This window comes from Stegostoma tigrinum, chromosome 10 (genome assembly GCF_030684315.1).
Source record: "Stegostoma tigrinum isolate sSteTig4 chromosome 10, sSteTig4.hap1, whole genome shotgun sequence".
NCBI classification, from domain to species: Eukaryota; Metazoa; Chordata; class Chondrichthyes; order Orectolobiformes; family Stegostomatidae; genus Stegostoma; species Stegostoma tigrinum.
The window spans coordinates 3,686,516-3,812,626 of NC_081363.1; the positions used below are offsets into that span (position 1 = coordinate 3,686,516).

The window sequence follows — 126,111 nt, forward strand, 5'->3', positions numbered from 1 at the left end:
ATCTCCCCCATCTCCTGTGGCGCCACACATAGACAGCCATGCTGATCTTTAAGGGTACCTATTCTCGCCCTGGACAGCCTTTTACTCTTAATATAGCTGTAGTTCTTTTACTGAGGTCGTAATGTTTAACGTGAATAGTTGCCGTCCATCATGGGCCCCTGTGGATCTCCAATAGTCATTGGCTTCCATCCTGAAAAACACTCCTTAATCCCCACTCTCTTCCCCTGCTGGTCAGCCAATCCTCTACCCATGCCAGTATCTTGCCCCTAACACCACGGGCTCTTATCGTATTTAGCAGTGTCCTGAGGAGCCCCTTGTTAAAGACCTTTTGGAAATCCAAATAGATTACACCCGCAGGCTCTCCTTTGACTATCTTGCTCGTTACCTCCTCAAAGAATTCTAACAGATTTGTCAGGCAGCTTGATGAAGCCATGTTGACTCTACCCTCTTTTACCATTCCAAGCCATCTCATCTGTTATAAATCTTACCAATGACTGAGGTCAGGCTAACTGGCATATAGTTTCCGGTCTCCTGTCTCCTTAAGGTTTAGAGGAGATTGAGGAAAAGCCTCTTCCCCCCAGAGGGTGGGAAGTCAAGGATATGGAAAGATCTCGCTGAGAGACAATAGACAGTAGGTGCAGGAGTAGGCCATTCGGCCCTTGGAGCCAGCACCACCACTCATTATGATCATGGCTAATCATCCACAGTCAGTATCCTGTACCTGCCTTATCCCCATAATCCTTGATTCCACTATCTGTAAGAGCTCTATCTGTCTCTTTCTTGAAATTATCCAGAGAGTTGGCCTCCACTGCCTTCTGGGGCAGAGCATTCCATATATCCACCACTCTCTGGGTGAAGAAGTTTTTCCTCAACTCTGTTCTAAATGGCCTACCCCTTATTTTTAAACTGTGTCCTCTGGTTCTGGACTCCCCCATCAGTGGAAACATCCTTCCTGCCTCCAGATTGTCCAATCCTTTAAAGGGTGGTTGTGGCAGGAAACCTCACAGCCTTTACAAAACACTTGAATGGGTACTTGAAATATTATAATGTTCATGGCCTAGTGTGGGAAAGTGGGACAAATGTGGGTTGTAGTATATTTTTGTCAGTACAGATAAGAAGGGCCGAAAAGCCTTTCAGTGCCGTATGATTCCGAGATTAGATGTCAGGGAAAAGGTAATAGTTCTGAGGGTTTGGTGATCATGTTACATTGACTCCACCCATTCTCCTGACGTGAGCAGACACAGGGAATCTTTTATAATGAAATGTGAGGCTGGATGAACACAGCAGGCCCAGCAGCATCTCAGGAGCACAAAAGCTGACGTTTCGGGCCTAGACCATTCAGTCTACATCAGCTTTTGTGCTCCTGAGATGCTGCTGGGCCTGCTGTGTTCATCCAGCCTCACATTTCATTATCTTGGATTCTCCAGCATCTGCAGTTCCCATTATCACAGGGAATCTTTTCCTGCTTTCAGAGGGAGCAGCTAGATCTGTACTAGCTCCCTCACTTCCTACTCATTATTCCTGACCAAATGTAGCTGTATTTATTGCACATATGCAATTAACAAGGGAGGTGATAATGATGTGTTAACGTCACTGGCCGAGTAATCCAGGTACACAAGGTAACGGTCTGGGAACATGTGTTAAAATACCATCATGTGATTTCAGAAATAAAATATACTAAATAAAAGTCTCAAATTATCTCATAAGTAGTCACAAAAATGACCATCACTTGTTATGAAAACCTATCTGGTCCACTAATATTCTTTAGGGAAGGAAACTGCCACCATTAACATGGTATGACCTACCTGTCAGACACTGTACAGATCTTTAAGTGACTCTCGGATAGGCACCATAAGACATAGGAGTGGAAGTAAGGCCATTCGGCCCATCAAGTCCACTCCGCCATTTAAATCATGGCTGATGGGCATTTCAACACCACTTCCCTGCACTCTCCCTGTAGCCCTTGATTTAGGACAGAGATGTGTGCTAAAGAGTGGTGAGCCTGTAGAATTCGAGATAACAAAGTGTGAAGCTGGATGAACACAACAGGCCAAGCAGCTTCTCAGGAGCACAAAAGCTGACGTTTCATGCCTAGACCCTTCATCAGAAAAGGGGGTTGGGAAGAGGGTTCTGGTATAAATAGGGAGAGAGGGGGAAGCGGATTGAAGATGGATAGAGGAGAAGATAGCTGGAGAGGAGAGTATAGGTGGGGAGGTACGGAGGGGATAGGTCGGTCCGGGAGGACAGACAGTGGGGATGAGGTTAGTAGATAAAAAATGGAGGTGTGGCTGGAGGTGGGAGGAGGGGATGGGTGAGAGGAAGAGCAGGTTAGGGAGCCGGGGACAAGCTGGGCTGGTTTTGGGATGCAGTGGGGGGAGGAGAGATTTTGAAGCTTGTGAAATCCATATTGATACCATTGGGCTGCAGGGTTCCCAAGCGGAATATGAGTTGCTGTTCCTGCAACCTTCGTTTGGCATCATTGTGGCAAAACACTGAATGTATTCAAGAGGCAACTAGACATAGCACTTGGGGTGAATGGGATCAAAGGTTATGGAGAGAATGCAGGATCAGGCTATTGAGTTGGATGATCAGACATACTTGTGAAGAATGGCAGAGCAGGTTTGAAGGGCCGAGTGGCCTCCTCCTGCTCCTATCTTCTGTGTTTCTTTGTTTCAATGCAGGGATAAGGTGTAAGACTGGTACTAGGGGATAAGAACAGGTGCCGGCACGATGGGCTGAATGGCCTCCTTCGATGCTGTAACAATTCTGTGATTCAATCCAAGTCACTAACATAGATCTTAACCCAATGGGAGTGGGAGAAGTCAGCAATGTCACAGTTTTCAGAATCCCCAAAGTGTGGAAACAGGCACTTCAGCCCAACAAGTCCACACTGACCCTCAGAGTATCCCGCCCAGACCCACCCCCATGTAACCCAACTAATCTGCACAACCCTGAACTCTGACAATTTAGCACGGCCGATCCACCTGGCCTGCACTTCTTTGGACTGCGGGAGGAAACTGGAGCACCCGGAGAAAACCCGCGCAGACACCGGGAGAATATGCAAACTCCGCACAGACAGTCGCCCGAGGGTGGAATCGAACCTGGGTCCCTGGCGCTGTGAATGGCTATGATGGGCCGAAGGGCCTTTTACCACGCTGTAAAAATTCCGTCCCTATAACACGCTCACTCTAAAACTGGCTGGGTTAGGAGGTGCATACTCATTAGATCAGCCTGGTATTATTACTGTACTGTTGGGGAAAGGGGGAGTGGGAATGACCAAAGATACCACAAGCTCACGATCCCTAAATTTCAGCCAGTGTCCCCACTAGGGGTCCAAACACCCACGTTGGCCAGCGCTGTTGTGGAGGTTAGCGGTTTGTTGTCTACAATATGGAACTTCCCAGGAATCATGTCTAAGGTTTTGGAGTAGACTTGTTGCTCAAGTTGTGGCTGCTGTGGTTGGTTGGCTCGCTGAGCTGGTTCATTGTTCTGCAGACGTTTCATTATCCTGCTGCGTAACATCATCAGTACAGTCTCCAATGAAGCACTGTTGTGTTTTCCTGCCTGTTATTCAAACTCTGGTGAGCATTGAACTGGATCACCTCACTTCCAGTTTGCTGTCACGGTGCAGTATATATGGGTGTCTAACTCTGTGTGTTGGTTGATGGCTTTCTTAGCGGAGAACCAGCCTTCTAGGAACTCCCCTGCTTGTCTCTGCTTGGCCTGTCCTAAGATTCAGGCGTTGTCCCAATTGAACTAGTGGTTCTCCTTATCCATATGGATGGAGATGAGTGAGTACTGGTACTTCCACCATCTACAATCCGACCCCACCACCCACAATCCGACCCCACCACCCAAGACATTTTTCCATCCCCACCCTTGTCTGCCTTCCGGAGAGACCACTCTCTCCGTGACTCCCTTGTTCGCTCCACACTCCCCTCCAACCCCACCACACCCGGCACCTTCCCCTGCAACCGCAGGAAATGCTACACTTGCCCCCACACCTCCTCCCTCACCCCCATCCCAGGCCCAAGATGACATTCCACATTAAGCAGAGGTTCACCTGCACATCTGCCAATGTGGTATACTGCATCCACTGTACCCGGTGTGGCTTCCTCTACATTGGGGAAACCAAGCAGAGGCTTGGGGACTGCTTTGCAGAACACCTCCGCTCAGTTCGCAACAAACAACTGCACCTCCCAGTCGCAAACCATTTCCACTCCCCCTCCCATTCTTCAGATGACATGTCCATCATGGGCCTCCTGCAGTGCCACAATGATGCCACCCGGAGGTTGCAGGAACAGCAACTCATATTCCACTTGGGAACCCTGCAGCCCAATGGTATCAATGTGGACTTCACCAGTTTCAAAATCTCCCCTCCCCCCACTGCATCCCAAAACCAGCCCAGCTCTTCCCCTCCCCCCACTGCATCCCAAAACCAGCCCAGCCTGTCTCTGCCTCCCTAACCTGTTCTTCCTCTCACCCATCCCTTCCTCCCACCCCAAGCCGCACCCCCATCTCCTACCTACTAACCTCATCCCACCTCCTTGACCTGTCCGTCTTCCCTGGACTGACCTATCCCCTCCCTACCTCCCCACCTATACTCTCTCCACCTATCTTCTTTTCTCTCCATCTTTGGTCCACCTCCCCCTCTCTCCCTATTTATTCCAGTTCCCTCTCCCCATCCCCCTCTCTGATGAAGGGTCTAGGCCCGAAACATCAGCTTCTGTGCTCCTGAGATGCTGCTTGGCCTGCTGTGTTCATCCAGCCTCACATTTCATTATCTTGGATTCTCCAGCATCTGCAGTTCCCATTATCTCTGATATAACTTTTCAAGTCTGGTTACTCCTCAGAGCTGTTCGTAGCTGTGGGGGAAAAAGTGGCCCTTGTGGTAAAGGTGAGGGCCTAGGGGAGAGGACAGCAGATAGGTGGAGCTAGAACCGAGAGATATCAAAGTGGCAGGTAAACAGGGAGATAATGTACAGCAGGCCAAGACAGGAGAAAAGCTGAATAAGAGATAATAAGAGCTAATAGCTGGAGAGAATAGGTGAGCTGTACTAAAAGTAACCCAAGTACTCTGCTTTGTATCCACAGACATCGTCAAACCTACTGAGTTTATTCAGCTATTTCTGTTCTTGATATCATTAGCGGACTTTTTGATTCCCTGAAGCACAGCTCCTGGCAGCACTGCCTGTGGTTTATGGGGAGCTCTCAGCAAATAGAACTGGGTCACTATCCGGTTAGAGTAAATAGAAACTGCAGATGTTGGAATCCAAGGCAGGCATCAGGGCTTCACAAGTTCTGAAGGAGGTTATCACCCGAAATGTTGACTGCTCCCTTTCCTCTAGAGCCCGCCCCGCCGCGCTGTGCCCTTCCAGCTTCCCGCTTGTCGGCCTTGGATCAGTGTCTGGGCTGGGAAAGTGGCGGACCCCGGAAGGAAGTGCAGGTGTGCGCTGTGATTGGTGCAGACTGCAGGGGGCGGGGACAGGGTGACACGGTAGGATTGGTCAGCGTAGGTGCAGGGGCGGTACTGACGGGTTTCATGCCGTGATTGGCCAATGGGCGGGACTAGCTGCAGCCTCGCTTTGATTGGTACAGGTTGGAGTTGGACCCGCCGGCGAACGCAGCTGTGATTGGTGCAGCACCCGACGGGGCGGGCGGCCCGCGGGCGGGATGGGGCGGGCAGAAGATCTCCGTTGTGATTGGCCCAGGCCCAAAGCAGGCCTGGAGCTTTTCGCTCTGATTGGTACAGACCGCAGGGGCGGGGTGAAGAAGCTGGAGGCGGTGCCCGGACCGCTGCAGTGATGATTGGTGCAGAGCCGAAGGGGCAGGGTTATTTGGAGGGGCGGGACAGAAGCCTTTGAGGTGATTGGTGGAGACCTGAAGAAGGCGGTTGCCATGTCCTCCCTGTGATTGGTGGAAACGGCAGGGGTGGAGCCAGTGGGCGGCCTTGTTTCTCCCGCTCGCTGGGGTTGGCGCTCAGTCCGGGGACGGCACGATCCGGTAATGGCAGCGACTGTTCTGAGCGGGAAGGACCTGGCAGCGTAAGTGTGACCGCAGGCTAATGCGGGGAGGCAGGGCCTGACCCCCCCCCCCCTTACTCAGTGTGTCTCCCCCCGGGGGGCCGGGATGGTGGGCGATTTACCTCAGACCCCGCTCCCAGCCCGCTACACGTGCGGCCTCAGTAAGCATGCTCCTCCCGGCCGCTGGGGGCGCTCTGGGTGGAGGAGGGCAGGTCTGTACACGGTGTGGAGGCCCCGCTCCTTCAGTCCATCGCGCGCCCCCCCCCCCCCCCCGGCCTCTTCTTATTTCCCCTAAACACCTGCCTCCCCCTTATTCTCACCTCATCCAATTGGCTCCTTCCCTGTCTAGCCCCCGCCCCTCACTCTCTCCTCCCCCACTCTCCCTCCAGCCCTGCCCCCCCCCCCTCCCCGCTCCATCCCCCCCCCCCTCCCCGCTCCTTCCCCCCCCCCCTCCCCGCTCCTTCCCCCCCCCCCTCCCCGCTCCTTCCCCCCCCCCTCCCCGCTCCTTCCCCCCCCCCTCCCCGCTCCTTCCCCCCCCCCTCCCCGCTCCTTCCCCCCCCCCCCTCCCCGCTCCTTCCCCCCCCCCTCCCCGCTCCTTCCCCCCCCCCTCCCCGCTCCTTCCCCCCCCCCCTCCCCGCTCCTTCCCCCCCCCCTCCCCGCTCCTTCCTTCCCCCCCCCTCCCCGCTCCTTCCCCCCCCCTCCCCGCTCCTTCCCCCCCTCCCCCCACTCTCCCTCCAGCCCTGCCCCCTCCCCCCCCTCCCCGCTCCTCCCCCCCCTCCCCGCTCCTCCCCCCCCTCCCCGCTCCTCCCCCCCCCTCCCCGCTCCTCCCCCCCCCTCCCCGCTCCTCCCCCCCCCTCCCCGCTCCTTCCCCCCCCCTCCCCGCTCCTTCCCCCCCTCCCCCCACTCTCCCTCCAGCCCTGCCCCCTCCCCCCCCTCCCCGCTCCTCCCCCCCCTCCCCGCTCCTCCCCCCCCTCCCCGCTCCTCCCCCCCCCTCCCCGCTCCTCCCCCCCCCTCCCCGCTCCTCCCCCCCCCTCCCCGCTCCTCCTCCCCCCCTCCCCGCTCCTTCCCCCCCTCCCCGCTCCTTCCCCCCCTCCCCGCTCCTTCCCCCCCCCCTCCCCGCTCCTTCCCCCCCCTCCCCGCTCCTTCCCCCCCCTCCCCGCTCCTTCCCCCCCTCCCCCCACTCTCCCTCCAGCCCTGCCCCCTCCCCCCAGCCCCGCTCCTCCCCCCCCCTCCCCGCTCCTCCCCCCCCCTCCCCGCTCCTCCCCCCCCCTCCCCGCTCCTCCCCCCCCCCTCCCCGCTCCTTCCCCCCCCCCCGCTCCTCCCCCCCCCCCCGCTCCTTCCCCCCCTCCCCGCTCCTTCCCCCCCTCCCCGCTCCTTCCCCCCCTCCCCGCTCCTTCCCCCCCCCTCCCCGCTCCTTCCCCCCCCCTCCCCGCTCCTTCCCCCCCCTCCCCGCTCCTTCCCCCCCCTCCCCGCTCCTTCCCCCCCCTCCCCGCTCCTTCCCCCCCCTCCCCGCTCCTTCCCCCCCTCCCCCCACTCTCCCTCCAGCCCTGCCCCCTCCCCCCAGCCCCGCTCCTCCCCCCCCTCCCCGCTCCTCCCCCCCCTCCCCGCTCCTCCCCCCCCCCCCCGCTCCTCCTCCCCCCCTCCCCGCTCCTTCCCCCCCCCCGCTCCTTCCCCCCCCCCGCTCCTTCCCCCCCTCCCCGCTCCTTCCCCCCCTCCCCGCTCCTTCCCCCCCCTCCCCGCTCCTTCCCCCCCTCCCCCCACTCTCCCTCCAGCCCTGCCCCCTCCCCCCAGCCCCGCTCCTCCCCCCCCTCCCCGCTCCTCCCCCCCCTCCCCGCTCCTCCCCCCCCCCCGCTCCTCCTCCCCCCCCCCCGCTCCTCCTCCCCCCCTCCCCGCTCCTTCCCCCCCTCCCCGCTCCTTCCCCCCCCTCCCCGCTCCTTCCCCCCCCTCCCCGCTCCTTCCCCCCCTCCCCCCACTCTCCCTCCAGCCCTGCCCCCTCCCCCCAGCCCCGCTCCTCCCCCCCCTCCCCGCTCCTCCCCCCCCTCCCCGCTCCTCCCCCCCCCCCGCTCCTCCTCCCCCCCTCCCCGCTCCTTCCCCCTCCCCGCTCCTTCCCCCTCCCCGCTCCTTCCCCCCCCCCGCTCCTTCCCCCCCCCCCCGCTCCTTCCCCCCCCCCGCTCCTTCCCCCCCTCCCCGCTCCTTCCCCCCCTCCCCGCTCCTTCCCCCCCCTCCCCGCTCCTTCCCCCCCTCCCCCCACTCTCCCTCCAGCCCTGCCCCCTCCCCCCAGCCCCGCTCCTCCCCCCCCTCCCCGCTCCTCCCCCCCCTCCCCGCTCCTCCCCCCCCTCCCCGCTCCTCCCCCCCCTCCCCGCTCCTCCCCCCCCTCCCCGCTCCTCCCCCCCTCCCCGCTCCTCCCCCCCTCCCCGCTCCTCCCCCCCCCCCCCGCTCCTCCTCCCCCCCTCCCCGCTCCTCCCCCCCCTCCCCGCTCCTTCCCCCCCTCCCCGCTCCTTCCCCCCCTCCCCGCTCCTTCCCCCCCTCCCCGCTCCTTCCCCCCCTCCCCGCTCCTTCCCCCCCTCCCCGCTCCTCCCCCCCCCCGCTCCTCCCCCCCCCCGCTCCTCCCCCCCCCCCGCTCCTTCCCACCCCCCCGCTCCTTCTCCCCCCCCCCCCCGCTCCTTCTCCCCCCCCCCCCCCGCTCCTTCTCCCCCCCCCCCGCTCCTTCTCCCCCCCTCCCCGCTCCTTCTCCCCCCCCTCCCCGCTCCTTCTCCCCCCCCTCCCCGCTCCTTCCCCCCCCTCCCCGCTCCTTCCCCCCCCTCCCCGCTCCTTCTCCCCCCCCTCCCCGCTCCTTCTCCCCCCCTCCCCGCTCCTTCTCCCCCCCCTCCCCGCTCCTTCTCCCCCCCCTCCCCGCTCCTTCTCCCCCCCCTCCCCGCTCCTTCTCCCCCCCCTCCCCGCTCCTTCTCCCCCCCCTCCCCGCTCCTTCCCCCCCCCTCCCCGCTCCTTCCCCCCCCCTCCCCGCTCCTTCCCCCCCTCCCCGCTCCTTCCCCCCCTCCCCGCTCCTTCCCCCCCTCCCCGCTCCTTCCCCCCCTCCCCGCTCCTTCCCCCCCTCCCCGCTCCTTCCCCCCCCCCCGCTCCTTCCCCCCCCCCCCGCTCCTTCCCCCCCCCCCCCGCTCCTTCCCCCCCCCTCCCCGCTCCTTCCCCCCCCCTCCCCGCTCCTTCCCCCCCCTCCCCGCTCCTTCCCCCCCCTCCCCGCTCCTTCCCCCCCCTCCCCGCTCCTTCCCCCCCCTCCCCGCTCCTTCCCCCCCCTCCCCGCTCCTTCCCCCCCCTCCCCGCTCCTTCCCCCCCCTCCCCGCTCCTTCCCCCCCCTCCCCGCTCCTTCCCCCCCCTCCCCGCTCCTTCCCCCCCCTCCCCGCTCCTTCCCCCCCCTCCCCGCTCCTTCCCCCCCCTCCCCGCTCCTTCCCCCCCCCTCCCCGCTCCTTCCCCCCCCCTCCCCCGCTCCTTCCCCCCCCTCCCCGCTCCTTCTCCCCCCCCTCCCCGCTCCTTCTCCCCCCCCCTCCCCGCTCCTTCTCCCCCCCCTCCCCGCTCCTTCTCCCCCCCCTCCCCGCTCCTTCTCCCCCCCCTCCCCGCTCCTTCTCCCCCCCCCTCCCCGCTCCTTCTCCCCCCCCCTCCCCGCTCCTTCTCCCCCCCCCTCCCCGCTCCTTCTCCCCCCCCTCCCCGCTCCTTCTCCCCCCCCTCCCCGCTCCTTCTCCCCCCCCCTCCCCGCTCCTTCTCCCCCCCCCTCCCCGCTCCTTCCCCCCCCCTCCCCGCTCCTTCCCCCCCCCCTCCCCGCTCCTTCCCCCCCCCTCCCCGCTCCTTCCCCCCCCCTCCCCGCTCCTTCCCCCCCCCTCCCCGCTCCTTCCCCCCCCCCTCCCCGCTCCTTCCCCCCCCCCCTCCCCGCTCCTTCCCCCCCCCCTCCCCGCTCCTTCCCCCCCCCTCCCCGCTCCTTCCCCCCCCCTCCCCGCTCCTTCCCCCCCCCTCCCCGCTCCTTCCCCCCCCCCCACTCTTCCTCCAACCCTGCCCCCTTGCCCCCCACTCTCAGCCCCTCTCCCTCCAACCCTGCCCCCTTCCCCACCCCACTCTCTTTCCCCCCCCCCACCACTCTCCCTCCAACCGTGCCCCACTCCCCCTCCCACTCTACCTCCAACAGAGACGTGGTTGCAGGGAGTTCAGGACTGGCATTTAAACGTCCAAGGATTCACAACTTATCGAAAAGACAGGGAGGGGGGCAGAGGGGGTGGGGTTGCCTTGTTAGTTAGGAATTAAATTAACTCTACGGCACTGAATGACATAGGGTCAGAAGATGTGGAGTTTCTGTGGGTGGAGTTGAGGAACTACAAAGGCAAATAAACTATAAATGGGAGTTATGTACAGACCTCCTAACAGTGATCAGGACCAGGGGCGCAAGATGCACCGGGAAATAAATAGGGCATGTCAGAAAGGCAAAGTCACGGTGATCATGGGGGACTTCAATATGCAGGTGGATTGGGTAAATAATATTGCTGGTGGATCCAAAGAAAAAGAATTCATGGAATGTTTGCAGGATGGCTTTTTGGAACAGCTTGTGATGGAGCCCACAAGGGAGCAGGCTGTTCTGGACTTAATGCTATGTAATGAGCCTGACTTTATAAAAGAACTTAAAAGTAAGGGAACACTTCGGAGGCAGCGATCATTAATATGGTAGAGTTCAGTCTGCAGTTTGAAAGAGAGAAGGCAAAATCGAATCTAATGGTGTTACAGTTAATAAGGGTAATTACAGGAGCATGAGAGAGGAATTGACGAAAATCGACTGGAAGCAGAGCCTAGCGGGGAAGACAGTACAGCAACAATGGCAGGAATTTCTGGGTGTAATTGAGGACACATCCCAAAGAAAAGAAAGATTATCCAGCGTGGGATTAGACAGCCATGGCTGACAAAGGAAGTCAGGAAATGTATCAGAGAAAAAGAGACAGCCTATGAAGTGGCCAAGAGTACTGGGAAATCAGAAGATTGGGAAGGCTACAAAAACAAACAGAGGATAACAAAGACAGAAATAAGGAAGGAGAGGATCAAATATGAAGGTAGGCTAGCTAGTAATATTAGAAATGACAGTGAAAGCTTCTTTCAATACACAAGAAACAAACAAGAGGCAAAAGTAGATATTGGGCCGCTCCAAACTGATGCTGGAAGCTAGTGATGGGAGATGAGGAAATAGCTGAAGAAATTAATAAGTACTCTGCGTCAGTCTTCACAGTGGAAGACATGAGTAGTATGCCAACAGTTAGAGTCAGGGGGCAGAGTTGAGTACGGTAGGCATTACAAAAGAGAAAGTGCTAGAAAAGCTAAAAGGTCTAAAAATTGCTAAATCTCCTGGCCCCGATGGGCTACATCCTACAGTTCTGAGGGAGGTGGCTGAGGAAATAGTGGAGGCTTTGGTCGTGATCTTTCAAAAGTCACGAGTCTGGGAAGGTCCCAGATGATTGGAAAATTGCTGTTGTAACTCCCTTGTTTAAGAAAGGATCAAGGCAAAAGATGGAAAATTATAGGCCGATTAGCCTAACCTCGGTAGTTGATAAAATTCTAGAATCCATTGTCAAGGATGAGATTTCTAAATTCTTGGAAGTGCAGGGTCGGATTAGAACAAGTCAGCATGGGTTTAGTAAGGGGAGGTTGTGCCTGACAAACCTGTTTAGAATTCTTTGAAGAGGTAACAAGTAGGTTAGACCAGGGAAATCCAGTGGATGTTATCTATTTAGACTTCCAAAAGGCCTTTGATAAGGTGCCACACGGGAGGCTGCTGAGTAAGGTGAGGGCCCATGGTGTTCGAGGTGAGCTACTGGCTTGTATTGAGGATTGGCTGTCTGACAGAAGGCAGAGAGTTGGGATAAAAGGCTCTTTTTCAGAATGGCAACCGGTGATGAGTGGTGTCCCACAGGGTTCAGTGTTGGGGCTGCAGCTGTTCACCTTATATATTAATGATCTGGGTGAAGGGACTGGGTGCATTCTGGTGAAGTTTGCTGATGATACAAAGATAGGTGGACAGGCAGGTAGTACTGAGGAGGTGGGGAAGCTGCAGAAAGATTTAGACAGCTTAGGAGAGTGGTCCAGGAAATGGCTGATGAAATTCAATGTGAAGAATACAGGCATGGACTATTTTCTAAATGGTGAGAAAATTCATAAAGGAGAAGTACAAAGGGATCTGGGAGTGGTGGTCCAGGATTCTCTAAAAGTTAACTTGCAGGTAGAGTCCATGATTAAGAAAGCAAATGTAATGTTGTCATTTATCTCGAGGTTTGGAATATAAAAGCAGCGATGTGCTTCTGAGGCTTTATAAAGCTCTAGTTAGGCCCCATTTAGAATACTGTGTCCAATTTTGGGCCCCACACCTCAGGAAGGACATACTAGCCCTGGAGCATGTCCAGCGGAGATTCACACAGATGATCCCTGGAATAGTAGGTTTAACGTACACTGAACAGCTGAAGATCCTGGGATTGTATTCATTAGAGTTTAGAAGGTTGAGGGGAGATCTGATAGAAACTTACAAGATAACGTATGGTTTAGAAGGGGTGGACGCTGGGAAGTTGTTTCTGTTAGGCAGGGAGACCAGGACCCGTGGGCACAGCCTTAGAATTAGAGGGGGTCAATTTAGAATGGAAATGAGGAGACATTTTTTCAGCCAAGAGTGATGGGCCTGTGGAATTCATTGTCACGGAGTGCAGTGGAGGCTGGGACGTTAAATGTCTTCAAGACAGAGATTGATAAATTCTTGATCTCACAAGGAATCAAGGGCTACAGGGAGAGTGCAGGGAAATGGAGTTGAAATGCCCATCAGCCATGATTAAATGGCAGAGTGGACTTGATGGGCCGAATGGCCTTACTTCCACTCCTGTGTCTTATGGTCTTAACTCTGCCACTCTTTCCCCCCATCTCACTCTCCCTCCAACTCTGCCCCCCTCCCCCATCCTCCCTCCAATTCTGCCCCCTCCCCCCACTCTCCCTCCAACTGTGCCCCCCTTCCCCCCAATTCTGCCTCCCTCCCCCCACTATCCCTCCAACTCTGCCCCCCTTCCCCCCAACTCTCCCTCCAACTCTGCCCCCACTCTCCCTCCAACTCTGCCCCCACTCTCCCTCCAACTCTGCCCCCACTCTCCCTCCAACTCTGTCCCCCTTCCCAACCCTCTCTCCCTCCAGCTCTGTTCACTCCCCACTCTCCTGCTCATCCAATTCCCCCTCTTTTTCCCACTCACCTTCTTGTTCTACACCCTTCATCCCCTGCAAACCCCCCCTTAATCTCCCCATTCCCTTACTCTTACCCCATCCCCCTCCTCTCCTGTTCGCATCCCCTCTCATCTCTTCTCCTTTTCTCCAACTCTCCCTCTACTATCCTCTCCATTCCTCTCTCCTACCCACACTCTTTCCCCCCTCCTACCCCCGCTCTTCTTCTCTCCTCTCCCTTCCCCTGTATTCTTGTTAGATGCAGGGATGTCTGTTAGTATAGCCAAAAGAAAATAGGAGAATGGCTCTTAGTCATGATGGGCTGAGTGGTCATCTGTGATTCAGAGGGAGACAGTATTCAGATACATTTATCCTTGCCTAGTTGAATCAACTTGGAATGCCTGAGAACTGATGTGCATAATTAGACAGGAGTTGGAAGTGAGTACTGTCATTTCCGGTTTAGTTCTGTACACCTGTTCAAAATCTTTGCTGTGAACAGATATCCCCGGAACTTCATCTGCAGGTGCCCTCTAAATAGACAACAACAAGAGGACATGGTACGATCTAACACACTGGCCACACTGCCCTGCATCAGGAACATATCAGAACTGACAACAAGACCATAAGACCACGAGGTATCATGGTGGCCCACAAGCCCACAGTCACTCTCCAACAAACACTCACAAAGATTAAAGTCCACATTGCTGTATCATGCAGAACGAACGCAGTTTACAAAATGCCATGCAATGACTGCCACAAACATTACATCGGACAGACAGGAAGGAAACGACCATCTGAATACACAAACATCAGCTGGCAGCAAAACAGCACGATGAACTCTCCTTAATATCAGTACACTCTGACAGTGAAAGCCATCAGTTTAACTGGGACAAGGTAACCGTAGAAGCCTGAGCCAAACAGACACGCACGGGAATTCCTAGAGACATGGTTCTTAACCCGTAATGTAATCAACAAACATATAGAATAGGAGCCCACATACAAACCCATACAGAACAAAACCGGAAATGAGAGTACTCCCCATAACAGACCGGACAGTATAAATTCCAAGCGGAGTAGAATAACATTGTTTTATCGGAGGCTCCACTGATGTTGTCACCTAGCATGGTGACGAAACGTCTGAAAGAAAACAAGCCAGCTCAGTGAGCAAGCCAACAACCTCAAACTATCTTGATATTTTTCTGTATGTTTGACCGTGGACTGAAATAGAAAAGAATCTCGTCAGCGCCAACACGTCGCACCACAGTGTTTGTTTCTATGCTGTATAACTCGATGACTCTATAACTGAGGATTGTGGAAGGCGTTGTATATCTTTTTTAAAAGCAAGTTGCCAACAGTTACTGAATGTGCTGCCTTGATTGTTGCTTCTTTAACCAGCGGAAGCCGGTTACTGGAGGCAGACTGACACTAGGGAGTGCGTATAAATTGAAACTCTATGGGAAGATTCAGTCAGCAACAAGTAGCTGATTGGTCTGTGCAGTGATGACATGTTGTCAATGACTAAAGCCCTTTGCCTGCCAGAACTGTATGATGGCTCCCAGGTAGCTTCACAGCCTGTGGGTGTGAATGAGATAGTCAGTCAAAAAAAGAGGTGCTGTCTTTCTGTCTGCAGTAAAATACCTGAAGCAAGGTAACTTATTTTCCCCTTCCGGTTGCTGTAAGCTGTGGCTTTTAACCAGCAAGTCAGAGACTTTGCAAGCTGTGAACCAATCTGTCTGTGCATCCTACAAGTGACGGTACATGGACGACAGAGATCGGAGAGGAGCGAGTGCTGGCAAGCTGGAAGTATAACCTCAGTGAGCCCTGTCTACAGGGCTCCACTAAACTGCCTTCCCAGTGTTAGCCTCCACCATAATACCCATGTGATAGAATGAATGAATGATTTTATTGTTACGTCTATTTTACAGCAAAACGTATAGTGAAGGGCTATGATTCTATGTCGCCATGATTCTGGTAGCATTTTGAATAGTTTAAGAATAGCTTTAAAAAATTTAAAAAGAGATAACTTCAAGTGAGCCCATAACCCATTCCGCTGTTGTTTTACCACTGCTAACACCGGACCTAACCCCCACCAACGTTGCTGTTCCTCGGGCACCATCTCTTGCTGCTGGGTCCACCTCACTAACAAAGCAGCCGATACTAGGTCCCCTTGCTTGCCCCCTCCATTGACTACCACTCCGGGCTCACCAGCCACTGCCACGCTCCAAACCCCAAAGAAGCTGGCTTTCCTTGTTGATCCTGTTGCCACCGATGCCCCTATGGCCAAGCTCTCCCCAGGAGGTAAGTAGAAGCAAAGACTTAAAAATAAGCACAAGTAAAGAAGAAAACAAAGCAAAGCAGAAATAGTGGACGAGCCCCAGACGCAGGAGCCCAGATGCTGCCTATTCTGCTGCAGTTTGTACGAGAGGGTAATGTTTATACAGGGAGTTGAAGATTTAACTAGTACAGTTAGAAATCAACGGTTCATAATTGTTTATAAAATCCCCCATTATCTAGCTACCAAGCATCTGAAATACTCATACAACCCACAAGCAGAAAGGTGTCTCCCCACTGCACGTGCTAGTTCTCCCACAATATTTAATCCATGATTCAAAACAGGAAATCAGAACTGTGATCTCCTGAAGACCTTACCAAGGCAGGGGCAGGAGGAGCGTGTGGTTCCCTAGCTCTGGAACTGGTTGCTTCTTTCCGTCTAGTTTTGATCAAAGCCTCGCTGACCATGTTTGTGAGGGTTATGGCCGTTCGTTTTTATCATGCACATTCATCTTTTGGCAGTGATACATTCGGCTTCTCTGAGCCATGGACTGGCCAGTTCATGTAACTGCCTTCCCAAGTTCCCTGCCCATGCTGGCTACTGGTTACCGTTGTAATAAATAGTCTTTCTTATTCAGTACAGAAAGCTAGTCTGTGTTACCTGTCAACTTGGGGCTGAAATAAACATTGGGGAATTTCATGTGCTTTTTATAAAACCTTTAAACTTTGTGATGACTCTGGGAATAACAAGGTTTGATTCCCAGTGCAGTACCCCAGTGAGGCCTAACAAAAGTCTCCACTTGGTTTCCAAGCTAGTCTTGATGGACAGCACCAACTGCGCTGCACCAGAGCTGGAAGTGTTTGGTGTCCCAGTGAGTTCCAGCAGAACGGCAGCTCCACCACATCTCACAAACAGAAGTCACAATAAATGCTGAATCATTGCATCCCAGTATATAACCCCGTGGTCCTGCCACCCGAGCACAAACAATTGACACAAGCCTGTATATTCTGTCCAGCTGAGGCTGAAAGACTGGTTAATGGGGAATTCTGCATTCTTTTAAAATCTTCAACTTTTGTGATAACTCCGAGAATAGCAGGGCGTAGATTCCAGCGATGCGTGATCATTGGTAAAGGGATAGAAGAACAGGGGGCTGTGTGCAATCGGTCGCAGAACTGAGCAGTGGTTGGAGATCCACAATATCTCGAAGTAATGAAGGAATGGACTGTAACCATGTGCAGTGAATATCAGAACAGGAACCAGACCTATAACCGCAGCAGAAAATCTGGAAGAACAGTTACACAGATAACAGCAGTGCTGTGATTTGGTGAAGAGAACAATGACTGGCATTGATTTGGCGCTGCTAGGGAAGTTAAATATCCCGGGATGTACTACAGGAGCAAACCAAATCTTACAGCAGTGTCTCGTAAGGAGATATCCTGGAGGATGAGCAAAACCTTGGCCATAAGTGAGGTTTTAAGGCAAGTATTTAAGGATGAAAGCAAGGAGGGGAGAGAGGGAGACTGTGGGGGTCAGGGAGCAGATTCAGGGCTTGGATGCACAGGAGGCTGTGTCTGACTGTGTGACCCTATGAAGAAACAAAATCTTGAAGTGCAGAGAAGTCTGAAGTCAGCTTGAACTTTGTGATGATCTCTCACTCTTCCTCTCTCTGGAAACCAGGCAAATTTAACAGCGTGCAAGAGACGAGACTGCAGAGAAAGAGCAAGGACTGCTGAGCTTCGGAGGGAACTTGTAACCAACGTGGTGGGGTGTGAGGGGGCGTGACCTGCACAGGGCTTGTCTGTTCCTCTGCCCTTCAGCTGACTCTCAGCTCCATCTCATTGAGATGCTTTCTCCACAATCTCTGTCTATTTGTCTCCTGCAATCCTCACTTTCTTGAACCAGAAACCAGGTCAAATTAACAAAGGTTAAGTGAGGAGGAGCGATTATAGAAATGAGTGTTGTATTCCCTGGAACTTAAAAGGTGAAGACCCAAACTGACTGAAAGGTTTGATTTATTACGTGTAGATACAGAGGCATAAAAACAGGAATTGCTGGAGAAACTCAACAAGTCTGGCAACATCCATGTGGAACAAGGAGAAACAGAATTCGCGTCACTGGACTCAAAACGTTAACTTTGTTTCTCTGCCCGCAGATGCTGCCAGGTCTGCTGAGTTTCTCCAGTAATTTCAGTTTTTGTTTCAGATTTCCAGCATTTGCAGCTCTTTGTTTCATCATAGAGCAGGAATAGTTTTTCCATTTGAGGAATCTCAGACCAGTCTGTGTAAAAACTACAGCAAAGCCTCTCAACAGTGAAATTAGCGTTGTGATTTTGTTGAGCTGTTGAAGGTCTCTGAGTTGACTGGAGAACTCATGGTGCCCCTTCCAGTGAAAGCCCAGTGGCATGTGGTTGAATCGGACCCAAGCTGTACAGCAGGCTAATGCCAGGAGCAAGAGTGCAGACTTAATTGAAACATATAAAATAATCAGAGGGTGGATAGGGAGAGCCTTTTTCCTAGGATGGTGACGGTGAGCACGAGGGGGCATAGCTTTAAATTGAGGGGTGAAAGATATAGGACAGCTGTCAGAGGTAGTTTCTTTACTCGGAGTAGTAAGGGAATGGAACGCTTTGCCTGCAACGGTAGTAGATTCACCAACTTTAGGTACATTTGAATCGTCGTTGGATAAGCATATGGACATACATGGAATAGTGTAGGTTAGATGGGCTTGAGATCAGTATGACAGGTCGGCACAACATCGAGGGCTGAAGGGCCTGTACTGTGCTGTAATGTTCTATGTCTGATCAGCCGGCAGTTCTGTCACTCAGCACCGATATGCAAAAGACCACAAGGGCATCCCTGTGAAGGATTCAAAACATATATCCCTGCACAAAGCACATGTGGTCAAAATATCATGAGTGACGCTAATGCTGTTCTTTAGCATGCTGGGTCCTTAATATTCGGTGCAGTTGGCTTTTAATTTCTCTGCTGAAGGACGGTGCGTCCTCCGAGACCTGAACTTTCTGTATTGGGCAAATGATATTGAACTTTTCTTACTCTGCAATAGACATCAGTTGCAAAGGAGGTGCTTAGAACTCTCATCTGTCAGGCAGTTTAAGTGACAATCTCTCTCGCTCTGTCTGAGCCTGTAGCTGGTGGCCAACAGCACTGCTTACCAATCAGGAACTTTGCAAGTGACAAGGTCATTGTCAGTTTTATTCTTTTATTGCAGACACTGGAGTGAAATTGAAATAATGCAGTCACTATACGTTAATAATGAACTCCCAACACAAGCCTGCTCACACACTGAACTGGGAATCCAGAGCTGTTGGCCCAATAAATGCCAAACCTTTCCCCCAGTGTTGGGACTTACCAAATTATTTTCACCAAGGAATCGATTGTTTAAGAATTCAGTGAAGAAACCAACCAGTTCCTCATTTGGTAGTGGGGGGGTACTTTTTTTTTTTCAAAATAAAAAGAAACAAGATTCACTTTCATAGAATCCCTACAGTGTGGAAGCAGGTCATTCAACCCATTGAGTCACACCAACCCTCCGAAGAGCATCCAACCCACACCCTCACCCTATCCCATGCATTTCCCGTGCCTAATGCTCCTAGCCTACACATGCCTGGGGATGCTATCGGCAATTTAAACATGGCGAATTAACCTAACTATACATCTTTGGACTGTGGGAGGAAGCCCACACAGACACGAGGCGAATGTGCAAACTCAACACAGACAGTCACCCAAGGGTGGAATCAAACCTGGGTCCCTGGTGCTGTGAGGAGCAGCGCTAATCACTGAGCCACCTCTGTCATCTTGGGCACAGGATTCGTGTCCTAAAGTGAGCGATTCCCATGAGCACCAATGCTCCTGGTGTATACACTGGAAGCTTCATCTCTGATTATACAGGATGCTCAAGCTAGAACATGTGCCAGGAGTTGACCTTTTCAACTTGAGCCCAAAAATCTCTGAAGAAAGCAGTAAGAATCGCAGAAACTTAACCCAGTTGCCAGACCTACGCCCAGTAGATGCCGAACAGTCGGAGAGACTAAACTTGAGGTCTTCCCATTTCCTGATGCTGAGTGGATTCTTGCAGGAGAGTAATACTCCAGAGACCCAATCACATAATCCAAGCTGACACCCCTGCTGAAATTTGAGGGAGTGTTGCACTGTTAAAGATACTGCATTGTATTTAACGTGAGAGTTCAGCCGCAGCAGCATTCTTGGGTCAATGTGAAGGATTCTATGACATTGTCTCAAAGAAGAGGAATTTCGCTCTGGGTTTGGCTAATACCTCTGCTAACGCCACTGAAACGCATTGCAGTTTGTGGGATCCTACTGTATTTACATTGGCTATGCAATTCCTACTTGGGACCAATGATGACACTCAGTGGCATCACATTGACCTCTGAATACTCTGCAATATCCTGACATTGTGGAAGGGTTTCTGCAGCACCTAACCCCCCCTTGTATGCACTGACTTAACTACTGGCTTCTGCTAAGAACTATGGGATGCGCCTCGCAGTGCCGGAGACGTCAGTTTGATTCCACCCTCGGGTGACTGTCTGTGTGGAGTTTGCACATTCTTCCTGTGTCTGCGTGGGTTTCCTCCGGGTGCTCCGGTTTCCTCCCACAGTCCAGTGCAGATTAGGGTGGATTAAATGCTAAATTGCCAATAGTGTTCAGGGGTGTGTAGATTGGGTGCGTTATAGTGGATGGGTCTGGGTGGGATGCTCTGAGGGTCAGTGTGGGCTTGTTGGGCCAAAGGGCCTGTTTACAAACTGTAGGGATTCTGTGATGATGATGATGATGACTCTTGTTAAACCCATGACTGGCACTTCAAATCTAATTGTGACACATGAGAGACCAGCCCCTGAGCGAGATGCTGGAGAGCAAAACAGAGCTATTTCGCTGAAAAAAGAGCGGAGTGGAGGAAAGGTCTTGCGAACATTTCCAAACTGCCTTCCCAGTGCTGCAATAGTTTACATGCACTGACCTTTGAAGCTTACTTTTCTGATTTTACCATTGAATTGTCTGGTGCAAGCATTCAATCTTCTCTGCCCTGCACAATCTTCAGTTCTTTTTAAATAGCTTGAGACATTGTCTTTGGTGATTATAAAATTGAAGGTTTACTTGTTTATCTCATTAATGTTATCTTCTGAGTTGGGCAACTTGCCTTTAAGGCATTTGCCTTCTCCGACAGGAGCAAGCCAGCCAGAAGGCAGTGTCCTTGGGATGTCAGCAAGACTTTACTCAGCCCAATTTAACATTGTCAGAATGTAGCCAGTTTAATTTTACTCAGTCCCACCATCCAAACTCAAACTTCAGTCAGCCTATTGACTGGGCCATTCATCAAGGACAGAGTCCCAAGCAAAATGAAGAGCAAAGTAGCACCGAGAATGCTGTCGATGATAGAGTGCGATAACTGAGAGAGAATTTGCATTTATGTAGCACCTATCATAACAAGAGGCCATCATAAAAGTATTCCACAGGCACTTCTGAAGTGTGAGAATATGGGCAACAGAGCAGTTGTGTGCAGAAAACACTCTTGGGATGTGCCATTTGAGGATGATTATTGACGTGGATGTTCCCTTGCTCTTCCAAGATGAAATAACTGCAGGATCTTTTCCCTTGACCTGAGCAGACAGAGATTGTCTTGGCTTGATCCCCCCCCGCCCTCCGAGACGTGGATGAGTGTTCATCAAATATACACTTGGCATGAGCAAATGTTGAAGCAGATCTGGTGAGAAGAACCGAGCAGTGGCAGAATTGCCAAGTGATTATTTAACAATAACGTTGGCATTTGAAGAGGGAGGAAGTGATGGGTGAATTGAGAAAGGAGTGTAAGAGAGAGAGCAGCGACAAGGGGTGGGGACAGTGGTTAGTGCTGGTGATGTTATATGAGCAGTGAGCAAAAATGCACACTGCCAAAGGAAAGTCTGAAAGGGATAGACAGATTTGGAGAGATTTCAGGATAGAATTCCAGAATATGGCATTGAAATGGGATGGAAAACAATGTCTCATTAGAATTCGCTCGGTCTGTCGCCTGTTCCAGCCTAGCAGGCAAAAACTCCTATGAGGGTCCCCATCTCTGTCTCTGTCTGTCTGTCTGTCTCTCTCTGTCTCCCTGCATGACCTCTCTGAGCTGGTTATGCCTGTGAGCCCCTCGGTTCTATTCCCACTGACCTTGTGATCCATCACCTTGCCATCACTTGGGTAAGTACGGAAACGATGTCAAAGCCACAATCTCCCTAATGGTGGAGCAGGTTAGAGGGACCAGTTAGCTCACTGCAGTCCTTGTTCATACATACTGCCCCGGACCCACGTTAGGCAATACTATTCACATTTTGTTCTCCGTTTTAGATCTTTGCTCTCTCTGTGTCTGCCTGTCTGTGTATGTCTGTCTGGCTCTCGCTCGCTCTCTCTTGCTCTCGCTCTCTGTCTGTCTCTCGCTCTGTCTTCTTGTGTGTGTGTCTCTCTGTGTCGTGTTTATAAATCTGCACTCAACAGCCTCTCCTGAAAAACATGAAAACTTTATTCCCCTCGCTATCTTTGCAAATTACCACCCGAGCTCCAATCTCTCTTTCGTGTCCAAAGTTCTTTACCATGTTGTGTCCAGCAGTCCTGGACCTCCATGTTTTGTTCATCCATTCAGTTTGCTGTTCCTGCTGCCGGACTGAAGTGGTTTTTCTTTTGCAAGGTCATAAATGACGTCCTGTGTGACCGTGCTCTGCACAGAGTGTGATCAAAGATCAGGCTGCTTTCTTTAACAGTAGGCTGAAGTTAGAATTTGTTGTTGGGTCTGAGGGAGCTGCTGCTTTGAATTGTTTGTTTTACCTGTGGTAGCTGATGAATGTTTTCCTTTTAGTAGAGCTAGGAGCCTGAACTGGCTATTACTACTTTGAAGTTAGTAACCAATGAACTAATAAAATAAAGTTTAGACAGACAACCAAGTATTGTAGCAACAGTAACTAAAGAAACCTTTCAATGCGTTTGACCAAAATACGTTCCGTTAGAAAGAGCAAACTTGACAAGAAAGATTCATCCATGGCTCACTAATGACCCTAAGGGTTATGTTTGGTTTGAAATAGAGGTTTATTTGATTTGATTTGTTGTTATGTGTACCTAAACACTATGAAAATATAATCTGGCACAAAGAATAGTGATTAACCAGAGGATTGGTCATCTATTAGAAACCAAAGAATCACCAAACAGTTGATAAAAATTGAAAAAAGAATTAAATTGAGAGTAAAGTTATCGAGGTTACCCTGCCACTGAGACAATTTTAGATCCAACTTGTCATTTTCTGTTGGGTTCCTGCACACTGTTAAAGAACTGCCACACTGACCACTGCCACCCTCTGAATCACAGAGGTATCTGTCTTAGCCTTTCCTAGTTAGCTTGCCTGTCCCTCAGACTCTTTTTTTTCCCAAGAATTTCTCTGGAGCTGAGTTCACGTTAACTGACCTGTACCAACTTGCTGTGTCCGCTCCATGCTTAGTGAATGACCTCACAACTCCTCCATTCCAATCATCCAACCGATATTTGTCCCCACCATAACCAAGGATGTGGGATACATGTTGGACTTGTACTTTAAGGTGGACTATGTAGCAGGGAGTTGGGTGATTGCAGTCTAGTGTTAATGATCGTCAGCGTAGTAGCAATGAGAGCTGATGCAGATTTCCACACCAGAACCATCAGAACAAGATGAGTTTGTGTGCTGTGAGCCTCTGATATGTCTCAGTGTTGGGACAAGCCAGGCAGCAGCCATTTTACTGAGCTGGAGCTAAGATTTTTTTCTCACGACTTGGTGACATGATTTTATTGCTTAATGCTTATTTAAGCTCACCTGATTTGTGATTAAATCAACATGCTATGACCTTGAATGTGTGTGTGTGTCAAACTCGTTGGTGCTGACCAGATTCTTTTTCATTTCAGTGCATAATCAAAAATACAGAAAACTATAACTGTAGCCTTCACACCATAGCTTCTAGACTTATTCACCGAGCAAGGTTAAATGTATCTGACCACTGCCACCCTCTGAATCACAGAGATATTATTGTAAAGACGGCCATTCAGTCCATCATGACCGAGTGCCATTCTCCTAGTATGTATCAGCTGGACTTGGCAAACGTCTCCCCACATGAACGAAAGGATGGTGAGGGGAGAGGGTATTGTTCTGAGATGATGTGGGAACAGACTGTGGATGTCAGTATGTACTTTGTGTGATCTTTACGCAGGTAATGAGTACAATGGCAGTTGTGCACGTGGGTGAGCGGTGTCACTCAGTAAGGACACAGAGCTATCCTAGAGGGCTGCTTCTGCAGAATGCCTGTCCTCTGAAATTATAATGGCACAGGGGAGGTGCTGCTCAAACACAATGTGGGACACCAAGATATTTCAAAGGCTGACTTTGAGTTGGTCACTGGGGCGATAAAGGATCGTGCGTAGTCACAGATCAATCTGGAGCAACGGAAATCTGGACAGACTTTTTGAGGGGTGCGGAGGTTGGACTCCACTCAGACAGTGTACTGTTTGTTTCTCAAGAGTTCAATTCTGTAGTAGTCTCATGATGGTTCTAAAATTACATTGGCAAATCTAATCACATTCATTTTCTGATCGCAAGTATAGTCACGTTTTATTCATTTTCTGTTTCATTTGAAAGTATTTGAACACTGAAAACCGCACATCCTTTTTCCAACTTGAGTAAATTCCGTGCTATTCCTGACAGCAGTTAAGAGTGAATAATGCCAAGGTGGGCCTGGAGTCACTTGTACACCAGACCAAGTAAGGATGGCAGATTTTCTTTCCAGAAGGATGTGAGTTTTCACTGGAGGGTGAAACTAGAATTAGGGGGCGTAGCCTCAAAATAAGGGGGAGCAGATTTAGGACTGAGTTGAGGAGAAATGTCTTCACTTAGAGGGTTGCGAATCTGTGGAATTCCCTTCCCAGTGAAGTAGTTGAGGCTCCCTTGTTGATTGTTTATAGATTATTGAACAGTAAAGGAATTAAGATTTATGATGAAAAGGTGAGCAAGTAGAGCTGAGTTCATGGAAAGATTAGCCAAATAATCAGTAACATTTCGTGCTGTCCATTACTGAGACTGGCCTTCTTTTCTAAATTTATGAATTAAATTTCAAGCCCAGCAGATGCCCTGGTGAGATTTTATCTCCTCTTCTCACAGCAATAGGCTAGGCCTGTCGTTGTCTAGCCCAGTGATGTCACCACTAACATTACTGTCTGGGTCAGCAGGGGAACTGGCAATGAAATAATTTAAACTTTGACTTTTTTTTTATATAACAACCAGACATCGAGAATGGCTTTCCAACCATTTATCAAAATGCAGTCGCTCCTATACTGTAGGAAACATGCAGCCAAACGATGCCAGCTGTATCATAGAATCATAGAATTACCCTGTGTGGAAACAGGCCCATCGGCCCAACAAGTCCACACCGACCCACAGAGCCTCCCACCCTGACCCACATCCCTATAACCCACCTAATCTACACATCTCTGAACACTATGGGCAATTTAGCCTGGCCAATCTAACTAGCCTGTACCCCTTTGGACAGTGGAAGGAAACCCTGTACTGCACAAACAAAACTTTTCAGTATACACATGACAATAAATAAATGAAGCCACAGAGATGTACAGCATGGAAACAGAATCTTGGGTCCAACTCATGCATGCTGACCAGATATCCTAAATTAATCTAGTCCCATTTGCAAGTGTTACAGTGAAGTTGATGGAGGTTAATGTATATGATTTTACAGCCATTACAGAGGCATGATTCCAGTAGATTGTAGCTGGCAATTAAATATTTGGGAGTGTTTGACTTTTCCAAAAGACAGACAGGAAAGAAACGGCGTTGGGATAAGAACATAAGAACCTGGAGCAGGAGAAAAACTATCTGGTTCCTTGAGCCTGCTCTACCATTCAATAAGATCATGGCTGCTCCTTCCGTGGGCTCAGCTCCACTTAGCCACCCTCTCATCACAAATCTTAATTCCTTTACTGTTCAATAATCTATCTTTCCCTTAGAAACATTCAACAGCGTAGCCTCAACTGCTTCACTGGGAAGGGAATTCCATAGATTCACAACCCTCTAAGTGAAGACATTTCTCCTCAACTCAGTCCTAAATCTGCTCCCCCTTATTTTGAGGCTATGCCCCCTAATTCTAGTTTCACCCGCCAGCGGAAACAACACCCCTGCTTCTATCCTTTCTATTCCCTTCATTATGTTTCTATAAGACTTTCTCCCTGCTTCATTCTTCTAAATTCCAATGAGTAATAGTCCCCAATCTACTCAACCTGTCCTCATAAGCCAACCGTCCCAACTCTGGAATCGACCTGGTGAACCTCCTCTGCACGTCCTCCAGTGCCAGTACATTCTTCCTCAAGTAAGGAGACCAAAATTGCACACAGTACTCCAGGTAACATAACTCTCCCCCTCCCCGCCTTTAAACTCAATCCCTGTAGCAATGAAGGAGAATATTCCATTTGCCATCTTAATTCCCTGCTGCACCTGTAAACCAACTTTTTGTGATTCATGCACAAGAACACCCAGGTCCCTCTGCACAGCAGCATACTACAATTTTTCACCATTTAAATAGGAGTCCATTCGTTATTAATCCTACCAAAATGGATGACTTCATATTTACAAACATTGTACTCCATCCACCAGAACCTTGCACACTCACTTAACCCATCTATATTCCCTCTGCACACTTTGCTCTACCACTCATTTCCTTAAAAGAAAGAAGCAAGATTAGGCCATTGGGCCCTTCAAGCCTGCCCTTTAATTCAATCTGATCATTCAGCTCAATACCATATTCCCATTCTCCCCTATCCCTTTAACCCAAGAGCTCAATCTACCTCCTTGAAAATACAATGTTTTGGCCTCCACCACTGACTGTGTTAGTGAATTACACAGGCTCATCACTGTGTGGGTGAAGACATTTCTCTTCTTTGATTTATTGTCACGTGTACCGAAATACGATGAAAAGCTTTGTTTACAAGTGGTACAGGCAAATCATAGAAGGCAAAGCGGTACAGATAAAAGGCTGTTAATAGGAACTTAGAGGCATACAGGCTGCATTATTCAGGGCGTGTGCTAGGCGATATTAACGAGAGTAAGATCAGTATTATTTGAGGCTAGAGAGTCCATTCATCAGTCTGATAACAGAAGCTGTGCCTGAACCTGCTGGTGCATGTGTTTGAGCTTCTGCCTCTGCTGTGTACAATTGTAGGAAATCATTACCAGTGCAGGATGGGTCTTTGATGTCAGCAGAGTTTCATAGAAACGTAGAAAATAGGAGTAGGAGGAGGCCATTTGGCCCTTCGAGCTTGCTTCGTCATTCTCAATGACCATGGCGAATTGTCCAACTCAGTAACCTAATCCTGCTTTCTCCCCATAACCTTTGATCCCATTTGCCCCAAGTACTATATCTAGTTGCCTCTTGAATACATTCAATGTTTTGGCATCAACTACTTCCTGTAGTAATGAATTCCACAGGCTCACCACTCTTTGGGTGAAGAAATGTCTCCTCATCTCCGTCGTAAATAGTCTACCCTGAATCCTCAGACTGTGACCCCTGGTTCTGGACACACCCACCATCAGGAACATCCTCCCTGCATCTACCCTGTCCAGCCCTGTTGGAATTTTATGAGTCTCTGAGATCCCCCCTCATTTGCCTGAACTCCAGCGAAAACAATCCCAACCTAGTCAATCTCTCCTCTTCCGTCAGTCCCACCATCCCAAATCAGCCTGGTAAACTTTTGCTGCACTCCTTCGATAGCAAGAGCATCCTTCCTCAGAAAAGGAGACTAAAACTGCACACAATATTCCAGGTTTTGTCTCACCAAGGCCCTGTATAACTGCAACAACACATCCCTGCTCCTCTACTTGAAACCTCTCACAATGAAGGCCAACATACCATTTGCCTTCATTACCACCTGCTGCACCTGCGTGCTTACCTTCAGCAACTGGTAGACAAGGAAAGCCAGATCCCCCTCCCAATTTACAGCTAATCAGGTAGTAATCTGCTGCCTTCTTTTTGCTACCAGAGTGAATAACCTCACGTTTATCCAAATTATACTGCATTTCCGAGGCAGTGAGATGTATAAATAGAGTCCATTGATGGAAGGTTGGCTTCCATGATTGTCTGGTCTGTACCCACCACCTTCTGTAGTTTCTTATGGTCCTGGGCACAGCAGTTGCCATTACCAGACCATTACGCACCTGGACAGTATGTTTTCAATGGTGCATCTGTAGAAGTTGCTAAAGGCCCCTATGGACATCTCAAATTTCCTGAGCTACCTGAGGAAGAAGAAGCGTTGTTGTGCCTTCTTGGCTGTTGCATCGGTTTGAGAAGTCCAGGACAGGTTGTCAGCTTTTGTCACTCCGAGGAACGTGACAGTCTCCGTCCCCTCAACCTCAGTCTTGTTGACGTTGATGGGAGCGTGTTCTTCTCCTTTCTTTCTGAAAAGAATGATCAGTTCTTTATTTTTAATGATGTTGAGAGAGGTTGTTCTCATTGCACCACATCACTCAGCCCTCTATCTCCCTGATAATAAAATGTGAGGCTGGATGAACACAGCAGGCCAAGCAGCATCTCAGGAGCACAAAAGCTGACGTTTCGGGCCTAGACCCTTCATCAGAGAGGGGGATGGGGGGAGGGAACTGGAATAAATAGGGAGAGAGGGGGAGGCGGACCGAAGATGGAGAGTAAAGAAGATAGGTGGAGAGGGTGTAGGTGGGGAGGTAGGGAGGGGATAGGTCAGTCCAGGGAAGACGGACAGGTCAAGGAGGTGGGATGAGGTTAGTAGGTAGCTGGGGGTGCGGCTTGGGGTGGGAGGAAGGGATGGGTGAGAGGAAGAACCGGTTAGGGAGGCAGAGACAGGTTGGACTGGTTTTGGGATGCAGTGGGTCAGGGGGAAGAGCTGGGCTGGTTGTGTGGTGCAGTGGGGGGAGGGGATGAACTGGGCTGGTTTAGGGATGCGGTAGGGGAAGGGGAGATTTTGAAACTGGTGAAGTCCACATTGATACCATATGGCTGCAGGGTTCCCAGGCGGAATATGAGTTGCTGTTCCTGCAACCTTCGGGTGGCATCATTGTGGCAGTGCAGGAGGCCCATGATGGACATGTCATCAAGAGAATGGGAGGGGTATCTCCCTTCTGTTTTTTTGACTCCTCGTCTCATCTCCGTGTTAAAAGATTTGCCCCCTCTCCTTAAACTGTGCTTCCTTGTTCTGCCCCCTCCTCCCACCCCCTAGGATACATCCACCCTGCATCAAACTTGTCTAATCCTGTGAGAATTTTATAAGTTTCTGAAATCTCCCCATATTGTTCTAGACTCTAGGGAATACAATCCTAACTGACTCAGTCTCTCCTTTTACATCTGAATTGCCGTCCCAGGAATCAATTTGATAAGCTTTCTCTGTAGTCCGTCAATAGCAGGAACATCGTTCCTTAGATAAGGAGGCAAAATCTGAGCACAATGTGGATGTGGCAAGATATTAATCCGGAAAACCACGTAATGTTCTGGAGACCAGCATTCGAATCCCACCATAGCAGTTGCTGGAATTTGACTTCAGTAATAATCTGGAAATAAGAGTGAAATGATAACCAAGAAACCATTGCCAATTGTCAGGAAAAATTCATCTAGTTCACTATTGTCCTTTAGAGAAGGAAACTGCCATCCTTACTGGTCTCTAGACTCACATCAACGTGAATGAATGACTCTTAACTGCTCTCTGGGCAGTCAGGGATGGGCAATAAAGCCTGGTTTAGCCAGAGACACCCACATCCTATGAATGAATATAAAAGAGGGTGCAGAATGGATGCTGGGGATGTGGGTTGACTTTAATGACTATCACCATCTACTGATCGAGCTGATAAAGTGCAAGAGGATACAGCTGCTGGTCTACTTCTGCAGCAAGTGATTAGGGAACTAACGAGTGAAAATGTACTCGATCTTATCTTCACCAGTCTGCCTGCCGCAAATACATCTGTCCATGACAGTATCAGTAAGTGACCAATACATAGCCCATGTAAAAAAAAGTCCCGCCTTCACATAGAGAATATCTTCAATCGTGTTGTGTGGCACTATCACTGCGCTAAATGGGACAGACTTCATACAGATCTAGCAGCTCGAGACTGGGCATCCATGGTGCACTGTGGGCCAACAATAACAACAGAATTGTACTCCAGCATAATCTGTAATCTCATGGCCCGGCATATCCCCCACTCAGCCATCAAGCCAGGGGATCAACCCTGATTCAATCGAGAGTGCAGGAGGGCATGCCAGGAGCAGCACCAGGCATACCAAAAAATAAAAGGAGGTTCCAACTCAGTCAAACTAACAAACTTGTGTGCTAAACAGCATAAGCAGCAAATGATAGACAGAGCTAAGGGATTCCATGGACAAAAGGGCAGAATTCCAGCAGTGAGGTGAGAGCGACTGCCTTTGACTTCATATTTGACTGAGTGTGGCATCAAGGGGCCCTGTTCTAATTATTGGGAATTGAGGGGCGAAAGCTGTCCAGTTTTTGGGGTCATACCTGGCACATAGGTTGTGGTTGTTGGAGGTTTGTCATCTCTGCTCCAGGACATCTCTGCAAGAGTTCCTCAGAGTAGTTTCCTCAGCCCAACCATCTTCAGTGTTTCATCAATGACCTACCCTCCAGCATAAGGTGGGGGTGAACTTGCAAGTTCCCCTCCAAGCCAATCACCATCCTGACTTCAAAATATATCGCTATTCCTTCACTATCGCTGGGTCAAAATCCTGGAATTCCCTCCCTCGTGGTATTGTGGGGTCTACCTACAGTGCATGGACTGCAGCAGTTCGAGAAGGCAGCTCACCCCCACCTTCTCAAGGGGCAACTAGGGACGGGTAATAAACACCAGCCAGCAACGCCCAGATCCCATGCATGAATTTCTATTAAAAATGAAATCCTTCCCCCTCTGTTTTCCTTTTCCTGTTTTCAATCTAAAATGCCCGTGAATGGAGATGTTTGCTTTATTGCTAGTCTGTTAAAGTTCAACCCAGAACCGAGGCTGTAAGTGAGGAATTTGGACTTATTCCTGGTTGCGTGGCCTTGACTGTGCAAAAATATCTTTAAAAGGCATAAAGTAAATCTAATATCCATAGGCTTCTGATTTGTACTGAAGTATTCCTTTAAACTAATCAATGGTGCGATAGTCGGTTGAAGGATTTGTGTGGGAGAGAGTGGGGGACATGGACAAGGAGAACACATCTGAACATTGTTACTGAATTCACAGGCAATGACCAAGCAAACAAGTAACTATCACTGTTCCAACAAGCACAACAGGCCAGTCCACGCCAGTCTTTGAGCTGAATATTGGCACGTTTTGCAGTTTTTCTGCAATTGTCACAGGCTGTAGTTTCCTTTGGAAATGTACAGGACAGCTCACTCACTGTCTTTTGTTGCCCAGCTGCGGGGTTACAGGCCGGTTGGCTTGCTTTCCCACCCAGTAAAGCCGGGCAAGAATTTGGGCATCGTGAGGACCATAGCAAGTATTGTGTCTGGAGCTAAGACTTCAGCGTAAGAAATTTCATTTCACTTTTGAATCATGTCTAAAAGTTTCCATGTTCCAACCACCAGTGAGTGCTTATCATCTTCCTTTCTGCAGGCAAGTTAGAGAACGGTTGAAGAATGAAGTGATCCAGATGAAGGAACAGGCTCCTGGCTTTCGGCCTGGGCTGGCTATTTTGCAGGTGAGTGTCAAATCTTTGTTCATTTGGAGAACATCTTTATCACTCTTGTCAGGCTCAGTATTCCAAATATTCAAGTGAATTAGTTTTGCAGCAGAGGTGGGCGAGTGTAGTGGTTGTACCAGTCAGGTCTAAAAGTAGCGCCGAAAAACCCAGGATAGCTGCTGATGTACCATTTGCCAGGAAGGCTATCCAAAGGAGAGGAATATTCTGAAAGGAAGCGGAATGTCGAGACTTGGGAGCGTTAGTGGGAGAAGGAGCAGCTATGAACAACACACACAAGTCAGCTGTGAGGAGAGAGTGAGGTTTTTTATGCATTTGTTTGATGTGGGCATCTCTAGCTCGACCAACATTTTATTGCCTGTCCCTAATTGTCCGTGAGCAGTATGACTGACTGTGACTCTGTAAATTGAATCTGAGTTCACTGCCCGTGCAGTGATTTAAGCTCCCATTCCCTGCCTTTGGATAGGTGAGTGGGTGTGTTTGTGCTGTTGACGACACCTCTGTGAGGTTCTGGATGTGAGTTTGCTCGCTGAGCTGGATGGTTAGTTTTCAGACGTTTCGTCACCATTCTAGATAACATCATCAGTGAGCCTCCGACAAAGCACTGGTGTTATGTCCCGCTTTCTATTTATCTGGTTGGGTTTCCTTGGGTTGGTGATGTCATTTCCTGTTCTTTTTCTCAGGGGATGGTAGATTGACTTGGAGCCAATGTGTTTGTTGATGGAGTTCCAGTTGGAATGCCATGCTTCTAGGAATTCCCGCTATTTATCAAGATAAATAGAAAGCGGGACATAACACCAGCGCTTCATCGGAGGCTCACTGATGATGTTATCTAGAATGGTGACGAAACGTCTGAAAACTAACCTTCCAGTTCAGCGAGCAAACTCACATCCAGAACCTCAACCTGAGCTACAAATCTTCTCAAAACTCACTAACCTCTATGATGTATCATTTGGTCTACGCTGTAGGAGATCAGCTAGGATCGAATTCCATCGGTTCCATAGTGCTGGCTAAAGGAAGGAAGGATTGCCCTTGTTAATATATACCCCTAAGTCCAAAGCAGAGTGAATGAGGTTGTGCTGTCATTGTTGTTCTATTTGTGAGCCTATATTGTGCACATATTGCAGCTCTTCCCCTCCATCCACTGCATCCCAAAACCAGTCCAACCTGTCTCTGCCTCCCTAACCTGTTCTTCCTCTCACCCATCCCTTCTTCCCACCCCAAGCCGCACATCCATCTCCTACCTACTAACCTCATCCCATCTCCTTGACCTGTCCGTCTTCCCTGGACTAACCTATCCCCTCCCTACCTCCCCACCTATACTCTCCTCTCCACCTATCTTCTTTTCTCTCCATCTTCGGTCCGCCTCCCCCTCTCTCCCTATTTATTCCAGAACCCTCACCCCATGCCCCTCTCTGATGAAGGGTCTAGGCCCGAAACGTCAGCTTTTGTGCTCCTGAGATGCTGCTGGGCCTGCTGTGTTCATCCAGCCTCACATTTTATTATCTGTGATGATTCGGCATTTATTTAGACTTCTGCTTGTGAGATGTGGTGGAGCTGCTGTTCTGCACGAACTCACTGGGTCACCAAACACTTCCAGCTCTGGTGCAGTACAGTTGGTACTGTCCATCAAGACGTTTGTTCGGCCTCACTGGGGTAGTGCGCTGGGAATCATTGTTCCCGGAGTTGCCACAAAGTTTGAAGGTTTTATAAAGTTATGCAAAATTCCATAATTTACCTGTCTTTTGGATCCATGTTAACGGAAAGCATGGACTAGGTTTCTGTACTGAACAAGAATTATTAGTTATTACAAAGAAGTAGATCCTCGTTTCAAGTAAATTATGAACCGTTGTCACCATAACTGGCAGGAATTTCGACAAGTAATTGAGGAGACACAGCAAAAATTCCTCCCTAGGGAAAAGAAACACGGTACAGGGAGGATAGACAATCGACAATAGGTGCTGGAGCAGGCCATTTGACCCTTTGAGCCAGCACCACCATTCATTATGATCATGGCTGATCACCCGCAAGCAGTATCCTGTTCCTGCCTTACCCCCATAATCCTTGATTCCACTATCTTTTAGAGCTGTATCTATCTCTTTCTTGAAAGTATCCAGAGACTTGGCCTCCACTGCTTTCTGGGGAAGAGCATTCCATATATCCACCACTCTCTGGGTGAAGAAGTTTCTCCTCAACTCTGTTCTAAATGGCCTCCCCCTTATTTTTAAACTGTCCTCTGCTTCTGGACTCCCCCATCAGCGGAAACATGCTTCCGAAGGAAGTCAGGGATAGCATAAAAGAAAAAGAGAAAGCGTATAATGTGGCGAAGGACAGTGGGAAACCAGAGGACCGGGAAGCTTACAAAGACCAACAGATGGCAACAAAAAAAGAAATAAGAGGGAGAAGATTAAATTTGAGGATAAGAAAGCCAGTAATATAAAGGAGAACTGTAAGAGTTTCTTTAGATATATATAGTGCAAAAAAAAAGACAAAAGTTGACATTGGATCACTGGAAAATGACGGTGGAGAGATAGTAGTGGGAACATGGAAAAGGCTGAGGAATTGAATAATTACTTAGCCTCAGTCTTCACGGTTGAAGACACAAGTAATAACCCAAATATTCAAGAGATTCAGGGTCAGAGCTGAGTATGTTGACCATCACCAGGGAGAAAGTGCTAAAAAATACTGGCCTGAAGGTGGACAAATCACCAGGACCAGATAGACTACATTTCAGAGTTCTTAAGGGGATAGCTGAAGAGATAGTGGAAGCATTAGTAGTGATCTTACAGGAATTGCTAGAATCAGGGACGGTCCTAGAGGACTGGAAGATAGCTAACGTGACACCCTAGTTTAAAAAGGGAGCAAGGCAAAAGATTGAAAATTATAGGCCGATTAGCCTAACCTCGATCGTGGCTAAGATTTTGGAGCCCATTGTGAAGTATGAGATTTCTGAATACTTGGAAGTGCATGGTAAAATGGGGCAGAGGCAGCACGCATTCATCAAGGAGAGGTCATGCCTGACAAATCTGTTAGAATTCTTTGAGGAAGTAATGAGCAGATTAGACCAAGGAGAGCCAATGGATGTTATCTACCTGGAATTCCAGAAGGCCTTTGACAAGGTGCCACACAGGAGGCTGCTGAGTAAGATAAAGGCCCACGGTGTTAGAGGCAAGGTACTAGCATGGATAGAAGATTGGCTGTCTGGTAGAAAGCAGAGAGTAGGGTTAAAGGGGTCTTTCTCAGGCTGGCAGCTGGTGACAAGTGGTGTTCCACAAGGGTCAGTGCTGGGGCCACAGCTTTTCACTTTATACATAATGATGTAGATGAAGGAACTGAGGGTATTCTGGTTAAGTTTGCAGATGATTCAAAAATTAGGCCAGTCAGCCCATCAAGTCTGCTCTGCAATCAATCATGGCTGAGAAGCTTCTCAACTCCATTCTGCTGCTATCTCCGTGTAACCCTTGATCCCCTTGACAATCAAAGACCCTATTTATCTCCGTCTTAAATCTACTCAGTGGTCCCCATCTGTGGCAGTGAATTCCATAGATTCACCACTCTCTGGGTGAAGAAGTTTCTCCTTATCTCCATTCTAAAAGGTCTTCCCTTTACTCTGAGGCTCTGCCCTCAGGTCCTAGTCTCTCCTACCAATGGAAACATCTTCCCAACATCCACTCTGTTCAGGCCATTCAGTTTTCTGTACTTTTCAATTAGATATTAGAGACCCAGAGTCCTCAAACATTCTTCATATTTTAAGCTTTTCGTTTCTGGGACTTTTCTTGTGAACCTCCTCTGAACCCAGCTGATCTTCCCTGAGATGTGGGGCCTATGGTTGAGCACAGTATTCCAAATGTGGCCTGACCCGAGCGTTATAGAGCGTCAGAAGTACATCCCTGATTTTATATTCGAGTCCTCGCAAAATAAATGCCAACATTGCATTTACCTTCCTGGCTACTGACTCAACCTGCAAGTTTACTTTGAGCGAATCCTGGACTAGAACTCCCAAGTGTCTTTGCCCTTCAGACTTCTGAATTTTCTCCCCATTTAGAAAATAACCCCTGCTTTTATTCTTCTTACTAAAGTGCATGATCTCACACTTTCCCACGTTGTACTCCATGTGCCACTTCTTTGTCCACTCTCCTATCCTGTCCAAATCCTCTGCAGCCTCCCTGCTTCCTCATACTACCTGTCCCTCCACCTGTCTTTGTGCCATCTAGCTGATGGCTCCTGCCCAAATATACACAGCCACCAGCTGTTCAGTTACCTGGGAATCAATGCAGGCACAAGGCCTTTGTCATCAACAAATGGTCACCCCTCCACAGACCAATCAACTACTTGTTACTGAGCTTCCCTTCGTACACACCCACTGGCCCCAGCCGTCTACAGTACCCTCCCCCATAGCTTAAACAAGCAGCTGTGTAAACAGCCCTTACAATGAGGGTCAGGTAACATGCCTTTTTAAAAAGTACAGCAATCCTTGTTTGTTAAAACTATCCGTTTTCACATTTCAGTCCTCAGTCAGAAATATTGAAAGCAAGAAGACATAATCATAAAATCCAAGTATTCTTTCATAATGGACATAAGCAACTATTTAAAAACTCGCAACTGCTGTGAAAACTTAGATTCAATCAACCCGGGTCCTGAAAGTGTTGGACCTCTGGGGCCGTGCTGTGGCTGTCAGTAAAGTTCATGGTTATATCTTTCCTTCAGATTCTAATTAATATCTCACTTCTTTTAGATTCTTTCCTTCTCATAAGCAACCCCATCCCCATCTCTCTCTTCCCACACCCCCGACCCCACCAGCGTTTTCTTTAGCTTTCTCTCTCATTTCTTTGTATTTTCTGTTGTTCCCTTACTAGGTTGGAGACAGAGATGATTCAAACCTGTACATCAGTATGAAGTTGAAGGCTGCAGCTGAGGTATGAATCGATTAATTCTGTTAAACGTGCTCCTTGTGGATAACCTTTCTCTGCGTATATGAAGTTCCTTTTTTTCCCCTCACCTTTCTCGATCCTGTTCCCATTTAATCCAATTCCCTCTCCCTGTGAATCGAACTTGAAGGGCAGAAATGTTACATTAAACCTACGGAATCTCGGTTTGATGGCACTTTGGGCACTGCCCATTTCCCATGGTTCGATTCCACCCTCGGGCGACTGTCTGTGTGAAGTTTGTACATTCTCCCTGTGCCTGCATGGATTTCTGCTGGGTTCCCTCCCACTGTCGAAAGATTTGCAGGTTGGGTGGATTAGCCATGGGTAACACAGGGCTACAGGGATAGATAAGGAGAGGTGAGTCTGGGAGGGATGATCTTTGGCGGGTCGGGATGGACTTTATAGGCCGATTGGCCTGCTTCCACACTGTTGGGATTCCATAATTCTGTAACTCTGAAAGTGTTCAATAGGGTAAACACAGAAGGGATGTGTGCATTTACATGGGAGACTAAAACTAGAGGTCATCCATTTTCACCATTATTAAATGCAGAAGGAAATTCCGAAGAAATCAGGGAGCAGTTAGAATGTGGAACTTGCTACCTCGAGGATTATTTCAGGTGGAATGACACAGATGCATTTAAGGGAAAACTGATTAAAGACATGAGGAAGAAAGGGATAGAAGGATACACCAATAGGGTCAGACTAAGTAGACCGGGAACATACCTGTTTCTAGCTTGGATTAGTTGGGCAGAGTGGCCCATTTCTGTGCTGTATATTTTAAGAAATCTCCTGAATGCTGTGCCCTAGCTGTAGCTGAAGATGTGAGATGGAAATCCAGCTGGTGAGTGCTTCCCTATCTCTCTGCTGTTTGCTGTTTATCCAAGGTATGAGCTAGAGTAGCAAGCATCTGAAATTTTCCATGATGTTGTATATCGAAATGACTGTCGATTCACCACGCAGTGTTTGAGTTTTGTTAGCAGTAAAACTCAACTGTGCAGTGTAACTGTCTGTATAGAGCTGATATTTATTTTCTCCTCTAGATTGGAATGAATGCCAACCATGTGAAACTGCCAAAAACGGCCACTGAAGATGAGGCAAGTAAATTTCTACGTTCTTTATCCCCAGTGGTTCTTTCTGTTCACACACGCTGAAGATCATCGATCCTGGTATCAATGTCGGTGCACCGTGACTGCTTCTTTCTCTTCTGTGCTGTGCTTCGCCTCATGTGAGAGTTCAGATATTCACTATCAGCAGATAGTACCAGTAATACATTATACGTCTAGAGTAGGAAGTGAGTTGGGTTTAACACCACCCTTATCCACAAGCCAAACAACGGTGTAGTCCAGTGAAGACTGGCTTACACAACATGAACGCTGGCAGTTTTATGTTTGTTCCTTAATTTTCCCCCAAACCGAGCAGGTTATTCCGAGGTCACCTTAAAGAGTTTCACTTTGTCTCCCTTGCTTCGGACAGTAACTGAGCATTTACCCTTGTCAATTTGCAACATTCCTGTTTTTACTCGCTCATGGCTGTAGGGGTCACTGCTTGGTCTGAGGTTTACTGCCTGTACCTTGTTCCCTTTGAGAAGGTGGGAATGAGCTGCCTTCTTGAACCGCGACAGTCCATGCACTGTAGGTAGACCCACAATACCGCTGGGGAGTGGGTTGCAGGATTTTGGGCCAGCGATTGTAAAGGAACAGCGATTATATATCCAAGTCAGGGTGGTGAGTGGTTTGGAGGGGAACACTTCAGAGTGTGGTGTTCCCGTATTGCTGCTGCCCAAGTCCTTATAGGTGGAAGTGGTCGTGGGTTTAGAAAATGTTTTTGAAGTATAGATTGTAGATATTTTTTCACACCGCCGCAACTGAATCTTGGTGGTGGAGGGAGTGGACACTTGTGAATGTGGTGCCAATCAAGCGGCTGCTTTGTCCTGGATGGTGTCGAGCTTCTTGAGTGTTGTTGGAGCTGCCCCCATCCAGGCAAGTGGGGAGTGTTCCATCCCACTCCTGACTTGTGCCTTGTGGGTGGGGGACACACTTTGGGGAGTCAGGAGGGGAGTTATTCACCGCAAGATTCACACTCTTATTTGGTTGATCCAGGTCAGCTTCTGGACAGTGGTCATCACCAAGATGTTGAGGTGTAGGATATATTTTTGTTTGACATTGAACCCCTCCTCCTAATCCCAGAGCAAAGACACTTTGGGAATTGTTGCTAATTTCAAAAGGAAAAAAAAAATCTCATATGAGATTAGGTTTAAGACTTTGCAGGGGAGCCCCATGGTGTCTGGAGAGGCAAGTATACTTATTGTTTTGGTTATATTTTAGTCATGGTGGCAATTGACTTGTTTTTCACATGTATAGGTGCTGAGGAAGATTACCCAAATTAATGAGGACCCCAATTTACATGGTTTGATTGTTCAGCTGCCCCTGGATTCCATTAACCCAATTGACGTTGAGAAAGTAACAAATGCAGTTGCCCCTGAGAAGGATGTTGATGGGTAAGGATTAACTGTTCCTGTGTAAGTCATGGGGTGCACACAGCTTAAGAGTTTTCAGCACAGGCTAGTGAATTATGATCCAAAAGTGAGGGCACATCCCTCTCTTAGCACAAGGTGGTTCGTTGTGCCCTCGTGATTGCCCTGGGGAGGGGGTTGCGGAATAATGTGGTTGGTCAACTTGAGTGAAACCTGGATTCAAACCAGGATCTCCTTTTCTTTCTGGCTCTCTGTGAGCTAACCAATAAAGAGAAATTGGGCGCTGTGAGGAGACGTTTCTGGCAGAAAATGCTCTTCATTTTTAGAGAAATCACAGATTTGTGCAAGAATCCCAGGTACTTCTTTAGACGAAAGATGCTCCGTGTTCAGCTGTTCCATTATTACTGAGAAAAGAGAGCACTCTGTACCTAATTTTCTGACTTTCAGACATCAAGAATGTCTGTGAAATATACTCTGGTTGTGATGTAGGAAGTGAACAGCCAGTTTGCTCACAGCAAGCTCCCATGACCTGCGCTGTGATAATAATCATTAGTTGTTCTGTCTTTAAACTAATATTTGGTTGCAAGGGAAAAACCTCCTGTTATTATTTGAATTACAGAGAGAAATTAATCTGTCCACCTTAGCAGTAAGGATTGGAGTCTGAGCTTACATTTTGGAAAGGTTTACCAGCCTGGATCAGTTGTCAGACCGTACGAAAGTTATATTTGCTGTTGCATAAACCAGAGTGGATCCAGTCAATGTCCTGACTGATGTGTTTTGAACTGACCATTGCAAGATCATGTTAGAATGTGGATGTGTTGGGTGAGGGGAGCATTTCTTGACCAAGTGTGATTGACTTGAAAAAGTGGTTTATTGGGAGTTGGTCCTTTACATGACATTTCTTCCCTTCTTCGGGAAAGTATTCAAGTGTCAGTTGTGACCAGACACTCGAGCGACTGGCTGAGAACTTCAGGATGTCTCATCACGGATAGGGGGACATATAACCAGTTTGCTGTATGACGGGTATTTTCAGGGTGGATTCGCAGTATGTGCAGTTTTGTTTCATCAACACCCATTTGATATTGTTCCTTCCAGATTAACCAGCATTAATGCAGGGAAACTGGCTCGTGGCGATCTGGGTGACTGCTTCATACCCTGTACTCCCAATGGCTGCCTGGAGCTAATTAAACAGACAGGTAGGAACAACATTACATACAAGAACAGAAGAATTGGGAGTAGGAGTAGGCCACTTCTCCAACCCACTCTGACATTCACTAAGTCTGTGTCCGAACTTTTCCATCACTCCCACTTTAACACCACGATTTCTGGATCTACAAACACCCATTGGTCTCCATCTAGATATATCCAACAACTGAGCTGCCACAGTCTTCTGGGATAGAGAATTAAGTCAACACCATGTCTTTTTTACTTTTCAATTGTGACTTGAATGGAAACCAAGGTCAGTGAAAGGATTCACTTCCCCTGTAAAAGCAAGTTACTGAGATTCATGAGATAACAAGAGCTGGATGAACACATCAGGCCAAGCAGCATCAGAGGAGCAGCAAAGCTTGTGCTGCTTGGCCTGCAGTGTTCATCCAGCTCTTGTTCTCACAGATTCTCCAGCATCTGCAGTCCCTACTGTTACTGAGATTCATTGAGAGTTGTGTTTACACTGTTGCTTTAGAGCATTGAACAGTACAGGAAAGGAACAGATCCTTTGGCCCACCATATCTATACTGACCATGATGCTATTTTAAACAAATGCCTTCTACCTGCATGTGGTCCTGTCTCCTGATTCCCTGCCGGTTCATACTTCCGTCTAATATCCTGTCAGAGTTTGCTAACATATCTGCTTCTACCACCTGCTTTTGGGTAAAAATCTTTCCTCAAACACCTGCAATTAAACTTTACCCCCTCTCTCTTCCACCTGTGCCCCTCAGCATTTCACATTTCTGCCCTTGGAAAAAGTCTTCAACTATCCAGCCTATCCATGTCTTTTATAATGTTATAAACTTTCATCAGATCAGCCCTCATCCACCAACATCCTCACAAAAACAATCCATGTTTGCCCAACCTCTCCTTATAGCCAATACACTCCAATACAGGCAATGTTCTGGTAAACCTCTCCTGCACCCTCTCCAAAGCCTCCAGATTCCTTCCTGTAGTGTGGGCACCAGAACTGTGCACACTATCCTGAATGTGGCCTGATTAAAGTCTTATTCAGCTGCAGTGTAAATTTCCAGCTTTTATACTGAATGTCCTGACTGATTAAAGGCAAGTAAGCTACAGGCCTCCTTTTTCATAGCTTCATTCATAGAATCCGTACAGTGTGGAAACAGTTCATTCGGCCCTTCACCTACACACAAACCCTCCAAAGAGCATCCCACCCAAACCCACCTTGTGCCCTATTCCCTGTAGTCCTACATTTACCATGGCTAGCCCCCCAAATCCTACACATTTCTGATGTAGAGATGCTGGTGTTGGACTCGGGTGGACAAGGTCAGAAATCAGACGACCCCAGGTTATAGTCCAACATGTTTATTCGAAACCAAGCTTTCAGAACATAAACCCTTCAGGTGAAGTGAGAGGGTAGTAGACAGGCATAGAATTTATAGGCAGAGAGACCAAGATACAGAACAGAGTGGTGGGGCCACATGTGGTGCAACGTGAAGCCAAGATCATGGTTGAGGCCATCTTGTTGGGTACAGGACTTGGCTATGACTTTCTGCTGTGTGATTCTGTGTTCCTGTGTATCTCAAAGGCTCCTTTGGAGGGAGCTTCCCCGAAGATCAGAGGCTGAATGTCCTTGACCACTGAAGTGTTCCCTGACTGGGAGAGAACATTGCTGTCTGGCGATTGTTGCGCAATGTCCATTCATCTGTTGTTGTAGTGTCTACATGGTCTCACCAACGTACCATGCCATCAGTGAACACCATGCAACAATCACCAGACAGGAATGTTCCCTACCAGTCAGAGAACAATTCAGTTGGCAAGGGCATTCAGCCTCCAATCTTCGAGTAAGCATCCTCCAGGGTGGGCTTTGAGATACACAGGAACACAGAATCGCTGAGCAGAAACTGATGACCATGTTCTGTACCCATGAAGAAGGCCTCAACCATGATCTTGGGTTCATATTGCGCTACATGTGACCCCACCGCACTATTCTCTATCTTCCTTACTGTCCTGTTTTGACACCAACACCTTGATAACATGTTATGATCTCTCCACCTTAATTAGTTTGCAAAGTTTTGAATTACTTATTACTTTGATTAGATCCTTAGTGTGCGACTATTATATCTATCATGTTATTCCAGTCATTTTAGTTTGTCTCCAGCTCCACCTTATTTTTAATTTTTTGTAATTATCTCTCTGCCTCACTTAATCAGATTATAGGCCATCCCTTTGCTTGTTATTCAGCTGTTGACACTTTAGTCACACAATTTGATGCTGTTGAACACCTGCAGAGATCTATTATTTGACCCCTCAACACTCCACTCACACCATTTGTATGATCTTTTGATCTCTCTGCCTATAAATTCTCTGCCTGTGTACTACTCTCTGCCCCTTTGTCAGGTTAAGTGAATGCTCCGAAAGCTTGTGATTTCAAATAAACCTGATGGACTATAACCTAGTGTTGCCTGGCTTCCACACATCCCTGGACACTACTGGGAATTTAGCATGGCCAACCCACCCTAGCCTGCACACCCTTGGACTGTGGGAGGAAACCGGAGCACCCGGAGGAAACCCACGCAGATACAGGGAGAATGTGCAAACTCCACACAGACAGTTGCCCGAGGGTGGAATCGAACCTGGGTTCCTGGCGCTGTGAGGCTGCAGTGCTAACCACTGTGTTGTTCCCACTTTATTCAGTTGCGTTGCCACTTTCAGGAAACTATTGATTTGCACTTCAGGGTCTTTCTATATGTCAGTGCTCCCATGGATTTGGTCATTTACAGTATACTTTTCTCTTGCATTTGACAACTCAAAATGCATCACCTCACCGTTGTCCAAATTAAACACTATCTGCCAATTCTCTACCCAAAGTTCCAACTACCAATATCCTGCTCCATCCTTTAATATCAATAGACAATAGGTGCAGGAGTAGGCCATTTGGCCCTTCGAGCCAGCACCACCATTCATTATGATCATGGCTGATCATCCACACTCAGTATCCTGTTCCTGCCTTATCCCCATAACCCTTGATTCCACTATCTTTAAGAGCTCTATCCATCTCTTTCTTGAAAGTATCCAGAGACTTGGCCTCCACTGCCTTCTGGGGCAGAGCATTCCATATGTCCACCACTCTCTGGGTGAAGACGTTTTTCCTCAACTCTGTTCTAAATGGCCTCCCCCTTATTTTTAAACTGTGTCCTCTGGTTCTGGACTCACCCATCAGCAGAAACATGCTTCCTGCCTCCAGAGTGTCCAATCCCTTAATAATCTCGTACGTCTCAATCAGATCCCCTCTCAAGTGTATACAAGCCCAGTTGCTCCATCTTTCAACGTATGATAGTCCCACCATTCCGGGAATTGACCTCGTGAACCTACGCTGCACTCCCTCAATAGCCAGAATGTCCTTCCTTAAATTTGGAGACCAAAACTGCACACAGTACTCCAGGTGCGGTCTCACCAGGGCCCTGTACAGCTGCAGAAGGACGCCTTTGCTCCTATATTCAATTCCTCTTGTTATGAAGGCCTACCAGTCCTTCCTAACTCCCCACAAACCTACTAATCAGACCACCAGCATATTCATCCAAATCTTTTATATTATAAACAGAAGACCCAGTGCTGATCATTGTGGAACACCACTAGTCACAGACTTCCTGTCAGAAAAACACCTCTCCGCAACTACCCTCTGTCTTCTATGACCAACCAATCATGAATCTGACTTGCCTACTCACTGTTGGATTCCATGTAATTTGACCTTCTAGACCATCGTAACATGAGGGACCTTGTCAGAAGCCTTGATAAAGCCCACGTAGACATTATCTACTGCGTTAGAGATAGCAAGAGCTGCGGATGCTGGAGTCAGAGATGACACAGTGTGGAACTGGAGGAACACAGCAGGCCAGTTCTAAAGAAGAGCCCCGACCCGATCTGCCAACTTTCCTGCTCCTCTGATGCTGCCTGGCCTGCTGCGTTCCTCCAGCTCCACACTGTATTCACTGCCTTACCCTCGTCAGTCATCATGGGGGTGTGTGTGTGTGTGTGTGTGTGTGTGTGTGTGTGTGTGTGTGTGTATACAGAGTGTGTGAACAATACAGAGGCAGAATGTGTCCAGACTGCAGGAGTCAGCATTTCTCTTTGGTGAAGTAAGAGAGCTAACCTCTCCCACCGTTGGCCATACTATGAGCTGTTACCTTTAACTAGTTACTGAAAAGCAGCCATTAATTTATCAACCACGTATGGGTCTGGAGTCACATGTTAGGCCAGACCAGGTAAGGATGACAGATTTACTTCCCTAAAGGATATTGGTGACAATTTGACATTGGTTACATCGTTAAGTTTAGGCTGGTTTCCTCATTGAATTCAAATTGCACCATCACCCATGCTGGGATTTGATCTAATGTCCCACCATCTTTGGGAGAAGAGTGGCAATATAGTTTCAAATCAGGATGGCGTGTGCTTTGGAGGTGGTCATGGATTTACCAGCCTTATTTTCCTGTGATAAGTTAAGACAGAAAACACTGGATGCTGAAGATCTGAAACGAAAACAGAAGTTGCTGGAAAAAACTCTGCACGTCTGGCAGCATCTATGGTGAGAAAGCAGAGTTAATGATTCAAGTCCAGTGACTTCAGAACTCTAGATCCTTCTGAGGAACAGTGACTGGACTTGAAGTGTTAACTTTTTTTCTTTCCTCTCTCCACAGAATGGTGCCAGACCTGCTGAGTTTCTCCAGCAATTTCTATTTTTATCTTTGTTTGATGGGAGTTGCAAGTTTGGGAGATAATGCCTGAAAACAAAGCCGCTATGTCAGTCCTGTGGACAGGGCGCATGGCGCCGTGGTGTGAGTGCTTGAGATTGCTGAATGAGATGGTGATTAAGCGCGCTGCTTTGTCCTGGATTCCGTTGCATGTGTTAAGTTATTGTCAGAGTGACGCTCATCCCAAACAGTGAGTTAAGCATATTGGAGAAACGTGACAAAGTGGCTGCGTGTCCAAGCTCTGACCAGTACTGAATAAGTTTGCTGTTTATGAACTCGGGCTGTAGAATTGTAGCCACCTGATCCTGGCCTCGGCTGGCGGGTTCAGGTTTACCGTGAAGTGTCGCAGTCAGAGTGCCACTTTTTTTTTGAGGGAGACGGGTCAACAAACTACTTGCTTTAGTGTCATTGGGAAGTGGGGATGAGAGTGGGGCTCGGGTAACTGTGTTAAGGGGGAGATATAGTGATGGTGTCACAAAACCCAGGTTAGATAGAAAGAGACTCCAAGCAGGTGGGTTGTAACCAGAGAACACAGGTTTAAGGGTAAGAGTGGGGTTATGCTGTAAGGAGAATTGCCTGTACACAATGAGTTGTCATGATCTGGCTTACATTTCTGCTCAAAGTAGATTCAACTTCAAATTCAGGCAGCATGGAAACAGGCCCTTCAACCTAACTCATCCATGTCCATCAGCTTCCCTAAACTGAATTAGATCCATTTACCAGTGTTTGGCCTATATTCCTCTAAACTTTTCTTACCCATGTAGCTGTTCAGATGTCTTTTTTCATTGTTGCAGTTGTACCTGCCTCAATCACTTCCTCTGGCAGCTCATTCCATAAACACACCACCCCCTCTGCATGAAAAAGTTGGCCCTTAGGTCCCTTATAGGTCTTTCCCTTCTCACCTTAAAACTATACCCTGTAGTTTTGAACTCCCCTAACCTGGGGAAAAGACCTTGGTTATTCACCTTATCTGTGTCCCTCACAATTTTACAAACCTCTATGAGGTCACCCACTCAGCCTCCTACGCTCCAGTGAAAAAAGTCGCAGTCAATCCAACCTCTCCTATAACTCAAACCCTTCGGTCTCAGTAACATCCTTGTGAATCTGTTTTTTTTTTGTGCAGGGTCATGAGATTGATTGGGTATCTCTTTGAAAGAGCTGATACCAGCACAATGGGCCAAATGGCCTGCTTCCTGTGCCCAATAGATTTTGTCTCCAAAACCCACCTGCCTTTCTGAATGATTTCTGTCTCCACTGCTGCAGGAGTGAAGCTGGCTGGCTCTCGAGCTGTCGTTATTGGAAGGAGCAAGATTGTTGGTGCCCCCATGCGAGACCTCCTGGTGTCAAACCACGCTACTGTAACCACTTGCCATTCTAAGACAGCTGACCTGCCAGGAGAGGTATGGAAAGCTGTAACCACAGCGATCAGTGGAAAGGAGAGTGGGTCGTGAGTGGTTGGAGCAGCTCACTTTTTGAGACTGGATAAGGTTATCACTAACACACTGTCAGGCCTGCTGGGACAAGGGAATCCAGGAAAGAAAAGTGGTTGGTGACTCAGACCATGTTTCTTCCCCTTTTGCCAGTTGATTGGAGGAGATGAGGATCTACTTTCTTGAAACACTCTTAACAGTGTTCCCCTGTGGCAGGGAGCTGGGTACGGAAACATGGAGCAGAATTTAATGGAGTTTAACTGGGGTTCAGCTCACCAACTGGGGAAGCTGTGGGAGACCAGTGTTGCTTGTGAGGGCTAGGCCCTCCTGGACCAAGAGCCTGCCAGGAGACATTTCACTAGCCAACGCCAGGCATTCCCCAGCGGTTGAAAGTCTTCTCTTCTTAAACACACGAAGTGTGCAGCAACAGTTTAATTCTTAACTTTTCATCTTTTGTGTTGAAATTCCTCCTTAGTCTCCTCCCCCATGCCCAGGCATCCACAATCCTCTCTACCTCTGTGTTTGTCTAATGTTCTTATGCACCTTCCATTCCCTTCTTCCTGTTATTGGTCACCTCGGTCCAAACCTCTGCAACTCCCTCCCTAAACATCTGCATCTTTCTTCACTCACTTGTTACAACTTCGCACTTTGACCAAACTTTCATAATGCGATTGGTCCCACTAATTCTTCTTTGTGGTTCACTACAGATTTTCCTCTGAAGGACCTTGTGATGTTTTTCTGCATTAAAGGTACTATATCAATGCAAAGTTTTGTTGAAGGAGGCAGGGGATGGGCTGATAGCAAATTATTGTGGGAACAAATTACTGCAGCTGCTGGAATCTGTACTGAACACAACAAATGCTGGAGATTGCAGCAGGTCAGGCAGCTTCCATGGAGAGAGAGCAAGTGAATGTTTCGAGCCTAAATGAGTCCATCAGAGCTGAAGTGAAGTGTGGAGGTGACAGCATTCATGCTATACTTTGGAGAGGTAGCATGGGGGTGGGCTTAATGGGCATAGGGTGCTGGTGGAGAAAAGATGTTGATACTTCAGATTAAGTGATCAGAATGTGAGTATGTAAATTATTAAGCGGGGGGGCAACCTCTTGCCGACTTGAAAGTGCTACAACTGGTATGGGGGAGGGGAAGATATGATAACAAGCTAAAAGAAAGGGAAGAAATGGTTCACGGTTAAAAGATGTTGAACTCAATGTTAAAGCCCAGAAGGCTGTAAGAGTGCTTAGTCTAAAGATGAGACAACAAGGTGTGGAGCTGGATGAACACAGCAGGCCAAGCAGCATTAGAGGAGCAGAAAAGCTGACGTTTCGGGTCTAGACCTGAAATGTCAGCATTCCTGCTCCTCTGATGCTGCTTGGCCTGCTCTGTTCATCCAGCTCTACACCTTGTTATCTCAGATTCTCCAGCATTTGCAGGTGCTGCTATCTCTAGTCTGAAGATGAGATATTGTCCCTCCAGTTTACACTGTGATTCACTGGAGCACTGCAGCATGTTATGAAGTTGAGGTCTATCCCTCTGAATAACTAAAACCGAAACGTCCGGAGAATCTCAACTCGTCCCATAACCTGTTAAAGAAAAGTGTGAAAAGTGGTATAACCTGCCTGTCACTCCTCTAATCCGTCATAAAGGGGAGGTTAAATGAAATGATCGAGTAACAGTGTACTTATCTAACTCTAGCAGTAAACAGATTAACAGAACTGTTAACAAACCAAGATATGGAGGTGCTGGTGTTGGACTGGGATGGGCAAGGTCAAAAATCACACGACACCAGGTTACAGTTCAGCAGGCTTATTTGAAAGCACTAGCTTCCAAAGCTCTGCTCCTTCCTCAGGTGTAGTGTGGAAGAGGGGGGTATAGTGACACAGAATTTATAAGCAGAAAGGTAACAAACCTAAAAATGGCCTGCTGACCACCTCCTGTTGAATCGTTAATCAGTTAGAAAGGAGATACCGGTTTCCATTGATCAAAATGCAAATACCAGGATTTCTTTCAAGTCATTGCCCTAAGATAATTGAAGATTTTATCAGTGCGTACAAGAGGTGATATCTCAGGTCAGCCAATGCATTTTAGGTGAGAGGCCTTGTTTAGAACCTGAAGCCAAGCTGGGTTTTTTTTGAACAAAATAGAATGTATTTGCACATATACAAACATCTGTGTGAGAGCGAGAGAGTCTGTGTCTGTGTGCGCACTGAAGAGAGAGAGAGAGTGTGTGTGTGTGTCTGTCTGTCTGTTGGGGTGTTATTTTGTTGGAACAGCATTCCCTACATCCACCTCATGCACTATAGCATTAGTCCTCCCCATTCTATTTCTACATATGCCCGCCAACAAGCCTTTCAATTTACTTCCCTGTACCTGAGACAGATAGTTTACTACCCTATCTCATTTTTTAAGGACTTCCTCATTATTCAACTTATTCTGAGGCACAGCAAAATCCAAATTATCTGGATATTATTCCTCACTCTGAGTATCACTAACTAATACCTGTTTATCCGGTACCTTTCCCTATCATGGTAAGGTTTCAAACAAGTTCACCTTACATACTCAATAATATTTTTTCCTATCTGACATCTTTACCAGACAGCCACTCTATAATCAACAAGTAATAATTTATTAACCTACCTGTAACAGTGAGCAAATTAACAGAACTGCTAACAAACTGAACAATCCCACCTTGACTATTAACTATTCACAAATAAAACAAAATTCTAATGGTATGCTGTTCCAATTAATAACAGTGCCACTTACATAAACCGAATTAAATTTTAAAAAACTTAAAAATTAGTCCCTCGAAATTACAACCAGCTATGTCTTCCAGGGTGTTTGGTCTCCACTGATCTTCAGTCAGGAACACCTCTCTCCATTGAATTCTTGCATCAGGAATATTAGTTAAGAGTGCTGCTGTACCTTTAGTCAGATGATGATTTTCAGAGAGCTTACAGAATTCTCTGAGAGCCAGTGATTTTCTCTTTAGGACTACTGGCTGTTAACTGTAACCGATGGGAATTGCTGTCACACCATTTTCAAATGCCCTCTTCTTTTATACCTTTTGATGACCTATCAATTTCTTACAATAGGATTAGTCCTATGTTGTCAAAACCATCAGATTTTAAATTTTAATTGGCTTTTAGTCTCATAAGTTTAAATTAATTTGCTGATATTCAAAACTGGTTGCCTTAATAACAAAACAAGGCTACTGCTGGGGTTGCTAACCCCACAACCTTTGATACAAATATTGCAATTTCAGGAACTCTCTGTGCCTGCTGCTGCTCACAGACGTTTTCTTTAATCTCCAGGCCTAGAAAAAGCACATCATCTTTTAAAGGGGCCATGCACTCTTTGTTCCAACCCCCACCCCCCCAATCATTTTACAGACAAATTCTAACATCCTGCCTTCCAATCCACAAGTGCTGTACCCAACTTTGTGGAAAGCGTGCCGAGGACAGATAAGTGGGCGTGCAAGCAGGATGCTGCGTTAAAATGACTGGTTATGAGTGGTGGGGGGGAAAGGTCTTGCTTACACACAAGCCGGACATGTTCCGCAAAGCAGTCACACACTCTGTGCTTGGTTCTCCAATGTAGAGTTGGCCAGATTAGGTGCAGCGAATACAATACACAGGATTGGACAAGGTACAAATAAAATCCTGCTTCACGTAGAAAATCTGGTTAGGCCCTTGGACTGTGAGCAGGAAGAAGGTTAAGAGCAGGTGTTAAGTTGGAAGGTGTGGTGGGGGAGAGAGGGGTGGGTTGGGGGGTTGGTTGTTGTAGAATGGACGAGGGTCTCCCAGAGGGAAGGGTCCCTGTGAAATGCAGAGGTGGGGGAATGAGGGGAAGATGTATTTGGTGGCGTTCTGCTGGAGATGCCTCAAATGCTGGAAAACGATCCTTTGAATATGGAGGCTGGTGGGATGAAAAGTGAAGACAAAGGGGACCTGAACATGCTGTTTTGAGCGATGGGCAGGGACAAAGGTGGAAGCACAGGTGTTAGGTCAGATGTGGTTGAGGGCCCTGTCAGCCACAGTGGGTGGGAAACCACGGTTACGGAAGAAGGAAGCTGTGTCAGCAACACTGTTATGGAAGGTGGTATCATCCAAACAGATACGACGTAATTGAAGGAACTGGGAGAATGGGATGGAATCCTTGCAGGATGTGGGGTGCAACGGACTATAATGAAGGTAGCTATGGGAGGTAGTGGCTTTGCAGCAGATGGTAGTGGACAGTTTACTTCCCAAAATGGAGATAGAGAAATCAAGGAAAGGAAGGAAAGTGTCAGAAATGGACTGTGAGAATGTTATAGAGGGGTGGAAATTGGAGGCAAAATGAACAGTTTTCATGGTCCTGGCAGGAGCATGAAGTGGCACTGGTAGGCAGCCTGACCCCTGTGATCTCCAGCATTTGTTGTTTTTAGGACCACAAATTATTGCCTGTTTCTGCCAATGCACAAGCCCACATTGCAACCAGCTGATTACCAGTGCAGATCAGATCCCATGGTTTCTCACCACGTTTAAATGTTTCTGGTCCTTCAATCCCTTCCGCATTGAATCCATGGATCTACTTGCCTCCAGCAGGCAAGGTGAGGTCAATAATGGAACCTTGTGATCTTGCTCACCAGAGCAGTCTTTGCCATTTGTGCCAGTGTCAAATTGTTTTGTTCTCATGGAACCCAGTGCGTTGTCCATTGTCCACAACGTCTTGCCTCTGCCAGCTTGCCTTTGGTGTTATCCATCGTAGTTAGTGCTCTTACATCAACATAGCCTCCCAGCCCTAATAAGCACTGGAGCTATTCACTTCAGTATTAAAGATCTACATTCTCACAACTCTGTAGCTTGAGAAGTTTTGCCTTAAGCCCCTACTGATTTATATGAGTCACAGAATTAGAGTAATCTACAATGGTCCATTGTGACTGCACTGATTCCTCATTGAGAGGTTGTAGTTTTAGGATAAGGGGTAGCAGATTTAAAACAGATGAGGAGAAATTATTTCTCTTAAAAGGTCATGAATCTGTGGAATTTGCAACCCCATATTGTGGGAGATGCTGGGACACTGAATAAGTTTGAAGAGGAGATAGACAGATTTTGAGTTAGTAATGGGTCAAAGGGTTATGGAGAGCGGGCAGGGAAGTGGAGTTGAGGCCAAGATGAGATCAGCCATGATCATTTTAAATTGCAGGCACAAGGAGCTGAAGTATCTACTCCTGCTCCAGGTTCTGATGTTCTTATTGCCAATCTCCTGCTTTTGGCCCTGTCACTTTACTCACTCTTATTCTCCATATAACCATCCAGTGCCCTCTTTAATGGTCAGTTGACCCTACCTGAATTAGTAACTGTCTTCTATTGAGCGCATCTAGTTTTAGATTCATCTCTGAGAGGAAACGTCTTGTCTGTGTCAACCCTATTGACCCCCTTCACTCCATTAATTCACCTCTCAGGCTTCTCTTAGAAAGACCATTGAGTCCCAGGTGTGTTTGTTTGAACCTTGTTACTGGCTGACGATGTAAATCTCGAAGTACCTTCTTTCCCTTTAGATTGGGAGGGCCGACATTCTGGTGGTGGGAGCTGGTAAAGCTGAGATGGTGAAAGGAAATTGGATCAAACCAGGTGCTGTCGTCATCGATTGTGGAATCAACTACATTCCTGGTGAGACTCTGATTAGAAAATTATTTACGCATCCTTTTGCTTTATTTCCTTCCTCCCTTTTAATGATCGTAGACCTCAGTCCCTCGAAATGAGGATGAAAACACAAATTTGCTCAAGGAAGAGGAGGTTTTGAGACAGACAGTTCTGCTCTCTTTCTGCGTTCCTCCTTCTTTTTGGTGAACTGATATGAGCAAAGTGAGCTCCATGACTAAACTAAATCAATCATCTGTTCATCACCCTGCCTGAAGAGGAACTTACATTTCAGTAGTGGAAACAGGTGTCCTAGCAATGGACTAGATCTACAAATATTGTCGCTATTATCATTGTAGATGATCTGCCTCAGTAAGTGATGTTGCGTGGGAGTTGACCAATACACTGGGGAATCTCCCCTGCTCTTCATAGATAGAGACCGCAGGAGCTTTAACATTCATATAACCTTCAGCATATTTGTTACTTCTGGTTTTCAGCTCATTCAACCTTTCCATCAACTCTCACCAAGCACCATTCACCCATCACCCTTACTGTGTTCATTGACTGACATTGGTTCCTAGTCCAGCGACAGCTAAGTTTTAAAATTTACAACTTCATTTTTAAACAGTTCTGTAATCTTCTCCATCTCCGCAATCTTGGCATTCCTCCATTTCTGGCCTCTCGGGTATCCCCAATATTAATCGCTGTGTCATTTTTTTTCTGTGTCTTCAGCATCTCTCGCGCTCTAAACCTCCCCGCCTCTCTACCTCTGTACCTCACTCCCTGGGTTTAAAACACTAGATAAGCTTTTGATCATCTAACCTGTTAAGGTTTCTGTAATTCTGTCTGATAGTCACCCCCTCAGAGCAGCTTGGAAACGTTTATGAGGTTTCATGCCACTGGGCAAAGTTCAGTTAGCTCACTTAGCTGGATGGCTGGTTTGCAGAGAGATGCTAGCAGCATGGTTTCAATTCCTACCCTGATTGAAGTCACCTTGAAGGACTATCTTTCTCAACCTCTATCCCTCACCTGAGGTGTGGTGACTGTCAGGTTAAACCACAGCCAATTATCGCTGTCTAGTGAGAGAGCAGCTGTACGCTAGGTAAGACTATGGTCTCTTCATTATACAAACGAACATTGTTGTTTCTCGAATTACACAGAAACAGGTCACTCAGCCCAATGTGTTGGTAAAGCTCCTTCCCTTCCTCTGTATCTTCCAGTTTCTTGCTCCCTCACTTATTGATCTAACTTTCTTTTATTTGTATTCTTTCTTGGAATAAAGAATAGATCTCCCCCCCACCTGTTGTACAGGGCATTGATGAGACCATGTCTGGAGAACTGTCTACTGTGGTGGATCACCTTGTTTAAGTAAGGATATTAATGCATTGAAGACAGTTCAGGGAAGGTTTACCAGACTAATACCTAGAATGGGTAAATTGCCTTACAAGGAAAAGTTGGCCAGATTAGGCTTGTGTCTGCAAGAAAAGTGAGAGGCGATTGATTTGAAACCTATAACATCCTGAAGGGTCTTGACAGGCTGCAAGTGGACAAGATGATTGCCCCCATGGGAAGATCTAGGCATCACTGTTTAAGAATCAGCTGTCACCGATTTAAAACTGAGATTATGTAAAAAATTTTTCTCGGATAGTTGGGTATTTGGAACTCTCTTCTGAAAAGGTGGCAGAACCCTTGAACATTTTTAAGACAGAGGTAGATCGATTCTTGGTGACTGAAGGGTAGAAGGTTATGAAGGGTAGGTGGGACCATGTATTTGAGGTTGCAATTGCCTCAGCCAGTGGCTGAGCATGCTCAAGGGGCTGAATGTCCTCCATCTGTTTGTATGATCATATTCAACTCTACAGTGTAGGACAGCTGGGTCAGAATCATCAATCTCTGGGTTCCTGAAAGTGTTTCTCCTGAATTCCAGATTGAATTTATTAGTGACTGTGTCCCATACTAATAGTGGAAATATCTTCCCTATGTCTATCTCTTCAAACACCTTCACAATTTTATATGCCTCTATTGGGCCACCTCTAAGCTTTCTCTTTTCATGAGTGCAGTGTGATTGGGTGAAATATGGATTTCTTTATCCATATAGCTTCTAATGAAGCCACAATGTTCCAGGTAAGATACTCTGACCTACAGAGTATGTCACACCTGGTGTCTGCTTTCTCCCATCTTATCTCAATGACTGTCTAATTATGTTTCCTCAGTCCAGTTGGATTGGGTAAGTGGGGTGGTGGGGGCAGAGCATTGGGCAGAGGCAGAGAATTATTCTTACTGTATTATTTCAAAGGGGTTATGGATGTCACTGGGATGGGGGTGGGGGTGGAAGTAAACCTGTGGAGAGGAGGGCAGAAGGGTGCAAGTTGATATCAGGAACTGACTGATGTTACCTGCATGCTGTGGATACTCGTTCACAGGAGTGGACTTTCTGTGTGTCAGCAGTGGAGACTGAGGCCCTGATTTTCCTTCATGGGATGTAATGTGCCCTTCATGGGATGTAATGTGCAAAGTTGGGAGAAATACTCTCTCTTTAAACTGTATCTTCAGAAACTGAGCTACTGTTCTGGGGTCCCAGGTTCAAATCCCACTGTGGCAGGTGGTGGAATTTGAATTCAATAAAAGTCTGGAATTAGAGGTATTCATGTCCCAAGGAGAAGGCATTGCCCTAGTGGTATTATAGCAGTACTGTTAATCCAGAGACGCCAGGTAAATTTCTGGGGTTCCAGGTGCAAATCCTGCCATGGCAGATTGTGGAATTACAGGTAACCATGTACCCATTGTCAATTTGTCAGGGAATACCCATCTGGCTCACTAATGTCCTTTAGGGAAGGAAACTGCCATCCTTACCTGGTCTGGCATACATGTGACTCCAGACCCACAGAAATATGGATGACTCTTAAATGCCTTCTGGGAAATTAGGGATGGGCAATAAATGCTGCCTGGCCAGCAACACCTTCACATTGTGAATGATTTTTTTTTTACATGGTTGTCTGCACGTCCCATTTCTGTCCCAGACATGCTGGATTGGGAATCACACTAGAAAGACCAGAGAAGGCTGCAAGCCGTCATGCCAGTCTGCCAGAAGGTCTACCTGGGGACTCGGGCATCGTGTTCAACATTTACATTCAAGATTAAAACTCAGAATGTCTCTTTTGTTCTCACCCGCTTGTTGCCCCTGCTTCCATGCCAACCTATGTCTCTGTACCCACTGCACCATCCCCTTTCAGAACACACTGTGCCATCTACCTCATGGTCCTTCATACCCCAAAATATCCCAATGACCCTTTTATGGACAGTAGGTCAATTCAGTACCAATTCATAGTCCCCATCATCTGCTCTTCCCTCTCATGCCAATTTACCTGTAATCACTGTTGGCACATCTCTAGAAGCATCCCAAGGAAAAACAAAAGTGATGCTATCAATGATGCTGCTATTGGTAGAACACGCACTCATTGCTACAAAGAAATCCAATATGTTGAAATTTGTAAAAGCTAATCCCTTCTGTAAGCAAACATTTCATCAGAAACTCAGTAATATTCTGCAGTGTTTTTGCTTTTATTTGAAACATTTCACTTGAATGTTTAGCTCTTAAATGCTTAAACTTTTTTCATCAGTTTCCATCCATTAAGCAGTTAAAACTGTCCTGTCACCTTACACCCCATATGAAAATGATCATTTGGGAAATCAGTCATGCAACACAAATTGTATAATTATTTTGTGTGAATGGACACTTGGAACTTGCTGAAACCACTTTTCTGAACTCTACCCTTGTTTGGCCAATTCCTTGAGAATTTTGCGAGTGCATAGTCCCTCGTGTTATGCCCTCTACGATCCCATGTGGGCCCTTTTATGCCTATAGCAATTCAGTGCCTACTTCCAACCATCCCCCTCATTCCTCCTGTCCACAACCATACCAACTCACTGAGTATTCACAAGTACCCATGCACGTAGGAGAAAAAATATAATTCAATTAAAGTACTAAATTGCAACGTGACTCTTGTTCGTAAAAGCACTCTTTAACAGTTCTTGGCAGCTCCTAACAGCTCAATACTTGGTAACGCTGGTGGATCAATGCTCATCAACCTTTCTTGACATACTGACACATCTTTGATGTGTTTTCACACACTTGCCGGTGCACTGTTCGGACAGTTCCAAGCAGTTTACGTACCTTTTGGACACTGTTTTGTCTCTACAGTTAACAATGCCTAAGTGTGCCTGAACACCTAAGCCCCAAATGGAACCCTGATGGCTTTTGGTTTGTGAAGTGACCAGATGGATTCTGTATCAATCTGTAAATCCTTCCAGCAGAAGCCAGTGGCAGAGGAGGGCAGCTTTCTGCTCAGAAACGTGATGAAACCTCTACCACCAGTATTTATACTCCACACTACAATGTACTTTTAATTAATTACACCAGGTAAATATCTGCGATTTAGAGATTGCAGACTCGTTGAGGGGTTCTGTTGAAAAATGGCCTTTTAAGTTATGACCCCTTGTAATTGTTGGAATTTTGAGAATATGTTGCATCCAGAGTGTGTGTGACTCAGTCACATGAAGTCCAAATATCCACTGATGCGTCAGAAACGTTTACACAACAATACTCAGGACCTTAACTGGTCCCCAGGCTGTAACTCTCTCTGACTCTCAATTATCAGTAATTCTGTATATGAATCCCCCGGGTGTGTCCTAGCTATCCTCATGCTTAGTAATGTCGGCTCTTGCTGTAAGCTTGGCACCTGTTTTGTTTCAGACAGCACCAAGCCAAGTGGGAAGCGTGTGGTTGGTGACGTGGCTTACAATGAAGCCAAAGAAGTGGCTTCGTACATCACCCCAGTGCCTGGCGGAGTTGGGCCGATGACTGTCTGTATGCTTATGGCAGTGAGTTTTTACCTGTTCATCATACTCTTAACTATTAACTTCACTCTTGCTTTGGGGGAGATTGCTTTGATGAATGAGGGAGGAATCCCACAGAAACCCATCAGGTTCTAACAAGAGTAAATGCAGGAAGGATGCTTCCAATGACCAGGTGGATTCCAGAAGCAGTGGGTCACGCTTCTAAGGGTGTAGGTTAGCCAATTTAGGACTGAGACGAGGAGAAATGCCTTCCCCCAGAGAGTGGGAAGCCTGTGGAATTCTCTGCCACAGAAAGCATTCAAGTCTGAAACATTGGATGTTTTCAAGGAGGACTTAGATATAGTTCTCGGGGCTAAAGGACCCAGGGAGAAAGCAGTGAAAGGGAACTGAGTTAGATGATCAGCCATGATCACACTGACTGGCAGAGCAAGCTCTGGTCTTTTACATTTCTAAGATGGGAGATCCCCCCCACCCTTAACAAGGCTACTTGAGCTGAAATACACATCTAGAATGAAATAAAACAGTTAACTCCCAGATTTCATCTCTGATAGAGGGACTGAATGAGATACCGGGTAAAGAGCTTTGCCCAGAGAGCAAACCATATGGGCTGTGTGCTCCTGTTTTTTGTGAATTCACTGAAAACCAATTAAAACAGTTGAAATGAAGATTCCTTGTGCCTCACAACAGTTTACAACAGCCTATTCCAGTATCCTGTAAAACATTTTCCAATTACTGCACTAACTTTCAGAGCATACAGTCTTCATGCTGTAATGACCCAGGACACCATCTAAGGATCTTCTGATGAAGGGTCTAGGCTCGAAACATCAGCTTTTGTGCTCCTGAGATGCTGCTTGTCCTGCTGTGTTCATCCGGCCCCACGCTTTGTTATCACCATCTAAGGAGTAGCTGATTCCTCTGATTTTCGGGCTCACTCTGTAGCCACCACCACCCTGCAGTCAGCTGCCTGGCACAGAAATTCCCCAGTTCCAGGTTGGGTGTGAGCACTGCTGCCAAGATCTTTGCCATTTCTCTTCCCTGTTCAACTCCCTTTCATGCCTGGCTGAGACCGGCTGTTAGAAACGCCACTCCAGTCCTGCCCATGCTGACTATCTGAGAGTCCGATGGCATGAGTCATTCTGACGAGGGTCAGATAAAAAATCGACTGTCTGGATTGGATACCAGAGTTTAAAGGACAGCTGTGAATACATCCAGCAACAAGAAACAACAGCTGAGAATGGGGATAGTCCCAGAGTTGTACAGCACTCATTCAGCCCACCAGTTCTTTGGAAGAGTTTTCAGATTAACCCTGCTCCCTGCCTTTTCCTCTGGGTGTTTTTCCTTTCAAATATTTATTCAGGTTTCTTTTGACAGTTTACAATTGAGAATGCTTCCACTGCCCTTTCAGAAAGAGCGTTTCAGACCACCACAACTTGGTGCATTTTTGTCTAAAGCGTTGCGCCGTTCCTCCCTCTGGTTCCTTTGGCTGTTGTCTTATTCTTGTGTTCTCTGACTGTCAACCAGGACATGCAGTTTCTGCCTGCTCCTACAAAAATTGTTGGGACTCAGTGAGCTTCTTTGGGAGAATCTGAGGCCCCAGTTAAAGACAGGCATTTCTAGCCATCCTGATCACTCTTTAGGCTTATTACTGTGTTGAGGCTACAGTCCAGGCTAGTCCCAGAAGCCATTATTATTATCGAGCTGAGCACTGGTTTCAGCGTTGGGCTTGTGAGGTAGAAGTGGTGCTGAGAAATCAGACTCTCGTGCTTCCTGTGATGTTTGGGTGACTCTGCGTCTTTGCAGATGTGCCTGGGGGACGAGAATCATACACATGGTCTGTCTCACTGGGTTGACAGGCTGGGCTTCTGGTTGAGACACAGAGGGGGACACTGGTTTCTGTGGGGAGGTGGTGGCCTCGAGGTATTATCGCTAGACTGTTAATCCAGGGATCCAGGTAATGTCCCGGGGAAATGGTTCAAATTCTGCCATGGGAGGTGGTGGAATTTGAATTCAACAAAAATCTGGAATTAAAGATCTAATGATGACCATGAAACCAGTGGCAATTGTCAGAAAACCCCATCTGGTTCATTGATATCCTTTAGGGGAGGAAACTATTGGTCTTTAAACCCACAGCAGTGTGGTTGACACTTACCCATCCTTCATTGGATGGATGCTAATAAATGCTGGGCTAGTCAGTGATGCCCATATCCTGAGAAGGGATAAATAAAAAGTTGATGCCAATAGGAAATGGGGTTGGAAGTGTTTAAGAAAAAGAGAAGACTACAGTATAAAACCTCCTTGTGTTGATATAAATGTTACACTCTGTGATAGAACACAGTCGAGAGTGCCAAACGCTATTTGAAGAACTGCAAGCCGGGAAAGTGGCCTATTCAGTACACAAAGCTTAACCGTGTGGAACCTGTGCCCAGGTAGGTGTGTGACCTCTCCATGTCTGAGGTGAGGAGGAATTTCTTGTCTGAAGTTTGAGTGTCCTAGGAAGTCCTTGCCACAGAGAGTTGTGGGGGAAGAGTCCTTTTTTAATGGCTAAGTCTGAGATAGTTTGTTTCCCCAACTGATCAAGAACCTAGGGTTATGGGGAAAAGACAGGAAAGTGGGTGAGAGGAATGTTGCATCAGCCACGATCTTATTGAATGGTGGAGCAGGCTCAAACGGGCAAATAGCCTACTCCTGCTCCTATTTCTGACGGTCTTATGGTCTTTTCCATTTCATTGGCCTATATGGGTCTCACTGCCTAGAGCAGCATTTGTTGTCTATCCCTGATTGCCCTGGAGAAGGTGGTGGTGAACTGCCTTCTTGAGCCACTGCAGTCCACTACAGAGACCTGGGATACCTACAGTGCTGTTCGAGAGGAAGTTCTAGAATCTTGATCCAGTGACACTGAAGGAACGGTGATATATGGGTGTAAGAGTTGGGCAATTTAAGGTTCTCTTGCAGAGTGCTAGCATGGATACAGTGGGCTGAATAGCCTCATAAAGCATTTTATGATTAATTGGAGCTCCTGGCTAGAGGCAGTATTAAAGTCACTATATTGTGTTGAAATCGTCCCTGTTTTCCTACTCAAAGTGTGACATGGAGCGATACAGGTATTTCTTCTATAACATGTATTTTCATTAATGCAAATTGGCTGTAACTCGTTTGATGAATAGTGGATGCTGTTTGGATAATGCAAACTTTCTACCGTACAGTATAGTGATTTTCTATAGTGATTTCCCTATAATGCAATTTTCCAAGTTGATTTTCTATAACGCAAGGTCACACGAATGCAACTGTTGTGTTAGAGGAGAAGTACCTGTACTCTGGTCATTGTCCTAGTTGTGCTGTGACCACAGTCCTGTGGATTGAGCATATGATCACTGCCTCACCTGATATGATACTCTCACTGTTAATGGGAAATTCTGGGTGTGATTCCTGATTTATGTTGAGTCAGCTCCACTTAGCATCTCGCCTTCTCATCCCCGATCATTATACAGACCTCTGCTGGAAAATGTGCATGTCTGCAGACTGACTGGCCGAACAGACTCCAAGACAGGGCTGAATGGCCTCCTGCCGTTCCTGTGGGTGTATAACAATCCAATGAGTCTCAATGTTTAAAGCTTATACACTGCCTTTCACTAATCCCAAGTATTTGCTTAAGCAAGTGTTAGAGTGAGGGAAGTGATAACCAGTATGTGCAAATCAGGATCCCACAAACAGCAGTGCAATCTTTTCCAGATAATCTGTTTTCAGTAATGTTTACTGGAGATAATTAGTGCCCTTCCAGTAGTGACTATGGTATCTTCTTGCATCTACTTGTGAGTTGCCTTGATGTCATGTCTTACCCAAAGGTTAGTGTCTGCAACAGAGCAGCACTCCCTAAGTCCTGCACCTCTGCCCTCACATCCCCTCCCCCAACAAGAATAAAGACAGAATTCCCCTTGTCCTCACATTATCACCCCCACTAACCTCCGCATCCAACATATCATTCTCCACCACTTTCACTGCCTACAATCCGACCCCACAACCAAAGATATATTTCCCTCCCCACCCCTGCCTTTCTTAGGCACCACTCTCTCTTTGACCCCCTCGTCTGCTGCACACTCCCCACCAGCCCCAGCACCTTTCCCTGCAACCGCAGGAAGTGCTACGCTTGCCCCCACACCTCCCGCCTCACCTCCATTCAAGGCACTAAACAAATCTTTCACATCATAGAGAGGCTCACCTGCGCATCCGTCAATGTGGTCTACTGCATCCGCTGTTCCCGATGTGGCCTCCTCTATCAGTGAGACCAAGCAAAGGCACAGAGACTGCTTTGTAGAGCACCTGCGCTCTGTTCACGACAAATGACAACACCTTCCAGTTGCGAACAATTTCAACTCCCCCCATCCACTCCCATTCCCTGGGTGATATGTCCATCCTGAGCCGCCTCCAGTGTCACAATGACATCACCCAGAACTGGAGGAGCAGCCCCTCATATTCTGCCTCGAGAACCTACAGCCCAATGGCCTAAATGTGGATTTCACCAGCTTTAAAATCTCCCCACGGCCCGAGCTTCATCCCATGACCAACCGTCCCTCTCATTTCTACCTCCTTGACCTGACACAACCTGCCCATCTTATCTCCCACCTATCTGCTCCTCCCACCTCACTGACCAATCCCCACCACTCCCTACCTGCAGTCACCTATCACCATCCCACCCACCTTCCCCAACCCAACCCCCTCCTCTCTCTCTCTTATTTCCCAGCTCCCTTTTCCCTCCCCATTTCTGAAAAAGGCCCCCGACTTGAAACGTCAACTTTCCTGCTCCTCTGATGCTGCCTAGCCTGCTGTGTTTCTCCAGATCCACACTGTGCTATCTCTAACTCCAGCATCGGCAGTGCTTAGTATCTCCCTAAGTACTACCCTGGAAATGTCAGCCCAATGAGTGGGTGCTGAATGTATGGTCTTCTCTGAACTAGGACCTGCTACTCTGTGAGATCATGGTTGGGTATGGAGTTCTATCACTTGAAAACTGACCAAGAGGACTGGCGGAGGTAAATGTGTTGGTGCTGGGCCCTTTGTGACCTGGGTGCTTGGATTTTATTTAACTTTTTGAAAAATCACATTATTTCTCACCAGTGACATTGTGATTTCACGGTCTGGCACGCCAAAGCACATCAGCCGCATGGCCAAGGAAGTTGGTTTGTTATCTGATGAAGTGGAGCTATACGGCATATCGAAGGCAAAGGTACTTCTCTCCACACTGACCCGGCTGAAGGACCGACCAGACGGGAAATATGTTGTTGTCACAGGGTATGGCCAGCCTTGCTTTGGATCTCCCGCTTCGAACCTTTGTTGTGATGGGGGTGGGGGAGCAGGGGTTGCTGTATCTTTCTAAATGCCAGTTTATGTTTGCAGCATCACCCCCACACCGCTGGGTGAAGGTAAGAGCACCACCACAATAGGCCTGGCTCAGGCCATCGGAGCTCACCTGGACATCAACGTTTTCGCTTGTGTTCGTCAACCATCACAGGGCCCCACCTTTGGGATCAAAGGTAACCTCCCTTTTTCCTCTTGAGCCTTCGCTGGAGTTGGGGAGGCAGTGATCTAGTGGTGATATTCCTGGATTGGCTTTATCTAGAGCCCCGGGCTAATGTTCAGGAGACATGGAGACGTCTCCAACTCTGCCAGGAGGTGAAATTTCAGTACAGACAGAAAACTGCAATCGAACAGCTAACCTAATGGCCACTGTGTGACCACTGTCAATTGTCATAAAGCCTATCTGGATCATCAGTGCCCTTTAGGGAAGGAAATCTACCGCCCTTACCTAGTCTGGCCTACATGTGACTCCAGACCCACAACAATGTGGCTGATTCTGAAATGCCCAGGGTATCTAGTGATTGGGCAATAGATACTGGGCCCAGCTAGCAAAGTTCATGTCCCACAAACAAACTTTAAAAACGCAAAAGTGTAAGAAGTGCCTCGGTATTAAGGATGAATTCTCGTCTGATTTTGTTCCCGAGGAACTATTATATTCTGCCTAATGAGAAGTGAATAAATATTAGCAGCAGTGTGGCCATGTAGATAATGTCTAAAGTTCTCTATATGGTGGATTAAGACAATTCAGTCTATGGATTCATGTATTCCACTTTGTTCTGAAAACTGTCAAGTTCTGAAATCCAGTACAGCTGGATCCTGAGAGTGTGTACTGAAAATATTGTTTTAAAAAAATCTGTGTATACAAACCCTTTACTTTGATTTTGATTACTTCAGGGCTTCAATACTATAAGGGCTTCTGATTGCAATCTATCTGTTGCAGGTGGAGCAGCAGGTGGTGGATATTCCCAGGTTATCCCAATGGAAGAGGTATCGGGGTGCTGAATTTTCCCCCTTTTGTAGCAGTGAGGCTAGAGCTCTCAAACTCGCGGTTAAGTTTTTATTTTAAGAGGGAAAATACTTCTGACTTTTATTCAATCTTTTTAAATTGTTTGAAACGACATTCTTGCAATCGTCCTGGCGATGCACAGTTTAAAACTGGTGACATAGCTGTCTTTGAACAGTAAAATGTTTTGTATATTTTGGAAATTTAGAACAAAAACATAGAAAACAGGAGCAGGGGTAGGTCATATGGCCCTTTTGAGCCTGCTCTGTCATTGAATATGATTGCAGCTGATCATCAAACTCAATGCCCCTTTCCCATTTTCTCCCCATACCTTTTGACCTCTTTAGCCCTAAAGACTATGCCTAAATTCTTTTGAAAATATTCAGTATAACCACTTGCTGTGGCAGAGAATTCCACATGCTCACCACTTTCTGGACAAAGATATTTCTCCTTATCACAGTCCTAAATGGCCTCCCCTGACTCTTAGACTGTGACCCCCTGGTTCTGGGCTCCCGAAGAATATCCTTCCTCAGGTAAGGAGATGAAAACTGCACATCCTACTGAGGTGTGGCCCCTCCAAAGCCCTTTACAACTGCCCTTGTTCCTGTACATTTATTTGCTCTTGTTGCTGTGCATGGATAAATTTATTTTCACTCACTGTGCCTCCAGTTCAGAACCCGTCAGGCAGCAATGCAGAAATAATCCCAGTGATGTGCTATTGCTAATGAGGAAAGTTGCTCCTCTTGTATCTTTCCAATTTAGAGAGGGTGGAGGTGAACAAAGTGTCTCTTGTAGTTAGCGGGAGGCTGCTGTATAATCCCAGGTCCATAAACCAGTGCTTATCTTGAACCAGAGATAGTAAAAACTGCTGATGCTGGAGTCAGAGATATCTCAGTGTGGAGCTGGATGAACACAGCAGGCCAGGCAGCATCAGAGGAGCAGGAAAGCAGACGTTTCGTGTTGGGACCCTTCTTCAGATACTCAAGAAGGATCCTGAGCCAAAACGTCAGCTTTCCTGCTCCTCTGATGCCGCCTGGCCTGCTGTGTTCATCCAGCTCCACACTGTGTTATTCCTATCTTGAACTTTTATCCTGACCTTCCCCTTTGTGGAGTCAACCTGGCATTCATTATCCTCCTCAATGAACTTTCTCCTCGGAGATTGTCCCTTTCCTATCAGTCTACCTGGTTTACCCTGTCACCGTGTCCCATTTCTTTTCAAGTTGTGCCCTTTCTTTAACTCTTTCTGCACCCTACTTCCATTTGTCAGGTTTTTTTAAGCTTGAAATGCTGCGAAACGTTTCGGAACAAGGAGCATGACCTGTAATCCAAACATTGACGCTCGCTGCAGGAGTAAGGAGGGAGGAGGGCGGATCTTGTCTCATTCCTGCTTTCACCAACGTTAGGTATATTTAAGTCGTCATTGGATAAGCATATGGATGTACGTGGAATAGTGTAGGTTAGATGGGCTTGAGATCGGTATGACAGGTCGGCACAACATCGAGAGCCGAAGGGCCTATACTGTGCTGTAATGTTCTATGTTCTCCTACATTCTCTGACGGTGCTCATCTTCCTGCAGTTTAATCTCCACCTGACGGGGGACATCCATGCCATCACTGCTGCCAACAACCTGGTCGCTGCTGCTATCGATGCCCGCATGTTCCACGAGGCCACACAGTCTGACAAGGTGTCGTTGCCTTCAAAGGTTTTGCCTTCCATCTTGGTGCACATGGAAATGACTTAACCCTCCCCTTTCCTTTCATTGCAGGCTCTGTACGACCGTCTGGTACCTTCCATTAAAGGAGTTAGGACGTTCAGCCAGATTCAGCTGAGGAGACTGCAGGTGCGAGTCTAACATAGGAACAGCAGGAGGCCATTCAGCCTCACAGCCTCTTCTGTCACCTAACTCCAAGCACCCACCTTTGCCCCACATCTCGAGATATTTGTTAACCAAAGCTATTAACAATGTCCTGTTACCTAAGGGGAGGCAGTGGCATTGTGATAGTGTCACTGGAACAGTAGTCCAGAAGCCCAGGCTTGTATTCGGGGCACATGGGTTTGAATCATAGAATCCCTACAGTGTGGAAGCCGGCCATTTGGCCCATCGAGTCCACACCAACCCTTTGAAGAGCATTCCACCCAGACTCACCCTGTCCCTGCAACCCTGCATTCCCTTTGGTTAATCCACCTAGCCCGCACATCCCTGGACCCTATGGGGCAATTTAGCATGGCCAGTCCACCCAACCCACACATCTTTGGACTGTGGGAGGAAACAGAAGTACCCAGAAGAAATCCACACGGACACGGGGAGAATCTGCAAACTCCACACCATCACTCTGTCCAAGCTGGAATTGAACTCATGTCACTGGTGCCAACCACTGAGCTCCTGTGCTACCCCAAATCCCACCCTGGCAATCGGTAAAATCTGAATTCACTAAAACCCTGGAATTAAGACTCGCAAGTAACCGTGCTCAATTGTCAGAAAAAAGTCATCTGGTTCACTAATCCCTTTTAAGGGAGGCAAACCTGCCATCCCTACCTGGTCTGGCCTACACGTTACAAAGACCATGTGGCAATGTGGTTGACCTTTGACTGCCTTTTGGGCAATTGGATGTGGGTGTGGTCAGCTACCCCCACATCCCATGAGTAATTTGCTCAAAAAACCAAGTTCCAAACTTGTACTGCCTATTCGTGTTAATTTCCCCCTTGATAAGTCTATCTTTGAAATTAATTAACGTTTAACTGTCCCGTGAGATTCCCTGCCTGTTGGATCTCCTACCACATCTGCATTCCCTCACAGTATCTACTGTGATTTCCTGATCACTCCCTGGAATACACTCAGTTGCTGAGTGCAGGGTCGAGAATTGCTATGGAGGAAAGTTCCTCTCGTCTTGATCCAGTGAGAGAAGGTTGAGCCTCCTGGCAATGGACATCATTTAAACTGCACCTTTTCACCCTATTTCACCACCTCCCCTGGCTCAGTGTGTCTTTTTCATGAATTATGATTCTTAATCTGCAATTTCTCTTTCTCTTCCCCCTCACCCAAGAAACTTGGAATTAACAAAACTGAGCCCACTGCACTGACCGAAGAAGAAGTAAATCGCTTTGTGAGGCTGGATATTGAACCTGATACTATCACATGGCAGCGAGGTAGAGGACCACTTTAACCTGTCATGTGTTACAGTCCACCTTTTGAATGCGCTTCCTGTTGAACTGACTGTGATTATTTAATTCACTTTGGGCTTTGTAATGGTTTTCTTCCTGAGACACCACTTTCCCTGCTGAAACTTTCTTTTTCTGTGGACAACATTTCATCGATAGACCCATCACAGCCCACCCTTTCCCCCCCACCAATCCACTTTCATTACATCATTACAGCTCCACCACAGGCCTGCTAACTTTGACTGTGGACTCCTTCCTATTATCTCCTCTCCATTTCCCATTTACTATCAAGTGTTCATGTAACTTAAATTTTATTACTTAGCCAGGTCTGTGTAACCTGAGCTTTCCCACTGTCCATTCAAATACACAGCTGACTCTCGCTCCAAGCCATCACTTCTGATTTTTTTGCAGGAAGAGGAGCAGGGTAGTGGGATCACTAGGCTCTGGAATCACCTATCCACCCCTTCAAGGCACTCCAGCTCCCCCTCTTTGATCAAGCCTTTGGTGGGATTGGGGTTATGTTCTGCTATATAACCTTTTTGTTTTGAAACCTCTTGGGATTCTTCATTATGTTTATGGCACTTGTTGCTGACATTTGGGAATTAATCCAGTATCTTGCCAGATTTCTGTTCTCATTGCAGAAGACCAAACAGATGTAGGAACAGAAGTAAGCTGTTCAGCCCATTTAGATTGCTGTACTGTTCAATGAGGCCATGGCTGACCTGATAATCCTCAACTCCACATTTCTGTCTTTTCCAAACGACCCTTGATTCATTCACTGATTGAAAATTTGACTATTTCAGCCTTGAAAATATGTAATAATCCAGCCTGCACAGCCCCCTGCAGTCAAGAATTCTATAGATTCCTTGCCATCTGAGAGAAGAAATTCCTCCTCATCGCTCTCTTAAATGGGCAACCCCTTATTCTGAGATTATGGCCACTGGTCTTGGACTGTCCCACAAAGGGAAACAACTTTTCCGCATCCATTTTGTCATTAAGTCCCCTAAGAAACTTGTATGTTTCCATAAGGCCTCCTCTCATTCTTCTAAACTCCAATGAGTACAGGCCCAAACTACTGAACCTCTCCTCATAAGACAGTCCCTCTGTACTTGGTATCAACCTCTCCAAACCACTGGCTGTGTGAGTGGTTTATCACTGGTTTTGGCATAGATTTGCTTTCTTCTCATCAATGATTCTGCCTCACAGGGAAAAATGCAGGAAATGCTCGGTGAGTCGGGCAGCATCAGAGTTAACACTTTAGGTTGATGACCTTTTGATGAGTGTTGGGGCACTGGCACTGACACGCAGATTTTATGTTTTACAGTGATGGACACAAACGACAGGTTCCTGAGGAAGATGACCATTGGCCAGTCCAGTACTGAGAAGGGATATACCAGAACAGTAAGCCTTTCATTTTCTTCCCTCAATCTCCTTGACCTCTGCTCTGAACAGCAGGCTGAAGTGAGACTAAGCTCACTCTTGGTGTTCTCCACTTTACTGCAAACCCAGATTTCCTGTTGGGTTGACATGTGCACAGAACATTTCATGAAGGTGAGAGAACAGTGACCATCCAGCCCACCATCCAGCCCAGAAAGCTTTTGCCCAGCATTACTGCTCCACATGGACCTCCTGCTGTCCTGCTCCATCTCCTCTTGTCGACATTCTGTTCCTTTTTCCCTTGTGTGTTTAACTAACATTTCCTTTATACTACCCTATTTGCTTCAGTTGCTCCCTTGCGTGTTCTCCCCGCTGTCTGGATAAAAGCTTTCTCCTGAATTTGCCCTGAGGTTTATCAGTGATCATAAATCAATTCATTCAGGCTAAGAATCCCAGCCTTGCACCTGGGTTATTCACCACGTTGGGTTTAGAGTTAACAAGGCATCATATTTGACCACTTGGTGATGATGAATCTATATCTAGCCCCATGCTGTTCCTGTCCTGGGGGTGTTCAAAGGTGACATTGTAAATGGAGCTTTGCTTTCAGCTAAAAAGAGAAGAGGAAGCTTTACTCTGTATCTAACCCCATGCTGTTCCTTTCCTGGGAGTGTTTGATGGGGGACAGTGTAGAGGGAGCTTTACCCTGTATCTAGCCCCTTGCTGTCCTTGTCTCTGTGACCCCAGCACAAACAAGAAGCTGAGATAATGGGAACTGCAGATGCTGGAGATTCCAAGATAATAAAATGTGGGGCTGGTTTATTCCAGTTCCCTCCCCCCATCCCCCTCTCTGATGAAGGGTCTAGGCCCGAAACGTCAGCTTTTGTGCTCCTGAGATGCTGCTTGGCCTGCTGTGTTCATCCAGCCCCACATTTTATTATCTAACAAACAAGAAGCTGTTTGTTTGATGATAAAAATTTTCTCCCAATGATTACATTTTATGGGATTATTGTAATGAATTTTTTTATCTTAACTGAGAAGTAGCAAAGTTTACAGGCATAGTTTCTCAGTCAAGAGCATTAAAGTGAGTCTCCTTGTGTTACTAATCACATTAGGCGCAGTTTGACATCACAGTGGCAAGTGAGATAATGGCAGTGCTGGCCCTGACTGATAGTTTGAAGGACATGAGAGCGCGGCTGGGGAAGATGGTCGTTGCTTCCAATAAGAAAGGAGAGCCAGTCACCACAGACGACTTGGTAAGTTGAGCACTTGTTACCAAAGAGACCAGAAACTGGTCCCCCAGAATCTGTTAGAGTGCTGAAAGAGGCTATTTGGCACACTCTGCCTGCACCAACCCATTAAATGGGTTTCATTTAACTAATGGCAATCTACTGGGTTTTTTTTCCACCATACCATTGCATATTATTTTTATCCAAATAATCATCCAATGCCCTCTTGAATGCCCCTTGCAGTTAACCTACCTTACTGCAGTCTGCTTTTAGTGTTTCCCAGGCAATAAAGTGAAGCAGTGTAACTGTGAAAAACTCTCAAATGGCTTGGCAATCAAGCAGTTAGCTTGGTTTGGTTGTTTCGTTTAGGGATGACCCTGGACCACGATACTGGATGAGTTCCTGCTCCTGAACTTTGCCTTAGGAGCTTCGACATCCACTACTTATGAAACCTTGGCTTAATCTCTGTCTGAGAGCCAGTATCTTTATGAAAGCATCAGCGTCATATGGGAGGAATCTCAGACATCTCCTTCCCATCCCATTTCGGAAGAATGTTGTGGTCCCTCTTTGGGTGGACAGAAGAGAAATTGGAAATGTGGCACGGCTCCAACATTGCTCCTGATTCACATCTGTCGCTGAATCAAAATCATGGAATTCCCTCCCTAAGGACATTGTGGATCTATCTACAGCATATGGACTGCAGCGGTTCAAGAAGGCAGCTCAGCCCCGCCTTCTCAGGTGCTTCAGTTGCTCCCTTTTGTGTTCTCCCCAATGCCTGGATAAAAGATTTCTCCTGAATTTGCCCTGAGATTTATCAGTGATCATAAATCAATTCATTCAGGCTAAGAATCCCAGCCTTGCACCTGGGTTATTCACCACGGGCAATAAATGTTAAACCAGTCAGTGGCACCCACATCCCATGAGTGAATAAAACAGATGGACGCCAACAGGTTACAATTCCTGTAGAAACTGATCTTTAAATTTATGAAGAAATTTGAACTTCTTTTTGATAATCTAAAGGTTAAAACAGCAAGATTCCTATTTTAAGATTTACTGTAACAGCAAACGTTAAGCTAAAAACAGTGTTGACTAAATACTATGTCTGTGGTCAGCTCATACTTTGAGTTACAGAAACGAACTTCCCCTTTTAACTTTTAACGTAACTAATAGCCCATTTCACCGGTTATAACTACTTTACAAATCCTCACAAATTTGGTCTTTTTAATCTGACTGTGAACTCCCACTGTCACATTGCTGCAGAGTGAACCACAGAGACTTGAGGCCTCTATCTAGTTTCAGCATCCTGGCAGAATATCTGTGTCTCAGAATTTCAGAGATATTTAGAACCCCTTCCTATCTCAAAGCCCATCTCCATGACATTGTGAATCACATAGGCATTATATCCAGATAACAGTGGTGAGTAGTTACACCTTAGATTCTAATCCAACCCTTGAAAGTAAATAGACATTTGAGAGCCTGATTATTTACAACCTGACATTCTCACTGTGTTCCTGGGACTTAAGTGTCTGTAAGGTGCTTAGACTTTCATCTTTACAATCTGGCTCCTCTTTTAGTCTTTAACAGCAACAAATGGACTGCAAGAGTATAGAGCAGGTCATTGACCTGCCTCCTCCAGGAAAAGACTTGTCATTTAGGTAGATGGAAAAACTAATAGCATTTTTAGACGGAGAACTCTGTGCTGAAATTGGGCAGGAGGCTCTTTTGATTTAGCATTGTGGATCAGGCTGGGAACCAGAGAGGCAAAGCCAGAAGGTAAGACATAGATTCTGGACGGTCAGAACTTTATGGACCAAATGGTCTTCTGTTGCTTTAAAAGTTTTATTGTCCATTTTGCCCGATTCCCTAAAAATATTCACTCTCTCGTACGCTCTTTCTAGAGAAACTGAGTTCTCCGTTGTTGATTATACACCAAATTAATTCATTGTGTGGAACGTTTGATAAACTTGACAGTACATTATCATCATTTCTGCTGTATGTCCCTGGAAAGCTTTTTGGAAGATGTGGAGCGGTTGGATCTCCTGGTTTGATCTTGGGTCTGTTCACTGACTTCTGTCAATGCAGTGGATATTTAAGAAGCAATTACATTTCTCCTGTAACAGCAGAATTGATTTCTCATGGCTACTGCGTCTCAATTGACTGATTTCATTTTTGTATTTGCATCTTTTTATGTTGCGAGTGAGAGAGATTGCCATTCATTCAAAACCATGGTATTCTTTGGGCCATGATCTGATGTGTGAAGTGAGTGCAAACTTGGGAATACAATTTTATTTTTGTTTCAGTATAAAAAAAGTCAAATCAATTGGAGCAAATGTATTCAAAGTGCAGTAATTTTTTAAAACTGTTCTCTCCAGTGATAGAGTCATACAGCACGGAAGCAAACCCTTCGGTCCAACTCATCCATGCCAACCCAAGCATCCTAAACTGAATTTGTCCCAATTTCCAGCATTTGACCCATATCCCTGTAAACCGTTCCTATTCACATATCCATCCAGAAGCCTTTTAAATGTTGTAATTGTACTAACTTCCACCACTTCCTGTAGCAGCTTGTTCCGTACACACCACGGTCTGTGTGAACAAGTTGCCCCTTAGGCCCCTTTTAAATCTTTCCCCTTTTTGCTTTAAACCTATGCTCCTCTAGTTTTGGACTTCCCATCCTGGGGAAAATACCTTGTCTATTCACTCTATCCATGCTCCTCGTGATTTTATAAAGCTCTATAAGGCCACCCCCTCAGCCTCTGATGCACCAGAGAAAATAGCCCCAGCCTACTCAGCCTCTCCCTGCAGCTCAAACCCTCCAACCCAGGCAACATCCTTGTAAATCTTTTCTGAACCCTTTAAAGTTTCACAGCATCCTTCCTACAGCAGGGCAACCAGAATTGCCAAAGTACTCCAAAAGTGGCCTCACCAATGTCCTGTACAGCCGCAAAATAACCTTCCAACTCCTATACTCAATGCACTGACCAAAAAAGACAAGCGTACCAAATGCCGCCTTCACTATCCTGATTACCTGTGACTCCACTTTCAGGGAAGTTTGAACCTGCACTCTAATGTTCTCTGCTTTCAGCAACACTCCCCAGGGCTTTAGCTTTCAGTGTATACGTCCTGCCTTGATTTACCTTTCCAAAGTGCAACACCTCATATTTATCTACACTAAACCCCATGCCACTCCTCAGCCCATTGGCACAGTTGATCAGGTCCCGTTGTACTCTGAGGTAACTTTCGCTGTCCACTGCACCTCGAATTTTGGTGTCATCTGCAAACTTACTAACCATGCCTCCAATGTTCACATCCAAATCGTTTATATAAATAATGAAAAGCAGTGGACCCAGCACCTATCCTAGTGGCACACTGCTGGTCACAGGCCTCCAGTCTGAAGAGCAACCCTCCACCACCACCACCCTCTGCCTTCTACCTCTGAGCCAGTTTTTATCCAAATGACTAATTGCTAGCTAGTTGGGCAATCAATTCTGATTGGATGAGGCATTGTCGTGCTGAAAATTAATAGCTATAAAAACTATAATTATTGGTCAAGCTCATAACGTTGGGCTGTCTAGCACTGATGCACATTCATACACAAGCAATGCATTTTCTGCAAACAAAAGGAATATGGTCAAGCTTTGTGCCTTTCCTGAATTACCAGGGGACTGGGGAGCCCATAATTTCCCTATTGCTTTCCTCATAGCAATCACAGTCAGTTGCCACAGGCGATGTTTCCATGATTCCATTTACAGCTCTCTTCTATTGGGTAGTTTCATCACCTGTGATTTTGGGTCCAGGGCAAATTAATCAAGGTCAAGAACTGTCTTCAGGCTCAAACTTATTTTGAACACACTTTATTCCATATGAATGCTAATTACTACCATGCGTAAGAAACTGAGATATACCAGACTTAGAGTTACGTTGTGAGCAGACTATTCCCTGAACTCCATCGATCTTCTACCTATCAAACTGACTCCACCTACATTGTGCTATTTATGGCCAGTGAGGTGCAATTCTCTGACACCATTGCAAGATTGCTGCAGAATCCTAAAGCTGTTGGGTAACACTATCAATCTCGGTGAAATATTTATTCATCGCTGCCAGCCCTTGTCCCTGTAACCCTGACAAGACAGCGATCCAGACTGCTTCTGTTCCCTGTCTACACTGCTCTGACCTCTCTGCTCACATTTCAAGATAATTAGCCAACTTGTGCTTGAATGATCAGCGATTCCAGTTGTTAATTCAGTAATTGATAGCTCTGTGCAGCACTTAGAGTTGGAAATTCCACCGTATTAAAAAGTAATGTTTCTACATAGCAGCCATACTGCCTTTCTGCTCAGTGCAAGTCTGCCTTATGTTACAAAAAATCCCAATCAATTATTTTTCTCTCTAGGGTGTCAGTGGAGCTCTGGCTGTTCTGATGAAGGATGCCATTAAACCCAATCTCATGCAGACATTAGAGGTTTGTACTGTTTTATTCCTGTCTGTTAACCAGTTGCTATCTAGTCCATCTACTAATTTTACATTGATGGAGAGGACCATAAGACATAAGACCATAAGACATGGGAGCAGAAATTAGTCCATTCGGCCCACCAAGTCAATTGCCGTTCAATCATGCCTGATAAATTCCTCAATCCCATTCTCCCGCTTTCTCCCCATAATCCTTGGTCCCCTTGACAATCAAGAACCCATCTATCTTAGGCTTAAATGTACTCAATGGCCTGGCCTCCTGTGGCAGTGAATTCCATAGATTCACCGCTGTCTGGCTAAAGTAGTTCCTCCTTATCTCCGAGTATAAGTGCAACACTGAGTTGAAAATTTCCAGGTTTTTTGTGACTCCTTTGGGTTTTACTGCAGCTGTTTCCTCAGAGGGGGCTATCAAATAGATAGAAAAGGAATATGGTACCTTTGCTCAATTGGGGTGATCCTTTAACGATCACTTGTTGAAGATGAAGTTCAGGACATGACTAATGTTACTAACAACAGGGAGAAAGAACAGACAATACTGCAGCTTCTGTCAGAGCCTCAAGATGCCCTAAAGTGCTTTACAGCCTGTGAAGTTCTCTTGAAGTGTAGTCACTGTCATAATATGGGAGCCGAGGCAGCAATCGGCGATACAGTAAGATCCCAACAAGAAGTGATGTGCACAACCAGGTGAGGGTTAAATAGAGATAACAAGGTGTGGGGCTGGATGAACACAGCAGGCCAAGCAGCATCAGAGGAGCAGGAAAGCTTGACGTTTTGGGTCGGACCCTTCTTCAGAAAAAGGTTAAATAGCAGGTTAAATAGAACTTATTTGCCCTTTATTTGAAAGAGTGGCTGTGAAATCTTTTATTTCCTGCAGAAAGGCCTAATGGAGTTAGTTCCAGTGCTCCCTCTGTCATTGTCACAGTCTCACTGTCCTGCCTCGAATACTGCTCCATTACGCGGAGTGGAATTTGAACTCATGGCCCTCTGACTCTGGCGAATGCGTTGCTGAACGCCACAGTTGTTGCCCTGATACTTTAGTAGCCCTGTATTATTAATACCTAATGCCAAGGGGTGTTCTGTACATGTTAATCGTGCACCATATTCTGACATTTTAATTATTCTACATTATCATTTCAATTGGTCACTGCAAACCTGCCAGTAGCCAGATTTACGAAAACAGTTGATGTTAAAAAATTATAGTTTTCAAGTTCTTCCGTGGCCCTCCCATTCCCCATTGTGTAATCTTGCCCAGCACCAAACCCCCTCAGGTCTATTGATTTCATCCTTTTGGTCATCCCTAATGTTTAAACATGTCATCACTGGTAGCACAGTGTTGTTTGTGCTCTCAATTCAGCAAATTCCTGCCTGTAGCCCTCCATCTCTCTCTTCCCCCTCTTCAGACACTTTCTCTTTGATTAAAGTTTTTGGTTATCCTGCGTGATATCATGTTGCATCGCTCCATGTTGTTTCACAGTAAAGGAGGTGAGTGCGTTTTGGCAGTGATCTCCTTGTGACTCAGGCCCGTTGTAAAGCGGTTGACTCGGAAATTGCTGAGCAACCCATTCAAGGGCAGTTTGGTGTGTTATCATTGTCGCCTCACCCCATAAATGAACAAAGATTTTTTAAAAAGTTTCCTGTGAACTATGGGACATTTTAATATGTTACAGATGTTAAATAAATATGATTTGTTGTTGAGTTCACAACAGTGCTTGTTTTGGTGTGGGTGTTCTGAATTTCTGGTTTAAATCTGGAAATAACCCTTCATCTAGTCAACAATATGTCACTTAACCTACAGCACAGAGACTTCAAAAAGTAGGAGCAGGGATAGGCCATTTGGCCCTTCATGCGCTGGTCGGCCTGCTGGTTTGTGTCTTGCACTAGTCTCTTCCCCATTATGGGTGTCTGCATTTTCAGTCCAGACACAGTGACTGTGAAATTGGCCATTGACTGGTTTTTATTCACACAGGGGACCCCAGTGTTTGTTCATGCTGGCCCTTTCGCCAACATCGCACATGGAAACTCCTCCATCCTGGCTGACAAAATAGCTCTCAAACTCGTTGGCCCTGCTGGTTTTGTAGGTGAGTCATGGTTATGGGGAAGGAAAAAGATCCGGAGAAACACGGTTCTGGCACCAGCCTGGGCCACAGTCATCAATAAAATGTTTTCTTTCAACTCCTTTTGTTTCCCTCTGACTCTTTGCTGGTGATGCCAAGTCATGAATTCACTGATTCTTAGTCCTCCAATCACTGGTTGAAGGTGCTCTCTTTCAGTGTTTTTTTCCCCCCTTTTCCTTTCAATATGGTATTTGTAAAAGGGGAGAGAGAGCACAGATCAGAGAAGAAAGGGGAGGAAGCTGCAAGGATTTGTCTCTTACTTCACTGTGCAGAAAAGTAGAGGGAGCAGGAGAGCGTGAGAGATGGATGCTTTCCCTTTGCCTGTTTCTGCTGCATTGATCACATATAGGGTTATGGTTACATGGTGAGAGGCTATCCAAGTGATTATTACGTACTGAGCCCATAACAATTAGTGCTGATTAAAAGGTCAGCCAAAAGACTAACTCTGGGCAGAGCCGCCCTGAATGCACAGTGGTATCGTTTTGTCTAGGCTTCTTCCTCACTAGTCCAATTCAGAACCATTGTTTGTACAACTTGCAAAGTGCTCCACTGAGTTGGTATTAAAATTGCAAACACTTTCTACAGGTCCTTCAGCTTACAGCAGTATCTTTTCCTATTTTTAGTCCACGGTCCAAAAAAAAATAGCATAAGAAGTAAGAATAGGCCATTCAGCCCCTCAAAACCTGCACCACAGTTCAGTAAATTCATGATCATCACGGCCCATCATCATTTACTTCAGCAACCATAAGACATAGGAGTGGAAGTGAGGCCATTCGGCCCATCAAGTCCACTCCACCATTTAAATCATGGCTGATGGGCATTTCAACACCACTTCCCTCCACTCTCCCCGTAGCCCTTGATTCCTTTTGAGATCAAGAATTTGTCGATCCCTGCTTCGAAGGCATCCAACATCCTGGCCTCCACTGCTCTCTGCAGCAATGAATTCCACAAACCCACCACTCTCTGGCTGAAGAAATGTCATCTCATTTCAGTTTTAAATTTACCCCCTCTAATTCTAAGGCTGTGCCTACAGGCCCTAGTCTCCCCACCTAATGGAAACAACTTCCTAGCGTCCACCCCTTCTAAACCAGACATTATCTTGTAAGTTTCTATTAGATTTCCCCTCAACCTTCTGAACTCTAATCAGTACAATCCCAGGATCCTTAGCCGTTCATCATACGCTAAACCTACCATTCCAGGGATCATCCGTGTGAATCTCTGCTGGACACACTCCAGGGCTAGTATGTCCTTCCTGGAGATGTGGGGCCCAAAATTGGACACAGTATTCTAAATGGGGCCTAACTAGAGCCTTATAAAGCCTCAGAATCACATCGCTGCTTTTATATTCCAACCCTCTTGAGATAAACGACAACATTACATTCGCTTTCTTAATTACGGACTCTACCTGCAAGTTAACCTTTAGAGAATCCTGGACCAACACTCCCAGATCCCTTTGCACTACTGATTTGTGAATTTTCTCACCGTTTAGAAAATAGTGCATTCCTGTATTCTTTTTCCCAAAGTGCAAAACCTCACATTTGCTCACGTTGAATTTCATCAGCCATTTCCTGGGCCACTCTCCTAAACTGTCTAAGTCTTTCTGCAGCTTCCCCACCTCCTCAGTACTACCTGCCTGTCCACCTATCTTCATATCATCGGCAAACTTCGCCAGAATGCCCCCAGTCCCTTCATCCAGATCATTAATATATAAGGTGAACAGCTGTGACCCCAACACTGAACCCTGCGGGACACCACTCGTCACCGGTTGCCATTCCGAAAAAGAGCCTTTTATCCCAACTCTCTGCCTTCTGTCTCTGTCGCCTTCAGTTCCCTTTTTGTCCAAAAGTCTATTAATCAAGGTCTCGGCATTCTCAACAGTTGAGCATCCTCTGTGCCAAACATTTTCTTCCTAGTCCTTTGTTTTGTATACAAAAGAAAAGGATTTAGGAACTGTCTGGTCTGTTCTGTTTGCCGCATCACTTAGCACAGTTTTGAATTTACTTGGTGTGACAGAACTGGAATATTGCTGAAAAGATGGACATTTTCATGAAGCTTTTCCTCTTGGCAGTCATCAGGATAAATGCAAGAATGCCAAATTTCAAACAAAATTTCAATTGCAGAGAAAAGGGGTGCTGATTGGTTGGCAAATCTGCAAAGGTGCTACCCCAAAGAAAGCAACAGGGAACTAGAACAAGGACAAAGAAAATTACAGCACAGGAACAGGCCCTTCGGCCCTCCAAGCCTATGCCGATCTGAATCCTCTATCTAAACCTGTTGCCTATTTTCCAAGGATCTATACCCCTCTGCTCCCTGCCCATTCATGTATCTGTCTAGATACATCTTAAATGATGCTATCGTGCCAGTCTCTACCATCTCCACTGGCAACATGTTCCAGGCACCCACCACCCTCTGCGTAAAGAACTTTCCATGCATATCTCCCATAAACTTTTCCACTCTCACCTTGAAGTTGTGATCCTTAGTAATTCAGTCTCCCGCTCTGGGTTGGGGGGTGGAGCTTCAACACATTTGAAAGCATTGATGTTTGAGGGTTACAGAGGTAGGGCTGGAGAATGAGACTGGCAGCATAGCTCTTTCAGGAGCCAGTATGGACATGATGGGTCAAAAGGCTCCCTCCTGTACTTTAACATTCAATAATTGTGTGAATAACGTGAGGTGGAGTCAGGCTGAGAGGAGGCTGCAGTGTGGAACAGTAGGGCTGAAGGGCTCCATACTGGTTCTGTACAGGTCTAGTTCTGTCACTAGGGAGACAGGAGTTGACCATGTACTTTGCCTTTCCCTGACATTAGTTTATAGAGAGTTAAACCAGCCACGCTCAAATGCAGGCATAGAACAGTCAGTTGCACACCGCACAATCATTGCAATTCCAGACAGTCAGTCCAGCATTCAACTGGCTCCACTTAGTGGCAAGAAACCGATATTGCTGCACTGCTGTTTGCTGTCCCATTCTCGGCAGTAAGCAAAACTTATCACACCTGATATTTGTTCATTAGTTCCCAAATGATGTGAAACTTGAAAGGGTTCAGAAAAAATTTACAGTGATGTAGCCAGGATCAGAGGGTTTGAACTACAGGGAGGGGCTGAATAGGCTGGGACTATTTTCCCTGGAGCATCAGGGGCTGAGGGGTGACCTTATCGAGGTTTATAAAATCATGAGGGGCATGGATAGGGTAAATAGACCAGCTCTTTTCCCTGGGTTAGGGTAGTCCAAAACTGGAGGGCATATGTTTAAGGTGAGAGGGGTAAGAATTAAAAGGGATCTGAGGGACAACTTTTTCACACAGAGGGTGGTGCATGTATGGAATGAGCTGCCAAAGGAAGTGGTGGACATGAGGAAAATTACAACATTTTAAAGGCATCTGGATGTATATATGAATAGAAAGGATTTAAAGGAATATGAACAAAACACTGGCAAATGGGATTTGATTAATTTAGGGTTTCTGGCCAGCTTGGCCAAGTTGGACTGAAGGGCCTGTTTCCACACTGTACCGCTGTATGACTTTGAATAATTGCCTTGCCATTACTGTTTCAGCCAACATGTTTCTCACCAGTTTAATTCTTCATTCTGTTTTAATGCAGTGACGGAGGCTGGATTTGGAGCAGACATTGGGATGGAGAAGTTCTTCAACATTAAGTGTAGGTACTCGGGACTGTGTCCCCATGTGGTCGTGCTGGTTGCTACGGTGAGGGCCCTGAAAATGCACGGGGGTGGCCCAACGGTAAGGCCAAGGAGACGTGTTCACTCAGCTCCTTCTTCATGTAGAATGATAAGACATGGGAACAGAATTAGACCCTTCAGCCCCTCAAGGCTGTTCCATGGTACAATGAGGTCATGGCTGATCTAATAATCCTCAGCTCCACTTCCCTGCCTTTTCCCAAAATCTTTGATTCCCTTCCAGATTAACAATGTGTCTATCTCAGCCTTGAATATACTCAACAAATAAATTATTCCTCCTGTAAATAAAACTAAGAACTGTGGATTCTGGAAATCTAACATATCGGCCATTGCCCAATGATCAAATTTTGCACACCGCAGATTAGGATCGCTGAGGCAGAAAGGGAATGGGTGACCAAACGGCAGAAGAAAAAGCAGGAAGGCAGTGCAAGTGTCCCCTACAGTCATCTCCCTCCAAAACAGGTATACCGTTTTGGATACTATTGAGGGAGATGCCTCACCAGGGGAAGGCAGCAGTAGCCAGGCACCATGGTTGGCTCTGCTATACAGAAGGGCAGGGAAAAAAGAGTGGAAGGGCTATAGTCATAAGGGATTCGATTGTAAGGGGATTAGATAGGCGGCCCTGTAGTCAAAAACGAGACCACAGGTGCACAGGTCAGGGATGTCTCAGATCGACTGCAGGACATTCTGATGGGGGACGGTGAACAGCCAGCTGTCATGGTGCATATAGGCACCTATGATATAGGTAATAAACGGGACGAGGTCCTACAAGCAGAATCTAGGGAGTTAGGAGCCAAGTTAAAAAGTAGGACCTCAGCGGTAATAATCTCAGGATTGCTCAGTGCCACATGCTAGTCAGTGCAGAAATGAAAGAATAGCCAGGATGAATGAGTGGCTTGAGAGATTGTGCAGGAGGAAGAGGTTCAGATTTTTGGGACATTGGGACTGGTTCTGGGGAAGGTGGGACCATTACAAATCGGACGGTCTACACCTGGGCAGGACTGGAACCAATGTCCTTGGGGGGTGCTTTTGCTAATGCTGTTGGGGAGGGTTTAAACTAATGTGGCAGAGGGGTGGGAACCAAATGAGGAGGTTCGTAGACAGGAGGTAGTGACTAAAGCCTGTAAGAAGCTAGATAATAAAGTCAGTGTGACTAAGGGGAAGAGTTGGCAGAGAGCAGATGATGAACACAAAGGGACAGGTGGTCTGAGGCACATTTGTTTTAATGTGGGAAGTGTAGTAGATAAGGCAGATGAGCTTAGGGCTTGGATTAGTACCTGGGAGTAAGTTGTTATTGCTGTTACTGAGACTTAGTTAAGGGAAGGGCAAGATTGGCAACTAAATATCTCAGGATACAGATGCTTCAGGCAGGATAGTGAGGGAGGTTAAAGGGGTGGAGGAGTTGTATTACTGGTCAAAGAGGATATCACAGCTGTACTGAAGGAGAGCATTATGGAGGACTCGAGCAGTGAGGCAATTTGGGTAGAACTCAGAAATAGGAAGGATGCAGTAACAATGTTGGGGCTGTACTACAGGCCTCCCAACAGCAAGTGTGAGATAGAGGTACAAATATGTGAACAGATAATGGAAAAGTGTAGGAGCAACAGGGTGAAGGTGATGGGAGATTTTAATTTTCCCAACATTGACTGGGATTCACTTAGTGTTAAGGGTTTAGATGGAGCAGAATTTGTAAGGAGCATCCAGGAGGGTTTTCTAGAGCAGTATGTAAATAGTCCAACTCAGGAAGGGGCCATACTGGACCTGGTGTTGGGGAATGAGCCCAGCCAAGTGGTTGATGTTTCAGTCAGGGATTACTTTGGGAATAGTGATCACAATTCCGTAAGTTTTACAATGCTCCTGGACAAAAACGAGAGTGGTCCTAAAGGAGGAGCGCTAAATTGGGGGAAGGCCAACTGTAGCAAAATTCAACGGGAGCTGGGAAATGTGGATTGGGAGCAGCTGTTTGAGGGTAAATCCACATTTGATATGTGGAGGCTTTTAAAGAGAGTTTGATTAGAGTGCAGGTCAGACATGTCCCTGTGAAAATGAGGGATAGAAAGGGCAAGATTAGGGAACCATGGATGACAGCTGAAATTGTGAAACTTGCAAAGAGGAGAAAGGAAGCATACTTAAGGTCTAGGTGACTGAAAACAGATGAAGCTTTGGAAGAATATCGGGAAAGTAGGACCAATCTGAAATGAGGAATTAAGAGGGCTAAAAGGGGTCATGAAATATCTTTAGCAAACAGGGTTGAGGAAAATCCCAAAGCCTTTTCTTTGCACATAAGGAGCAAAAGGGTAACTAGAGAAAGGATTGACCCACTTAAGGTCAAGGGAGGGAAGTTATGCGAGCAGTCAGAGAAAATGAGTGCGATTCTTAATGAGTAGTTTGCAGAGGAGAGGGACATGACTGATGTTAAGGTTAGGGATAGATGTTTGATTACCCTAGGCCAAGTCAGCATAAGGAGGCGGTTAAGTGTGGGGTATACTAAAAGGCATTAGGGTGCAGATGTCCCCAGGTTTGGATGGGATCTATCCCAGATTACCGAGGGAAGTGAGAGAGGAAATAGCTGGGGCCTTAACAGATATCTTTGCAGCATCCGTGAGCATGGGTCAGGTCCCGGAGGACTGGAGATTTGCTAATGTTGTCCCCTTGTTTAAGAAGGGTAGCAAGGATAGTCTGGGTAATTATAGACCGGTGAGCCTGACGTCATTGATGGGGAAGCTGCTGGAGAAGATACTGAGGGGGAGCATCTATTTACATTTGGAAGAAAATGGGCTTATTAGTGATAGGCAGCATGGTTTTGTACAGGGAAGGTCATGTCTACCAACTTGATAGAATTCTTTCAGGAAGTGACAAAGTTGATAGATGAGGGAGGGTCTGTAGATGTCATATATGTGGACTTCAGTAAGGTGTTTGAGAAGTTTCCCCATAGGCTGATGGAGAAAGTGAAGTCGCATGGGGTCCAGGGTGTACTAGCTCGATGCATAGAGAACTGACTGGGCAACAGGAGACAGAGAGTTATAGTGGAAGGGAGTTTCTCAAAATGGAGACCTGTGACCAGTGGTGTTGCACAGGGATCTGTGCTGGGACCACTGTTGTTTGTGATATATGTAAATGATCTGGAGGAAGGTATAGATTGTCTGATCAGCAAGTTTGCAGATGACACTAAGATTGGTGGAGTAGCAGATAGTGAAGGGGACTGTCAGAGATTACAGCAGAATATAGATAGACTGGAGAGTTGGGCAGAGAAATGGCACATGGAGTTCGATCCAGGCAATTGTGAGATGATACATGTTGGAAAATCCATTTCAAGAGCGAACTGTATGGTAAATGGAAAAGCCCTGGGGAAAATTGATGCACGGAGAGATCTGGGTGTTCAGGTCCATTGTTCCCTGAAGGTGGCAACGCAGGTCAATAGGGTGGTCAAGAAGGCATATGGCATGCTTTCCTTCATTGGGTGGGGTATTGAGTACAAGAGTTGGCAGGTCATGTTGCAGTTGTATAGGACTTTGGTTCGGCCACATTTGGAATACTGCGTACCGTTCTGGTCGCCACATTACCAAAAGGATGTGGATGCTTTGGAGAGGGTGCAGAGGAGGTTCACCAGGATGTTGCCTGGTATGGAGGGCGCTAACTTTGAAGAGAGATTGAGTAGATTAGGATTATTTACTTTAGAAAGACGGAGATTGAGGGGGGACCTGATTGAGGTCTACAAAATCATGAGGGGTATAGACAGGGTGGATAGCAAGAAGCTTTTTCCCAGAGTGGGGGACTCAATTACTAGGGGTCATGAGTTCAAAGTGAGAGGAGGAAAGCTTAAGGGAGATATGCGTGGAAAGTTCTTTACAGAGAGGGTGGTGGGTGCCTGGAATGCGTTGCCAGCGGAGGTGGTAGAGGCGGGCATGATAGCGTCATTTACGATGTATCTAGACAGATACATGAATGGGCAGGGAGCAGAGGGATACAGATCCTCAGAAAATAGGTGACAAGTTTATATGGAGAATCTGGACCGGCGCAGGCTTGGAGGGCCGAAGGGCCTGTTCCTGTGCTGTAATTTTCTGTGTTCCTTTGTTCTTTGCTCCTGTACTCTTCCTTTCAAAAGAGTTGTCAGACTCGAAACGTTAACTCTGTTTTTCTCTCCACAGATGCTGCCAGACCTGCTGAGTTTTTCCAGCAATTATTCATCTTTTAAATGTATGTGCGCCCCCTTTATTTTGAGATGATGCCGTCTGGTCCTAGACTCTACACAAGGGAAAACCTTTGCGTGTATACCCTGTGAGGTCCGGTCAGAACCTGATGCACTGAAGCAGGTTGTCAAATTATAAGGGAAATGGTCAGTGTTACTGGACGTATTGACCATTACACCTATCCCCTTCCGGGGCAGAATCATGCCGTTTAGCCTCGCGATGATGCGAATATCTGTACTGCAGCCCAGAATGAAGCGTCATCTTTTATTCTTTGGTTGTGGCTAAGCCAGTATATTATTGCTCATCCTAGTTATCCTGGAGAAGCTGACAGTGAGTTTTGGCCCAGCAACATACAAACACAGAGCAAGAGGAGGCCATTTGGCCCCTTCAGCCTGCTCCACAATTCCATAAATGTATTCTTTTAAGGGATGCCGAGTCACTGCAAGACAATTTTTTTTTGCCAACCCTTAATAACCTTTGATTAGGCACTTATCAGCCTGCCTTGTTGAACCGTTGCAATGATGGGTGTGCCCGGAGTGCTATTAGAGAGGGATTTCCAAGGTTCTGACCCAATGACAGTGGAGGAGTAGCAATACATTTCCAATTCACGTTGGTGAGTGGTTTTTGCAGCTCAGCTCCTCAGTTGGAAAGCGGGAGCAGGGCCAGGTAGTTTAATGGGATAACTGACTCGCCCCCAACTTTTGGGGTGCAACCTAATGTCCACAGAATGCCACAGCACACGATGTGGGGTTTATAAAGGAGGGTCTGAGCCATAGGGGCTCAACAAGGGAATATCAGAGTGAGAAACCTGGCACAGGTGCCGCAGGTAGTCTTCAGTGCCAAGTGATGGGGTACACAAGATGAGTATGTCAAAGAAGTGGGGTATCTGGGGGCGCAGTTTCCTCCCAGAGATATGCAGGTTAGGTGGATTGGCCATGCTAAATTGCCCATTGTGCCCAGGGATGTGTAGATTAGGTAGGCTATAGGGGGCTGTATCTGGGTGCGATGCTCTGAGGGTCAGTGTTAACTTGTTGGGCTGAATGGCCTGTTTCCACACTGTAGGGATTCTATGATTGCAGTGCTGGGTAAAAGGGGTCTCAGAAGGAAGGAGGGAGGGGTGAGGCAATGGATAGATTCATACTGAAGGTTGAATATTTTTAATATCGAGGTGTTTCTGGACCTGGTGCCAGTGTAGGCCAGTGAGTACCAGGGTGCTGTGAGTCTGGGACATGATGCAGGGTAGCAAGTGATTGGATAAACTGAAGTTAGCAGGGTGGGGTGTCGAGAAATTGGCAGGTGAGTGGTGGAATTGTCAGGCCTGCTAGTGACAAAGGCGTGTATGAAAGTTTCCTTTACAGATGAGGTACGAAGGGGCAGGTGATTGCCCCCATCACCTATGTAACAGCACAATTGAATGCCCAGCTTGGGATTTAAAGAATACCCAAGGTGCGGCAGCCTGCAAATGTGACTGTATCAGCAGTGAAGACATGAGGTTAAGGTCCGAACTGTCTTTTCTTTCCTCAGAAAGCTATTTCACTAGAGCTTATAGATCAGTCAGTCTTGGCTCAGTAGATAAAGCTAGTCACCAGAATTCCATTGGACCAAAGGCTACTCTCTCATTAGGGAGTGACGGCTGGTGGTGAGTTTAAACTGAGGCAAGGCTGAGAAGCTGGGACCTTCATGCTTTGAGGACGAGACAAAGCTGATTGATGAGGGAAAGGCTGTAGATGTCATATACATGGACTTCAGTAATGCGTTTGATAAGGTTCCCCATGGCAGGCTGATGGAGAAAGTGAAGTCACATGGGGTCCAGGGTGTGCTAGCTAGATGGATAAAAAACTGGCTGGGCTACAGGAGACAGAGGGTAGTAGTGGAAGGGAGTTTCTCAAATTGGAGACCCGTAACAAGTGGTGTTCCAGGGATCTGTGCTGGGACCACTGTTGTTTGTAATATATGTAAATGATCTGGAGGAAGGTGTAGGTGGTCTGATCAGCAAGTTTGCTGATGACACTAAGATTGGTGGAGTAGCAGATAGTGAAGGGGACTGTCAGAGATTACAGCAGAATATAGATAGACTGGAGAATTGGGCAGATAAATGGCAGATGGAGTTCAATCTGGGCAAATACAAGGTGATGCATTTTGGAAGATCAAGTTTAAGGGCGAACTATACAGTACATGGAAAAGTCCTAGGGAAAATTGATGAACAGAGAGATCTGGGTGTTCAGGTCCATTGTTCCCTGAAGGTGACAGCGCAGGTCAATAGGGTGGTCAAGAAGACACATGGCATGCTTTCCTTCATTGGACGGGGTATTGAGTACAAGAGTTGGCAGGTCATGTTGCAGTTGTATAGGACTTTGATTCGGCCACATTTGGAGTACTGTGTACAGTTCTGGTCGCCACATTACCAAAAGGATGTGGATGCTTTGGAGAGGGTGCAGAGGAGGTTCACCAGGATGTTGCCTGGTATGGAGGGTGCTAGCTATGAAGAGAGGTTGAGTGGATTAGGATTATTTTCATTAGAAAGACGGAGATTGAGGGGGGACCTGATTGAGGTCTACAAAATCACGAGGGGTACAGACAGGGTGGATAGCAAGAAGCTTTTTCCCAGAGTGGGGGACTCAATTACTAGGGGTCATGAGTTCAAAGTGAGAGGAGGAAAGTTTAAGGGAGAAAGTTCTTTACACAGAGGGTGGTGGGTGCCTGGATCGCGTTGCCAGCGGAGGTGGTAGACGCCAACACGTTAGCGTCTTTTAAGATATATCTGGACAGGTACATGGATGGGCAGGGAGCAAATGGACACAGACCGTTAGAAAATAGATGACAGGTTTAGACAGAGGATCTTGATTGGCGGCGGCTTGGGGGGGCCGAAGGGCCTGTTGCTGTGCTGTAGGTTTCTTTGTTCTTTGTTTGTTTAATGCCAGTCAGAGCAGAACTGAACCCACACTGTTGTGGTTACTCTGCATTGCAAACCAGCTGTCCAACCAATTGAGCTAACCAGTGCCCATGAATTAGTTATCTCTCGAAGGTGCTGTCGTCTCAGACAGTAAGTTCAGGTCTCTGTCCAGGGAGGTGAGTCACAAATGTTGGTTTTGGTGCAGTACTAAGGGAATGCTGCACAGTGGAGGTATTGATGTCTTTAATGGATTCTATTCCACTAAGTCACCAAAGGAAACAACGGTACTCTCACCAGAGTTATGGCTAATATTTCCCAACTTATCAATGTTTACACTTCATAAAATCACTGCATTGACTGCAAAACTTACTTAAGGTAATGTAAGGTCGATTTTAACATTGTTTTGTGTAATTTTATTGCAGGTCACAGCAGGTGTTCCCCTACCAAAGGAATACATCGAAGAGGTAAATTCTGATTGAATGTGTTTTTCTGTGTCTAGGTTGAACCATCGAATCCATCTAGTGTGGGAGCAGGCCATTCAGCCCAATTGTGTCCAAACTAAGCCTCCAAAGATCATCCCACCCAGAAACCCCCCAACCCTACATTTCCGATGGCTAATCCACCTTGCCTGCATATCCCTGGTCACTATGGACAACCCATCTAACCGGCACATCTCTGGACTGTGGGAGGAAACCGGAGCACCCAAAGGAAACCCACGCAGACACAGACAGTCGCCCGAGGCTGGAGTCCCACCTAGGTTCCTGGTGCTGTGAGGCAGCAGTGCTAACCACTGAGCCACCGTGGCACTCATGATGTTGAACAAATTAGAGATTCTTGATCCAAACAAAGGGAATGTGACCATTTGAAGTGAGAATCAGTTTAAGCGTTTCAGTATTCTTAAGCGTCTGCTGTTGCTGTGCTGCCTAATAATAAATGCAAGGCTCTCAACCTTAACCAGAGTTACGGATGATCAAGATTAGCGACAACCACAAAACTGCTCAGAAATACACTCTCGATCATGTTCTGAGTAACCTGGTAGTGGGTTGCACTACTTCAGCTTGAGCTACGCATTACAGTCCTTTGCTTTGTCTTTGCTGACAATTGACCTGAACTGTGACCTCTCTGTTTGGTTTTGCACAGAACCTGGACTTGTTGGAGAAGGGCTGCAGTAACCTCCGTAAACAGATCGAGAATGCAAAGCTGTTTGGGGTTTCGGTGGTGGTGGCGGTCAACGCCTTCAAGTAAGCAGTCAGCACGTCACAGGCCAGAGGTGGGCGGATTGGGGCTAGTTGAGACTTGCTCTGGACCTCGATCAGCAAGCTAGACAAACACAACACCAAACCAGTTATGCACAAAAACAAAGTTGCTGGAAAAGTTCAGCTGGTCTGGCAGCATCTGTGGAGGAGAAAACAGAGTTTTCAGAGTGACCTTTCCTCAGTTACCATGCAAAAGGGAATACTATACTTCACATTAACACATTAAAACCCAATTCTCTTTGCCTGATTCAGTGGATGTGAAATTGTATACTCCTATATCATTTGCGTAGCATTGTCTACGGTATTGCGTGCAGTTCTGAATCCCCATTAGAGGAGGGATGTGATAACACTGAAGTTAGTGCAGAGGGAGATTCACCAGGATGTTACCTGGGCTGGAAGGTATCATGATGAAAAGAGATTGAGTGATTCATGTATTGTTGTCACATGTGCCGAGAGATAGTGGAAAGTGTTGTTTTGCGTACTATGCAGGCAGATCATGTCATACAAAGTGAATCAGGGTAGCAGAACAGAGTGCAGAACACAGTGTTACAGCCACAGAGAAGGTGCAGAGAGAGGGCTTGGAATTAATATTTGAGAGGTCCATAGAAAGTTCTGATAACAGCAGAGAAGAATCTATTTATATGTGTATTGGACAGACTGGGGTTGTTTCCCTTTGGAGCAGAGGAGATTTTGAGGGAACACGATTGAAGTGTGTAAAATTATGAGGGGCATTGATGGGGTAGGCAGGAAGAAACTTTTCCACTTGATGGAGAGATCAATGACCAGGGGCATTGATTTAAGGAGCAGGGAATTTAGAGGGGATGTGAGGGAGCAATGGTGGGGAATCTAGAACTCCCTGCCTGTCAGGCTGGTAAAGAGGGAAACTTTGATCCTGTTGAAGAAGTGTTGAGCTGTGCACTTGTGAGACCAATGTGTACAAGTTTGGGCCATAAGCTGGAAAATGAGATAGAATGGTGAGGTAATGGGAACTGCAGATGCTGGAGAATCCAAGATAATAAAATGTGAGGCTGGATGAACATAGCAGGCCAAGCAGCATCTCAGGAGCACAAAAGCTGACGTTTCGGGCCTAGACCCTTCATCAGAGAGGGGGATGGGGTGAGGGTTCTGGAATAAATAGGGAGAGAGGGGGAGGCGGACCGAAGATGAAGAGAAAAGAAGATAGGTGGAGAGGGTATAGGTGTGGAGGTAGGGAGGGGATAGATCAGTCCAGGGAAGACGGACAGGTCAAGGAGGTGGGATGAGGTTAGTAGGGAGATGGGGGAGCGGCTTGGGGTGGGAGGAAGGGATGGCTGAGAGGAAGAACAGGTTAGGGAGGCAGAGACAGGTTGGCCCACTTCCTACAGACTAAGGGGGTGGCCATGGGCACCCGCATGGGCCCCAGCTATGCCTGCCTCTTTGTAGGTTACGTGGAACAGTCCCTTTTCCACACCTACACAGGCCCCAAACCCCACCTCTTCCTCCGTTACATTGATGACTGTATCGGCGCCACCTCTTGCTCCCCAGAGGAGCTCGAACAGTTCATTCACTTCACCAACACCTTCCACCCCAACCTTCAGTTCACCTGGGCCATCTCCAGCACATCCCTCACCTTCCTGGACCTCTCAGTCTCCATCTCAGGCATCCAGCTTGTAACTGATGTCCATTTCAAGCCCACCGACTCCCACAGCTACCTAGAATACACCTCCTCCCACCCACCCTCCTGCAAAAATTCCATCCCCTATTCCCAATTCTTCCGCCTCCGCCGCATCTGCTCCCATGATAAGACATTCCACTCCCGCACATCCCAGATGTCCAAGTTCTTCAAGGGCCGCAACTTCCCCCCCCCAGTGATCGAGAACGCCATTGACCGCGTCTCCCGTATTTCCCGCGTCTCCCGTATTTCCCGCAACACATCCCTCACACCCCGCCCCCGCCACAACCGCCCAAAGAGGATCCCCCTCGTTCTCACACACCACCCCACCAACCTCCGGATACAATGCATCATCCTCCGACACTTCCGCCATCTACAATCCGACCCCACCACCCAAGACATTTTTCCATCCCCACCCTTGTCTGCTTTCCGGAGAGACCACTCTCTCCGTGACTCCCTTGTTCGCTCCACACTGCCCTCCAACCCCACCACACCCGGCACCTTCCCCTGCCATCGCAGGAAATGCTACACTTGCCCCCACACCTCCTCCCTCACCCCTATCCCAGGTCCCAAGATGACATTCCACATTAAGCAGAGGTTCACCTGCACATCTGCCAATGTGGTATACTGCATCCACTGTACACGGTGTGGCTCCCTCTACATTGGGGAAACCAAGCAGAGGCTTGGGGACCGCTTTGCAGAACACCTCCGCTCAGTTCGCAACAAACAACTGCACCTCCCAGTCGCCAACCATTTCCACTCCCCCTCCCATCTCTTTGGATGACATGTCCATCATGGGCCTCCTGCAGTGCCACAATGATGCCACCCGAAGGTTGCAGGAACAGCAACTCATATTCCGCTTGGGAACCCTGCAGCCTAATGGTATCAATGTGGACTTCACCAGCTTCAAAATCTCCCCTTCCCCACCGCATCCCTAAACCAGCCCAGTTCGTCCCCTCCCCCCACTGCATCCCAAAACCAGTCCAACCTGTCTCTGCCTCCCTAACCTGTTCTTCCTCTCACTCATCCCTTCCTCCCACCCCAAGCTGCACCTCCATCTCCTACCTACTAACCTCATCCCACCTCCTTGACCTGTCCGTCTTCCCTGGACTGACCTGTCCCCTCCCTACCTCCCCACCTAAACTCTCTCCACCTATCTTCTTTTCTCTCCATCTTCGGTCCGCCTCCCCCTCTCTCCCTATTTATTCCAGAACCCTCACCCCATCCCCCTCTCTGATGAAGGGTCTATGCCCGAAACGTCAGCTTTTGTGCTCCTGAGATGCTGCTTGGCCTGCTGTGTTCATCCAGCCTCACATTTTATTATCTAGAATGGTGAGGTGGCTGTTTTTGACTAGCAAGGATGGGGTGGGCCGAAGGGCCTTTCTCTGTGTTGTGTTTCTAAGTTACTGTATATCAGCCAGGTGAGAGGTAAGGCATGCTTTAGGTCTGTCTGCTGCTCTGTGTTGTACTCTGTAGGTTGAATTCATTGGTATACTGCTGCTTCAGGGATCAGACATGCATTTTAGTCATCTATAACCATAAGACAGAAAAATCGTAGAATCCCTACATTGCAGAAAGAGTCAACTTGGCTCATCAAGTTTGCACTGACCCTCTGAAGAGCATCCCCACCCTATCTCTGTAAACCAGCATTTACCCTGGCCAGTCCCCACTGAGCCTGCATATCTTTGGACATTGGAACATTCCTGCCTTTCCCTGTAATGCTTGATTCCCCTTCTTAATTCAAAATCTATCTGTCTCAGTCGTAAATATACTTAATGACCCAGCCTCAATAACCGTCGCTGGTGAAGATTTCCACAGAATTGCTATCCTCTGAGAGAAGAAATTCTTCATAATAAAAGCAAAATTCTCTGGTTGGTGGAAATCTGAAACAAGCACAGAACTTCAGCAGAAGTGTCACACTGGATTTGAAACATTAACTCTGTCTCTTTCTCCACAGTTGCTGCCACACCTTCTGAGTTCCTCCAGCATTCTGTGTACTTGTGTACTGTGTACATTTCTGTTGCTTAATCATTTTGTGTTTTGATCTGAACCGTGTCTGTGTTACTAGCAGTTCCTTCTTGTTCTATAGAACTGACACTGAGGCTGAGCTCGAGCTGGTGTGCAGCTTGGCCAAGGAGATGGGTGCGTTTGATGCTGTGAAGTGTACTCACTGGGCCGAAGGAGGGCAAGGGGCTGTTGAGTTGGCCCGAGCTGTACAGAGAGCCTCTGAGCAAGACAGCAATTTCAAATACCTGTATCCTCTGGAGGTAAGAATTGACTTTGCTACCTCCTGTCGTCTGTGGGAAAATATCACCTTGCTATGCAGTAACCTGATAGCATTTTAATATAAAGATGCAAGTACTGGAAGAGGGGGAGCTTGCTATGTCCCTGGAATCTGTTCCAACATTCAGTTAGAATTTGGTTGACCTGTATCTTAAGTCTGCAATCCTTCAAAATCTTGTTAATGATCTTGGTTTAGAAATTTCACTCACAACCCTCCAAGATTATCGGTTTTTTTTGGCTGGGAGTGGGGTGAAGAATTGACATTTCTATCTGTGTGAAGAGCGCTTCCTGACTGCCACTGAACTATCCAATTTCTAACATCAAGTTTATGCCCCTCATTCTGGAGTTGCCTTCCACAGAAGCGGGTTCTCACCGTGACCTCCTAATTGTCTTAAAACTATTAGTTAAGCCGCCTCTTCTAGGACCTACAAGCAAACTGCCCTCCTCATTTAAACCTCTTTTAGCGTGACTTCTGCTTTGATTCAATTCTTAGCCTTGACTATTCCATTCTTGAAAGCCAGTTAATGAAGTATGGAAGAGAAGCTAATATTTACACACAGCGCAATTAATTATATAGTTACATATTATAAGCAATCACCTCCTTAACCTAAACAACTCCAGTTTCAACATGTTTCAGAGATAGTAGGAACTGCAGATGCTGGAGAATCTGAGATAACAAGGTGTAGAGCTGGATGAACACAGCAGGCCAAGCAGCATCAGAAGAGCAGGAAAGCCGACGTTTTGGGCCTAGATCCTTTCTTCAGAAAAGGGTCTCGGCCCGAAACGTCGGCTTTCCTGCTCCAAAGATGCTGCTTGGCCTGCTGTGTTCATCCAGTTCTACACTCTGTCATCCCAGTTTCAACATGTGTCCGTTTATTTATTCATGTAAGTACACCCTCTTCCTAGTTAGCAACCCAGTTAGTCAACTAACAGGATTGGTAAAACACACAAACGGGAAAAGAAACCAAAGGCATCCAAAATCAAAATGGGGAGGGGGAGATAATGCTTCCCAGCCTCTTCTGTGCCCACCTATCCTCTGTGTTGGTCAGGTAATCAATCAACCTGTTCAGAGATTCTGTCACACATTGTTCTGGAACAGATGGGATTTGAACCCAGGCCTCCTGGCTCAGTGATAGGGCCGCTGCCAGTGCCCCGCAACAGCCTGCTGTGTCTGTTTACATTTTTCTGTCAAAGGGCTTGGGTATCCTTCTGGCCTCTCTGTGTCTGTTTGTACTGAATCTATAGATTCCTGGCCACTGTGTTTAATGATTATACAATTAATGTGCTCATAAGCATTGAAAGGATATTGTTTATATCTTTGTATTTAGTTTCCCCCTGGATATAGGTACAGGGAGTCTAGAGGCAGCTAGCTGATCTGCCCTGGGTGATGTTGAGCTTCCTCAGTGTGCACAATGTACCACCCATCCAGGCACGAGAAGCAAAATAAGATCATTTGAGAATGTGAAGAACTATAAAATTGCAGATGAATAATTGTACTTTCTAAATATACCAACATTTACGTCATAAAACCAGGCAGCCATATCCAAATGGAACGGCCCTAAAAGCAGGAAGGGAGTTTGAATAATTTCCCCCTTTAGTCTTCAGTTCAGGTTCAGTTCTGGTTCAGAACTTTTCCAAACAGAAATGTGAGTCCTGACCTGACTCTTACAGATGGTGTGGAGATCTTGAGGTTGTCAGGAGGTGGGCCAGTTACACAGAGAACCCAGCTTCTTAATCACATGGATCTTCCAGCCAAACTGATATCTGCCATTGATATAGGATTGGCTGACTGGCAAAAGTCAGAGAGCAAGTGTAAAGGGATCTTTTTCAGGATGGCAGCTGGTGAGTAGTGGAGTTCCACAGGGATCAGTGTTGGGACCACACCTATACAGGTTACACATTAACGATCTAGATGAACAAACTGAGGGCATTGTTCTACGTTTTCAGGTAACACTAAGATAGGTGGCGAGGCAGATAGAGATGAGGATGTGGGGAGGCTGCAGAAGGACTTGAACAGGATAGGAGAGTGGGCAAAAAAAGTGACAGATGGAACACAGTGTAGGAAAGTGAAGGGTTATGCTGTTTTGCAGGAGTAATAGATTATTTACAGTGAAGGGACGACCCTTTAGAACTGAGATGAGGAGGAAATTCTTCAGGTGAATCAATGGGACTCATTGTCACAGAGGGCTGCGGGGGCTAAATCATTGAGTGTACGTAAGACAGATAGACAGGTTCTGAGGAAGGGTCACAGGACCTGAAACGTTAACTCTGTTTTTACCTCCACAGATGGTACCAGACCTGCTGAGCTTTTCCAGCAACTTTGATTTTATTCCTGATTTACAGCATTCGCAGTTCTTTTGTTTTTAATTAGACATAGACAAGTTCTTGATTAGTAAAGGGATCAAGGGTTACAGGGAAAAAGTAGGAGAGTGGGGTTGAGAAACATGTCATAACCACTCTCCCCTACATCAAAGACATTTCCGAAATGACTGCCAGACTACTCGGACCTCTTGGCATCAGGGTAGCCCACAAACCCACCAACACACTAAAACAGCAGCTAATGAACTTAACAGACCCTATACAGACAACAAATAAAACGAACGTCATCTACAAAGTACCTTGCAAGAACTGTGACAAACACTACATTGGACAAACTGGCAGAAAGCTAGACACCAGGATCCATGAACATCAACTAGCCACAAAATGACATGACCCACTATCACTCGTATCCTTACACACAGATGAGGAAGGACACCACTTTGATTGGGGCAACACATCCATCCTAGGACAAGCCACACAGAGACATGCACGAGAATTCCTAGAAGCATGGCATTCCAACCAGAACTCCATCATCAAACACATTGATTTGGAGCCAATCTACCATCCCCTGAGAAAAAGAACAGGAAATGACATCACCAACCCAAGGAAACCTAACCAGATAAATAGAAAGCGGGACATAACACCAGCGCTTCGTCGGAGGCTCACTGATGTTACCTAGAATGGTGACGAAACGTCTGAAAACTAACCTTCCAGCTCAGTGAGCAAACTCACATCCAGGAACATGTCAGCTACGATTGAATGATAGAGTAGACTCAATAGGCCAAATGGTCTTGACTGAGAAGAAGTGCTTGGGTTTTCTGTTCCCTCCAGGTTCCTCCAGCTGAGCGTTGGTACTGGTGACAGACCTTCCGTCCCTGCTGTCAAATATTGTTATTGTTATAATGGGGTGGGGGGAAGGTTAGGAGTAAGACGTAAAGTCTTTGGGGACTTTTCCAGTTGAGCAGTAAAGGAGTAATGCATTCAGATCCTCTGGAGAACCGGTGTATTTACTTCATAAATGGTAGAGTTTGGCCTAACTGCTGGCTTGTTAAAATATCTCTTTATTGGGACCCTGGCAAAGTGGTTGTTGGATGGGTTCAATGGTGTGCCTGTATTTTTAAAACCAGTGCCTATGACTGAAAGTGTATTTTGACTGTCCTCTGCTTGTTTCACATAGCTCCCCATTGTCGACAAAATTCGAACCATCGCCCAGAAAATTTACGGTGCTGCTGATGTGGAGCTGAGCCCTGAGGCACAGAACAAAGTGGAGCTTTACACCAAACAGGTAAGGACGCTGGTCCTTAAGGGTCAGCAGGCTGCGCAAAAACTCTTCACAACCCAGGAAAGAGTCCCCAAGTTAATGAACCAGGTGTGTGTGTGTGTCTGTGCGCGCGCGCGTGTGTGTGTGTGTGTGTGTGTGTTGCAGTCACTCAACCTGGATCTATGGTAATGCATGCCAGTGAGCGAATGTGATTAAAAATGGTTCGTGAAGAGTTATAATACTTTAATCCTGTGGTCCTGGAAAATAGCTTCTGCCACTTAGCTGCCTTTGGTGGGATGAGTAGGGATGGTGGTGAAGGTAGGGTCTGTGTTTACTTCAGCAGTGAGTGAGCGAGTGAAAGTGAACCCGTCAATAACTGGCCTTCTGTCCTTTTCACTCAGGGATTTGCTGACCTGCCCATCTGCATGGCCAAAACTCACCTGTCCTTATCCCACATGCCAGAGAAGAAGGGAGCGCCCACAGGATTTGTTCTGCCAATCCGGGATATCCGGGCAAGTGTTGGTGCAGGATTCCTCTACCCGCTGGTGGGCACGGTGAGTACAGGACAGTTTTCAAAGGTAACTTAGACGTGACATTTATCCCCTGAAATTTAAAAGGGGGTGGGTGATCTGTTCAAGATGTTGAGAATGTTAAAAGCATTATGGAAACATAGAAAATAGGAGCAGAAGTAGGCCATTCAGCCTTTCAAGCCCGTTCCCCCATTCATTCTGATTATGATTGTTCTACTTTTTAAGTGGCTAGTTCCCACCTTTCACTGAGATCCTTTGATTTCCTTTAGCCCTAGGTGCTGTCTTGAAATGATTCAGTATCTTGGCCTTGACTGCTTTCTGCCGTAGCAAATTCCACAGGCTCACTGCTCCCCGGGTAAAGGCATTTCTCCTCTTCTCTGTCCTGAATGGTTTACCCTGTATCTTTAGACTGTGACCTCTGGTTCTGGGCTGCCCTACCATTTGAGAATATCCTTCATGTATCTAACCTGTCTAACCCTGTTTAGAATTTTATGGGTTACCTCGTTCTTCTAAATTCCAGTGAATACAATTCTAACCAATTCACTCTCTCCGCGTAAGTCAGTTCTGTGATCCCAGGAATCGTTCTGGTAAACCTTCTTCATTAGCCAGAACAACCTTCATCAGATAAGAAGATCAAAACTGCACACAATATTCCAGGTGTGGTCTCACCAAGACCCTATATAGCTGCAGCAAGACATTCCTGCTCCTGTACTCAAAACCTCTCGCTACGAAGGCTAACATCCCATTTGTCTCGTTGACCATCTGCTGTACCTGCACGGTTACCTTCAGTGGCAGGTGTACAAGGATGCTGAGGTCTTGTTGTACATTTCCCCTCTTTCAATTTATGGCCTTTTAGACAATAACCTGCCTTCCTGTTTTTGTTGCCAAAGTGAATAACCTTCCATTTATCCAAATCACACTGCAACATCTCCATATCCTCTTCACAGCTCACCCTCCCACCGAGCTTCATGTCATCTGCAAATTTGGAGATGTTGCATTGCATTCCCTCATGTAAATCATTAATATATATTGTGAATTGTTGCAATACCCCACTAGTCACTGCCTGACATTCGGTGGGGAGAAAACTGGTTAATCCCTGCTCAATTTCCTGTCTGTCCACCAGTTTTCTGTCCATCTCAGTACACTACTCCCAATCCTATGTGCTTTATTTTCTTTATTCATTCATGGGCTGAGGGCATCGCTGGTCAGGCAGCATTTAATGCCCATCCGTAATTGCCCAGAGAGCAGTTCAGAGTCCCTCCTAGTGACTTGCTGAATGGCTTACCAGGCCATCCCAGAGGGCAGTTAACAGTCAACCACATTGCGGTGGGTCTGGAGTGACATGTAGGGCACACCAGGTAAGGATGGCAGTTTCCTTCCCTAAAGGACATTAGTGAACCAGATGGGTTTTTCCAACAATTGAAAATGGATTCATGGTCGTCATTAGATTCTTAATGCCACATTCTGTTTTCTTTAATTGAATTCAGATTTGACCGTCTCCCACGGCAGAATTGAACTGTGATCCCCAGAACATTATTGGGGCCTCTGGATTAACAGTCCAGCGATAATACCACTGGGCCATCTCCTCCCTTAATTTCATACGCTAACCTCTTATGTGGGAAGCCTTGTCAAAAGCCTGCTGACAGTCCAAATAAATCACGTCTGCTGTCCTCCCTGATCAGTTCTACTAGTTACATTCTCGAAGAATTCCAGTAGATTTGTCAAGTATGACTTCCTTTTCATGAATTCATACTAACTCTCTCTTATACTGCTGCTGTTTTCCAAGTTTTCTTCCATGCATTGGTGTTACATTAGCGACCCTCTAGTCTGTAGGAACTATTCCAGGATCTAAAGAATCTTGGAAAGTGATCAACTATGCATCCATTCTTTCTGGGCTGCTTCCTTAAGTACTCTGGGACGTAGGACAGGTTCAGTGAAGGAGAACTATTTGTCTGGCACAGGGAGTGTGGAACAGTGTGGGGAGCCTTAAAAATCGAGCCATGCTTTTCAGGAAACTGTTTCTTCACAGCAAGGGAACTGGAGAACAGGAAGTTATCGCACAAAAGCCTGAAGATGCTGGGGCACAATGGAGATTGTGTAGCTTTTTTTAGGGTGTGGGTGTCAAAGGTAGATTCAGAGCAACCTTAACCTATAAGAACAGAAGGGTTGTAACAGGACAGATTGACTCTCTTTTTACGGTGTACATAGTGGAATTTACTTTGAGGGGATGTTTCTTTCATCCACCAGTTACAACACAGAGAGAGAGGAGAGCAGTACTCAAGTAGAAATTATTGTCTCAGTTTCTGTTTTGGAGTTCCAAAGGTCCGCAACTCTTTGAGTTTTTAAAAAAAGTCTAGTCATCTCAGATCTAAGCATTCCCCCTTAAATGGTGTGTCTGGTTGTAAACTCCCCAACGCAAAAGAACATGTTATCTGCATCCAGTTTGTCTGTCCCTTGAAGTATTTTGTAGGTTTCAATAAAATCATCTCTCAGTCTCTGAAACCCTCATGAATACAGGCCCAGTTTGTCCAATCTGTCTCTATAGGATAGCCATTCCATCCCAGTAGCAAGTCTGGTGAACCTCCATTACACTCGACTCAATGACAATAGTATCTTTCCTGAGATAAGGAGACCAAAACTGCACACAGTGCTCCAAGTGTGGTCTGACCAAATTCCTGTACAATTAGAGCAAGACTTCACTACTTCTGCACACTTATCCCATTGCAATAAAGTTTTAACATTCCATTAGCCTTCTGACATCTTGCTGCAGCTACACATTGGCCTTCAGTGACTTGTCCTTTTTTCCATCTACACTGTCCTGCCTGGGATGTGTGCTGTCTTTCAGAACCACACTCTAAGCCCCGCTTACTTGTCCGTTTGCTTTTTGAGGTTTTCCTCCTCGCACTGGTGCTACCATTTGGGCATCACTAACTCTGACAGTCACTGGGCTCCTGCATCTGATTCTGCATTTCAGTGGGTGGTTGCAAATTTGGGTTAGTCCAGCATAACCGACACCCGGGCATTGGGGAGTGGGTAGAATGATGGACTGAGAGCCACTCCTAAAAGCTTGTGTTTAGGTGTTTCATAAATTCAATGTGTTGAGTTTTTTTTTAAACCTGAAATCAGCAGCTCTCTGGTATAGGCTGACGGAAACCGTCTGGGTGCTGACATCGAGAATTGTACACTGCTGCTATCTCACACAGAAACCAGAAAGTAAACCTGTTAATTGTAGCGCCATGCAGTCCCCTGGCACGGAGAGAGGCTGGGCGTGGGAGGAGCTGCAAATTAATTGGCATGAAACAAGAGATTAAGTTACAACGTCAATATTGCAGTGTGCAAGATTGCTGTGAATGGAAGCTCCTGTTTCACTGAGACAGACAGGTAGTGCTGCAGCAGAGATGCTGAAAGGTTTGTTAATTCCATTGCTCAGGGTGACTGAGTGACCCTTGTTGAAGCTCAGGGAAGCGAGGAAGCCAGCTGCCTGCATGGTGATGTGTTTAACACAAAACACTGAGAGCTGAGGTGTCTTTTAGCTGTGGTCAATCTGCAAAGTAACACACTCTGCTCAACAGTTGAGGTACAGCTTAAACGTGGATGTATCTATTCAGCATGAGACTCCTTATTCATCTCCGCCTGAAGCCAATGCAACCAGATCTGCTGTTCCAACCTGCCTTTGTACCTCATAGTTTTTCAGCAGACAAGGACAAAGCTAATTGTGTAATGGACTCCATGTCGTAACAGATGTGTGTATTAAACAGCGAGTGCTGCTCAATTCTTAATCAACACCACTTCCTCGCACACACAGACCTCACCCCACCCTCTCCTAGGTAACCAAACGTGTGGGATACCGAACTGAAGTGCTCATTCCACAGCTGAGGCTGATGTTACAAGGTGTGGGCTGGATTTTTGTTCTTGTGTTTTTTTTTAGTGTTACACTGAGGAGAGACCTGTACTTGCTTTGGAGAGATGGTGGTTTAATCATAATGTCACTGGATTGATAAACCACAGGCTCATATTCATACCCAGGTTCAAACCTCGCCATGGTAGCTATGAAATTTAAATTCAGTTAATAAATCCAAAATTGATTTAATGGTGAGCATTACAAACACCATTAATTGTTGTTAAAAGCCCATCTGATTCACTGAAGTCCTTCTGTGAAGGAAATCTGCTGTCCTTACCCTACGCCACCCACAGCAGTGTGATTAATTCTCATTTGCCCTCTGAGATAGTCCTAACAACCTGGCCTGTTGTAAATAACTGTTCAAACATATCAGGAAAGGAATGAAACTGCATGGATTGGGAAGGAAGAGAAGCAGTGCGACAGATTAAATTGTTAGCCTTTGTTAGCTCTCCTGAGTGATTCCATGGGCAATGAATGGGTAGGAACAAACACTGTCATGCTGGTCATCAAACCACGCAGCCCTTCTATTTTCTTTTTCATTGCATACGGGTGCCCATTTGTTGTCTGTCTCTCATTGCCCCTGAACTGAGGCCATTTCAGAGTCCGCCACATTGCTGTGGGTCTGGAGCACATGTAGACCAGGTGAGGAGACCTTCCCTACAGTACATTAATAAACCATATAGGTTTTTAATGATAATCATTGTTATGGTCAATAAGTTTATTATTTTTTCATTGAAGTTTAATTGGTATGTTCCCGAAACATTAGCCTGTGTTCCTGGATCACCAGTCTAGCAGCATTACCACTGTGCCATCACAACCCACTGGGATTTTCATGTATTTGTACTTCATGATGTACTAAACCAATCTGTGTCTGTATGTGTGATACAGATGAGCACCATGCCAGGACTGCCAACCCGCCCCTGCTTTTATGACATTGATTTGGACCCAGAAACGGAAGAAGTGAATGGACTCTTCTAACCGTGAAATCAAAATCACAGGTAAGTGTTAATATCATGAAAACGCCCCACCTTCCCCTCCAGTGAGATACTTAGGGTCCACACAGCCAGAACTGCAGCAGACTGCCAAGGCTTCCAGGGATTTCAAGGAGAGTTTGTTTATACTGTGGGAGTGAGCTGCAGCAGAATCTAGGATGAACGTTTTTTTTAAACGTGGTGCAAAAGCTTTTCAATTGAGTTCAGAGGAAATCTGACCAGGATTAAAAATGTGTGTAGTCTGTGCGAGGAAAGGAGTTTGCTCAGAGCAGCTAAAAGACTGCATTTCTTCAGTTTGTGAAAACCTGCAGACCATGAGATTTTTGGTTAGAAATCTGAATTGAATCATACTACAGTCATTTGGCCTACAGAGGCCATTTGGCCCATCGAGTCTGCACCAACCCTCTGAACAGCATCTCACCCAATCCCCCGTAACCCCACATTTCCCACAGCTAATCCCACTAGCCTGCGCACCCCTGAACACTACAGGCGATTGAGCATGGCCAATCTACCTAACCTGCACATCTTTGGACTGTGGGAGGAAACTGGAGCACCCAGAGGGAACCCACACAGACACGGGGAGAATGTGCACACTCCACACAGACAGTCACCAGAGGCTGGAATTGAAGCCGGGTCCCTGGCTCTGTGGGACAGCAGTGCTAACCACTGAGCCACCTTGACCTTTATTGCTTATTCAAAGCTAAGGTCTGTGCTCTCAGTTGTGAGTGTTTTCAGGGGAAAAGCTTCACCAGACAGGAACTGAGAAGAAGCATAGAGTCATAGAGTTGTACAGCACAGAAACAGATCCTTAGATTGAACTTGTCCACAATGACCAGATATCCTAAATTAATCCAGCCCAAATTACCAACATTGGACCTGTATCCCACTAAACCCTTCCTATCCATGTACCCATCCAGATACCTTTTAAATGCTGTAATTTTACCAGCCTCCACCACTTCCCTGGCAGCTCATTCCATACACGCACCACCCTCTGTGTGGAAAAAGTTCCCCCTCAGATCCCTTTTAGATCTTTTCCCTCTCACTTTAAACCCGTGCCCTCTAGTTTTGGACTCCCCCACACAGGGGGAAAAAGATGTGACTGTTCACCCTATCCACGCCCCTCATGATTTTATAGACCTCAATAAGGTCACCCCTCAGCCTTTGACACTCCAGGGAATCTGGCAGCTAAACAGTTAAGTGAAATTTACAGATTGGACAAGGAGGAACATTTCTCTGGATTTTGATTCACAGTTACGTGATGCTGTTAGGGAGTAAATAGGTTTTTGTTCTGTTGTGTTTTGCAATTTTTCAATTTGGGTTATTTTTAAATAGCTTGTTATTTACTTTGCAAAATAAACTTCTCCCGTTTTAAAAATTAGCAGAAACCTAGCGATCTTTCGACCTAGGTTTTATTCTGTTATTTGACTTATCTCGTGGTACATCAGTTGAGGTTAGAAAAGGAACCTAAAGAATCTTCAGTTCCCCTATCGTGGGACCTCAACAATTCTTCATTGTGACCAGAGAATAACAGCAGCAACCCTCAATGTATAATTCTGGCCACACTTGAGGAAACATTGAGGCCAAATAACGAAGTTACTGTTGTCTTTATCTGTTTGAGGCTGAGCCCTCTGCTCATTTACCCACCCGCTGTGCTTTCTTCTTCAGTTGCCCACTGGAGCTTGCCTTTTTTCAACTTCACTGAGTAATGTGACTAAGGAGAGAGAATACTTGAGGTAGATTCCCATTGCTTTCTTCATGTGCACTTAAAGGAAATACATTTCACATCCCAAAGGATCCTCCAATCTGTCCCCCGCTAGCTCCAGCTTTCCTATATCTGCTGGTTCTGCCGTTAACCAATGGTGTGTAACAGTGGGCTTCGCACTGTTCCTGTCTCAGACAGAGAAGCTGACCACCCCCTTCACACCCCAGAAAAGATCAAATAATTTTAATTCCCACCGTGAGTTTCTAGATTCTGTAAGCTGGTGTGACAGCCATGTACCTTTCTTGTTTCTGTGTTTTGTTTTGGGGATGTGGGAATTGCTGGCATTCCTTGCCAGTCCTTAATTGCCCCTAATTAAGGTGGTGATGACCCTTTGTCTTGAACCACTGGCAGTAAGTTTGGTTCAAAGACAGTGGTTTGCTTGGATCCCTATCAAGGTAATTAAGAAAGGACACAGGACACATGAAGGGCTGGAGGCCCCGGCGAGATGATATACAGGAGTGACCCATTTGGATTTTACAAAACTCCAACAGCTTCACGGTCACTTTTGGTTATGACTGAGATCAGATTTTAATTTCCAACTTGAATAAAATGGAATTGGGTTTGGGCCTGCCATGGTGGATTTCTCATTCAGGAAACAAGGAAATGTCTCTGAATCACTGGCAGTAGCAACGTGGCAGTCTTCTGCTTTCTGCTGCATCCCCCTCAGAGGGACTCGTACCCTGCATTGGACAATTTGAGAACATTGAGGCACCTTCCCCCTACTTGGTATTCTCCTCCACTCCCTCGGTAGGCCCTGTTTCTTCAGGCAACAGCATGTACATGGGGTGGTTACAAGGCATTTAGCACACTTGCTTCCATTGCTTTGAGTGCAGGAGTGGGGAACCTCGTGTTGAGGTGGTACAGGACATTGGTGGGGCCTCTTCTGGAGTATTGTGTGCAGTTCTGGTCACCCTACTATAGGAAGGATATTAAACTGGAGACACTTTGGAAGAGATTTATCAGATTCTGCCCAAAATGGAGGGCTTGGGTTATAAGGAGAGGCAGGATAATCTGGGACTGTTTTCAGTGGAGCCTAGGAGGTTGAGGGGTGACCTTTATTGAGGTTTATAAAATCATGAGGAGTCTAGGTGGGTGAATGGTGGGTGTTTCTCCCCAGAGTTGGGGATTTCAATACTAGGGGACACTAAATTAGAGTGAGAGTAGAAAGACTTAACAATGACATGAGGGGCAACTTTTTTTTTTAACAGAGTGCTGTACATGTATAGAACGAACTGCCAGAGGAAATGGTGGATGCGAGGACAGTTACAATGGGTAAAAGACGTTTGGATAAGTTCATGAATCAGAAGTGTTTGGAGGAGTATGGGCTAAGTGCGGGCAGGTGGGACTAGTTTAGCTTGGGATGAGTTTGGCATGGACTGGTTGAAGCAAAGGGTCTGTTTCTATGCTGTGTGACTCTATGGCTGTTTTCAGGCAGCAGACGGGTGCAGATTGCTAAGAAGGCATCATTTGAATGACTTCTTTTTCTTGTTATGATTCCTCTTTGAAACAGTGCAGCTGAGCGAGAAGTTAAATTTGTGGGTGCTCCCCTATCCAACATCTTATGGCCTTATCCTAATACCTTGCTCTCGTCAAACCAAGCCCCTTCCTGTTGTCTGAAAAGGAATCAGTCTCTGCAGAAGGTTAGGGTAGCACCATGAAGTGTATCGAGTCTAGTAAACAAGACTGTACAGAGTCAGAGATAGTAGGAACTGCCAATGCTGGAGAATCCGAGATAACAAGGTATGGAGCTGGATGAACACAGCAGGCCAAGCAGCACCAGAGGAGCTGGAAAGCTGACGTTTCAGGTCGGGACCCTTTTTCAGAAACTGTATAGAGTCAAGTGTTTTGAAGATTACGGAGTCATTTTTCTGGTGAATTTTTCTTTATTCACTTGGGGTGAAGGTGTCGCTGGCCAGGCAGCATTTATTGCCCATCCCTAATTGCCCAGAGGTCAGTTAAGAGTCAACCACATTGCTGTGGGTCTAGAGTTGCATGTAGATCAGACCAGGTAAGGATGGCATGAGTGAACCAGATGGGTTTTTCCAACAGTCGACAATGGATTCATGGTCATCATTAGACTCTTAATTCCAGATTCTTTTTTCAATTCAAATTCCACTGCCTGCCATGGCAGGATTTGATCCCAGGTCCCTGAAACACTGGCTGAGCTTCCACATTAATAGTCTAGCGACAAAGCCACTAGGACATTGCCTACCCTATGAGCTCATTTGAGGAGTTGTCAGAATGGGGTGATTGATAGTTTTGATGAGATTGGCGACATGATGAGGCTGTTTGGCTCATTATGCCTGAACTAGCTGTTTGATAGGAAGCCACTTTCTTTCTAAATCCATTCCAAACCATGATAAATGTTGAATGTTGTGATAAGGGTCAGATTAGCTCAGTTAGTCACTGTTCTGCCTCTGTCTAAAAATTGCAGATTCAAGACCCACTCAAGGATGTGCACATGCCATTTCAGTACAGTATTGAGGGAGCCCTGCACTGTCAGATGTACTGTCTTTCAGCTGAGATGATAACTAATGCCCGATGTTATCTTGCCCAGTGAGCTACATGCTTTAAGAGTCAGTGTCACTATCGGCATTTATTCCTAAACAACATCACCAGAAACTTGGAGAGGACATGAACACTGATTTGTGAAGGGCTCTGGCACTCAGATGTCTGGAATGGCACGGAAGGAGAATGTTTAGCCCCATCGTGCCTGTGCTGTCATTTGGTGGAGCCAGCCCATTGTTCCTACTCCCCTGCCCTTTCCCTGTAGCCCTGTGAATCTTGAGATTTATCCAGTTGCGCTCTTTTTAAAATTTGTAGGCCTCCTAAATCTGTATCCAGGCAATAATTCCTGATCATCGTGAGTCTTGTTTGTGTTACATCTCCTTGTGTCACATCTGCATTTTTTTCCCAGTGAGTTAAATCTGCATCCTCTAGTCATCTGACTCTGTGACACTGGCAACATTTTTTCTTTCTTTACTGTAGCCAAGACTCCTCCCAATTCTAAACACCTCTGTTCAAGTTCTGGTGAGGAGTCACTGGACTCAAAGTGTTAACGCAGCTTTCTCCCCACAAATGAGTTTCTCCAGCATTTACTGTTCTTGTTTCAGATCTTAAGCATTTGCATTTTTTGTTTTATTTTCCTCTAATCATGCCTTAGTGCACAGGAAGTTAACAGGAGCAGAATGAGTGTAAATGCAAGCCATTTCACTATTTAAAGTATAATCTCTTCATAATATGAAATATTGAAAATCCAAAATTGGGATTTTCTTGATAGCGAGCTGTTGCTGTGAGCTGTGGTTGGTAATTTTCACAATTTTTCTTTGCCTTACAGTTTGCAAAAGGTTGAAGTTCTCCAAAGATGCCCCAGAGGCCAAGCGATTTATTCAGCTGAGGTCCAAGGTGTGGTTTGAACCTCATATCAAACCCGACTGTGCCTTACCATATCGTGCCTGATCAATGGTGTGCAAGTTCAAAAATTCTAAATCTCACACTGACAATCAGTGCTTTCTGGGTAAAACTCATTGCTGTCATAACTTCTCAAACTCTAAATAAATAACGTGATAGCTTTCCCCAGCCTATGTTGGTTTCAGTGTTTCCACAGACGCAGACACACACACACGCAGACACAGACACACACATTTGCCCCAAATTCTACATATTATGTCTTTTTAGTTTCAAAAAAAGGATGGAGTCTAAAGGACATAGGAGGAACTGCAGATGCTGGAGAATCTGAGATAACATGGATAACGTTTTCTGAAGAAGTGTCCAGACCCGAAAGGTCAGCTTTCCTGCTCCAAAGATGCTGCTTGGACTGCTGTGTTCATCCAGCTCTACACCATGTTATCTCTGGAGTTTAAAGGAACTGGGTTCAATCCTGGACCCCAGTTCAGGCAGGAGAGCTCCTGCCAGGTTGTAAATGCCACTTAAACGTTGCTGTTGCATCTGGGAGCACATTCTCGGTATTTACCACCCTTTGAGTGAAGCAATATCTGGATTCTAAACTTTTCATCATTTTCAAATCTGTCCATGTCATTGTCCTTCTCTATAAACCTCTCCAGCTACACCACGCCCTATCTGTGTCACCTCCTCCAGCCCCTATACCCCCTCCCCATCTCCTGTAACTTCCTCCTCCAGCCCCTACACCCCTCCCTATCTCCTGTAACTTCCTCCTCCAGCCCCTACACCCCTCCCTATCTCCTGTAACTTCCTCCTGCAGCCCCTATACCCCCTCCCTATCTCCAGTAACTTCCTCCTCCAGCCCCTATACCCCCTCCCTATCTCCTGAAACTTCCTCCTCCAGCCCCTATACCCCCTCCCTATCTCCTGTAACTTCCTCCTGGAGGAACAGCGGGATCTTGGTGTTCAAGTGCATAGCTCCCTCAAAGTTACCACCCAGGTGGATAAGGTTGTTAAGAAAGCAAATGGTGTTTTGGCTTTCATTAACAGGGGGATCGCGTTTAAGAGCCACAAGGTTATGCTGCAGCTCTACAAAACCCTGGTGAGACCACACTTGGAATATTGTGTCCAGTTCTGGTCGCCCTATTATAGGAAAGATGTGGAGGCTTTGGAGAGGGTGCAAAGGAGGTTTACCAGGATGCTGCCTGGACTGGAGGGCTTGTCTTACGAGGAGAGGTTGACTGAGCTCGGACTTTCCTTTCTGGAGAGAAGGAGGAAGAGAGGTGACCTGATTGAGGTGTACAAGGTAATGAGAGGCATGGATAGAGTCGATAGCCAGAGACTTTTCCCCAGGGCAGGATTGACTGCCACGAGGGGTCATAGTTTTAAGGTGTTAGGAGGAAGGTATAGAGGAGACGTCAGAGGGAGGTTCTTCACCCAGAGAGTTGTGAGCGCATGGAATAGTTTACCAGCGGTAGTCGTGGAAGCGGAGTCATTAGTGACATTTAAGCAACTGCTGGACATGCACATGGACAGCAGTGAATTGAGGGGAATGTAGGTTAGGTTATTTTATTTTGGGATTAGGATTATTCCACAGCACAACATCGTGGGCCGAAGGGCCTGTACTGTGCTGTACTTTTCATGATCTATGTAGCCCCTATACCCCCTCCCTATCTCCTGTAACATCCTCCTCCAGCCCCTACACCCCCTCCCTATCTCCTGTAATATCCTCCTCCAGCCCCTGCACCCCCTCCCTATCTCCTGTAATATCCTCCTCCAGCCCCTATATCCCCTCCCTATCTCTGTCACCTCCTACACCCCCTCCCTATCTCCTGTAACATCCTCCTCCAGCCCCTATACCTCCTCCCTATCTCCTGTAACATCCTCCTCCAGCCCCATGCCCCATACCCCCTCCCTATCCCCTGTAACTTCCTCCTCCAGCCACTACACCCCCTCCCTATCTCTGTCACCTCCTACACCCCCTCCCTATCTCCTGTAACTTCCTCCTCCAGCTCCCATACCCCCTCCCTATCTCCTGTAACTTCCTCCTCCAGCCCCTACACCCCCTCCCCATCTCCTGTAGCCTCCTCCTCCAGCCCCTACACCCCCTCCCTATCTCCTGTAACTTCCTCCTCCAGTCCCATACCCCATCCCTGTCTCCTGTAACTTCCTCCTCCAGCTGATCTGAGATTGCTCTAATAACGATCTGATTTTATAACCACGATAGACACAAGTCAGGAGTGTGAGGGAATTTTTGTTTTTAAATTCATTCACAGGATGAGGGTTTCACTGGCTAGGCAGCATTTATTGCCCAGAGGGCAGTTAAGAGTCAAGCACATCGCTGTGGGTCTGGAGTCACATGTCGACCAGACCAGGTAAGGATGGCAGTTTCCTTCCCTAAAGGGCATTAGTGAACCAGATGGACTTTTCCCCCACAATGGATTCATGGTCATCATTAGATTCTTAATTATAGTTTCTTTTTAAAAACTGAAGTGAAATTCCACCATCTGCCATGGTAGGATTTGAATTAGGGTCCCCAGAACATTATCTGGGTCTCTATGCTAACAGTCCAGCAATAATACCGCCAGGCTATCATCCCTCCTTGGAAATATATCACTGTTCCTTCAGTGTCACTGGGTCAAAATCCTGGAATTCCCTTCCAGGGGACATTATGGGTCAACCTACAGCATATGGACTGCAGCAGTTCTAGAAGGCAGCTGATCCCCACCTTCTCAGGGGCAACTAGGGATGGGAAATAAATGCTGGGCTCATCCACCGATACCCAGGTACAAGTCAACAAAAAAGTAACATCTGCCATGTGCCTTCAGTTGTCTGAACCCCAAGCTGCAAGATTGCCTCCCAACACCTCTCTACCCCACTCTCCTCCTTTGAGACTCTGCCTAAAACCTACTTTGATCAAACCTTTATTCTCCTGTTCTTGTGTGGTTTGGTATTAGATTTATTTTATAATATTCCCATGAAGCGCCTTGTTAGGTTAAGAGTGCTACTTAAATTGTAGATTGGAGCGACTGGGCTTGTATACACTTGAGTCTAGAAGGATGAGAGGGGATCTGATTGAGCCGTATGAGATTATTAAGGGATTGGACACTCTGGAGGCAGGGAGCATGTTTCCGCTGATGGGTGAGTCCAGAACCAGAGGACACAGTTTAATAATAAGGGGGAGGCCATTTAGAACAGAGTTGAGGAGAAACTTCTTCACCCAGAGAGTGGTGGATATATGGAATGCTATGCCCCAGAAAGCAGTGGAGGCCAAGTCTCTGGATACTTTCAAGAAAGAGATAGATAGAGCTCTTAAAGATAGTGGAATCAAGGATTATGGGGATAAGGCAGGAACAGGATACTGATTGTGGATGATCAGCCATGATCATAATGAATGGTAGTGCTGGCTCCAAGGGCCGAATGGCCTACTCCTTCACCTATTGTCTATAAATGCAGCGACCCTCACTTGATGCAAATTCATTTTGGTCTTTGGGAGCTTGCTGTGTAATTGGCTGGCAGCTCAGATTGTGCCATTAAGCACCTCGCCAAGCACTGCAAAGTCATCAGGAACATCCTTCGCTGCTTTCTAGCAGCTTTTACATAGATAGGTTAGAAATTCTGACTCACTAACTTCTGCATTTTCACAGTAAATGATTGCCTCAGTCACGGTGTGTTTTAATCTGAAATGTTGTTAATTCGCAACCAGAGAGCACAGCTGTCTCAGGTTCTGATTGTGCTGTAAAACGAAAGCCTTTTAATTTAACTCCCATTAGATTATAACAGCATGAGATGATACTTTTATCCCCAACACTGAACTTCAGTGAAGCAGTTTGAAATTGACATTTACAAATACCACAGGAGAGACTTTGACATGGAGCGGCCATGATCTTATTGAACAGTGGAACAGACACGATGGGCTGAATGGCCTGTTTCCTTTCTGTTGTCATATGGCAACGTTGCTGCTCAGGCACTGCAGAGGCCCAGGGCTAATGATCTGGAGTCACCAAATCTGTCTACCCAGTGTTAAGTATATTTACAACCCACTGGGGTAGAGAATTCCAAACTTGCACGCCCCTGAGAAACGTGATGGGAGTACAGAATTCAAACATTGACAGAAGAGACACAAATTCAAAGATTTTTGTCTGGCCCTTGTCAGGATTGGGACACCAGGTTTCAAATTTTGGAAAGGGAACACCAGTCTTAAATAAAGTGAGTGGAGGGTGATGACTGGTTGGTGTGGGATGCAGCAGGAACTGTGCACACAGTCAGCTTCACATATTCACAGATGCCTGGAGTCGTGGTGGAAACCTTTTAGCCTTGTCTCTTTGCCTGCTATGTATTATCCATTAGTCACCCTTCCTAAGGGCTGCATTGTGGATGCAGATTGGGAGACACGCTGTCTGGTGTTTTGAGTCACATTGTGAATTTTGCACACCCTCTACCTTCGGTCGAGCATTGCAGTCACCACTAATTTCAGCATCAGCTGGTGGATTGATATTGATTGGGATGACCCGGGATGGGGAGGCTTGGAATGGGGAGACCAGGGAGGAGGAGGTTCGGCACGAGGCGCTCTGGGATGGGGAGGTTTAACCAGAACTTGTGTCAGGATTCCTGAAATCTTCATAAGTTTTATAGACAATAGGTGCAGGAGTAGGCCATTCGGCCCTTCGAGCCAGCACCACCATTCGTTATGATCATGGCTGATCATCCACACTCAGTATCCTGTTCCTGCCTTATCCCCATAACCCGTGATCCCACTAACTTGCCTCATTCACTGTTGGCCTTTCACCTCCTAAGATGTGAGGGTTTTGCTGGTTTGTAGAATCTCTACAGTGTGGAAATAGCCCTTTGCCTGAACAGGTCCACACTGACCCACCAACGAGCATTCCACCAGACCCATACATTTCCCATGGCTAACCCACCCAGCATGTCCCTAAACACTATGAACAATTTAGCATGGCTAATCCACCCTAACCTACACATTTTTGGACTTTTCCTGGATCCCTCATCCCTGGGCTCCACTTTCCTGGATTCCCAATCCCTAGACTCCTCGTTACAAACCTCCCCATCCCTGGGCTCCTCGTGCCGAACCTCCCCATCCCTGGTCTCCCCATTCCAAGCCTCCCCATCCCAGGTCATCCCAATCAATATCAATCTACCAGCTGATGCTGAAATTAGTGGTGACTGCAATGCTCGACCGAAGGTAGAGGGTGTGCAAAATTCACAATGTGACTCAAAACACCAGACAGCGTGTCTCCCAATCTGCATCCACAATGCAGCACTTAGGAAGGGTGACTAATGGATAATACATAGCAGGCAAAGAGACAAGGCTAAACTGTCTCCACATTTGTCTTCAAACATAATCCCAACATCTCATGTCAAGGTCAGGTCACCAGCTCAGGATCCAGGACGTGTTCCTTGTATCAGCAGTCAGTCAATTTCTGAGGAGTGACCAAGAGACCTCGCAGACAGAATCAGAGAGATCAACGAAAGCTGACCACGCTGAGAAACTCTGAGTATCACAGTATCCATGCTAAGAGAAACAAAGTTAATATTTCAGGTAGAGATCCAATATTACAGTACAGCCGTACTGCCAGAGGGTCAGTGCTGAGGAAGTAGTGCACTGTCGGAAGGTCAGTGCTGAGGGAGCGCCGCACTGTCGGAGGGTCAGTGCTGAGGGAGCGCCGCACTGTCGGAGGGTCAGTACTGAGGGAGTGGGCACTGTCGGAGGGTCAGTGCTGAGGGAGCGCCGCACTGTCGGAGGGTCAGTGATGAGGGAGCGCCGCACTGTCGGAGGGTCAGTACTGAGGGAGTGGGCACTGTTGGAGGGCCAGTACTGAGGGAGCGCCGCACTGTCGGAGGGTCAGTGCTGAGGGAGCGCTACATTGTTCTTGGCTGGGCCATGATTTATGACATATACCAAGTTGCCCAGAGGGCAGTTAGGAGCCAACCACATTGCTGTGGGTCTAGAATCACATGTAGATCAGACCACGTAAGGATGGCAGATTCTTTCCTTATGAGAGTCAGCACCTTCAGGAGGGGAGAGGGACCCTGTACCCCAGTGAGAGTCAGCACCTTCAGGAGAGGAGGGGGACCGTGTATCCCAGTGAGAGTCAGCACCTTCAGAGGGGAGGGGGACCCCATACCCCAGTGAGAATCAACACCTTCAGGAGGGGAGCGGGACCCTGTACCCCAGTGAGAGTCAGCACCTTCAGGAGGGGAGGGGGGCCCAGTATCTCACTTGAGAGTCAGCACCTTCAGGAGAGGAGGGGGACCGTGTATCCCAGTGGGAGTCAGCACCTTCAGGAGGGGATGGGGACCCTGTACCCCAGTGAGAGTCAGCACCTTCAGGAGGGGAGGGGGGCCCTGTACCCCAGTGAGAGTCAGCACCTTCAGGAGGGGAGGGGGACCCTGTATCCCAGTGGGAGTCAGCACCTTCAGGAGGGGATGGGGACCCTGTACCCCAGTGAGAGTCAGCACCTTCAGGAGGGGAGGGGGGCCCTGTACCCCAGTGAGAGTCAGCACCTTCAGGAGGGGAGGGGGGCCCTGTACCCCAGTGAGAGTCAGCACCTTCAGGAGGGGAGGGGGACCCTGTATCCCAGTGGGAGTCAGCACCTTCAGGAGGGGATGGGGACCCTGTACCCCAGTGAGAGTCAGCACCTTCAGGAGGGGAGGGGGGCCCTGTACCCCAGTGAGAGTCAGCACCTTCAGGAGGGGAGGGGGACCCTGTACCCCAGTGAGAGTCAGCCCCTTCAGGAGGGGAGGGGGACCCCGTGTCCCAGAGAGAGTCAGCACCCTCAGGAGGGGAGGGGGACCCCATACCCCAATGAGGTACACAGGCGTCTGTCCATTGACATCCTCAGTGGACACATGCACGAACTCAGAGACTGAACAGCACCTAATTCCTGAGCAATATCCCAGCTTCTACACAATTGCCTATTCCCTGTTGGTTAATCAAGTGGAGGATTTTTTTGTGAAATTTCACTGTAGCTGATAATGCCATTTAAAAATGGTGCGATCTTGTGAGATATTAAATGAAGCACTGACGAGTATATTAGGACAAGGATGTGAGCAAGGTTCAGGCTTCATGTGGTGATTGTAATGAGTTCAGCCAGTTGGCCCTCATAGAATGTAACTTCCTTGATTGGGGCTGTTCGTCTGGTCCAAACGGGGAGCCCTGGCTCGCCGATAGAAACAAGAGTGTGTGTAAAAAACAGTTATAAAACCCAGAGATAAGAATCTCCTCAGGTCAAACGATTATTTAAAAAATATACAATCAACTGTATCCAATGTTCTACTCACTCTCAGAGCTGGATCAGTGTCAGGGATTCTCCATCTGTAAATAAAGGCTGACTTGGTAACAGGATACCAGCCTCTGGAATTATTTCAGTGGTGAAGAGAATAAAGCTCATTCCAGAAGAAATTCACAGGGAACGGTCATCCTTGAGTTGAGTAATTATTTCTGGCATCATGTGGTTGGAAAGCTTGATTCATTCGAACCTGCTGTGGAAGATTGGGCCTGGTATGTGGAAAGAATGTGAATTTTTTTTCTGAGAAAATGTCATTGGGACAGATGAAAAGCCACAAGTGACTCTCCAGGCAACCTGTGGACCAGCAGCTTTTTCAGTTATTGGGAGGCACCAAATACCAAAACCTTCCAAGAGATGACAGATTTAGTGAAGGAATGTTACGACCCCACACCTCCTCTATTTCTAAGATGCTATTGGTTTTACTGGGCAATTTGAGAATGAGAGGAATCCATATTGGCATTTTTGACAGGTTAAGGTGACTGGCAGAGGCTTGCAACTTAATGAGATGCTGAGAGACCGTTTGGTATTAATAATGTAACCATGCAAAAGCACCCACTTAGCTGAAGCCCATCTGGACTTCAAACAGGCACTAAAATTGGCTTGATCACATGGAAATGTGGCTAGTGGAGCAGATGAGTTACAGAGGATTCTGATGGAAGTGGACACCCTCACCAGGCTGATCGAGCTTGGGAAACACCGTGCGAGTGATGGCAACTGCATGACTCACTCAGGATATATCCTGAACAGAGGGACTCTAGATCAGCCCACAGCAAAACCCCAAAACAAAGCCAAGCCTCAGCCAAACAATTAATATTTGTTGCAGGATCCTCACCAACAAATCAGTGTATTGCTGTCGGTATGTAGATGCAAGACAGAGAAAACACTCCCACTGGACCTAAGCTGAATAAGAGAATTCATAGCCTGGTATCCAACAGAGTGCACACTCTGGGAAGGCCGCCCACGTCTGGTTTGGAGCAGTTAAATTGTTAAACCGTGGGCTCAGTTACACATTGACGATGCTGGTCCTTTCATGGGCTCAATGATCTCCATCATTGTGGACACCCACTCAAACTGGCTAGACATGCAGAGTTCATTCGCCAAACACAGTGGACAACGATAGAAAAACAAACAAAGAACAAAGAAACTTACAGCACAAGAACAGGCCCTTCAGCCCTCCAAGCCTGTACCACCATGCTGCCCATCACAACTAAAACCCCCTGCCCTTTGGGAAACCATATCCCTCTATTCCCAGTGATAACGGGAACTGCAGATGCTGGAGAATCCAAGATAATAAAGTGTGAGGCTGGATGAGCACAGCAGGCCAAGCAGCATGTCAGGAGCACAAAAGCTGACGTTTCGGGCCTAGACCCTTCATCAGAGAGGGGGATGGGGTGAGGGTTCTGCAATAAATAGGGAGAGAGGGGGAGGCGGACCGAAGATGGAGAGAAAAGAAGATAGGTGGAGAGGAGAGTATAGGTGGGGAGGTAGGGAGGGGATAGGTCAGTACAGGGAAGACGGACAGGTCAGGGAGGTGGGATGAGGTTAGTAGGTAGGAGATGGAGGTGCGGCTCGAGGTGGGAGGAAGGGATGGGTGAGAGGAAGGACAGGTTAGGGAGGCAGAGACAGGTTGGACTGGTTTTGGGATGCAGTGGGTGGAGGGGAAGAGCTGGGCTGGTTGTGTGGTGCAGTTGGGGGAGGGGACGAACTGGGCTGGTTTTGGGATGCGGTGGGGGAAGGGGAGATTCAGAAGCTGGTGAAGTCCACATTGATACCATTAGGCTGCAGGGTTCCCAGGCAGAATATGAGTTGCTGTTCCTGCAACCTTCGGGTGGCCTCATTGTGGCACTGCAGGAGGCCCATGATGGACATGTCATCTAGAGAATGGGAGGGGGAGTGGAAATGGTTTGCGACTGGGAAGTGCAGTTGTTTATTGTGAACTGAGCAGAGGTGTTCTGCAAAGCAGTCTCCAAGCCTCCGCTTGGTTTCCCCAATGTAGAGGAAGCCACACCGGGTACAATGGATACAATATACCACATTGGCAGATATGCAGGTGAACCTCTGCTTAACATGGAAAGTCATCTTGGGGCCTGGGATGGAAGTGAGGGAGGAGGTGTTGGGGCAAGTGTAGCATTTCCTGCGGTTGCAGGGGAAGGTGCCGGGTGTGGTGGGGTTGGAGGGCAGTGTGGAGCGAACAAGGGAGTCGCGGAGAGAGTGGTCTCTCCGGAAAGCAGACAAGGGTGGGGATGGAAAAATGTCTTGGGTGGTGGGGTCGGATTGTAGATGGCGGAAGTGTCGGAGGATGATGCGTTGTATCCGGAGGTTGGTGGGGTAGTGTGTGAGAACGAGGGGGATCCTCTTTGGGCGGTTGTGGCGGGGGCGGGGTGTGAGGGCTGTGTTGCGGGAAATGCGGGAGACGCAGTCAAGGGCGTTCTCGACCACTGTGGGAGGAAAGTTGCGGTCCTTGAAGAACTTGGACATCTGGGATTTGCAGGAGTGGAATGCCTCATCCTGGGAGCAGATGCGGCGGAGGCGGAAGAATTGGGAATAGGGGATGGAATTTTTGCAGGAGGGTGGGTGGGAGGAGGTGTATTCTAGGTAGCTGTGGGAGTCGGTGGGCTTGAAATGGACATCAGTTACAAGCTGGTTGCCTGAGATGGAGACTGAGAGGTCCAGGAAGGCGAGGGATGTGCTGGAGGTGGCCCAGGTGAACTTGAGGTTGGGGTGGAAGATGTTGGTGAAGTGGATGAACTGTTCGAGCTCCTCTGGGGAGCAAGAGGTGGCGCCGATACAGTCATCAATGTACCGGAGGAAGAGGTGGGGTTTGGGGCCTGTCTAGATGCGGAAGAGGGACTGTTCCACGTAACCTACAAAGTGGCAGGCATAGCTGGGGCCCATGCGGGTGCCCATGGCCACCCGCTTTGTCTGTAGGAAGTGGGAGGAATCGAAAGAGATCTTCAAGGACCGCAACTTGCCCCCCACAGTGGTCGAGAACGCCCTTGACCGCGTCTCCCACATTTCCTGCAACACATCCCTCACACCCCTTCCCCACCACAACCGCCCAAAGAGGATCCCCCTCGTTCTCACACATCACCCCACCAACCTCTGGATACAAAGCATCATCCCCACCTGTACTCTCTCCACCTATCTTCTTTTCTCTCCATCTTCGGTCCACCTCCCCCTCTCTCCCTATTTTTCCAGAACTCTCTCCCCATCTCCCTTTTCTGCTGAAGGGTCTAGGCCCGAAACGTCAGCTTTTGTGCTCCTGACATGCTGCTGGGCCTGCTGTGTTCATCCAGCCCCACACTTTGTTATTTTGGATTCTCCAGCATCTGCAGTTCCCATTATTTCTAAAGTAAAGATGAGTTGGGTTTTGTTTAGTCTCTCAGATAGCTCTCAGTCTTTGGACTGTTCTCAAAAGATGCTGGAAACAGAGTCCCTGATTGGTTTTAAAGCAGAGGTGGACAGTTCTTGAGCCACAAGGAGTTGAAAGGCTATGAGAGGTAGGTAGTACTGTGTATTTCAGGTTACATCAGATCAGCCATGATTTTATTAAGTGGCAGAACAGGTTTCAGCTGAACAGTCAACTGCTTCTCCTTAGTTGAAGGATCTTGCTCCTCCTTGTTTTACACTCACCAGTAACACAGGCAGTAAATTCATCTCCACAGGCTGCCTGGTGGATGGCCTTCCCCCGAAGCTTCTCTACCCACTTGGGCTGACGATAGGAGGCCCGGTCACCGTGGCCCAGTTGGCCTACCATCTTCGTCCCACCCTGAACATTCTGTACAAGTAAGAACAAGGGCTTGCTTTGGCACAACACAAAAATCACAGCACAATTCATAATCAGTAAGATACGCTCAAAGAGAAAGCTGCTTAATGTACCAAACACAGTCAACATCTTGCACACAAGATCTCACCAACAGCTCTGAAATAACTCCCAGGTAATGTCAGCGACATGTGTCTCTGTTTCTCTCTCTCCATCGCTGCCTTCATTTCTCCCCACCCTCGACCCAACATCACCTCTCTGTCCCTTTCCCTGCTATTGCCTGTCGCTCATTCTCACCGCATCTCTATCCTCCGATCTCTCTCGCTCTCCCCTTTGTGTTTTTCTCTCTCTCTGTCCATCTCATTGCCCCTTCCTTTCTTCCTCTGTGCAGGTCTCACTCTCATTGTCTCTCTCGATACCAGTCTGCCCATCAGTCTGTCTCACTCTATCCCAGTCATCGGTCTCTTTATTCCAGTCTGTTTGTCCCTCTTTATCTGTTCCAGTTTGTCGTTGGGTCTGCCTCCCTCTATCCCAGTCTGTCTATTCCTCTATCCCAGTCTGCCTCCCTCTATCCCAGTCTGTCTATTCCTCTATCCCAGTCTGTCTATTCCTCTATCCCAGTCTGTCTATCGCTCCATCCCAGTCTGTCTATTCCTCTATCCCAGTCTGCCTCCCTCTATCCCAGTCTGTCTATTCCTCTATCCCAGTCTATCTATCGCTCCATCCCAGTCTGTCTGTTGCTCTATCCCAGTCTGTCTGTTCCTCTATCCCAGTCTGTCTATTCCTCTATCCCAGTCTGTCTATCGCTCTATCCCAGTCTGTCTATTCCTCTATCCCAGTCTGTCTGTTCCTCTATCCCAGTCTGTCTGTTCCTCCATCCCAGACTGTCTATCGCTCCATCCCAGTCTGTCTGTTCCTCCATCCCAGTCTGTCTATCCCTCTATCCCAGTCTGTCTATTCCTCTATCCCAGTCTGTCTATCGCTCTATCCCAGTCTGTCTATCCCTCTATCCCAGTCTGTCTATCCCTCTATCCCAGTCTGTTTATTCCTCTATCCCAGACTGTCTATCGCTCTATCCCAGTCTGTCTATCGCTCTATCCCAGTCTGTCTATTGCTGTATCCCAGTCTGTCTATTGCTCTATCCCAGTCTGTCTATCGCTCCATCCCAGTCTGTCTGTTCCTCCATCCCAGTCTGTCTATCCCTCTATCCCAGTCTGTCTATTCCTCTATCCCAGTCTGTCTATTCCTCTATCCCAGTCTGTCTGTTGCTCTATTCCAGTCTGTCTATCGCTCTATCCCAGTCTGTCTATTGCTGTATCCCAGTCTGTCTATCGATCTATCCCAGTCTATCTATCCCTCTATCCCAGTCTGTCTATTCCTCTATCCCAGTCTGTCTATCGCTCTATCCCAGTCTATCTATCGCTCTATCCCAGTCTGTCTATTGCTGTATCCCACTCTGTCTGTTCCTCTATCCCAGTCTGTCTATCGCTCTATCCCAGTCTGTCTATCGCTCCATCCCAGTCTGTCTATCGCTCTATCCCAGCCTGTCTATTGCTCTATCCCAGTCTGTCTATTCCTCTATCCCAGTCTGTCTATTGCTCTATCCCAGTCTGTCTATTGCTCTATTCCAGTCTGTCTATTGCTCTATCCCAGTCTGTTTAACTGTTCCTCTATCCCAGTCTGTCTATTGCTCTATCCCAGTCTGTCTATTCCTCTATCCCAGTCTGTCTATTGCTCTATCCCAGTCTGTCTATTGCTCTATTCCAGTCTGTCTATTGCTCTATCCCAGTCTGTTTAACTGTTCCTCTATCCCAGTCTGTCTATTGCTCTATCCCAGTCTGTCTATTCCTCTATCCCAGTCTGTCTATTGCTCTATCCCAGTCTGTCTATTGCTCTATTCCAGTCTGTCTATTGCTCTATCCCAGTCTGTTTAACTGTTCCTCTATCCCAGTCTGTCTATTGCTCTATTCCAGTCTGTCTATTGCTCTATCCCAGTCTGTCTATTGCTCTATCCCAGTCTGTCTATTGCTCTATTCCAGTCTGTCTATTGCTCTATCCCAGTCTGTTTAACTGTTCCTCTATCCCAGTCTGTCTATTGCTCTATCCCAGTCTGTCTATTCCTCTATCCCAGTCTGTCTATTGCTCTATCCCAGTCTGTCTATTGCTCTATCCCAGTCTGTCTATTGCTCTATCCCAGTCTGTTTAACTGTTCCTCTATCCCAGTCTGTCTATTGCTCTATCCCAGTCTGTCTATTGCTCTATCCCAGTCTGTCTATTGCTCTATCCCAGTCTGTTTGCTCATCGCTGTTTCCCATTCTCTGTGGCTAACCATCCCAGTCTTTGACTGACAAGTGAACCTGCCCCCGCGCCCCCCCAAACACACCCAGGCAGTACGTTCCAGACCCTAACCACTCGAGTGAGCCTGCCTCCCCCACACACTCAGGCAGTACGTTCCAGACCCTAACCACTCGAGTGAGCCTGCCTCCCCCACACACTCAGGCAGTACGTTCCAGACCCTAACCCCTCGAGTGAGCCTGCCTCCACCCCACACACTCAGGCAGTACGTTCCAGACCCTAACCACTCGAGTGAGCCTGCCTCCCCCACACACTCAGGCAGTACGTTCCAGACCCTAACCACTCGAGTGAGCCTGCCTCCCCCACACACTCAGGCAGTATGTTCCAGACCCTAACCCCTCGAGTGAGCCTGCCTACCCCACACACTCAGGCAGTACGTTCCAGACCCTAACCACTCGAGTGAGCCTGCCTCCACCCCACACACTCAAGCAGTACGTTCCAGACCCTAACCCCTCGAGTGAGCCTGCCTCCCCCACACGCTCAGGCAGTACGTTCCAGACCCTAACCCCTCAGGTGAACCTGCCTCCACCCCACACACTCAGGCAGTACGTTCCAGACCCTAACCCCTCGAGTGAGCCTGCCTCCCCCACACACTCAGGCAGTATGTTCCAGACCCTAACCACTCGAGTGAGCCTGCCTCCCCCACACACTCAGGCAGTACGTTCCAGACCCTAACCACTCGAGTGAGCCTGCCTCCCCCACACACTCAGGCAGTACGTTCCAGACCCTAACCACTCGAGTGAGCCTGCCTCCCCCACACACTCAGGCAGTACGTTCCAGACCCTAACCACTCGAGTGAGCCTGCCTCCCCCACACACTCAGGCAGTACGTTCCAGACCCTAACCACTCGAGTGAGCCTGCCTCCGCCCCACACACTCAGGCAGTACGTTCCAGACCCTAACCACTCGAGTGAACCTGCCTCCCCCACACGCTCAGGCAGTACGTTCCAGACCCTAACCACTTGAGTGAGCCTGCCTACCCCAACACTCTCTTAAAATACGTTCCAGGCCCTAACCACTTGCCGTGTGGAAAAGTGTCTCCTTGTACGCTCTTTTATTAATCTCCTTAAAAGACGTGCCCTCTGTCACTCTGTCCAGGTGCAATGTTATTTGAAGACACTTTCTGTCCCTCTCTCCTCTCCGTCCCATTCTGGTACTCACCGCCCAGGTGTAAAGCTCCTTTTCCACCGACAGCACAGCGAAGTGTGTGTTGCTGGCACAGACCTGCTGCGCACTGCGTCCACCCTTGAATAGGTCCAGTTTCTGTGGTGTGGCTTTTCCACCACCCCAGTAATATACATCGCTGAACTGACTAGTCACCGCTGCAATGGGAGGATCAGCAGGCGTATTCAGTCTGAACAAAGAACACAGGCAGCAATCAGAACTGAATATAACAACTGGAACGCAATAAAACAATGCTCCCAGTACTTCCCCGCAGCCCTTCCCACCTCAAGGTACATGACTAGAACCTCAAAGCCTACTCTCTGAACTGCGATGCATGTTCTAAATGAACGCTCACTCATACTACCCCAGAGCCCAAATCCTACCTTCAGACAGCAACCCAGAAACATTGCTCACTGACTCCATCAATGAATCAAAGCTGGCAATCAGTGGATATTCACAGAATGGAAAGAGAACTGGAAAAGGCCATTCAACCCATGGTGTCTGCGCTGGCTCACTGAAGGAGCAACAGTCAAACAGTTACCTTGCCTCATGTTGACAACACATCCCCGTGTCTCAATTCACAGCCATTCATACAATAACCTACCTTCCTGTTTTTCTTCACAGGGTAGATAGCCTCACATTTATCAACATTTATTCTGTATCTGCCATGCATTCGCTCACTCACTCAACCTGAACAGATCACACTGCAACATCGATCTCACAGCTTATCCTCCCATCCAGTTTTCGTACATCTAAATCATCAATGTATATTGCGAATAGCTGCATCTAAGGACCGAACTCTGCAAAACCCTACTACGTTAGCTACCCTCCAATCTATTGGAACTGTTCTACACTCTGCAGAATCTTGGAAGATGACAACCAATGCATCCACTATTTCTAGGGTCACTTCTTTAAGTACTCTGGAATGTAGATCATCAGGCTCTGGGGAATTTTCCTTTTTGAATTTCATTAATTTCCTTAACATCATTTCCCTCCTAATATTGACTTCCTTCATTTCCTTTCCCCAGTTTGTTCCCCAACAATTCTAGGATGTTATTCGTGTCCTCCTTTGTGAACACAGAACCAAAGAAGGTCTCCGCTTCTTCCTGGAGCAAAGACATGACCCATCCTCACCCACCAGCACACTCCTCTGCCTTTTCTAGCTTGTCCTCACCTTCAACAACAACTCTTTCAACTCCTCTCATTTTTCTTCAGCTAAGAGGGGTTGCCATGGGTACCCGCATGGGCCCGAGTTACGCCTGTCTCTTCATGGGGTACGTGGAGCATTCGTTGTTCAAGTCCTATTCCGGCCCCCACCCACAACTCTTTCTCCGATACATCGATGATATCACAGTGCTGCTTCCCCCTCTCGGCTGGAATTGGAAAACTTCATCAATTTCGCCTCCAAATTCCACCCTGCCCTCACTTTCACCTGGTCTATCTCTGACTCACCTTCCTCGACATTTGTTTCCATTTCCAGGGATAGACTGACCAATAATATCCACTATAAACCCATGATTCCCACAACTACCTGGACTGTACATCCTCACACCCGACTTCCTGTGAAGACTCCATCCCACTCTCTCAGTTCCTCTGTCTACGTCATATATGTTCAGATGAGGCCACCTTGACAAATGAGTCTCCGAAATGTCCACGTTCTTCCTCAACCAAGGATTCACCAGCTCTGTTGTCAACAGGGCCCTCGACCAAGCCCAACCTAACTCCCGCACTTCTGACTTCACCCCTTCTCTTCCCTTCCGCAACAGCGATAGGGTTCCCCTTGTCCATACCTACCATCCCACCAGCATCCACATCCAGAAGATCGTCAGATGCCATTTCCACCACCTCCGGCAAGATGCCACCACCAGCCTCCCTTGTCTGCCTTCTGCAGGGACTGTTCCCTCTGGGACACCCTGGCCCACACTTCCTTCACCCACAACGTACCCAGCGCCCCTCGACCACCCTACCCCTTATTTTTAAACTGTGTCCTCTGGTCCTGGACTCACCCATCAGCGGAAACATGCTCCCTGCCTCCACAGTGTCCAATCCCTTAATAATCTTATACGCCTCAATCAGATACCCTCTCATCCTTCTAAACTCAAGTGTACACAGGCCCAATCGCTCTAACCTTTCAACACTTGATAGTCCCGCCATTCTGGGAATTGACCTTGTGAACCTACGCTGCACTCCCTCAATAGCAAGAATGTCCTTCCTCAAGTATGGAGACCAAAACTGCACACAATCCTCCAGGCGCGGTCTCACCAGGGCCCTGTACAGCTGCAGAAGGACCTCTTTGCTCCTATACTCAATTCCTCTTGTGATGAAGGCCAGCATGCCATTAGCTTTCTTCACTGCCTGCTGTACCTGCATGCTTGCTTTCATTGCCTGATGTACAAGAACACCTAGATCTCGTTGTGCTTCCCCTTTACCTAACTTGACTCCATGGAGATAGTAATCTGCCTTCCTGTTCTTGCCACCAAAGTGTATAACCACCCCCAGCACCTTCCCCTGTAACTTGTGAAGGTGCAACACCTGCCCATGTACCTCCTCCCTCCCCAGTATCCAAAGGCCCAAACATACCTTCCAGGTAAAGCAATACTTCACCTGCACTTCCAAGAATATAGTCTACTGCATTTGCTGCTCACAATGTGGTCTCCTCTACACTGGGGAAATGAAGCATAGATTGCGTGACCGCTTCGCAGAACATCTACATTCTGTTCGCAGAAAAGACCCTGAACCACCTGCTGCCTGCCACTTTAACACACCACCCTGTTCCTGGCCAACATGTCTGTCTCTGGCTTGCTACAGTGTTCCAGTGAAGCTCAACACAAGCTGGAAGAACAACACTTCATTTTCCACTTGGGGACCCTGCAGCCCACTGGACTCAATATCAAATTCAATAATTTTAGGGCCTAAACTCTCCCATGTCCCAGCCCCCTCCCTCATACACCAGGTCTTGTTACCACACAGCCTGCCACTACACACCCCCTGTTGTTAGTCACTAATAGTCCCCATTAACAACTATTCACCCTCCCAGCCTGATTGTTAGCAACTCCTTTGACTATCCAACTGTCTTTCTCGCTCTTTGGGCTCTATCCTATCACTTACTCCCTAACCCACCCACCTCCCCTTTTTCTGCATATAAACTGACGTTTTTCCAGTCACTATCAGTTCTGGGGAAGGGTCACCAGACCCGAAACGTTAACTCTGATATTTTCTTCATCAATGCTGCTAGGCCTGCTGAGCTTTTCCAGCAACTTTCTTTTTGAACCGAAGTATGTACTTAGTTGGTGAGCAAATTATTTATACTCCTTTATAATTTCTACTTGGCTCCTCTATGCTTCCTGCCAAAGTCAGTTTTTCAGTCCAATCATTGAGCCTGGCTGTATCCCTCTGCAGACTCACATTACTTGCCATTTCATGCAGCTTTGTGTCGTCTGCGAACTTGGCTATTCACATTCATTTTCCTAATCCAAGTCATGGATATATATTGTAATTAACTGTGGTGCTGTTGCACTCCACTAGTTAGGTTTTCCATCCTGAAAATGCTCTTTTATCCCAAGTCTTTGTCTCCTATTAAGTTAGCTAATCTCTGCTATCAATGCTGATAAAGTACCTCCAACATCATGGGCTCTTACCTTATTAAGTGGCCCAGTGGATGGTACCTAATCAGTTGTCTTATGATCAAAAGACCACAAAGCCATAAGCCGTTGGTTGGCATGTTGGAGCAGAAGTAGGCCGCTTAGCCCATCAATCTGCTCCACAATTCAATGAAATCCTGGCTGTTCTGAAAATCTTCAACTCTGCTTTCTTGCCATTTCCCAAAACCCATGATTCCCATATTGATTAAATATCTGTGTATCACAATTTTGAATATACTTAGGGAACCATTTGGCTCCTAGTCTCATTGCAGCCTTGATTCAAACATAGTCAAAAGAGCTGAATTCCAGAGGTGAAGTGATAATAATTGACCTTGATATCAAGGCAGCATTTGGCCGAATGTGGCATCAAGGAACCCTAACAATGATGGAGTCTTTCGGAATTCGGAGAAAACTCTTTGCTGGTTGGAATCATATCAAAACCAAATTAAGATGGCTTTGGTTGTTAGCAATTAGTCATCTCAGCTCCAGGACATCTCATTAGGTCATAAGTAAGGATGTTCGTTGATAATTGCACAATATTGAGTATCAGTCACGATCTCTCAGATAATGAAATAGTCAATGTCCAAATGCAGCACGACCTAGATTGTACCCAGGTTTGGGCTGATGAGCGAGAAGCAATACTTGTGCAACTGATTACCTCCAAGAATAGACAATAGACAATAGACAATAGGTGCTGGAGTAGGCCATTCGGCCCTTCGAGCCAGCACCACCATTCATTATGATCATGGCTGATCATCCACAATCAGTATCCTGTTCCTGTCTTATGCCCATAACCCTTGATTCCACTATCTTTAAGAGCTCTATCCATCTCTTTCTTAGAAGCATCCAGAGAGTTGGCCTCCACTGCCTTCCGGGGCAGAGCATTCCATATATCCACCACTCTCTGGGTGAAGATGTTTTTCCTCAACTCTGTTCTAAATGGCCTACCCCTTATTTTTAAACTGTGTCCTCTGGTTCTGGACTCACCCATCAGCGGAAACATGCTTCCTGCCTCCAGTGTCCAATCCCTTAATAATCTTATATGCCTCAATCAGATACCCTCTCATCCTTCTAAACTCAAGTGTACACAGGCCCAGTCGCTCCAACCTTTCAACACATGATAGTCCCGCCATTCCGGGAATTGACCTTGTGAACCTACGCTGCACTCCCTCAATAGCAAGAATGTCCTTCCTCAAGTATGGAGACCAAAACTGCACACAATACTCCAGGTGCGGTCTCACCAGGGCCCTGTACAGCTGCAGAAGGACCTCTTTGCTCCTATACTCAATTCCTCTTGTTATGAAGGCCAGCATGCTATTAGCTTTCTTCACTACCTGCTGTACCTGCATGCTTGCTTTCATTGACTGATGTACAAGAACACCTAGATCTCGTTGTACTTCCCCTTTACCTAACTTGACTCGATTGAGATTGTAATCTGCCTTCCTGTTCTTGCCACCAAAGTGTATAACCTCACATTTATCCACATTAAACTGCATCTGCCATGCATCCATCCACTCACCTAGCCTGTCCAAGTCATTCTGTATTTTCATAACAATCCCATCACATTTCACATTGCCACCCAACTTTGTGTCATCAGCAAATTTGCTAATATTACTTATAATGCCTTCGTCTACATCATTAATATATATCGTAAACAGCTGAGGTCCCAGCACCGAACCTTGTGGTACCCCACCGGTCACTGCCTGCCATTCCGAAAGGGACCCGTCTATCACTAACTCTTTGCTTCCTGTCAGCCAGCCAATTTTCAGTCCAACTCAGTATTTTGCCCCAAATACCATGTGCCCTAATTTTGTTCACCAATCTCCTATGCGGGACTTTATCAAAGGCTTTCTGAAAGTCCAGGTACACTACATCCACTGGTTCTCCCTTATCCATCTTCATAGATACATCCTCAAAAAATTCCAGAAGATTAGTCAAGCACGATTTCCCCTTCGTAGATCCATGCTGACTCTGACCTATTCTGTTACTGCTATCCAAATATGTTGTAATTTCATCTTTTACAATTGACTCCAGCATCTTTCCCACCACTGACGTCAGGGAGAATCCAAATATTGCCTCTTGCCAAGCAAAGGCAGAGTCATCACTAAATCCCCCACCATTAACGCCCTGGGGATGCCATTCATTAGAAACATCCTGGACCATCCATATTAATACTGTGCCTTGATCCGACCAAGACTACAGGAAAATACTGTTGCTGTAATCTCGCTACTCGGCAGGTCAGAACATCAAATAAAAATACTATTTCCATTTACTAAAATGACCAATTGAGGTTGGTTGGCTCGCTGAGCTGGTTTGTTGTTCCGCGGATGTTTCGTTACCGTGCTTGGTAACATCCTCAGTGCAGCCTCAGGGGTAGCATCGGTCTGTTTTCCCGCCTGGTTTTTAAACTCTGGGGTCCGTTGCGATGGATTGCCTCACTTGCAGGTTTCCTCCACAGTGGAACGTACATGGGGTCGAGTTCAATGTGTTTATTAATAGCATGCTTCATGGAGTGCCATTCTTCCAGGAATTCTCGTGCTTGTTTCTGCCTAGCCTGGGATATAG

General features: G+C 47.2%; 1 protein-coding gene across 3 annotated transcripts; it reads left to right on the forward strand.

Moving 5' to 3' along the window:
- The first annotated feature begins 5,930 nt into the window (after nt 1-5,930).
- mthfd1b (methylenetetrahydrofolate dehydrogenase (NADP+ dependent) 1b) lies at nt 5,931-105,491 on the forward strand. 3 transcript variants are annotated; one of them, XM_059648917.1, is made up of 28 exons: nt 5,931-6,044; nt 31,165-31,249; nt 36,106-36,165; nt 37,218-37,271; nt 38,538-38,674; nt 39,746-39,846; nt 45,838-45,974; nt 51,541-51,652; nt 56,376-56,503; nt 58,808-58,905; nt 61,592-61,765; nt 61,871-62,007; nt 62,772-62,818; nt 64,411-64,518; nt 64,600-64,674; nt 65,879-65,981; nt 67,318-67,394; nt 68,483-68,623; nt 72,990-73,058; nt 75,033-75,144; nt 78,778-78,917; nt 86,380-86,421; nt 87,098-87,198; nt 90,954-91,131; nt 94,644-94,751; nt 95,129-95,281; nt 100,047-100,156; nt 105,250-105,491. In XM_059648917.1, the coding sequence occupies exons 1-27, from the start codon at nt 6,007-6,009 to the stop codon at nt 100,134-100,136; spliced, it is 2,805 nt and encodes a 934-aa protein (XP_059504900.1). In that variant the 5' UTR covers nt 5,931-6,006; the 3' UTR covers nt 100,137-100,156; nt 105,250-105,491. The 3 variants fall into 3 exon arrangements, with proteins under 3 accessions (XP_059504900.1, XP_059504901.1, XP_059504899.1); XM_059648918.1 differs by lacking the exon at nt 5,931-6,044 and adding an exon at nt 30,613-30,811; XM_059648916.1 differs by lacking the exon at nt 5,931-6,044 and adding an exon at nt 30,844-31,076.
- The last annotated feature ends 20,620 nt before the right edge of the window (nt 105,492-126,111 follow it).

Bases quoted from the DNA above. Each gene is read 5' to 3' on its own strand.
- mthfd1b (XM_059648916.1), top strand. From the start codon at position 30,928: ATGTACAGGACAGCTCACTCACTGTCTTTTGTTGCCCAGCTGCGGGGT. The intron at 62,819-64,410 runs GTATCGGGGTGC...ATCTTCCTGCAG, and splicing joins AGGTTATCCCAATGGAAGAG to TTTAATCTCCACCTGACGGG. The intron at 67,395-68,482 runs GTAAGCCTTTCA...TAATCACATTAG, and splicing joins AGAAGGGATATACCAGAACA to GCGCAGTTTGACATCACAGT.